This window comes from Nuphar pumila, chromosome 7 (assembly GCF_984573655.1).
Source record: "Nuphar pumila chromosome 7, dmNupPumi1.hap1.1, whole genome shotgun sequence".
In the NCBI taxonomy this organism is placed as follows: Eukaryota; Viridiplantae; Streptophyta; class Magnoliopsida; order Nymphaeales; family Nymphaeaceae; genus Nuphar; species Nuphar pumila.
Genome location: NC_143255.1, coordinates 118,572,004 through 118,716,182, shown reverse-complemented (window position 1 = coordinate 118,716,182; position 144,179 = coordinate 118,572,004). Strand labels below are relative to the sequence as shown.

Sequence of the window (144,179 nt, the reverse complement as noted above, 5' to 3'; positions counted from 1 at the left end):
CACCCCTAGTTGGAAGGTTATCAAAAGAGGAATTGAAGCAGTTGAAAGTCGGTGTGAGAACCGAGGTGATATCTGGCAACTACCACCTCGTTCAAGTGGTATCTGAAATGAGGAACTAGGTATGGCAAATGCTACTCCAGTTCCCCTCTTTTGCCACTTTTTGGTTCTCCCCAAACAGAAATAGTGTTGAGTATTCCTCAGTTCCAGTTTGGCTGCTTACTATGGCTAGTTTCCAAACAGGGCTTAGGCGAAAGCCAAAACCCTAATTTAGTTTAGATCTAAGGTATATCCTAATCCTAACTAAAATCCAAAAAGCATAAAATGGATCTTAGATCCAAGTTCATCTTGCTTCAGCCCTGAATCATTCTTCTCAGGTTGGAGAAAACTTGCCTAGAGTATAGCTCTCATTTCTTTCAGTTTCCTGTTACTGGTACAAACTATGATCTAATGCAGCTATTGCACATGTGGATCTGCTAGGCATAAATATGAAATGTTTACTAGTCATGGGATATGGTCCATAGTAGCTACCCCTAAACATGAAGAATATGACTAATTGTTTTATTGGTCTCCCACACCTGAATTATGCCGGTGGGGGACTTCCACCCATGGTTAATACTGGCAGGTGTGAGCCTCATTTTTACCCAAAACATTTTACCTCTCTCTCTCTCTCTCTCTGAGACAGACAATCACAGGCTGAACAATCTCAACTGTGACCAAAACAAAGAAACTGTGGGACTGATTATTGACATGCAATTATACCACCAAATGTTCAGAATGAGATCAAGGGGCACATGAGACAAAGGGTGATTATGTGTAGTTGGACCACAATTACCAACCACTAGGGCTGCTAAACTGAACGAGTCACACTCATAACCTGCCCCAAGTTGGGGCTCACATTAGCTTATTTGGACTCATTAAAGAGAGAGAGAGAGAGAGAGAGAGAGTTCATATTCAACTGATGATGTAATATGAGGAGCATGAATAAAGTTGTTTGTATTGGTTTTGCTCACATAATCTTGGATGGGCTTGTAATGATAAAATATTATGAAGATGTTTGGATGACACCCAAAACTTGGTTGGCATTAGCCTCAATTACCAAGCAACATCTAGTTTTGTGAACCATTTAAGTTACATAGAAGTTTTTACCAGTTTAGGCATTGTTGTTCCAAAGTGATAACGGGAAGAAGCATAGAGAACGGTTCTGCTAGTGACTCTTGTCCCTTCCTAACCCAGGATTAAGCTCCCAACAATTTCATGAGCAAGCATTGTGGAAAGGATTACGACCCAGGGTTGTCACCAAAAGCTTCCATGGTTCAACATGGAGACATATATCGACTGGAAATCTCCTCTAAAAGCCATGATGAAATGTTAGTTCCCTTCAAATGAACACTTTTGGCAGGGTTATTTGGAGGAAACCTAAGAAAACATCTTGAAATTCAGTTTGCCTTCCAAGAACTTTGTGCCCTTTGGAAGTTTACTTCCTCCTGTAAAGTGTAAAGCCCACCTAACCATGTCGGGTGGGGAAGGTAAGTAAAAAAAAAGTTTTGAACTAATGGGAAAGATGGTTCTCCAACAGTCTCCCCCACTCATCACGAGAAGGAGGTGAGGATAAACCTCGCCCCTACGATCGTCAGGTGGGAAGGTGAGGCTTATCCTCACCTACCGTGAGGGTTCTTTATTTGCCCCACCAAACGAGAGAATTGAGAGAGAGTTCAAGAGTGACAAAGAGGGCGGGAGGAGAGTCACTGAACCACAACCACTGGAAGGAGCCACCACCGACCGATACGACCTCCCCCTGTTTTTCCTTCTTTATTTCTGTTTTTTAGAAGGCTGACAGCCATGGCTGCCAGCATTGTAACAAAGAGGGAGATAAAAAAAAGAGAGATTTTAGATAGAGAGAGATTTCAGAGAAGGAGAGATTGTAATACCCACAATTTTTTGAGAAAATTTCATAAAATTTTACAATTTTCTTATTTTGTAATAAAACAAAAATGGCAATTATGTTATAGGGTATATAGGACTTAGACAAAAAAAATTTAAGTGTAAGAAACACAGCTACACATCCTAAGAGTTTCATCCACCCTATTGAATTTCTTTTCTTTAGAAATTATTTTTAAAGAATTTGAATTATCCTAAAAAAGAATATTTAAAATAAATAAATTAAAATACATGTACATTCAAATTTCAATAGATGACATGTATTTACATTTGAACTTAAAATTTAATTTCATTTAGAGTCGTTTTATTTAATTCTACATTTGAGTTTTTGAAGAATTGAATTTAAATTTCAAGTGAATTAATTTGAAATTTATTTAGTGGAGTGAAGCTTGCAAATTAATTAAATTTAATGAAAGGGTAGGAGTTCATAGGTGATCCATCCTATCTTATGTGACACTCTAATTTAAAATTTTAAAATAATAAAAACAAAAGAAAACTTTAAAATCAAGTTTAAAACAAAACTTTTCTATTTTCAAGGCAAGCCTTGAAAAGTCAAAACTTGACATTTTGCAAGTTTTGATCTTCTTAGAGAGGGGTGTCTCCTCCTAGAAGATTCTAGGAGGGGGAATGGCTGGACCAAAGAAAAAAAATAATGTGGAAAAAAAAAAGAAAAAATAATAAGAAGAAGAAATAGTCAAACTTGCTTCCCAAACAAGCAAGTTTAAAAACTCATTTTAGAAAAAGGCCAACCCCATGGGGGTCGACCAGCCCATGTGGCCCACATTATGATACATATATTAGGTACATAATATGTTATGCACGAAGCAAATTTTATAACCTAAGCTAACTAAATGAAAAAAAAATTAAGAGAAAAGGAAATATAGAGAATTTGAAAAATAGAAACAAACCCTTGATTTAGATCAATGGTTGAGGTTTACTATAGACCTTGACCTACCCTACTCATTATTTACACAAGAGAGTGGCTCAACCCCCCCCCCCCCCCCCCCCTTATTTGCACCCTTGTGAAATTTCCCCCCTTCTTCCCTCTTCTTCTCCCCTTGCCCCCTTGTTTCCCTTCTTTTTTTCCTCTTTCCCCCATACAAAAATCATAGTGCACCCTTCCTTGGCCCAACAAGGGCACACTTATGTACATGTGAGGAGCGGAAGGAGATCGTTGGTATGATCATTGCATATGTTGGATGGCCGGTTATGCTTGAAGTTCACTTTTGCAAGCATAGACACGATTTCCGCCAAAGAGGTAGGGGGTTCTATGTTGTACACGTAAATTAGAATTAGTAGGCTCGAATTTCTCTGAATTTTTGTAAGGACAGACCCTAAACTATGCCTCCCACATGTGGGTTTGGCTTAAAGTCATCAAAATATAAGATAAAAAGGGGTTCTAAAAAAACTGGTTTTTCCAAAATTGGGTATGAAGACTTTAATTAAATTTTTTATAAAAAAAGTAAAAAGTAAAATTGTGATAAAAAACTATATTGGACTTAAGGATAAATGGTTGATTTTGAGTTCTCTTAGAAGAAATCGATTCATCCCCAAAAGTAGTCAAATTTTTAAAGTAAAAATTCAAAAAAGAAAACATATATGCATGCAATCAATTTTTTCAAAAATAAAATCTATAAATCTTATAAAATACATGTATTACTTAGTTATTTTTCTGCAAATTTTGGTTAGAAATAGTAGATCATATTCATATGAATGTATTATAAAAATTAGAATGATTTCCATAGATTTCATCGTAGAAAAATACCTGTTTCATGTAATCATTTTTCTCATAAATAAATTCTATAATTTTTTATAAAACCTATGAAATACCTATTATTTTCTTGCAAATTTTAATTAGAGATTATAGTGAATATTCATGTAAATACTCTGTGATTATAACATGATTTTTGGATTTTATGTCATAGAAAAATTATGTGTTTTATATGTTTTATTGTAAAATTTACCGAAACTATTTATGAGAAAATAGACTTTGAGGAGAGGGGTTTGTTTTTCAGCCTAACAACTGCAAAAACATGACTTGTTCATGGTAGATTAGTTAAAAATAATGTAGCGGTGATTTTATGACTTTTTGGAGATTTGTTCATGTGAAAAAAATTCAAAAGTATGAATTTGGGTGGCTTGTTTTGGCCCACCCGAATGCATATTTTCTAAAAGTGCATATTTTCAGCTTAACACCCGATCGAAAAATCACTCGTATCTCACTCATCCAGAGAAGTTTTTATGAGTGGTTTATTGCGTTAAAAAGCTAACAAAATTTTACACCTTTTAAAATTTTGAGCTATGTTCATGGATTGAGCACTGTTTTGTGGCAGTCAGAACAAAAAAGTATAGGTTTATACCAAAACATTCGTAACTCCCTCTCACAGATGAATTTGTATGAATAGTTTGCGGCATTGGATAGCTGACAAAATTCTCTATAAACTGTAAAAAATTTAGCTTTGACCAATAATTAAATTTTTTTATGCAACCTCTGTAACAGTCAGACATAGTTGGATTTTCGCAAGTTTGGAACCGGTTTAGGAATCGACTACCGAATACTTGCATAATTTATGTATTGGAATGTATGCTTTTATGAATAAATGCCAGACTGTATATGCCCTATAAAAAGCTAATTTTTTGCAGGGAATTATACGCTCACCTATGGGATATGAATTGAATGCTAAGCGAAGGAATAAGCTTGCCTATATGGTCTTTCGTTAATCAAGGGACCATAGTGTTCATTTTGTGAACTTAATGGCAAATGTTAAAAGAACTGTACCTACTATAATTTATGTTCATATGGCTACCATGATGATGATGATGTATGGATGCATGCAAAGTTTAAGAAAATTCATCGCATTGTTTATGCATATGCGCGTATGTTTGCAAAGAAAAAAGTTGATCATGTGTTCTTGAAGATATCGCCCTTTGAGGGAGTAATGTATTTTGGTCGAAAGAAAAAATTGAGTCCAAGATATATTGGACCCTTTGAGATACTCGTAAGAGTTGGTCAGATAGCGTACCTATTGGCTTTGCCACCTTCCTTGTCTAGAATCCATAACATATTTCATGACTCTATGTTACGAAAGTATGTGTTTGATCCCTCCTACATATTGGATGTAGTTGAGTCAGTGTCAGAAATGCAGAATGACCTAAATATGTGTAAAACCCCATAAAATACTAGATACAAAAGAGCAGAAGCTGTAAAATAAAGATATATTGATAGTATTGGTCAGATGGAGTCGTCATAACAAGAATGAGGCCACATGAGAGCGTGAATTAGACATCCGTGCATGATTTCTATAATTGTTTCTAGCTAAGATTCGTGATGAATCTTCTTTTTAAGGGCTATATAATTGTAAAACTCGTTCGACGATGTCAAGTGAGAAAGGTAAGTAAAAAAAAGTCTTGAACGAATGGGGAAGTTGGTTCCCCAGCCATCTCCCCCACTTGTCACAAGAAGGAGGGGGTGAGGATAAACCTCACCCCCACGAACGTCTGTGGGAGGGTGATGCTTATCCTCACCCGCCGTGAGGGATCTATAAAGAGCCCTCACGATGAACTTCTTTGCCCCACCAAACAAGAGAATCAAGAGAGAGTTCAAGAGTGACAAAGAGGGTGATAGGAGAGTAACCACCACCGTTGGGAGGAGCCACCACTGGCAAGTACACCCTCCCCTTATTTTTCCTTTATTTCTATTTTTTTAGAAGGCTGACAACCATGGCTACTGATATGTTGCAGAGAGAAAACTAGCAGCCATGGCTGCCATCATTATAACACACACACACACACACATAGAGAGAGAGAGAGAGAAGGGGAGGAAGCCGACCACAAAGGTTGTTGGCAACCTGGACCCTCGGCAAGTAGAGTTGATAGAGCCGACTCAGTATGGGGGTGAACCATACCGAGTCAGGTATGTCAAGACCCAGAAAAAAGGGAGGAGGTGGTGTCTCAGCCTACCGAACCGGTATGAACTGACTCGGTCAGACCGAACCGGTCTGGCTGTGAACCTAGACCGGATCAGGTCTCACTAAGACCGACTTGGTCAGTCAAGATTGAGTTTGGTCAACGAGTCTCAAACCTGACTCGATCGACCGAACCAAACCGAGTCGAGTCTTACTCGATCTCAGTTCCCTATTTGGGTCTCGATTGGACTGGACCAAACCTGGTTTGGGTTCAGTTCAATTCAATTGACCTAGACCGATCCAAGTTGAACCAGATCTAGATAGAACTGGGTTTGGATCTAGTATGAAGTTGAATGGATCAGTCTTGGATCCAGATCAAAACTGAATCTGGATTCCAATTCGAGACAATTTGGATGAGTTCTTTATCTAGCTTATAACTGAATCTAGTCCATAGCTTGATGGATCAGTGTTGGATTCAAATTAAAACTGAGTCTGGATCTAGTCTGACAGTGATGGATCGAGATCAGAATTGGATCTGGACCCATTTTATAATTTATTATGGAACTAGTTTGGAACTAAACTGAACTGGATCCAGTTCAGCATATTCCTGTCTGAGATAGAACAAAACTAGTCCAGTCCATCCCTAACTCAGACAGAAGTGAACCCAGTTGAGTCTAGTCCAATTACACTAAACTAGATATGGATCCACATTTGTTAGTAAGTGGATCCATTATGGATTTTGAGAATTCAATTGAGTTTGAATCCAAACCATGTTGGGTCTAGGCTAGTTTTAGTAAACCTAGTATTTTAAACTTAGACCGAACCTGTTTTGACCTAGGATGAGTTAAGTCAAATCACAAAGTTGAAATTACCAAATTACCCTTGTGTGTACCCAATATCCAATTAAGTAAAATGGGCATAACTTTGCACTCCGAATTCAGAATGGAGTGAGGTTTAGTGCATTGGATTTATATTGTAGAGAAAAATATTTTTGTTCTATCACTATGAACAAATTAGAAGCATAAAAATCAAGGTCTGACCGATCTCCTTACGAGGGCTATTTTGATAATTTTATCAAAATATAAATAATGTATATGTATATGTATATGTATTAATATGAACATGTTTGTGTGATGATAAGATTCTATTGTTAGAGTTACTTAAGACTTGATTGTAAGTAGAGTGCATCATTTGCATTCGAGGTAAGGGATGTTATAAGTAACCTTAGTTGTGAATAAATCATGTTGTGTTGCATGTTAGCATTGTTTATTGTATATTAGCATGCTTAAAAATGTATCTCTTGAGTGTGAACATGATATACATAGAATGACCATGCATGAGATAATTTCAATGAGATAAATGTATACTTATGTCGGTCGTGATATGTCATGCATACTGGAAACAAAAATTACCTTTTGATGGCATATCTATGTTATACACTATGAATGACATGTATTGTAATGAGAATTGTGATTAGCTTTGAGTCACTTGAGCTTAGCCATGTTGTTTGAATTTAAATTGAGATTAACGTGCTTAACCTCTTAAAATTTGAAAGTGGCAACCTATGAAAAGGGCTACCTGGTTCGCAGTCAAAGTCCAGCCACTATGGAGAGTAGGCCGCCAGTGATTTAACGATGTAGAGACTCTACCTTGTTACATGCTTAGTATTATACAAAGTGTGAATCTTAGTATGATTTTAAGATTGAGAATGTGAACTATTGTGATTATTTCTTGATGGCACTCATGGGAAAATCAGTGAAATACGAGCTTGAGAGTATGGTTCAAGTTAATGAACTTAAGATATGACTTAAGGTTTTATATTCACACAGTATATGGGACTTTAGACAACCATAGATGGTTGAAAGTCATTTATGGTTAGGATATAGCATGAACCATGCCGAGTTTGAGCCTGATCTCTCGGCTAGCTACCAGTGGGGTCGCTTTTGTTGTTTCACTATTGTGCCTCATGATTCAGAGATCAGTGAGAATGTATGGTTTATAGTCTGGCCACCACTGTAGAATTGGGGTATTTTACATGGCTTGTAGCATTCATAGATGACTATGATTGGTATAGCTGACCTAGTGTTATAGTCTGTTGTGAGTGAGTGTTAGATTAAGAGAGTTGATGAAAAATTTTAAAATATACAAACTTTGTGTGGTGTGTAAAAACCTAAACTTATATTAGGAGCTTAGAGCTCACTTCAGTTGTAAATTAAAGTTATTTATTGCTTATAAATGTTCTTTACTGAGTTGTAGACACACCTCCTAAGTAATTACAATTGTAGGTTTTAAGGTACACTAGTGTAGGCTAGACGTGATCAGTTACTTCGACTGTGCATCAGAGTTATTTGTTAGTTTTATTTTCTTGTTATTAAACATTCATGTAATTATTATTTCTGTATGTTATAAATGATGAACCTTGTTAAAGAATTTGAGTCTATTAAAAAAAAGTAGTCATATTTTCTTTGTACAAACTCTGTATACTTTCTCTCTGAGAAGTAATACCAACCGTAGAGGTTTCGGACCGGAGTGTTACTTCAAGTTTCCCTACCTTCACCAAGGCCTCTTCATTATCAGATTAACTAATGCAGAGGACATGTCTCATGTCCTATATGGAGGTCTTTAGAAGATCGCGAGATGCACTTTGGTCACATATTGATGGGTTCCAGGTATAAAACTAAAACTTCAGGCCACCAAGCATATTCCCCTCAACCAATCTTGTTCCCCTTTGGCTCTGGTTTCCTAGATTGTGCATGGAATATTAGACAAAAGACGTATTTGAAGGCATTGCTTCATTCCTATAGGGGGCAACTTCTTGGAATTGATGGCTACACCCAAGCTATAGAGAGATACACTTTTGCTCACTTCATAGTTGTTTCATTGAATTTCGTTCCACAATCACAGATCAAGATAACGATCTTGAATTGCCAGGCCTTTTAACAAGCGATCATATATTGATCATTAAATCACTCTTTAATGACTTCTTCGATGAGAAAGAATGCACAAAAGTGCACTTGAAGATGACTAGAAGCAGGTCAAGGTTCACCAATGACCTAAATCGACAACTAATTGAAGCACAATAGAACCGCATCCAAATTGGTTTTAAAAAGGAGAGGAAGCTTCTTTGGCTGCCAAGCAGTAGGGTCCACTTCACACTGAAACTCCCAATCTCGAGAAGACATCAAATTATCCTCAAGTTGAAGAAACCAAACTGAAGTGTTCCTCACATAGAGACATGCTTCCACCAAATGCTAAGAATTTGGCTCAGTCTACACCCATCAACATCGATTCACATGGAGGAATATCCACAACCATTAGCAACTTGGAGATGTTGGATTATCCTCGAGCTTTGGTGGCCTATCCCCCAACATTGACAAAGACGTTGGCTAACTGTCCATGTTTTCACAACCCTCCACATTTGTCCCAGGTGGCAATATCCAACTTGAATCTAGTCATATTAGACAGGTACCGGCTGAGGTGATGTGGTGCTAAAATCATATTATTATAGTGATGGTGGAGGAGGGGTCTGATATCCTCCTCATTTTAGGAGTATATGGACAAAAATCCTACCTTGACTATCATTCAATGTATAAAAAACCTAGTCGACTATTCATGGTTGACTATAGGTGATTGGAATGTCACCCGCAACATGTCTGAATGTCGGAGCTCGATGTCATTTCATATCAAAGTTGAGGAGTTCAATCAATTTCTTGATTCAGTATGTCTCACGAAAATAATGATGTTGATCCCTCCACTTCACTTGGCACAAACAAACTGGTCCAAACTTTCGGGCAAGCAAGTTAGATCAGTGGTGCTTTGTAAATGATCACTGGATGTTTTGTTTCCCCACCTCTTCTCTATCTATGCTTCCAAAATTTGTGTCTGATCATAATGATTTTGCTTGCCGCTATGAACCATCATCTTAGGATTCTTCAACTACTAATAAAGTTATTTTTGTTGTTGGCATAGACTAGGGTTACTACAGGCGCCATAGGACATGGACAAGCGTGTTTCTCTGAAGTGTGGCACTTCTGAAATGTGCTAGGAAGTACCAAAAAAATTGAAAAACATGCTTCCCAATTTATGTGAAGTGTGCTTCCACTTCTTTTTACATTTTATTTTTACTTTTTTTCTCTTTTTTGCTTCCCCCTCATTTTATCCTCGCTTCTTAGGTCGTTTTTGGTTCACTTTTTTTCTCGCTTCTAAGACGATTCATGGTTCACTTCTAAGTCATCTTGTGCTTCCTGCTTCCTCAAATTTTAGAAGTGCCTTATTTTTTGCTTTCGCTTCCTGAATCACTTTTCACTCTCACTTCCCTAGCTGACAACTCTGGTCAGGAGGGCATGATCCACTAAATTTGTGGCTTCCAAACTGGTGATTGTTCATCATCATCTTCAAAAATAGAAGAAGCATGTAGCGAGAGACCTATTGGTGGTAAAAGAACAGATTGATGCAACTATTGATAACGTGCAACCTCAAATCAAACAAGGTTGTCTAATAGCAATTGAAAAAAACTTCACCTTCAAGATGAACTCTCAGATATTTTAAAATTGGAGGAGGCAGATTGGAGGCAAATTTCCAGATGTAGATAGATCAAAGAGGGAGACCAGAACACTCATTATTTCTATTTAATGGCCACTAGAAATATAAAGAGGAAACAAATTCATTGGCTTTAGAGAGAAGACAGTTTCAGTGTGGTAAGGTGGGAGTGTTGGTGTTCATCAAAACAAAAGAACCTGAATGTAAAAGTAGGAATGCATACTAATAGACGTCATGGATGCAATTTGCGTGCATGGGTGCTTGGCATTCTCCTTAGTCTATTGATGCCCACGATGAGCCCAAGTCGTTAAGTCGATTGTGAGCAGGACCCTGAACCCAAAATGAGGAAGAAAGGACACCCCTTGGTTGTATTCATTATGGAACCACGCCCCTTCTTATAGGCTTCTGAGAGAAGTCTGTAGTGGGAGGCTGAAGTGGGTGGTTATCACTATCAGTGGTTACCCTGTATGGGCAGTTGTAACAACTGCCCTGTAACTCTCATAAGTTATGCCATCCCATGATGTGCCCATGTCAAATCGGGTGACATCAGGTTGGATCCAATCCATATTTCAACATTCTCCCACTTGACACATTGACATAGAAAAAAAAAGCTTCATCAAGGTTTTGTTGTTATCTTGATTCAATTTTCATGTGAGTTCACATGCTATCCTTTATCATAAGAATGAATCATACGAGTCATGGAGATGAACACCTCTTTATGAAATGTCATATTTTTATGCACTACAATATAATTTATTTTTAATGTTTTAGCATGTTAAAATTACCTTTATAAACATGTTGGTCTCTTACTCATTGTATTGATCCTTTAACATTGTTATTATACTATTTTCTTTACCCAAATGAGAGATCCTTTATGCAAAATCAACAATAAACAAAGTCATAGATAATCAATTTAGTTTCATAAATGTGATCACATATAACCATAATGTATTTCATACATCAAAAGAATCAAATAGACCCATCCTCTTTACATATTGAGAATATAATATCAGTGCTAGCCTTTTAGTAAGAGGATCCGCAGTCATTTTCTTTATATTGATTATATCAATACATACTAAATGATTCTCAGTCTTTTCTTTAACAACAAAGTATTTTAACTTCATGTGTCGACACGAGGTTGATCTCTTGTTGTTATTTGAGAATGATACAACTTCATTATCACAAAAGATCTTTAGTAGTCTCTCAATAGAGTCCACAATCTTAAGACGCATAATGAAATTTTTTATCCAACTAGCTTGAGATGAAGTCTCGTATAGAGCAATAAATTATGCCTCTATGGTATAAGCAACATTTGTAGACTATTTTTTGCTTCTTCATGAGATGACACCACCTGATAGTAGGAAGATGTATTCAATAGTGAACTTTCTACTGTTGAGACATTCTCTCAAGTTCGCATCAGAGTATCCAATGACCTCTAGATGGTCAACCTTTCTTTAGGTTAGCATATAGTCCTTCATTTCTTGCAAATAGCACATGACCTTCTTTGTTGCTTTTCAGTGTGTAATGCCTGGATTAGACTGATATCTACCAAGCATTTTCACAGTAAATGAAATATTTGGTCGGAAGCAGGTATGTGTGTACCAATCGCCGAAGCATATAGGACAATTGTCATCTAAGTCTTTTCATAATCATCATGAGGGCAATCCTTTAGACTCAATTCATTCCCTTTTACTATGGGTGCTGAAGCAGGGGAACAGTTCTTCATCCTATATCTTTTAAGAACCTTAAGGATATAGGATTTCTGAGAGAGACCAAGAATACCCTTAGTTTTATCATGATAGATCTCAATTCCAAGGATACATGAAGCCTCACATGTCTTTCATGTCAAAATGAGAGGAAAAAAATCTTTTGTTGTAGTATGCTCAAATTATTAGTTACAAGAAGAATATCATCAACATATAAAACCATAATTATGAACTTACTCCCACTAACCTTAAGGTATATGTATTGATCAACAATACTTTTAGTGAATCAAAAGTTCAAAATTACCTGATTGAACTTTTTATACTACTGGTGGGAGGCTTATTTAAGTTCATAGATCAACTTCTTCATATTACAAACTAAATGATTCAAGTCATCTACACCGAAACCAGAAGGCTATTGTATATATACCTCATCTTTCGAATCTCTATTTAGGAAAATAGTTTTCGCATCCATTTGATGTAGCTCTAAATCAAAATGAGCTACGAGGGCCATAATTATTCTCAATGATTCCTTAGTTGAGACAGAAAAAAAAAAGTTTTATTATAATCAATGCCTTCCATTTGTGTGAAACCCTTTGCAACGAGCCTAATATTATACTTCTTTATTTGCCCTTTGGAGTCTGTCTTGGTCTTGAAGACCTACTTACAACCAATTGGTCTTACTCCATCAGGTTGAGGTATAAGATCTCACACTTGGTTCTTTGGCATAGAGACCGACTCTTCTTTTATAACATTGATCTAATATGTTGATTTATCACTTTTAATGACTTCTGCAAAGGTGAAGGGATCATCATCAATGTCTATAAAATCATTAGGCTTTTGCAAATATACCACATAGTCTGAATGGATAGCAGCTTTTTTGGTCCTCGTAGACCTACATACATGTGTTATAGTGGTTTAAAATGAACCTTTGTATCCTGTTGTTGTTGTATATCCTCATCAACAACTTGTCTATTTGGGATTGATGTTCAATGATTAGATTTTTTCTAGCATTATCTAAAAGGACAATAATAGGAAAAACTGTGCCCTTATCCTTCGTAGGTATGGAACCTAAATATTGTATTTTTTCAAATTTAAAACTTTGAGATGCATCTATCCCAACAAAATTATTTTCAAGAAATCTTGTTTTATCAGTTTCCACTATATGTGGTGTATGAGATAGACAATAAAACCTAAATCCCTTTGATCTTTTTGGACAACAAATGAAAAATCCACTAGTCGTCCTAGGATCAAAGGTTTTTATATGTAAATTATATAATTTGGCTTTAGTTGGACATCCCTATATATGTATATATGACAAAGAAGTTTTTCTATCTGTCCATAACTCGTAAGGAGTCTTGTGGATAATCTTTGTAGGAACCTTATTCAAAATATGCATTTTGTCCTAAGAACTTCACCCCACAGGGTCAAGGGAAGGTTTTAGTGATTCAATATTGCTCAAACCATTTTCTTAAATATACAATTTTTTCTTTCAGCTAAACCATTCTGGTAAGCACTATCAAGCATAGAATATTGAGATACAATACCTTCCTCTTTTAAAAATTGTGTTCTTCCTTTTGTCTCATCTCAGTGAAATGTCTATAATATTTAATACTTTTATGAGACCTAACCATTGTAATAACTTCACTAGTCTGTTAATCTACTTCTTTCTTGAAGTTCTTTAAAACCTGAAAGACTTTTAATTTTTTAAATAATAAGTAGAGATACATATACCGTGAGTAATTGTCTATAAAGGTGATAAAATATTTTTCACTCATGTAACATGAAAAAAAGGCCCCAAACATCCGTATGCATGATTTCTAATTGTCCATTGTTGTATTTGACATCTTTCTTATATGTGTTAGACTGCTTAGCCTTTATGCAGTCAACACATGGTTCTAGATATGTGAAATCAAGGGATTCAAGAATTTCTTCTTTTACAAGTCTTTGAACTCTCTTTTTCGAGATGTGTCTTAACCTTCAATGCCAAAACAAATATGATTGATCATCCTTTAGTCCACACCATCAAACACATGTGCAGAACGTACAATAATAGAATTTTTAACAATAATAAGCTTGAAATTTTCAAATTTAAAGACAAAACCAAACTTATCAAGTTTTGAAATTGAAATATCGTTTTGATTATATGGTTCTGATCCATATTCCAACATGGAGGCCATTTTCAAAGAGGCACCTGACTATTTCTCCAAGTTGTTCACGTGCACCACCATGGACCCCATTTCCTTTGATGGTAGCTTGGAGCCCCTTATCTCCCCGGCACAGAATGATGATATAATGCAACCCACTTTAAATGAGAAAATATCTATAGCAGAATTTAGTCTTGATGGGATCGGGTCGCCTGGCACATACAGTCTCCTAGAGAAAATATCTATTGCTCATAAACTAGTGGTTTCTATGGCAAATAGCAAGGCCTCCTCTGTCATGTTCAAGACAGACCTTGTTAAAGCCTATGATTTCTTGGATTGACACTTTTAAGAATAATATAACCCCTCCCCCCCCCCCAACGAAATCGTCGAAGGGGATAGAATTTATAAAGGGGGGGGGGGGGGGGTAAGGTTATCCTCACCTACCATGAGGGCTATAAATAGCCCTCACGATGTGCCTGTCCCACCATCGATCGAGCGAGAGAAGCGTGAGGGAAAAAAAAAAGAGAGAAAACAAAATCGAGGGAGCTTCCCAAAATCAGGTCGGGGACAACAGGTTAGGGGTTCTCCTTTTTGTTTTTCCGATCAATAAGAGGGCCAGCAGCCATGGCAGCCGGCGTGTTGCAATGAAGAAAAAAAACTGTGATAGAGAGAGAGTGAGAGAGAGAGGGGGGGCTAGCCGATGCGAGTTGTCGATCCCTCTACCATAGAGTGAAGGAGAGGGAGGGTCGGCTCACAGGTCAGCCCCTCTGTGTCTCAAAAAATGAAAGGGGCAGAGCCCCTTCCGCTTTGTTGGTTTTAAGGGGGATACTAGATCAGTCGGTCTGGGTTGTGCCCCAACCGAACCGGGTCGATCTAGGTGTGACCCAAACTGAACCAGGTAAGAAAAAAACCAAAAAAATAGATCAAACCGGATTCGAACAAACTGGTTTAGATCAAGTCAGCTCTGAATGAACCAGTTTAGCTCAAATCGGCTTAGAACCGAACCGGTCTAGACCAAACTGGGTCAGACAGAACCAGTTTGGATTGACTCAGACAAACCAAACTGGTCTGGTTCACAGTTTAGGTCTAACTAGGTCACGATTCTCAATTTGGATATGGTCTGACTAGATCAAACCGATTTTGGATCCGGTCAGTTTGGGCTGATGTAAATAGAACAAGATCTAGAGAAATCTGGGTCTGGATCCTGTCTGATTGTTCTGGATCCAGAACAAAACTGGATCTAGTTTAGATCAATACTAGATCCAGATTAAAACGGGATCCAATTAAATGGATCAGTTCTAGATCTAGATAAAAACTATGTCTGGATCTAGTTCGACAGATCTAGATCTAGATCCAACTAATTGCTGGATGTACCAGTTCTAGATCTAGATAAAAAATGGGTCTAGATCTAGTTAGACAGTTTTGAATCCACACCAAAATGGATCTAGATCGTGTGTGTGATTTAATTTTGAATTTTGAGAATAATTTTCAAAATAACCAAAGTACCTTTGTGTGTACCCAAGATTCGTTTTGGTAAAATGGGCATAACTTTGCACTCTGAACTTAGAATTGAGTAAGGTTTGGTTTGTTGGACTCGTATCGTAGAGCAAAATCTAATTATCTTATGGTTTTGGTTAAATCAGAGGCACACAAATTAAGGTGATGAGTTAAGCTAGGAGGGGTATTTTGGTAATTTTATTAAAATATAAGTGGTTATATGTATTGATACAAATATGCTTATGTAATGATCAAATCCTACTGTCAGATCATTTTGGGACTCGATTTTGATCAGAGCCCAACATTTGTATTTGAGGTAAGGGATATTATGAGTAATCTTAGTTGCAAATAAACCATATTGCATTGCATGTTATTGCAATATTGAGAATTAGCATGATTAAAAAGATAGCTCTTGAGTATGAACATGATATGCATAAAATGACCATGCATGAAATTATGAGATAATTATATACACATGTTAATTGTGATATGTCATACATATTAGAAATAGATTATTTTGTGATAGCATATCTGTGTGATAAATTGCAAATAGCATACATCATGATAAGATTATGATTAAACTTGAGTCTTTTTATTCTATTCATGTCATGTGAATGTTTATATTGAGATTAGCATGCATAACCCCTTAAATCCCAAAAGTGATGACTTATAGTAAGGGCTACCTTATTCGCGGCCAGAGTGTAGTCACCATGGGGAGTGGGTCATCGATGATTTAACAATGTGGAGACTCTACATCGTTGCATGCTTAGTATGAGATAAATATGAACCCTAATGTCTGAGATTGAACAGTGAGATTTATCATGATCATTTCACGATGTCACTCGTGAGAGAATGAGTGAAATATGAGCTTGAGAATGTGGTTCAATGTGATAAACTTAATATATGACTTACGATTATACTTACACAGTGTTTGAGACTTTAGCCGATCATGAATGGTTAAAAATCATCATGGTTAGGATGTAGCATGAACCATACCGAGATTGAGATTGAGTCTCACTTTCTGGTTAGCTACCGGTGGGGTCCTCTTTTTGTTTCATTGCAGTGCCTGGTGGTCTGGGGATCACTAGGAGTGTGTGATTCATTGTCTAGCTAACATATAGAATTGGGGTGTTCTACGTGGGTTGCTACGCTCATAGACGGATATGACTGATATAGTCAACCTAGTTTTAGTTTGATGTGATAGAGTGTTTGAGAGAGTTAAAGAGAGATAATTAAAACATACAAACTTGTGTGGTGTGTCGAAAACTAAACTCAGACTAGGGGCTTAGAGTTCACTACAGTTCTAAATTAAAGTTTTTATTTGCTTATAATTATTTCTTACTTGGTTGTAGACTCACTACCTATATAATTATAATTGTAGGTTCCAAGCACACTAGCACAGGCAAGATGAGATCAACTACTTCTTCTCAGCAGAACACTTGGTAGTTTTTAATTTTCTCGTCATTGAACATTTATTTACACTACAACAAAGCAGTAGATTAGCGACGACCACATTCCGTCGCGAATCCATCGCGAATTCGTCGCTAACATGGTTAGCGACGGATTAGCGACAACGAGGCGACAGTATGCTTACGTCGCGAATATTTCGACGCTAACTGGCGACGGAATTATTCCGTCGCCAGGTCCGTCGCTAATTGCGACGGAATAACGAGCGCTATATTTCGTCGCCAATCCGCCGGTACTAAACGACGACCACGGCTTGGCAACAGATTTATTTCCGTCGCTATGTCGTCGCTAGATTAATATGAATAGCGACGGATGGTTCCGTCGCTAATCCGTCGCAAACACGAAAAAAAATAAAAAAAAAAATTTATTTGAAAATTAAATACAGAGAACAGTACAATTTCTATTTCCTGTACAATTTATATTTCCTGTAAATTAAAAACAAACCACACAAAAAAATTCATATAACAAGAATCTACAACAATTAATCGTTCCACCTTAAAATTAAGAAGTTTAATTGTTTACAATTCAACACTTACAATTAGGAAAAATAAAAAAAATAGAACTTCTTCAACACAGTGCTCTAATCATCGCCAAGATTTTGTGCGTCTTCTTGTTCATTGTCTTTATCTGTCCCTTCAGCTCCACTACGCTGATTATCGCTAGCAGCCTACACAAGAAAAGAACAGTCAGTATTGATAAACAAAATATAATAAAATAAATTACACACTATATGTGATTCTATCATGTGCTCATGTGTGTGCTAAGGCAATAAAAAAACTCTATATGTGATTCTATCATGCTCATATGTGCTCTAAGGCAGACAAAAAGTTATATATATATATATATATGTGATTCTATCATGCTCATATGTGTGCTAAGGCAGTCAAAAAATTGAATATGTGATTATAGCATGTTCATATGTGTTCTAAGGCATCTAGAAAAACTCTATATGTGATTCTACCATGCTCAGATGTGCTTTAAGGCAGGCAAAAAACTATATATGTGATTCGATCATGCTCGTATGTGTGCTAAGGCAGTAAAAAAATTGAATATGTGAATATAGCATGCTCATATGTGCTCTAAGGCAGGCAAAACAAAAAATTTTATATGTGATTCTATCATAAATGATATATAACATGTTCATATGTGTTCTAAGGCAGTAAAAAAACTCTATATGTTATTATAGCATGCTCATATGTGTGCTAAGGCAGTCAAAAAACTGAATATGTGATTATAATATGCTCATATGTGTTCTTAGGCAGTCAAAAAACTGAATATGTGATTATAGCATGCTCATATGTGTTCTAATGCAGTAAAAAAAACTTTATATGTGATTCTATCATGCTCATATGTGTTCTTAGGCAGACAAAAAAACTTTATATGTGATTATAGCATGCTCATATGTGCTCTAATGCAATAAAAAAACTCTATATGTTATTATAGCATGCTCATATGTGCTCTAAGGCAGTCAAAAAACTGAATATGTGATTATAACATGCTCATATGTGTTCTTAGGCAGGCAAAAAACTGAATATGTGATTCGAGCATGCTCATATGTGTTCTAATGCAGTCAAAAAAACTTTATATGTGATTCTATCATGCTCATATGTGCTCTAAGGCAGACAAAAAGTTTTATATATATATATGTGATTCTATCATGCTCATATGTGTGCTAAGGCAGTCAAAAAATTGAATATGTGATTATAGCATGTTCATATGTGTTCTAAGGCATCTAGAAAAACTCTATATGTGATTCTACCATGCTCAGATGTGCTTTAAGGCAGGCAAAAAACTATATATGTGATTCGATCATGCTCGTATGTGTGCTAAGGCAGTAAAAAAATTGAATATGTGAATATAGCATGCTCATATGTGTTCTAAGGCAGGCAAAGCAAAAAATTTTATATGTGATTCTATCATAAATGATATATAGCATGTTCATATGTGTTCTAATGCGATAAAAAAACTCTATATGTTATTATAGCATGCTCATATGTGCTCTAAGGCAGTCAAAAAACTGAATATGTGATTATAACATGCTCATATGTGTTCTTAGGCAGTCAAAAAACTGAATATGTGATTCGATTATGCTCATATGTGTTCTAAGGCAGACAAAAAACTGAATATGTGATTATACCTGAGAGGGACCTAGAATCGAAGATCCTCTATCCTGAACAGCGGCCTTGATCTCATTTCGGAGAAAGGGGGCGACGATGTATTATAAGTAGTTATTCAGTGATTCATTAATGATCTCGCGTACATCATCACCGGAAAGAATAGTCGGCTGCTTGGAGCTTATGTCGGCGCAAAAAGTCGGTGAGCCGTAACTGGAAGAACCAATAACTGGTGAAGTGTTCATATTACTCCCAAACCCGAACACGCGACCTTTTTTGGGTTCACCTGCTGCAGTCACCCGTGCTGTAGGATCAAATGATGGATGCTGAGTAGCGTCATCGCCATATCGCTCTACCATTTGTTGCTCATATGCCTCCTACAAAATAATGTTTAAAGTATTCATTAATAATTAATGATAACATTATGATAACTTGCATATATATTGCAATGATTATTAATAGAATTAATACATATCATTGTCGTTCTCGCCTTCTCTGATACGAAGACTCCCGTGGTCTTCCGTTTATGTGTTTCTACAAACACATCTTTATATGGTACACTGCCTCCTTTTTCTGCTTCCTGCGAAGTTAAATGACAAAAGATTTAGTACACAAGTTTGCAACAATACTTATAAAATTAATATTATATATTGATGAGTTACCATTTTCTTTAGGTGGCTCCCAAATGTCTTAGATCCACCTATGTGTAGATGGGCTTCGGGCATCTTCGATCAATTTTGTGCAGCCTTCGCAGAGCGATTTCTAAATGCATCTCCCGCCCACTTATCGCACATTTCATCCCAGTAATCTCTCCTGATAGTAATAGGACCATGGCCCTTCCACAGTAATGGATCATCTACTACGCCAGATGCTTTTTTTGCTGCAGTCTTCATAGTGTGCAGCATGTCTGCAAATCGATTGGCAGCCACCTTCTGCCACACCTTCCTTGCATCATTTTCTTCCATCGTAGTTGCGAAGCGATTCGAAGCCTACAAATATTTTCAGAAAGTTAGTAGACATTGCTTAAATAAATTAAATATGAAACACATTAACTATGAGGAACAATTGTATACCATGAATGAGGACCACAATCTGTCTAACACCTCCTTTGGGTACTCTTTCCATTGAGCAACTGGTCCTGGTAGATGTTGAAGAAGTGAATTCTTAATCTCCCGTACTACTTCTTGTGGCTCAAACCTCGTGCTGCACATGAATTGTTACACAGTAAATATCAATATAAAATATTTAAAAGTTATGCAATAATTGAAAACAAAATACTTACGGTCGATTATCGATATACACTATTCGAATGAGTCTTCTTGTGCCAGCCTGAGAAGACCCTGTTTCCTGTGTTGGCTGTTGACTTGTGCGATCAACTGGTGTAGGTGGGTCGTGTACAGGCGCAACATCATCTGTAAAAAAATACATTAGAAATTCTCAGAATGCGCATTTGAACTAATCAAGCATCCAATTAGTTATATGATATACCTATCAGAGGAGCCCGTGAAGATGAAGGCTGAGCCTGGCTACTACTGGATGAGCGACCACTATAACCTCCACGAACCATATTCTAACAAATAACATATGTCATACAATACATTCAAATAATTCACATCAAGTATTACAATGCATTCAAGTCATTCACATCAAGCATTGCAATGCATTCAAATAATTCAAATCATTCACATCAAGTATTGCACTAATTCAAATCATTCGTTAATTGCATAAATTATAATACATTCAGATAATTGAAATCATTCACATCAAGTATTACAATGCATTCGAATCATTCGTATCAAGTATTAATATACATTCAAATAAAATTTTTAATCATTCACACCAAGTATTGCAATACTACTCACATCAAGTATTACAATGCATTTAAATAGAGGTTTGTAGTATAAGATTTTGCTCACTAGCTTGAGAATTCTTCCTCGTCACTAGTTTGACTTTCTTCTTCTTCTTCTTCTTCTTCTTCTTCTTCTTCTTCTTCGTCTTCTTCTTCATTGTTTGCCCATCCACTTGGTACATCATTTGGATCACATTCCTCTATGAATGTTTTATCGGCCAATTGAGATATGACATGCATATCATGCGCAACATCATGACCATAAGCGAAGTCATAGACATCATCTGATTGATAGTAATCACTGTCTTCAGCTAACTCATCTTCCTGTAACTGATCATACTCGGGGTATAGTTTGGATTTCACCTTGCAAACTGCCCACCATTCATTTCTATCCGACTTTTTTATACTCGGATATGAAGTATAATAAACTTGTTGAGCTTGCGAGGCTAATATGAATGGTTCATATGTTCCAAACTTGGATTTATGATTCACCTCCACAATGCCTGAAGCTTTGTCGAGTCTTGTTGCAGTTGGATCAAACCAATGACACTTGAATATCGTAACCCTGTTATTCATGCCTAAGTAAGTCAACTCCATTATTTCCTCTATAACACCGTAGTAATCATGTTCATTTTCACCGTAGCTAATACCCTTGACACACACGCCACTATTTATCGTTGATTTGTTTATACCGTAGTCTTTTGTATGAAATCGATAACCATTTACGATATATCCGTTGTAGCATTGCACAACTTTGGTCGGACCATTTTCTAAATCACATATTTCTTGATCTTTAACATCACCATTGCGAACCTACGCACAAACATAAACAATGATTGTGATCACGATCAATTAAGTAACTTAGTGTTGTTTATAAGTACAAAATTTATGTTAGCTTCTTTACCAACTGTTTCAACCACTTCACAAACTTAGTTTCACGTTCTTTTTGTACTTCTGCATCAGTGAGATGTGAAACTTCGTTTTGCAACTCCAGATCAAATCGTCTGCAAACCACAAATAATTATATTACCGAGCCATGTATCCACATATAGAACATAAAAGGATTTATAATTGAGTTGCATATACATATACTTACTCGATGTATGGGTCGATCGCTGAGCAATTAAAAAGAATATAGATGTGTGCTGCATCTTGCTCTTGATCTGTCAATAGCCTTGATCGGCAACTACCAAATGCATGCCCAAGTGGTTGAAATATCGACAGCTTGTCAGCTACAGTTACTTATTCTCCATCATTGTTACGGGGCGGGCATGTGTAACGTGTTGGAATATGAGGTTCGAAGTAAATAGATGAGAAATTTGAAATCTCTTCTAAAGTGTACGCCTCACAAATAGAGCCTTCTACTCTTGCTTTATTATGAACCTTTTTTTTAGGTCGAACATGCATCTGACAAGAATATACATTTCAAATTTTAAATATCTGTCATTAAAGAGACAAATATAAAAAAACATATACCTTTCAAATGGGTACATCCATCGATATTGCACAGGGCCACCAACCCTTAGTTCATATGGCAGATGTATGATCAAATGTTCCATAACATCGAAAAATGCTGGCGGAAATATCTTTTCTAACAGACAAACAGTGGTGATGACAGAGTCCTCGATATTCTTTACATCTGATACAACGACCTCCGATGCGCACAATGTTCTGAAAAATCCGCTCAACTCAGACAATACCCCCCATATAGGTTTGTCTAACATATCATGGAATGCTAGGGGTATCAATCGTTGCATAAAGATATGACAATCATGGCTCTTCAACCCATATAACTGTCCATCGTCAATCTTCACAGCCCGAGCAATGTTAGAGACATATCCATCTGGAAATCTCAGTTGTCTCAACCATTGACATACATGTTTTATTTGATCAGGTCCGAGCACGTACTTCGCCTTTGGTTTCAGTATTTTGCCATTATACTCTTTGAGTTCCAATTCTGGTCTTTTACATATTAATTTTAAATCCATACGGGCCTTCGGATTATCCTTCGTTTTTCCTTTAATATTCATTATTGTATTGAACACATTATCAAACACATTTTTCTCTACATGCATCACATCCAAATTATGTCGTATCAATGGGGTCGGCCAATACGGTAGTTCCCAAAAAATAGATTTTTTCGTCCAATTGTGATCCTTCCCAAATCCACGGAAGGGTGTAGGACTACGGGCATCTGTTAATACATCTAGAAAGTATCGCAATCTTCTTAGAATCTCTATGCCGGACAATCTTGAGGATGGACCTTCCTTTTCAGTTGTGCTTGCTTTAAATGCATTCCTTTGACGTCGGAACGGATGATCGCTGGGTAGAAATCGACGATGGCACTCAAACCAGCAAGGCTTCTTTCCATGCCTCAATCTAAAAGCTTTGGAATCCTCCATGCAGTACAGACAAGTCAACCTCCCATGTGTGCTCCAACCAGATAACATACTATATGCAGGGAAGTCACTGATTGTCCATAGAACAACGGCCTTCATGTTGAAATTTTGTTTTTGTGGGCATCATACGTGGTAACACTGTCATCCCACAGTACTTTTAATTCATCAATCAATGGCCTTAGATATACATCAAGATTTTGGCCAGGTGAGGTCGGACCAGGGATCAACAGAGACAAGAAAAGATTTGGACGTTTCATACACAAGCTTGGTGGAAGGTTGTATGGAGTTACAAATACTGGCCATCATGAGTATGGAGTTGATCTACCCCCAAATGGATTAAATCCATCTGTACATAGACCGAGTCTAACATTTCGCACTTCCATTGCGAAGTTCTGATGAGTACGATCAAAGTGCTTTCAAGCTTCAGCGTCAACATGATGCGTGATCTTGTTTTTATTGTGTCGAACTTTATTTGCATGTCATCTCATGTGTTTAGTTGTCCTTGAACACATATACAATCGCTGCAATCTAGGAGTGATAGGAAAGTAGCGGAGCGACTTGTATGAAACTTCCTTTAATCTCGTGCTACCATTGCCTCTTGTCTTTGGCTTGAACCGAGGATGCCCACATGACGGGCATGATATGTCATTTTCCTGCTCCTTGAAATACAACATGCAGTGATTTGGACAAACATCAAACTTTTTGTAACCCATACCTAGAGCGTTGACCATAACTTTCGCACGATAGAAATTTTGTGGCAATTTCTCATCTTTGGGCAACATACTCTTCACAATCATGCACAAACGGTCAAAACATGATTGACTCAAATTATACTCGGACTTCAAATTCATTAGTTGAAGAACTGCAGACAAGATAGTGTGACTCTCACAACCGTTCCAAAGTGGCTCATCAGCATCTCTAAGTAAATCATAAAATCTACTAGCTGCATCGTTTGATGATTCTTCATCTATGGCAGTTCTTATATCACTAGAACTCATAGCAGAACCCAGTTCTGTTCCTGCGGCATCAAATATCAAATTCGTATATGGATTATCGTGCACCACATTCACCCGTGCATCAAAATCATTTCTAAATTCTTCTCCATGAAACGTTCAGTTCTGATAATCACTCACAAAACCCTTCCTGTATAGGTGATGTCTAACGCCATGAGGTTCTACAAATCGATTATTCTTACAAATCTTGCAGGGACACCTAATCCGACCTGTGGGATCTACCGTACTGACACTTGCCGTTGCAAATTCAATAAAACTGTCAACATCATCCATATATTCATGCGATAACTCATTGTCCACTATCCTACGGTACATCCATTCACGGTTTGCAGTCATTTTGTCGTATGATGTTGCGAATAGTATCCTAACCAGTTAAAAGAGAACCATCAGAATGCTATGATGAAGAAAATATCAAATTTATCATGCAATATATGATGTCATACAATCACAAGAATTATGATGCATGCATTGATAACTTAATATTTTCATGTGCAAACTATTCATGACACGATACATTCATTTGAAGCATGCTTTCAGTATACAATTTTACATGGTAGACATAATCAAATTGAAAGTAACTACATGTAAGCATGGATACAATCACATCAAACATTGCAATACATCGAAATAATTCATATCAAACAAATCTCAAACATGTACCTGCAGCAAACACACTTCAATATCCCACTAACTACTACCATGCCTAGCATGGACTCCGTACTTCAAAAATAAGAACACTTCCATATTCATACATTAAAATCATGCTCAGCATGATCTCCGAACTCCAACAAAGCAGTCCTAGATATCAACAACTAAGTGAGTGTGTGAACAATAAAGTGTTATATTCAATAAATTAAATAACATGTGATGCGCTTGCATCACTTACTCACCACGGGTATTTACCCGATTTGCATTGTTTTTGTCACTTACTTACCACGGGTGGCGGGGCACAAGTGAGTTCCGTTGAGAAATCTGCAAAAAACACTGTGTTAAAATGAATATTAAAGCTAATTAGGGAAACACAAACACTTATGCAATGCAAAAAACAACTAAACTGATGATGATATATCTAATGATGAAATGCGATAAAATAAAGTGTGCAAGTAATGTACTGCAATGAATATTGAAGCTAATTAGGGAAACACAAACACTTATGCAAAGGAAGCAAAAAGACTAAACAGAACTTTTACAAGAATGAAAAACTAAAAGATTAACAAAAATTAGCAGAACAAGAAATGCAGACAAGGAATTATCTAAACATGAAATGCAATGATGAAAAGCAAACACAGAAAAATGAAACAAGAAAATAACGAGAAAAACACAATTGAAAATTGAAATACAGGAAAACAGAAAAATGAACTTGTAAAAAAATTCAGGAAAATAAAATTTGAATGAAATAGACATAAAAAAATCAGATAAAAGCATGAAACATAAAACTGGACAAACAGAATTTTGAATGAAAGAAAAGAATAGAAGGGTGTTTTGAAAATACGTTCAGAATAGAAGGGTGTTTACAAATCAGATTGGGCCTGACAATTATATGTATATATATACATATCAATAGAAATGACCTGCAGCAAACACACTCCGACAATTTCCCCAACTTCCACCAAACACCACAATCACCAAGAAGATATACTTCAAATATTCAGATTCCAGTTCGCACAAACAATCAACAAGACGCGGTTCAATATACAATCAGAAGATGAGAAACACACAGTTGGATAATGGTGAAGATTCAGCTGGGTTATGCGCTGAGTAACTGACCCAGGAAATGTTCACAGCAAGGCAAACAGAGATGAAGTGCTGCTAGCTGATGCAGCTCAGCTGGGCATCCACACAAGCCCACCAGGTTGGTTTAAGCTGCGATGAGCGGCAGCATGCCAAAGACAGGATGGGTTGTGCTGCTAACAAACTCAGCAGATCGGAGGCAAACACAACCGACGTTGGAATGCGAACACAAGCGAACGGCCAACAGGGGAAAACACTAACAGTGTTTTCTCTGCTGTCCCATGGATTTTCAAAAGACACTCACAGCACTATCACAACTCAGAACATTCTGTATCCAACGACTCAAACAGATTTTATCCAAACGACTCACAGCGGTGGACGGCTTGCGAGCGGTGGACGGCTGGCGAGCGGTGGATGGGGAGCGGCGGCTGGCGAGAGGCGGCGGTTGGGGCGGTGGCGAGAGCCGACGGGCGGCGGCGGCGACCAAACAGATTTTATCCAAACGACTCACAACGGTGGACGGCTGGCGAGCGGTGGATGGGGAGCGGCGACTGGCGAGAGCCGACGGGCGGCGGGAGGGAGAGGGCGGCGGGCGGGAGCAAGACAGCGAAACAGGAAAAAGAGAAAGAGGGATGGGATTAGGGATTTACGCGACATTTAGCGACGGCTTAGCGACGGAATAATTCTGTCGCTAAGCCGTCGTAAATCAAAATACCAAAAAGCGACGGAATATAGTCTGTCGCTACGCCGTCGCTAATGAGCGACGGATTAGCGACGACAGAGTTCCCTCTCTAAATCCATCGCTAAAATGGTGTTCTTGTAATAAGAATTAGCGACCAAAAATTTCAGTCGCTAATCCGTCGCTACTTAGCGATGGATTAGCGATAAACGTTGTTTCCTCGCTAATCCGTCGCGAATTAGCGATAGATTGTTTCTCTAGCTAATCTGTCGCTAATTCGCGACGGAAAAAATCCGTCGCAAATTTCCGTCGCTAATTAACAATTTTCTTGTAGTGTTACTTATTGTTTCTTATGTTTTGAATGATAAATTGTGTAAAAGAAAGTGAGTTATTGGAAAAGAATGAAAAAAAATTAACCATGTTTTCTCTGTGTGAACTGTGTATGTTTTTCCTCTAAAAAGTAATATCAACCGAACTCGAACTCTCGAGGTCCCAGATTAGGGTGTTACAAAGACACCCTTCGTTGATTTGGTTTCGTGAAAGGTTTGATATATTGTATTATGCGATGTGTGTCCAATCCTAAATTTGTTGTGGTAATGAATGAAGAGCCACAACCAGAGTTTCTCAGCAGTAGAGGTGTATGATAGGGGGACCTTTTATACCCCTTTCTCGCTGAGTCATTGATTAAACCAGACGAAGGAAGTGGGCCTTTTATGTTTTGTGTTCAGGAAAATTTTTGGAGCCACTCCTTTTCTGTAGATGAGGCCTTGGATTTTATTTGAGATAAGAGGCAATCCATTCTGAACTTTCTAGTCATTATCCATGAATTCGAAGCAAAATCTGACCTCATTGTTAGTCCAGAAAAATCAGTGCACATTCCTTTCAATATTTCTCATTGTCGAATGCATTATATCAGCCTTCATAGTGGGTGGCAAAGAGCTCACCTACCCATCAGGTACTTGGGTCGGCCTCTTTTCAAGGGTCGTCTGTAGTTTCTCTCTATGTGAACCTTTATTAAAAAAGTTTCACAAGGTTCTTGCCTCTTTTTCGATTTATTGGATGTCATGCTTTCTTCTTTCAAGCTCAGTGATTTTGAGAATGAAAAGAATCATGAACCAATTTCTTTGGTATAAATCAGTGCACTTTCACTTGATTGCTTGGGACAAGGTATGCAGTTCAAAACATGAATGGAGTTTGGGGATCAAACCTTTAAAGGAGCACAACTCAGCTTGTTTGGCCAAGTTGAGATGGGTGGTAAGAGGCTCCAACTCCTTGGTTTCGTCTCATTCGAAGTAAGTACTTCGATACTTCATCAGTTTGGTACCCAAAGTTCATACATAATAAATCTTATGGATGGAAAAGCCTTTGTCACGGGCTTCTCAACATATGTGGCATATGGCAACGGGCAATGGGCATCATTTTGGCTGGCCATTTATTTTATAGTAAATTAGTAAGACTTTTGATACACAAGCTAAATATAAAAACAGATATAGAAGAAGAAATTCACCCTCCCCTTATATATTTAATCCCTTCTCCTAGAAAAAAAAAAACTTGCAATACCAACCTTATTTGCAACTCCATCAATTACTCATCGATCAAAAGAATGAGTTAGTTGAGCTAATCCTTGTATACCTTAATAAATACTTTTTTCCTAATAAACGTTTATGTATCCGTGATTGTATGACCAGTTGTATATGACATTTATTATTTGTTCTAAGCGAATTCTCATTTTAGAACCCATTTTAGCAAATAAATTGATTAAGTACAAATTTTGTCCGTCTGAATAAACAGACCCGTATAGAACGGATGCCATAAATATTCCAAAATAGGCTATACTGACTGAATAAAACGCATTTGTCACAAATTTATACCAATCTTCAGTTGAATTCTGATGTAAAAGTTTCATCCATGGGGTTAACCATTTCGATAATATGTCAACCTCCATTACTTCTGGTCTGAAACTAATTCCTATGCATCCAACTATGGTCTCTCAACAAAGAGATGGGGTCTGACGTGGGTTTAGTTCCAAACTCTTAAGCTGCGCGTGGTTGGTGGCTTTCCGAAGAGTCCCGATCAGGTGCAATATGATTGCAGAAAAAATTGTGCATTAAGCACCCCCATCACCTTCCATCAGGTCTTGGGTCCCACACGCCCTGTCCCCAAGATGAAGGGTGATCAGGTGCTTAATGCACAAATATTAGCGCAATCATATTGCATCTGATTTTTTCACCTTTCCAAATCATTATTTGGAAGCTTTGGGTTCTCCGTATCTTGATTACCTTTGAGAACAAGTTATAATTAGTTACTTTTTTTAATTCTCAATTATATAATTAGTTTTTCAGTTATATAATCAGATTTTTTTTTACTTTTTTTATAGTTTTTTTCACAGCTATATGATTTGTTTCCAAGTTATATAATTACTTTCTCAATTATATAATCAGTTTGTCAGTTACTTTTATATGTTACTTTCATATTTTTTAGTATTTATTTAAGATTTTTTATTTTTTATTGGTTGTTGCTTTATCAATAAAATATTTATTTATTTATATTTTTAGATTTTTTATAGTTTTTTAAGTTTTAAAAAAAATTAAGGCTTTACGCCTAGCCTCACTTTTTGGTAGAGCACCTTGCTCTAAGCTTCAACACTTTTCACAACATTGGCTGAGACATTGCGAGTTCAAAACTCAATGGTATAGTTGTGTAACTTATAGGGGTAACCCCAACTTGCCTTTAAAAAAAAGAGTTGTTTCCAGTTAATAAACAGGTAGGGGTCTGCCTAACCCCAGCTTTCTTAGTCAAAAAAAAAAAAGTGTAGGCATTGTTGAAAACTCAAATTTGTAAAAACCAGGCCGCCCTCCCTGTGCAATATTTTCACCAGTTAAAACTTGGTTGATCGAGTACACTTTTTCACCTGGTAAAAACTTAGTTGATCAAGTGTGTGTCTTTGTCAACCGGCTTCTTCTTTTGTAATGCTTAATGAGGTCTGAGCTATTATTAGGGTGTCAACCGGTTCGGTTTACCGAAACCCAACCCGGACCAAACCCTATAGGGTTTGGGTATGGTGACAAATAATAAGGCTTGATTAAGAGCCGGGTCTGGACTCAAAGGTCCAATTAATACATGGACCCAGGTATAGTATAAAATTTTATACCAGACTCGGGCCTGACCCGAGTTTCGATTAAGACCCACAAATTTTTAATGTAAAATAATAAAAAATATGATTTTATCGTGTCGGGTTCATGTAGTTCTTATTGTGTCCAGGTATGGTTTTTCTTATAGCAGACCCAAAAGACTCAGGTCCGGACCCAATCTCATACCCAAATTTTTGATCCAAGTCCGGTTTCACCTAGATCAAAATCAAACCTGACCCGTTGACAACCCCTAATTATTATTACTCTCTACTAGGGGTGTCATCGGGTTAGTTTTACCTGAACCAAACCCTATAGAGTCCAGGTATGGTGACAAATAAAAGGGCTCAATTAGGACTCGGGTCTGGACCTGAAGGTCTAAATAATACATGGATCTGAATATAGTTTATGAAATTTTATACCAAACTCAGACCTGACCCGAGTTCCGATTAAGATCTGCAATTTTTCAATGTAAAAATAATAATAAAAATATTATTTTACTTGGTCTTGTTTACGTAGTTTTTATTGGGTCCGGGTATGATTTCTCTTATAGTATACCCAATTATACCTAGGTCCGGATCCGATACCATACTCAAAAATCTGATCCAAGTCTGATTTCACCTGGATCCAAACCCAATACCATACCCAAAAATCTGATCAAAGTCTTGTCCAACCTGGGTCAGAACCAAACCCGACACATTGACACCCCTTCTCTACCACAAAATTTACCCTTCAAGGTCAATGTAGCTGTTTCTTGGAGAAAAGTGAGAAAAGAAAGCTCACGAACTTGTTAAGAGATGTCGTATCCTCATTCAAAAGAAATTTGGGGGATTTGGCAATCTTTTCAATGCAGACTTTAGAGCAGTAGTAATATTCTTGAACCCATTCCTGCCCAACCCGTAGTCAATGGGCTTTGCTTCGAAAAATCCAACCTTACCGGAATGATCGATTCAGTAGAAAGCAATTCTTGGATCATGCATGGTTTTTAGAGCCTCTAAAGTTTGAAAAATTTATAGATCATTGATTTCGAAACATTATAAAAACCTATCCACCCATTGGAATCAAATGATCCAAGACCCGATTTCTATGAAAACAAACACGTATAACACATCTAACAGGTAAGAATTTCTAAAAAACATCAATTTTTTTGGAAAAAAAAAAACATCTGGTTTGGGTCGGGCATGGGTGGGTCGGGTAGATTCCCATTTTTCCAGACTTTTATCCTTTTTTTTTTAGTTATAACTAGTCCCTTAAAAATGGCCAAATAATAGCCAAATAATGAATGGCCAGTGCCTAGGGATGGCAGTGGAACGGGGAAAGCGGGCCCCGCCTTGCCCCGTTTGGACCGGGGATGAAGGTTAAAATTCATCCCGGTGCGGGGATGGACTGACACTTGCCCCCACCCTGCCCCATTCTTGCCCCCGCCCTACCCCATCTTTGCCCTCGCCCTGCCCCCGCCCCCGTTAATAATATTACTAAAATACCCTAAATAAAAAATAAAATTACAAAATAACCACATTCATAAATACTCTTTATCTTACTAACCCTAACCCTATATTTTATCAGTCGGAGCCATCGCCATCCAGAGCAGAGAGAGAAGGTAAATGATTTTTTTTTCTTCTCTTATACCATCTTTGAGAAGTTGCAGCCAAAAGCCCTTTGATCTGACTGCAATGTGTTTGGTTATTACATCCATTAGAGCATAAAACTCTCTTTTGCTCTTTTGAATGTAAAAAAGATTCTTAACGAGTAAGTTGATAATCACTTTTGCTCTTTTAAATGAAGATCAGGTTGATTCATTTGTAGAGAACGTCACGATCAAAATCAAGAAGCAGTATGTAGTCTTATGTCGTCTTTGATGCCAAAGTGCTAAGTAAGATCGAAATCAATCCTCTCTCTCTAACCTCTAAAACCCCCAATTTGGTTTTAAGTTCTTTTGGGTTTTGTGAGGCTTTGTTTTTGTAATATTTTGGGGTAGAACCCCAACTTGTAATCCATTGATCAAATTGGCAAAAAAAAAAACAAAACCCCAAATTGGGTTTTGGATTTTTGGGGATGATTCAATAGAACAGGAATATACGCTGTGTCTCAAAAAGAAAAACGGGGACAGGGCGGGGATGTGGTGGGGGCGGTGGCGAGGAGGGGCGGGGACGGAGATGGAGATTAATATTTTGAGATGGGATAGGGGTGGAGGTCCAAAGTCTCCCCGGCCACGGGGATGAAGGTTAAATTTTTAAGACGGGGCGGGGGTGGAGACCTTGTCCTCTGCCCCGCCCCGGTCCACTGCCATCCCTACCAGTGCCATCTTTCATAGACGTCCCTATCCCAACTACCGTAGCTTGCATTTGGATGACGAGGAAAAGCTAGGTTTCTCGTAAACCTGGCTTTCAATAAACTTAGTTTACCCAAAACCAAGTTTTATTGGTGTTTTTTATGTCACAAATTTTTAAAAACTAGGTTTAAAATTTTCAAAACACAAAAGATAATGAAAAAATAGTCGGCCATTATCACTTATTGGAAAATGTTGGGGTAGGTGCCGCCTGGCAAGAGTGCACTAGCCTGACCATTTTTTGGCTGGTCGATGGTTGAAAAAAAAAATTAAGAATGTAACACAATTGAAAAATAAGAAAATAAATAAATAAATAAACCATTTTTTTGGCTAGCCACTGGCCTAGAAATCGTCGGACTGCTGCCTCCCGGCATGGTAGGTGCCAGCCTGGTCATTTTCTGGGGAAGGATGACCAGAAAAGTATAATTTTAAAAATTTTAAAAATTGTGATAAAAAAGAAACCAGCCATTTTCGGCTATCCACAGGTCGGTGGATAATCGGATTATGTTGGGAAAAGTACGAAAAAAAATGTAAAAAAAGAAACCAGCCATTTTCTGGCAAGCCACTGGCCGAAAAAATGGTCAGGTTGTTGCCTCCCAACATGAAAGGCATCAGCCTGGCCAATTTTTGGCTGGTGGATGGCCAAAAATGTCAAAAAAGGGAAAAAACTAAAACAAACATTAAAAGAAAAAACAGGCATTTTCTAACTGGCCACTGGCTGGAAATTGTTGACTTGTAGACTCCTGACATGAGAGGCACTAGCTCGGCCATTTTCCAACCAGTGGACAGCCAAAAAAATTGACTGAAAATATAAAAAATGGAAAAAAATGTGAAAAAAAGAGATCAGCCATTTTTCAACCAACAACTGGCCGGATTGTTGCCTTCTAAAACGAGAGACAGCAGCTCGGCCATTTTTTGGTAAGTGGATGGCCGAAAAAGAACAAATTGAAAAAAAATAAAAGACATGAAAAAAATAAAAAAGAAACCAGTTATTGGTCGAGAAGTCGAGGCCCTAGGCATATTTCATTGGAGGCCCATATTTCTCCATATTTTTTTTTTCATTGAAGGCCCTCAGCATGTAAAATATAAAATGTTATATTTTTTTTTCATTTGAGGTCCCAGGTGGCGGCCTCAAATATCAAAGATGTCAGCCGGCCCAGCACCAGCCCGGCTTTTTCCCGATCGGTGGTTGGCTGCAGTACTTTTCAAAAAAAAAAATATCCAGCCAATCACTGGCCCAAAAATGGTTGGGCTAGTGTCGACTTTGTCTGATGACAGTAGACTAGGGCGGGGCGGGGGACAAAGTCTCCACCCCTGCCCCGTCTCAAAATTCTGCCCTCCATCCCTGTACGGGTTTTGATTTTAACCTCCATCCTCGCCTCTATCTCTGTTTCATGCCGTTCATACTCTGTCCAAACAGGGCGAGGCGAGGCCAGACCCCATTTTCCCTCGTTCTACTGTCATCTCTAAAGAGTATTTTATCATTTTACTAATGAGAATTAGAGACGGGTCAGGGCGGGGCGGCAGAAAGTGTAAGTCCATCCCTGCACGGGTTTTTATTTTAACCTCCATCCCCGTTTCATGTCCTCCATCCTCAGTCTAAACGGGGCGGGTTCCATTTTTCCCGGTCCACTGCCATCCTAGATGGCACCAGCTTGGCCATTTTATGGCAGACAATTTGTCAAAAACCTTACACAAAAAAAAGTTGAGATTTTTGACAATTTTTTGGATGATGATCGACCAAAAAATGACCCGCTAGTACCGCCTTTACCGGGTAGCACCAAGCCAGGCCATTTTCCAGCTGGTCTCCAGTCGGAAATGGCTGGCCGAATCAATGTGTCGTGGGGTTAGGGGAGAAAGGAAATGCGATAAACTGGGTTTTGGTCTTTGAGAAAACAAGGGTGACCCCATTTTTTCCTAAACCAGGTTTTTGTCAAACCTGGTTTTTCATGAAACCACGTTTGGTGTCTTACAAACCAAACCTAGCTTTCATGAGAAAAAACAGGTTTTCACCTAAAACCTGGTTTTGGGTGTCATCCAAACGCACGCTAGTTTTTTTTTTTTCTATTTTCTGCCGCCTAAGACAGAAAATGGCAGGGAGATCTCCTAGTCATTTTTGGGTCATTAGGTGGCCAACTGAAAACAATCGAAAGGTCAATAAACTTTTTGTGACATTCAAAGACATCATAAAACCGAAAACTGAGTTTACGAGAACCTGATAATTAACCAAAATCTGGGTTTACCAAACCAGGTTTTGGATTGTGTCATTGAAACACTATATCTATACTGCTTGTAAAGGAGCAATGAAGGGCATTATGGTGTCAAATATTAGTTGAACTGTAAGATTTGTAATTTTAAAATTTTATTTTTTTTATTTTTATAGGAATACCTATGCCATGCAACAATTTGTAAAATGACAAGGCGAGTGTTGTAATTTTTAATGTCATTTAATAAATTGGTTGCAGTATAAATATATTTTAATAGATAGAAAAATTAGGAAAGCTAATTACATGAGATTCCAAGGCTGAGAGAGAGAGGGAGAGAGAGAGTTTTACTCAGTTACTTACACCTGACCCATTCCCAAGGACAAGCCATTTTCTAGTAATTTATAAGAGTAAGGATATGGTGAGAGCACCTACTCCCACAAATTAGAAATTTGGTATCTTCTCAATCATACCTTATAGATGTACTCAACATAGTTTATTTGATAGGAATAATGATTTGGATTATGTTTTTTGAACATAAAAGTAGGATTTTTCAAGTCATAAAATTTTGATACATTGTGAGCAATTGATTTTTAAAGGTCTTAAAAAACCTATATGTATGCTATAATCACATGACGCAAAACTTGTTTCCCACTAAATAATGCTTATAGTCTTACCAATAAATAAAGTTCATGAAATTTGAAATTCTAAAGCTTCTATTAGGTGGGAATAGGTTCTCGGGCAGCACCCTATCATTACTGTTTATAAAATTGTCTCATACAATGATACTTGGATAAATTTGTTGATAAGCATGACTTGGATACAGAAAGTTCGAAGTTCATTTCTTTGCTTTATCATTCATTGGACAAAAGAAAAAAAAATTGAGTGCAATTTTTTCCTTCTTTCTTTAAAAAAATTACTTTTTCAAATGAACTATCTTAAGCTCAGCTTATGCTCATAATCACGTTTGATGCACAGGACAAAACCTGTTTGGGAACCACTTTGTCCCCACAGCAAGTTGTCACACATTTGAAACATGCCCAGCTCAGGGACAAAATAGTCCCAGTGAGGTTGTTTTCTTCCTGTTATTCGGATACCTTGAGCAAGGGACTGAGTTTTACACTGCAGACAAAAGCTGCTCAGCACACCTGGGCTTTTTTGTCCAGGGCATCAAAAACATCCATTAAATCAGCTTGAACTCATGACAAGGTAAGATTGGACTTTGGCTGAAGCTTGTGTTGAGCAAAACAAGCTAAATTTAGCTCGTTTGTCACATTTACCAGTCCTACCTAGGTTTTTTTTTATATAACCCGATGGAAGCTCACCTGGCACAGAGACCTGGTTGCACTGGCTAAGCACGTCATACATAAAGTCATCGTGCCAGTGTAGGGATGGCAGTGGACCAGGGTGAGAGCGGAGGATAAGGTCTCTACCCCCGCCCCGTTTCAAAATTCTGCCTTCCATCCCAGCATGGGTCTTGATTTTAACCTCCATCCTTGCCTCCATCCGCGTTACAAACAGGGTGAGGCAGGGGCAAGGCCGCATTCCCCCTCGGTCCACTGTCATCCCTAAAGAAGAACGGAGGACAGGAAGGGGCGGGGCAAGGCAGGGATTAGAGACAGACGGGATGGGAAAAAGCGTAAGTCCATCCCCACACGGGTTTTGGTTTAAACCTCCACCCCTGCCTTCATCCCCGTTTCATGTCTTCTATCCCCCCTCCAAACGGGGAGAGGCGGGGCAGGGCCCTGTTTTACCCCAGTCCACTGCCATCCCTGTGCTGGTGGCATAAAACACTGAGGCTACAACCCCCACCCCTGTACCAGCCATGCATGAAAAGTCCTACCAAAATAATCCACGGAAAGAGCTTTTCAAGCCACCTTGGCTCATATATTACAGGCCTATGATAACGACTATAACAGTAGAGATGTAACTGAGTTGGGTATACGCAATCTAAGCCTATGTACTGAACCGTTTAGACCCGACCTGACTCTATCATAATTAGTGGGTTTGGATCAGGTCTGAAATCTAGACAGAATTGTATTGTCAGCATCAGCAAAGTTTAGTTTCATTTTAGGGAGAAGTGAGACTTTTGTACAAATTGCATAGAACCAGCAAAGTTTGATTTCATGTTAGGATTCAAAAATGTCCATCTTATGTAACGTTCTACGTTATGAAAGCAGTATGGTCAACAAGCAACTTATTTGGAGATCTGAGTGGTAATGGTAACCAAGCAGTCTAAAACATCCAGAAGCAACTTATTTGGAGATTTGAGTGGTTATGGTAACCAAGCAGTCTAAAACATCCAGCAATTCCCTATAACATGAAGGTAAAGAAGGCAAGTGTTTAATCATGCTTGTTCCAGTTGCCCAGAATTTTCAAAGGTACTGATATCTTGTCCAAATTTTCATTTACTCTCAACCTTTTACATTGCTGAGCAATTCTTCAACAAAGCCCATTTTAATTCAAAAGTCTGGAACCGTAAGTATGGCAGAGCCAACACGGCTAGGTCTCTGATCCTGAGAGTGGTTTCTCCGTGTAAATATCAAAAAAATTCATCTGATAGTCTCCCCAAGGGGTGTTGACTGCATGATAAAGTGATCTCTAGGAGAAAAAGTCACTAGTTACCCCCAGCTACTTTTTCTCCACAAAAAATGAGTAAAAAAACTTCCCCCAATGCAAAAAACGAGGAGGTTCTTCTTCTCTGTTTGGTAGGGTGTAAGGCCCTATTAAGGAAAAAAGCAACACCATTGATCATATTTCTTGAAATTTCTCAGCCAGTCCACACATAATTGTCTCCCACAAGTAATGCTTATGCATCAACTTGCATCTAAGGATGCTAAAACTAGTAAGCAAACAATCATCCAATAGATATCAGGGAGATACCCATCTAGGTTTGATCAATGGCAGCTTGTTTAGCACATATAAGAGCGCAAACAAGTTCAGTAACTGCCCCAACTACACGCACCCTTTGCCTCAATATGCATGTAAATGTAGATGGGTAACTTTTCTTGCTTCTACACAAAGATCGATGCCAAGAATAGAATATTTCACCTCCCCAATTGTTGCTAAACCAAATGATCTGTGACTAAAAGAAGTGTACCCTTTGAACACAAATATGCAAATAGAATTATTTACCTATCAAATCACTGACAAACAGAATGCTTTGTCACTAATAGATTATGTAATAAATGATTTTAAAACTTTGGGAATAAAGAAAGACTCTCAAGGAAAAGTTCAATTAACAATACAGAGAGAATTTGCAACAGAGATGGTAATCAAAGTATCCGAGGACAAATGCCCCAGACAAGGGAAAACTTCTTTTGATTTCCAATTCGACAGGTAAAATATGAAGGAATGCAACTTCATAATATTATAACACAGGCCGTCAAATGAACGGGGAGCAATGTGGATCCTTCACTTTGTTACTTAAAAATAGAAGCATGAGAATGCCACAAGCACATTCCACAGAAAAAGCAAAGCAGGATGAAAGAGCTAGAATCGAATCTCAATCATAAATGCTTCCAACTTTTACGGTTCTCTCTCTCTCTCTCTCTCTCTCTCTCTCTCTCTCAAAGAACCAACCATAAGAAGTACGTAAATCGAAGAATGGGCCATTTAGTTCCACCGTTAATCCAACTTCACAAGATCGGTGGTGCAATATCCATGCTCCATGAGGCAGTGGAAGGCTGCAGATAGGGAGCATGCCTAGGGTTATACACTTATTAGTTGGAATTCTGAAGCGCAAGTTGAGATTCTAAACATCAAAAAAGTTGTCTACCTTTGACTATCAATCAACAGTACGAAACAAACCACGCTCACCAAAATCTGTTGCTTCATTGGTTAATTCACCCTTTCTTACATTGTCAAACATGATCAAGCCTTCCAACCTTTTGAGACCGAATGCATGTCATAAAGCACAATCCATGGAGAGTAGATTTAATATGCACTAAGAGCAGCACTAATCCAATTAATGCAACTAATCAGTTGCACACATGCTCCCCAACTTGGGACCTAAAAACTCAGCTCCAATTTTGCAACACTTCCTTTGTTGGTAAATTATTAAGACGGAAATTGTGCCAAAATAACAACATAGTTCTACCCTTCCATCCCCAAAAAAGAAAAAAACAAAGATGAAAAGGAAAGAAAAAGATTGGCATAGTGAACAAACAAGTTGATCTTGAACAATATCTGGCCATGCTTAGGGGGAAAAGACCCTTCGGAATAACAAAAAAACTAAGGTATGGAAGCTACAGAGTAGCAGCAGCAAGCGCCAAATACGGTATGAGGTATGGCAGGATAAAGAAACAACTAGAGATGCACATAAAACAAAAGTTCTTAGACAACTGTGGTATAGATAAAGTAGCAATTTATGGCTTTGCCAAAAAATTGATGCATTTAGACCTTGATCAGCCAGCGTGTACTTGAGTACCTAGAGCCTTACTACTGGAAGTAACTTAGGGATGTGAAATTAAATAAAAGAACAGAACTACAAGACTTTAATCAACACTAGAGGACACAAGTTAATATTTTAGACGTAATTACTTCCAGTTAACGAGAAAAGAAACCTTGACTCGACATGTCTATTGAAAGCATAAATAGAATTTCCAATCATGATACCTAGAAGGTAATGAGCACTGCCGTTCCATCACCTTGGTACACGAAGAGACAAAAGTAAAGGAGGGAAAGGGAAAGATGGTAACTACCTTCTTTCTCGACATTAAGCATCCTAGAAAAAGTAGTCGGTACCATACTGGCCAACAAAAAGACTATAAGAGCCTGCTCTTAATCCAAGAGACCGAAGTTTCACAACCCTAATGATGATTGTAATACAAAAAAGGCATTTCAAAAAATCAGTCACTTTTAAACATGGACACAACTCGGTGATAAAAATGCATTTTGCTCAAGTTTGCAGCCTGTTTGCGTGCATATACTCCTCCATAAGGAAAACAAGCAAAGACAACAAACAAACTATGAACTATCTGAATGTCAGAAGTGCCCTTAAAGACAATATTTGGCACAAAACTTGCACCCCCACCAAAAAGGAAATTGTGTTAGACACACACACACACACACAAATAGGGAAGGGACAGCGTCCAACCAAAAGAAGGTACAACCCGTCCAAGACACTTTCTAAAATTGATTGTAGAAGTGTTTTTTGGCAAATATTACTGTTAGGATGTGATCTCTATGGTCAAAATTCAAAAACCTAAGAACCAGCTCTTGTAGCAAAAATTTTCAATGTATTTCAATGTATACGCAGAATTTAATAATGTTCAAAAAACCAAACGTTTGAATTTTTTTTAGGTTTTCTAGATCATAAAAATCCAATCTATGCATCAAAAAGTTCGCAATAAGGGTGGCCTCCCTTCACTAATGGTACTAAGTGGAAATCACCATTTTCTCACCTTTAATTTTTTTTGTAGATCAGACACTATAAATTTGACATAAATGATTGTTTAGCAGAAAACTAGTTTTGGGTCATATCTTTGTGATGTGTAAGCAGGTTTTTCAAGGGGTTCAAAAATCAACTGCTTGATGTACTAAAATTTCACAACTCTAAATCATACTTTTATGTCAGAAAAACACAATCTATGGACCCTAACAAACAAACAATGCATAACACATTTATGTGGTAAGATTATGTAGCTACAGCTTGCAGCTATGACCTTCTAGCTCAATAGTTTTATGTGTGAATATGTGTGGAGAGAGAGAGAGAGATGTTTGATTGGATTTTCAATGGAATCAAAACAGATACTTCACTCTCAGAAAATAGGATGCAGAACTATGTCACAGGGACTCTCCAACTAGGTGCCGCACCCGTGTCGCACCCGAACCCGATGTGGTCAACCTGGCCCTGGGTGCAGTCAACGCACCCAGGGTCATTTATGTCCAACTTTTGGACTTATTATTATTATTATTATTATATATATATATATATAATTTTCTATATTTTTGCCGCACCCCCGCACCCAAGTTTTTTGAAAGTGCCGCGCCCCCGCACCCGCACCCATGTGACATAGATGCAGAAGATAAAGGAATACATTTTTTTAAGAGCCCAAGTTCCAGAAACCAAGCTTGATAACAGTGGACAATTTGAATTTACTGTTTTCAGAACAATGATAACTTCATTTACTTGACCCTAAGAACAATTTTCTATTTGCAAAGCACTAGAATCATCCATCTATTTAACTGGTTTTGTTTTGTTCTTGCTTATACACAAAGACCTATGTTCATTATAAAATACCTAATATCCATTTATTTTCCTAATAAATGATAATAATATCAATAGGAAACTCAGTAGCAACACTCATTCACTATGTTTCTTTTCATGTTAATGGTGTCCCACCAAAGGCTTCTCTTGTCCAGCATAGTGTGAACACGATTATCTTTCACACACTGCCTAGTGGGCAGTTTAAATTGATATTATGAAATATAGTTTCAACAAATGTTAAACTAAGAAAGGAAGTCTTATTTTGTGCATGGAATGGCATTTTGAGCAACCAGACAAACTATCAATGTCTTGGATGAGGACTATGACTTCAATATACTGAAGAATGATAGACAAGTCTCAAACAGTCAACCAACATGAGCAGGCCCAAGGGATCGAGTGAAGAAGAAAACAAAAAAAAAAGATGGGCTGATTCAGCCAAATTAAACCTGTGGACTGTCATTGAATGAAACCTAAAGTGATGTTGGATTGCAGTACCTTGAATATGAAGACAAAAGATTTTTTTACGAGTACCAGACATAACAATTATAACACAAAGAGATAACCATATGGCGTGATGATATTGACATTTGAACTCATCAGTTTTCCCTCATATGGATTCTAGAAGATGAGGAAAATCACAGGAATTCAAAGAAAAATAGGTTCAGAGGAATACCTACAATCCTTGACGCTCAATTCGCTTTTGGTATCTGGCAGTTAAGGAGTCCATCTACATGATAAGATAGGTTCAATAGAAGATTGGCCACGAAATCTCAATTCATCCAGAAACAAAATTTAAGAGATAGCATAAGCTGGTGCTTTAAAGGACCACCCTAAAAAGAATCGGATGAAAGAATAAATGAAAACAATAAGACAATTCAACTAATGCACACACAAATATGAGGTGTTCTGTTTAACATCTATGCACGTTAAACATCATATGCATTACATATTTCCATAATTTCCGAATATCACTACCAACTTATCCAAATCATTATGATCATATCATATATGGAAGCACATAAAAATCTCATGCCCTGCATCCAATGCCACAAAAGATCTAAAAACGAGTAGAAGCGAGAAATAAGTACACCATTCTCAACAACCAAAAAAACAATCAAACAGAAAAAGGAAAAGAGGAAATTCAGTAAGCAAGCCTAAAACCAGAAAATGAAGGGGGAGAGATCAAGAGAAAAGGACAACTTGGCATTCACAAATAGATCAAAGAAGAGGGAAACACAGACCAAATACATAGCACTTCTTTCTTTATCTGCATCAGAATTGTATAATGGTTTTACATCATCATAGATCCAACAGGACGAATACGATCGACAGAAGGCAAAGTCACAAAGGATCGAAGACGGACAAAACATAACCCCTGATAACCAAATCGAACCTCATCACGAGGGCTATTTCTTGTTGCTGCTCTTATTACCTCCTGCGTCCCCAGACGCCGCTCCAGCAGCTTTCTTAGCGGCCTTCTCCTGAAGCGCCTTGGCATCCCTGCAAGATAGAACACCAACAATAACCATGAAACCATCAATCAAACGAAGCAAATCAATCCAAACCAATCACCAACAAACCGCGAATCAATCAAGCCCCATAAGAAAACAAAAGACCCAAATTTACAAGCATATCAGAAGAACGGTACCACGAGCAAAAACCAATTGACCCAATTCACCAAATCGTCTCCCGCGCCCATTTACAATTCCCGGAATCCCTTAGAGGCAAAAAAAAGGGGGGGCGACGAGAATGAAAAGATTACCTCTCCCTTCGCTGTTCGGGGGTGAGCCCGTCATCCTTGCCCTTCACCTGGGCCTTCCTAGCTTGAGCCCTCTCCCGATCTCGATCTCTCTGGTTTCCCCGTGAACCATACCGTTAAGGATATACACAAAAGGCAAAGAAAAACAGATGGGTATGACCAAAATCACGATTTTAAAAACAAAAACACCATCAAATTCATAGAAAAGTTTTAAAAAATCATGGATTCATGGAGTTTGAGGATATGGGTCATTGTGATCTCGCAGCGATAGGGGAGAAACGGCTCCTCTGTCCGTCAGGAACAAAACAAACGCTGGTTAGAAAGAAGATAAAGGATTACAAAGATGACCTTTAACAGAAGATCGAGAGAGAGAGAGAGAGAGAGAGAGAGACCTGAATAGGGAAATAGATCTGCCCGCTTACGACGGAACGCGCGACGACTCTCGCTCTGTAAAAGGAAGGAATGGGTGGAGATAAGTATGCGGGGGAAGGTATGATTAAATTACGTAATCACCCTTCTGTTCTGCCAAAATTTGCCAGAATGCTCGTTCTAGAATTTACGATGATTTTATCTTTTCTTTTTTTTAAATTTTACCAAAATACATCTAACTTTTTGTCCTGCTTATAAGCACGAGCTCAACTTTTGAAATATCATAAATACACGCTTATTCAACGGAGCAATTCTAAAAAAGTAGGCGTGTTTTTGTAAATTTTAAAAACTAGTATCGTGTTACTAAATAAATGAAAATCTAGGTTTCTTTTGCAAATTTTTCTCTTTTTTTTAGCAAAATGCCATGGCTCCGTGTTTTTGTTTTTGTTTCTGTTTGGCACGCGGAAGTATGGCTGCAAATGGATCGGATATAATCCTATATCCGAACCGAATTTAACACATTATTTCCGAATTTGGATCTTTACAATGAGTTCCGATTGAGGATTTGGAGGGGATTCTGACTTGTTAAATTGGATTTGTTTTGGATGCGGACTGAATTTGTATTAGTATTTTAGGTCAGATCCACATTAGATCTGGATGAAAATATGATCCAAATTGATTTTTTGCATGTAAAGAGCTGCTTCTATTGTTTTTCATCAGTTCCAGTATTACCAAATATATTTTGGAACTGGATTCGATGTTACCTTATCAGATTTTATTCGGATCTACATTTTACATTTCAGATTCAGATCTAACAAGATATGGCACGCATCCAATCCGTTTGCCTTGTCTAAGCAAAAGGGTGAAATGGATCAAATATGATCCGGGATATGCTAGATCCGGTCCCAATTCAAAATGCATGTAATAGATTGAGAATTTTGAGTGAAAACGGATTAAAAAAATTTGCAAAATGCAAATAAATTGGATTTGATTCGAACTTGAATATAGATACAAGTTAAAATGTTGGTGCAGATTTGATTCAGATGCAAAAACAATCTAATTAAGTAAATCTGAATTTCCAAAATAAAGCTGTGCTAAAAAATGGATCAAATCTATGTATGTGTTGCCATAATTCACTACATGTGGATCACATGGATCATATAAATTCTAATCAAGCATGACTGGATATGACTAGTATCCAGCTCATGTCCATTGAAAGAGTACTTGAAATAAGAGTGCTAGGTTCATTTCAACATTCATATAGTGCAAATTTTCTATATTTTGCAAATTACACCCGCAAGTGTTCAGCATGGTCTATTTATTAGAAACCAGCTTTTGCATTGTGTTTTTTTTATGATAAAATATTTTGTTTTTTAGCCTTGAAAATATTAAAGTGTTGTTGATTTTTTAAGCCCTTCAAAAGTATGTTTATTTCTCATAATTGAGCAATTTAAAAGCTGATTCCTACTAAACAAACATATAAATCACATGTGATTAAATTTGCTAGCCATTTGTACATACATTCTAGTAAAAAACACTGTTATTTTCATGTTTTTAATAAAAAAAATGAAGTCTATCTTAAATTTATACATGTGATCTATAAAGTTTACCTAGAACTTGTGATGATGAGCTTAGTTCCTCTATGCCGGGATCGACGAGATATGGTGGTGGTTGTACTTCCGATTGAATGGACTTATAACTGTCTGTAGTAGTTGATTCTTCATAAATTTCCATTGCATGTTTAAACTATCACCATTTTTAGGTTTTTTGATAATTATTTCATGTTGTGTTTTTCGTAATACATTCAATCCATATTTTTGTATCTGCCATAGACATCCTCAGTTTAATGTCTCATCCAAAGTTCGATGTATTTAAGAGTTTATTTGTTACTGTCAAGTTGGGCCTGACACGCTTCAACTTGTTCTTTGTTTTTTTAAGATAAATTTAGCCTCAAACTTATTCTCCAACTCTCCACCACTCTCATGGACTTCTCTTACAATCCCCCTAAACATTTGATTGTAGGTATTGCAGACCGCTTTAAAAATATTCCTACCAAACAAAATTGAAAATTTTAACTTCCAATAAAAATTCAAAAAAGGAACCTTTTTGACATGGCAAAACCATTATTCACAAGTTTTGAATTCAATAGTATCCCCTATAGACTAAGCAAGTCACATGGACTTTGGCTTTAAGTTGCTACTTGAAAGTAAAGGAGATACAATAATCTCAGAGTTTCACCGAAAAAAAAATGAAGCTTTCTTGTAAAATCTAATGAAATGAACGAATAAATGAATGTAAAATGAAAGAGAAGCAAACCCTAACCAATCACCAATGATTAAAATATAAAACCCTAAAAAAATGTCTTACCAACAAACCCTGACCTTGAACAAACTCTAGAATGCATTTACTCAATAGACCCTAACCTTGAAGAAACTCTAGAATGCATTTACTCAATAGATTGAAAAAATGGGGTTTAAAATGCAAAACCAACCTAGAGAGATAGATGTGAGAGGTTCACCGAAAAGCGTTTCAATAGAGAGGTTCGGGGCTGGGGATAAGTAAGAGAGCGAGAGAATGAGAGTTCTTCGGGGGTCAGGGTGAGAGAGCAAGCGAGTGTCAGCGATAAGAATCATTCTTTTTACTTGTTTGTTTTTCCCGTCCTTGTTCTTTTCGTAACAGGGGAGTCAAACAATGTTTACACCGTATTCTGGACCCGGTGAATGCGTTCCGTGCATCCTCCGCATCCTGCATTTGTTAAAACACACGTATGAAATTTAGGCCTTTCATCACACGCGATGCGTCATCAAACATGCACTAATTGGACCAATAAGTTTCTCCTCATTTCATCCAAATCAGTTCCATTTTTCTAATTAAAAATGGATCTGATCATGATCCGAACCTCAAGAGACCGAAAGAGGCGCTTGAGTTTTGACAACTGTGACAATAAGGCCCTTCAAAAAGATCTGAAATGACATGAAGAAGACCGACAATCCACAACTTAATCAGGAGGTTATTTTGGTCAACAGATTTTCTCATTCCTATCTTTAGGGTGTCAACGGGTTAGGTTTGCTTAGGATCTATGTAAAACCAGACCCAAACTTGATTTGAGATGCTGGTACCGGGTCTGAATCTGGGTTCAATCGGACTCACCATAACTGAAACATACCTGAATCCTATAAGGATTACATGCATCAAACCCAAACCATACCCCTTAAAATTGTTTTTTTCCAATCCTTTTTACATTAAAAATTAGCGGATCTTTGTTGAAACTCAGGTCGGTTTCGGGTCTGTTATAAAATTTCACAAACCATACTCGGTTCAGTATAATAATCGGACCTTTCGGGTTTGTCCCGAATTCTAATCGGACCCTCTTACTTACCACCTGACCCTATAGGGTTAGTACGGGTCCGGTTCGAGTCAAACCCGACCCGTTAATACCCCTACTTATAGGAAACCCTAATTCTCAAAGACACTCCTCCTACTCTGCGGCAGGACGACCTTCATCCAGATCGGCGTCTGTTCAGGTCTCTCTCCCTCTCTCTCTCGATAGAGCCCTTTCATGTAGGAATCGGTTATATTAGAGGGGTTTTGTGTTTGTTTCTTTGCGTCTGATTTGGTACGCTCGAGTGTATAGCCGGCTCCTATACACTCTAGCCGTTTCCGGCGTCGTTCATGTCGGAAACTAGTATGGTAAGCAGTGACTTAAGGCGCATCGCGGATATCCGGCGTTGCTTCGTCCGGAAAACGACGATAGTGTTCCCATCTCAGTGTATGGCCGTCGTAGCAACAGATGGACCGATGAAAATCATATATTTTGATGGGGACATTCTCTGGTATCGGATTGGCCTGAAAACATTCTGCTCACCAACCCTTTGGATTGGCCTGAAACTGATAGCACCTACCAGTTTCAGGCCAATCCAAAGGGTTGGTGCCTAGAATGTTACAGTGTATCGTAGCCATGATACACTCGAGTTCATAGGAACAATTTATTTTTGCTATGTTCACGATGTAAAAACTAATGGAGGCATTTTTAAGCGACGCATTTTCCTTTTTGTTTCTATTTTTCTTCACCTATTTTTTGTGTTAATTTCTCTGGTTGACTTATATTGTTCACGTGAGATTTGAGATCTGCTGCAAATACGTTGTGCGCATCTTTTCGGGACACTATCTATTATTTTGACTTCTTTTCCTGTTACTACTTGTTGTTTGCATGCCTAGTGTAGCGCTGCTTGTTGCTTCTTTCGGTGTCTCAACAAGAAAAAAATACTGAAGATAAAAGCATGGAAATCAAAATCAGTGTTGTGTTGATTTGATTGGAATCTTGCATTTTCCTGGCATGTAGATCATATTATTTTTTATGAACATTTTTTTTGTTGTTGGTGTGAAACGTTTTAAGAATTTTGGGACAGATTAAAATTTGAACATAATTGTAAAATGTACCCATCTATGTGCAATCCCGTTCATAATCTGAGTCATAACATACTGAACGAATTTTCGGTATCATGCAAATAGTACTGCACCTTTGGAAAACATTCCGAGATTAGTAATTATTTGAAGAAATAATCAATAATATAGGGAGCCTGCGTGTGTTTTTGGATATCTATTACAGGGAATTTATGTTTTTCGGGGTATAATATTCTAGAAATAGGTGAGTCATTGATGTTTCCAATCAATTTCAAAGAGACAAGATCTTGTTATTAGTGGGAATATGGTGACACTCATGCTTCTCAGAATGTCCTGTTCTTTTTTATGTGAAATTTGGTAACTTGTTGAACTCTTGCTGTCTCATATCATTACACTTGAGTCAGTTTATAGGGAGACCATCCTTTAAAAAAGGTCATCATACAATGGAAAATACTTGTGCAACCATTAAAAGTTTGTTATCAGTCGATGTTTCTGATCTGGCAATTAGTGCATCATTTACTTTGAATGTGTTGCTTCTTATTTTAGTGAAGTGAAAATCTTTAAGGCCATGTTTGGGAGCCTTGAATTGGGATGGAAACACTGTTTCAGCGTGTTGTCAAAATATTGTCTTGCCAATGTATGATGTTGAGAGATGAATGCAAGAAACATCCTCTTGTGAATGTTGTTGAGATGTGATGATGGATCTGCTAACACCATTCCAAATGCATTGTTTTAGCAATGTCGCTGCTCCCATTAGAGCCAGTTTCCTCTTTCATGCACCTCGTAAAAGAATGGTTCTTTAGTTTGATACCATGGACTGTTTTTCTTTGCATCATACTTTGCACATACTGGTATTGGCTTCCATTTTCACCTATCTAATGAAAGTGACATCTTGAGCTCATCTGAACATTTTAATCAGTGTTGGTCTCTATGCTATAGGTTTAACAAACATTGGCAATGTTTTAAGTCGCAGGATCAAGGGCAGTCAAAATGTATACTGCAAGGAGGAAAATTCAGAAAGACAAGGGCACCGAGCCTTCTGAATTTGAAGAGACAGTTGCACAGGTTAATAACCTGAACGTTGACCATTTTAAGGCATCATTGTAGTTTTGAGGGTTCTTTTCTTCAATCTCAAGCCTTTCTTACCTTGCAGGCCTTTTTTGACCTTGAGAATACCAACCAGGAACTGAAAAGTGACTTGAAGGATCTTTTCATCAACTCAGCTGTGTAAGGACTTTATGTTGCTCTGGTTTGGGTCCTTGATCACAATCTTTATACTAATATATGTTTTTTTCTTTTCTCTTTCGGGGCCCGTGAAGCCACCTTGACATCTCTGGAAACCGCAAAGCTGTTGTGATTCATGTTCCTTACAGACTGCGTAAGGCTTTCCGCAAGATTCATGTGAGGCTTGTGCGTGAACTTGAAAAGAAGTTCAGTGGAAAGGTGAGGTTTCTGTCCATATTCTTGTTTCTCTTTTCCTCTCTTATCTTTTTGCGTTGTATATGTTTAGCAATGTATACAACTTTTTCAGTGTGATTTGCTCTTTCTTTCTTTCCCTTTTTAATGCATCTTGTAAATACTAGTTGCTATCATGAGATGGAAGGACTCTTGAACTGAATCTGGCTGATATTTAGAACAAGTAGCTCCATCCCTGACCGGTGATGGTGGTAAATTTCAGTGGTTGCACAGGCATATGAAACCCCAGATAAGAAGAATTAAATCAATGAAGTGGACACTTACAATTTTGTCTTCTTTGTCAAACATGTTCCCTGTACCTTTAAATTTGTAAATTCTATTTGAGGACATGAATCATGCCCCTATAAAAAAAGTTGCATAATTACTAATGCTAGTCACCTTTTTTATCTGCACTATTTAGGACTTGCTTGTCACTTCTTGTCACTGTTCGTCACAGTTATTTTCTATGTATCTTGCAGCATTTTCGCATTGTTCACATGATTTTCTTTGAAATTCTTGGCAGAGACAGATCTTTTTAACTTTCATCTCCTTAAATGATTTGCACTAATATATTGTCAGGGGAAAATTTTAGACTTTTCATGTTGTACAGAGTAGATATGCATTTTTCTTTTGGGTCTGATGTTACTCTTAGGAACTTCTAAATCTTTTGTCATCCAAATGCTCTTCATACTAGAGCTTCTCATAGCCATGGTTATTTTTAGTTACCAAAGTTGTGAGTGGGGCAGCTCTGCTCAACAACTTTGGGTTGTCAATGCATGAGCCAACCGTCCATGCTTTCCTGGTCATGTATAATTTGTGTAACATGGATAGTTGGGTACAGTAAAATGCTCAACTTTTACTTGTATTTATACTTTTACAGTATCTTTGGGTGCTCCTACACAAACATATTATTTAATATAATGATGCATTACATATTTTATATTTTTTACATTTTTCTTCATATTTTTAGTGGGTTCTCTATGTATGGCAAAATACAAAATGTATGTGCATGTCTATGCAACATACACAATCCGGCCACACACATACACCCTTGCTTTTGGAAAACTGCAGTGTTAGGCCAGCTACACCTGTGTCGTGCTACATATCCGACATAAGGCACGACTTGTTTGGCTAATTCATTTTATGCCAATAATGTCTGGTTGTTGAAATTGATTTAATGTAATGCCATTGGTGTTCTGACAGTCCCTTTTCAAAGTCCTGGAGAGATGCAGATTAGGTTGACATATATACCATGCAACTTTTTGGATATATTTGTTTCATAAGATTTCCTTGGTCTCTCCCTCAATCAAGATTTAGTGATTTAGGGTGTGTTTGGATAAATTTCTGAGACTTCTTGTAGGATTGAGAATCTGAGAATTCTTTTGGTTTTGCTTGGGTTCCCTTGGAAGTGTATTGGGAATTCCCGGTCTCTTGTTTGGATTAATTGAGAAATGCTATTGAGAATTCCAAGTCTCTAATAATAAAATAGGGCCAGGGCCAGCGTTAGGGTTGCTGCGGGGATGAAGCAATTGGGAGCATAGCGATGAATACCTAATCTCTGTTGGAGGAGAAAAAAACGCAGAAAAGTACCCTGAGATGGAGCAATGTGGAGCAGAGTGAGGGATATATAATTTCTGTTGGAGGAGAAGAAAGTGGACCCTATGTAGGGTGCTTGTGCGTGGAGAGAGAGAGAGAGAGAGAGAGAGAGAGAGAGAGAGAGAGAGAGAGAGAGAGAGAGAGAGAGAGAGAGAGAGAGAGAGAGAGAGAGAGACGTGATTTGTGGATGAGACACAAGTTCAATTTTTTTAAAAAAAATTAGGACACTAGGACACATGTGTGTGTGTGTGTGTGTGTGTATATATATATATATATATATGGTGGTACACCCTCTTGTTTGCATGTAGCTCTCCACCAAATGATTGATCTAACCATACATGTGTTTAGCATGGTTTGTTTACTATGTTAAAAAGGTTTACCATATTTAATATACCACATGATTCTATTTTCAGATGTTTAAAAATCAATGGCTCACAATTCATGAAAATAAGAGTGGCTTGAAAATAATATAAAACATCATATTTGAGTCAACTTTAACACATGAAAATAGTAAACTGAACATGCTAAACACTATCCAATGGTTAGATTTTATATTTGATGCTTAGATCAATGTAAATAAAGCATGTACCATTATAAGTTATGGTGGTTCAGTACTACCATAGAAGCACCCATATATTCCCAAAATTTGGATTCAAGCCATACACAAGTTATAGAATTTTATGGCAATATACATGTTTGTTTCTAAGTGGCTTCACTATATTCATAATATGATTTGGATAGTGTACATATAGATTTATAACTTGGATCATTTAAATTACTTTAGAGTTTAGATTACTTAGGTTTGGATTTAGACCTTTCAGGCTTTCACACATTTATGGATGAAACTGTAAATGGGTCCCATTTTAATTTTAAAACCATTTTTCAAAGCTATGGTGTGAAAAAGAATAAAGCATTGTGGGATGTTAATGCACTACACATTCACCCTTTAGTTTTTCAACAACGGTAAGATAGTTCTATATTGAAGGATTGAAAGAGGTAAGGGCGTCTCTCCTTCTATAAAAGTGGGTCTACCATCCTTATTTATCATGTGTTACTGTGTACTACTTTTGGGGTACACGTGAGTGCCTTTTTGGGCATTTCAGAAAAAAAGGAAACTGGTCCAAAGACCATAATGCCCTCTTCTTATGGGCATACAATTTTCTTTTGCTCCTTTTAAAATTGCACGGGATTGTCCTCAGATTCGTCTTAATGGGGTGTCATAATCTTAACTGAGTCATGTCGCGTGTCGATAAAGACACGCAGGCAAAGTAGTGTGTCCCTGTGATATATATATATATATATATATATATATATATATATATATAGAGAGAGAGAGAGAGAGAGAGAGAGAGAGAGTAGCGTCTTCCTATCCAAATGCACCCTTAAGTCATGTACCTTAGGATTTCTATATGGAAAAAAACAGATCAAATAATTCAAAGTCTCAATTGGGTTCTAGGATTTGAAATGCTAATCTCGGAGATTAGGATGCAAACCTTTTGTTTTGTCAACAATGCTTCCAGAGAGATACAGCTTTGGTGGGGTTTAGAATTGTAGTCACAGTATTTGTCTGTTTTGATGAGCCAAAATCAAGCTTCAAATTGCCCTGTTTTGATTTTGAACTAGATCCCAGCTCCACATATGATTTTAGGTCTATCTGATGAAAGCGTAATTCCTATTACCTTTTTATATTATCATAAATTAAATCCCATATACTTTTAGTCCTTTATGTGTGCACTCAATTGTAGGTTTTATATATTGCAGTTGGCTTAGTCCCATCAAGTGGTAATGCCGCTAAAAATAATTCAATAACTTAATTAAGCTATGTAATTTATTTGATGTCCGAATGATATGACTTCAATGTTATTCTGTTTTTCTGGGTTATTTCAGAGAAAATCTGGGTCGATATGGTATTTGAGCAAGCAGATCTCTTGGATAAACCAAAATTTCAAAATTTTCTTGTTATATCTTATAGTCTCAAAATTCAGTTCAAGATGGACTGATGAATGATGGATCATGGCTTGCTTGTCAAATAAGTATATTATCTCTATATTTCTGTTGCTCATGATTATGCAGTTTCTTTTTATCATATTCTGCTACTTCATGAACAAACTATTTGAAATCAACCATGTGCATTTTGAAAGCCCCTGCTGAAGCCAGAAAAGTAATAATGGCAGTTTCATTTGCAGTTCATACTTTTGCTTAATAGCTCCTGCCGATCGCTTTTTGGAGAAGCACTTGATTTATCTTATCTCAACTTCAATATTCATATTAAAGTTTAAATATTTTTCGTACATGTAGCTTTGGACAAGGAAATAATCCCTTGATATGCAATATAAAAATATAATTCCATCATGGTGAGATTTCTGTCATCCATGCATGGTTTTATACACATATATCTGTAGCTGTGTTGATTTCATGCTTCCTAATTTTCTCTTTGTCGGTTTGCTTGCTTAATCATTTCCATGTTATTGAGGTGACCTCTCATCTTCCAAATATTTTCTTTTATTTCCCTTATGCAATTGTGGGATATAATCACATTTTTTAGCTAATTTTTATGGATAACATGAGTCAACTATCCTATGAATCTATGATGTGGCATAGTTTCAAGCATCTACTAACCCAGAATATTATTGGCTGATGGACTTGCATTATTTTTAACATTTGCCCTCCTTGCCCATGATGGGGATGTTATTTTGATTGCTATAAGTATTCTGAGGCCTCACAAGACAAAAGTTTCATGTCATCTATGTGTCGTTTACCTGAGCTTCAGGTGATGCAAAATATCGCCAGTTGCCACCCATAGATGCTTTTTAATCTGGACTGCAGATATGCATTGATGTGGGTGACGAGGCTCACATGAGAGCAGATAGTGAATGCCAATCTCTGGTCTGAATCAAAAAGCATCGGCTCATTGGATTATTTTGTATCACCTGATCCACTTTCTGTCTGTAGCTGTGTTGTTTGTACCTTTGTTTTCCTCGCAGTTGTGGATTCTGCATAAGCAACCTTCCATCTGCCTTTTTTTTTCTTTATTTTCCTCATCAATTATAGAATACAGCAACACGTTTCTTCAGGGAAGTTTTAACAGATGTCATGAGTCATCTGTTTTATGACGTTGCATAGTTTCAACCATCAAATAATCCAGAATGTTAACTGATGGACTTGTACATTTGTTTTGTCATGCTCTTCCCTGGCCCATGACAGGATGTTATCTTGATTGCTACAAGACGGATTTTGCACCCCCCCAAGAAGGGTTCTGCAGTTGTGAGGCCTCGAAGTCGCACACTTACTGCTGTTCACGAGGCCATATTGGAAGATGTTGTGTATCCTTCAGAAATTGTTGGCAAGCGCATTAGATATCGGCTCGATGGATCTAAGATTATCAAGGTTTGTACCTTCGATTGTCTGGAACAGAACTTAGTCAATACTGTATTTTGTTAACTGTTTTGAGCTATTGAATTTTATAAAAATAAGGTTCCAGGCTTCCAGCAGATTAAGATCTTGATTTTCTCCAAAATTTTTCAGTATGCCTGATCTTTTTTTTACTGATATCATGACAGATTTACCTAGATCCCAAGGAGCGTAACAACACAGAATACAAACTGGAAACTTTCTCTGGTGTCTACAGAAAGCTCTCTGGGAAGGATGTTGTGTTCGAGTATCCCATAACAGAAGCAGCTTGAAGAATTTGGTAGATTAAGCCCAACGTTTTTGCATCTGTTTTGCCTTTTTTGAGATAGTCTAGTATTCATTGTCAAATTATTTTCAAAATTTTGGCCCTGCAATCGATGGGTAGCAAGTTTCCTGGTTGGATGTGCTAATATGCTTCACGTTGAGTAGATTTTTTTGTTACTGTAGTATTGTTTTCCTTGAACTTACAGCTGTATTAAGGTCAAAGAGCTTGTTTTGTTTCGACATGATGTTGCTAGTGCTCCTGCATTGTTACTTCCATCCGCCAGTGAAAGAAACACATCCTCAAGAATCCAGGAGTTTAAAACGTTCTGTTTTATGTGAAAAAACCATTGGACATAGATACCTTTGATATCCACAAACACAGGTCATCTTAGATTGTCAAGGTTGATCCCTTCTGTTTGTTCTAGCAGCTATCAAATCCTACCTCATAATGGCAGAGTAATTCAGCTTGTTGTTCATGGCGGATGGTCCATTTGAATCATTTTAGATGTTTGTCTCTCTCCTTTACCGCCATTATCCAGGTTTGCCAGTTTTTATCAGTGTAAATTGCTAAAGAGCAACAAAATTGACCTTGATGGCCCTTAACAGTTAACGGTATTTGAGCCGGTAATCGCATGGCTTGGACCAGAGGGGACGCTCAACCTACTCAATGATCTTTTATTTTTCGTTTGTTTCATTCCCACCAATAAGAAAAGACCACGGGAAAAGGAAAGGCCATCCCATGTGTTAAAAAGTTTCATATGTAAATCCATTTTTAGGGGTGTCGGGGGGCGGGGGTGAATGGATTTGTGTAAAATGCATGGTCAACGTGAAAAGAAACCCTTGTTGGCCATGGGCTCTGAAGGAAAATGTGGTTAGCATGTTTGTTTCACCTGCATACGAAAATGGGGGGTTTCGTTAAGTAAACCCTTATTTTCATGTGTAAAACGGGTGAAATAGAGAAAGCCTTGATGCCTCAGGGAGGTTGATCCCAGGCTAAAGTCTACTTTGTGGATTGTATGGATTTGCTTTTGTTCATTCTAATTCATGGCACGCTATGTATCTCTGTGAGTCGTAAGAATGTGCTCCATAATTCGTAAAAGGAGTCCCATGTATTCATAAGCCCAAACACGCCAAAATCTGTGTTTTTTGTGAATCCGTTTACACTAGGTGTGAAACTTTAACATCTTCAACCAGTTAAAAGGTAAAGGTGACGTTGATAGTGTCTACAAGGGCTCTGCTCATCTGGTAGGGCCGACTTATGATTGTCACCAAGTTCAAGGGGCGTCACAAGTACAAAACTCACGGGCGGTGTCCATTGCCCTGATGTCGAAGCTGGGTCTTCTCCCTCCGGTGGGCTGGGGGGACCTTAAAGGTTTTGCCTCACCGAGGACATGACATTGGATAGAAATGATTGGAGGAGAAGGATTCATGTAGAGGACCCAAAATGATTTTCTTTTTGGTTCATATCGCTGACCCCAATTGTTTGGGATGAAGGCGTTGTTGTTGGGCCAGTCAAGGTCTGGTCGGTGGTGATGGGTTTTTTTCCGTTGTAATATCCAGTTTTTTCCCCTTTATTATCCAAAAAAAAGGGTCACGTTGATTGTTACACGAGTTTGTATGATTGATGATAGGCCTGTTTCAATGGAGAGGAAGCCTAGATGATGTATTCCTGCCATGCCTGACGAGGGTCTCATTTATCTGCAGGTTCTCCATATCTTTTACCTGGACGTTGAACACATGTCTGCGTGAAGTTGAGGGCTTGTTTTTCAGACACCTGTTATTATGCTATCTATAAGGTCAAATGTATCTTGGGAAGAATAGTGAGGGGAAGTGCTGCAGTTAGCAAAATAAAAAGGATGTTTTAGGAATAAACTAAAGGTAGATTTGAGCTTGCCAAAAACAGTTACTGGTATAGGTACAGCTACTAATTTTGGTACCTGAAAAGTTAAAAAAGTTTCAGGTGTGTTTTTTCCCATGTATATTGATACAATCCAATATATTATGAATAAGAGTTTCTTATGAACATCGATATGGTTTCTAGAAGAACTGATGCAAATTTTTGAAAAGTTGATACAAGGTATCTATCTTTATAAAAACACCTACAAATTAAAGTAGTTAAATATGCATATATAATCAATCTATTGTATAATATATATTTTTTTAGAAATTATGATATTGAAATGTCTTAATGAAATAGATGGTAATAGAAACGAGCTTGATACTCGTTTACAACGGTGAGAAACGAGTTTTTATGTTAGATGATTCACATTTAAAACATTTCATGCCTGTAGTTATGGTTTTCAAGATGAGTTTCGTACCGTTATCTGATACATGATATGCTAGCGTGTAACCTAGTCTACCAAGGCATGAAGACCAAGCTTAGATGAGGTCGAAGATATGGAAATCAGAGACTTGGTTGTGTAAATGCCGGACAAGTCATCATTGTCTAAGGCTCAATTCCAACTTACATGGGGCGATCATAGTTCAAAATCCACGGGAGGTGTCTCTTGCCACAAAGTCGAAGCTGGGTGTACTTCCCAATGCAGGTAAAGAGGACCTCAAAAGTTTTACTGCTCCGAAGCTTGCCAATACACTATTGGTGATGAGAAGGTTTTCCCTTGGCCTAGCCAAAACAAAAACTATGACGAATAAAAAGTTAAGCCAATCAATTTTTTCTTTTTTGAAAGGCAAATTGAGGTTAGGCACGTAAAACCTGTAAATTTTTTAATATTATAAATAAATAAGAAATCATCTTCATCTTTGAGTTAAAATGTGTTTTTAACTTTTAATTTTTTTTCTGAATATTTTTTTTGTGCATTTACTCATTTCTGGCCAAAAAGGGTAAAATTGGTATTTTTAGAATTATTTAAAGCAAATTACTATTTCAAATATTTAATTTATCATTAAAACTATTTATTGTAGTGAGTGATAACTCATCTAGGCATTTTCAAAGTATTTTGAGCCTAACTAGATATATTTTTATGATTTTCGAAAGAAATTCTATAAAAGGGTATTTCAATCATAAATAACTGAGAATATTTTCATCGAATAAAATATTTTTTAAAAAAGTACCAAAACCATGAGCTATATAGCATTAGCATAGCTATTTTGAGTTCATATAATAAAAGAATTAATTTTGGAAAAGATTAGGTATTTTAGATTGGATCCAGAGTCCATATGGGTTGGACCCAATTGGATCTACCCAAACTTAAAGTTTTATGGGTTTTAAATAGTTAAATAAAATTATATTTAATTACAGATTGAACTTTAGACAATATTAGGATAAATATAACACTAGTTATTTTTAGTATTTATTTAAGTTTTGGGTTTTTATCTTATTAAAATGTAAGTTAGGATTTTGTTTCTTTTTTGGATCCAAACCGGATCCAAATAATCACCCAATTTGAATTGGCGCCTAAGGAGAGCTGGGTGGGGGCCACTATAGCACCCAACCCCAGCCTTATCTCTTTTCTTTCCCATAGGGGTTGACATCCCCTCTTATTCCCCTTCTTTCACTTTGGGTATTGTAAAAAAAAACAATTCCTTCTTCCCTTCTTCTATTTCCTTATTCCATCCTCCTTGGAAACTGCTCCCAGCAGAGGTTCATAGGGATTTATGCCGGGTGCATCTCCCCTTTCCAGTCGTAAGTAAATCTCCCTCCCCTATCTAGGTTTTCTTCTTTCTCGTTCATTTTTAAGAGAGATTAATCTCTTTCTTTTATACCTTTTGCCTTGGGTTCTTGCACAAACCCTAGCCGACCCCTTTTTCTGGAGATTTGCATCAGTTTTTCTTTGGGATTGATGCCAATCAAGGCTGCCGCAATGTGAAGGTAAGTTCATCTCCTTCATTTCCCTCTTTGTTCCCATTCTTTTTGGAGTTTCTCTTAGCCGATTTTTCCTAAATGGGAAATGTGTTGGGATTTTTGCCATTTCAGCTTTGGGAAATGTGTTGGGATTTTTGCCATTTCAGCTTTGGGAATTGTGTCCAAGCAGATCTTAGCCATTTCTCAAACCCTTGGCATATAAAGATATGTGTCTCTCACTTTTCCCATAGATTTTTCCCTTTTGTGAGGTTTTATTCTTGCTGTTTTCCCTAACTAGGGATCTCTTCATTTTGCATGCTATGTCCAGCCTTGGGGAGTGTGTTGCTAAAATTGGGGATGCTTGGAACTGCGTGCTCATAGTTGTAGATGTCCAGCTACAACCATTCATTATGCACTTGTTGATTTTGGTGTTGATTGGCTCGATTTTGTAGAAATCGGTATACTCGATTCTGGTTTTTGGTTGATTAAGTTGTGGAGCCACTTTTCGACACTTTTGCATTAATTGTGTTGTGTTGTATCACTCTTCGATAATGAGAGAATGCCTTAGTTGAACCAGTTGTCGTGTTTCTACTTGTGTTACATGTGCACGCCAAGTGTTCAGTGAATTGTCAAAGCTACAATTCGTTGCGGTTTTCGCAAAACCCTTTAAAATATTGGGTTTTTCATATTAAATCTTCAATCTTCAAAGATAGGATACCTAAACTAAATTTGTAGAATCTATAATTAAGTTGTGTGGTATTAATTTAATGTGTTTAGCATTATGTTTGCCTAAGCATATGGCGTAGAAGCTTATATAGCGAATTAAGTTTTTGAAATGCTCAATTAGTTTATTATGTTTAAAATTAGTTATTTAATGTAAAGTGTATGTAATTAGCATGCTTAGAATAACTTATTTAAATTCCGTTAAGCATGTTTTAAATCTAGAATTTTAGTTATGCCTTGAGATTTTTGCCACGTTAAGTGTTCGGTAAAATGTCTAAGCGAGACAGAATTTCAGATTTAAATGCGGTTTTGAATAAGACTTCAAAAAAATTTCCAAAAGTCGAATATGCATGTTTAAAACTCCGTTTTGAAGTGATTTATATACACTTTGCAATCATGCTCTTTATCATGTTGATTGCATCATAAAAATGCATTTGAGTGTGCACGAATGTGTATAGTTAACCATGTTAACATGCACATCGTTAGTATGGTTTTTATATATGTACATGCGTAGTTTGTGTTCACAAATGAAAAGTGTTTAGAATCACTTATCCATTCAATTATAATAGTATGAATACTTAGACATATATATTGTAATGTTCGAATTATCATGCAAGTACAAAATAAATGATACCTAAATGCTAAGTATCACTTGTGGCTAGAAAGGTCATGTGCATAAAATGCAAAATATTAGGCAAATCGAGTAAATACTCGTGGTAGGCGATTGTAATGCAAATGTATCACGAAAAAGTATATATGGTTGCATGAAACATGATATATGCATACATACCACTTAGTTATGGATATTAGGATTGTTATTATTGTAATTCGGAGATCATGCTGAGAATGATTTGAATGTACGAGAATGAAAGTGTTCTTTTGCTATGATTCAGAAGATCATGCTTAACATAATTTTAGATAGCAGGATATGAAGTGTTTTTTGCAGGTACATGTATGCATATGTATCAGTTGAACTGAATATTGCATAATTTATATGACTACATGGCTAAAATTGAATGTTTGTGTGAATGTTGCATGTGATGTATGTCATGTATACAATGAATGTATCATGCATATAAATTTTGAATTGAATGATTCATGCATACAGGCATGAATAAATCATGACATGTATCATGCATTAAATCATATTTGTTTGAGTCATGCATTGGCATGAACTGTTGAATCATGCATGAAGGCATAAGAGAGTTATCTCGTGAGATAATGATACTGGAATATGACCTATGACTTAATAATGAAGATAACCCTGAGATAATGAGTTCAATTGAAGCACTGATGAAGCCAAACTCTTAAAGATGGTTGGGTATGTCTCGATCTCAACGAGATGGCTGGGTCCATCCCAATCTCTTGTCATCTTTAGAGAGGGATAGGCGGTACAGATCTCATGCAATAATTTGAGAGTTGGAAGCCTACGTGTGCCTCATACCCCACCCTATAGAGGTATAGGGGACAAGCCTACTAAGAGGATCCACAGGGTAGGAACAAAAACTCTGTAGAGTAAGGAAATACATTTCTTTTTTATTTTAGCTTGGGCGACGTACGCAGGTGTAGGCCTGTACGAGGACTCTGTGTCCATCTCCCAATCATTATATTGTAGAATTGACCACCTGAGATAGACCAGATAAGTCATAGGGGAGAGAATAAAATGCATAGAATAATGAATACTCGTATGGTTATTTTTGGGTGACTATACTCTTTTTTGTACCAAATGGATCCGAATAATCAAGAGAAATAATGCATTAGATTCATAAAATCACTGCTATCATGTGCATATAAATTTTACATGTGAATGAAAAAGACATGTTTAGCGTCATGCAATTGACTTGTTAATGCAAGTCACGAATTTGATTGTTGCATGTGTGGTGCTTGTACGTGAGAGACACACGAGAACTATAACAACAATGTTTTTTTGAAATTATTAAATAATAAAAATAAAACATTTTAATACATAATGTCAACGTAGAATTTAAATTACATGTTAAATTACCATTTGAGTAGAGTTTGAGATTTTGTTGGATATAAGGTTAAAATAGACTTGAATTTCGCTTAAAATTTAAAGATAGTTTAATTAATAGATTTGGGATGAATCTCAAGCTGAGAAAGTATTTTGAATTGGATTTTTAATCAGGATTTAATTTTAGAGTTTTATTTGAATTTAATTAAATATAAAATTTTAATTATTTTAATAACTAATTAAAATATAAAAGTTATGATTAAATAGGATGAAATTAGAATTTTATTTAATGCCAACTTGAGAGTTAAATTTACATGTAAAAGGAATCAAAATTTAGTTAAGGTTGGGAATCAAATTTAAATTCAATGATTAATTGGATTTAAACTATAATTAGAATTTATTCTAGATTTTGACCGGCACTGATCCACATGTGGATCAATGCTGCAAAACAGTTTCGCACAAGAAATATGCTTGTGCATATGATTCCTAGTCTACATGTATCGGTTATAACCCTCTACCTCGAATCGTCGAAATCGTTGGATTAAAATACCAAAGCGAGAGAGTTGTTGGTTTAAACCCAATATCACCTCCAAACTCTGGTTGTACCACCTTGTCTAACCATTTCTTCAATTAAATCCCAAACCTCTATGGTCATGTAGAGGAAGGAGAGACAAGAGAAAGGATTGAGAGTAGAGACAACTTAAGAGGGAGAGAGCGAAAAAAGGAAAAAAGGGAAGAGTAAGAAAGTTTTTTTAAAAAATAAACTTTTAAAACTTGATTTTTCCTAAATATTTTCCAGCCAAACTTCCCAAAAAAAATCATTTTAATTGTGTTCCTAAATCTCTTTCTTGACTTTTACTACTTCTCAATTATATATATATATATATATATATATATATATATTATTTTTATAGCTTAACCTTCTATATTACCTAGGATATGTCATATCTATACACATATATAATGGTTGGCCTCACAAGAAGTTTCCAACCACGGACAATGTCGCCTCACTAGGGTGGGACGTCTCACCCTAGGGTGGTCTTGTTTCTAAAAAAAATCTGAACTTAAAAATAGTAACAAGATAGGCTTCTTAGTTTCCTATTTTTTATATTATTTATTAATTTAAATAGAGGCTTCCTAGGTGGGGACATCTCACCTAGAAATTTCTATTTCAATTTATTCACCCTCTTACCTTGTTTATTAAGGTGAGTTTTAAAGGTCAACCTCTCTTTCATATCTTCCTATTTATTTGGTAAGCTTCCCACCTTGGCCACTTTTGTTTGTTTAGAAAATTACCTAAACAAATCAAATAGGAAAGAGAGAGAGGGCGGAAAGAGTCGTCTCACCTCATTCTAGACCTTCATAATTAGGTATTATCCAACTTAATTAGATTTTTAACCACTTGTTTTATTCCAATTAAGCAAATTAGATAAACTAGGACTTAATTTAATTGGATTCTGAAAAGTGCAAGGGGTGTAGGGATGTCTAGCAAGGATAGGGGCTAGCTCTATGCCCCGTATGGACACCACTACCATGTGGATGCCACCTCATAGAGAGTGTTCCTCACTGGGCCCTACAAACCTTGTTGGATCCTTTTCAGATCCATGCACTATTTAGGTACTCCACAATCCAAATCCAAACGAACCCCAATTCTAATTTTGATGAAATTACATTACATATATATCAAATTAAACTTAAATTCATCTGAAATCACATTCAATTTTATTTCGATAAAAATTTCTAATTATTCTATTAAAATTTTAATTTTTTATAACTTCAATTTTGAATGTGAATTTTACTAAAATCAAACCCAAATCAACTTTAATTATTTATAAGATATTTTTTATCATTCATCTTAGGCTAATTTGTTTTTTTACATTTTTTTCTTATGAAATTCATCATTAATAATATTTTATTTATTAAAAATATCCTAAAGAATTGCAGGTATTACATACAAATTCAATTTAAATTCCAAGTTCAATTTCGACAAAGATTCAAATTAATTATTTTATAATTCAAATTCTAAATTGACATTCAATTTAATTATAATTCAGATGAAAATTCGAATCAAATTCAAATCCAATTAGAATATCTGAGATCTATTTATTAAATTTGAATTAAATCCAAATCTGAATTTAAATTCTAGCAATTGAAATCAAAATTCAATGAGACTCCAAATTCAAATGCACGCTCAATTCAAATCCCGATTAAATTGAAACACGAATTAAATTCAAATTAAGTCTAACTTAAATTCAAATTAAATTTAATTAAAAATAAAAACTCAACTCAAAAAATAAATTTCCAGTTCGAGATTCATCCCAAATTCATTAATTAAACTATTTTTAAATTCTAAGTAAAATTCAAGTCTATTTTAACTTTATATCCAACAAATTTTCAAACTCTACTTAAATGGTAATTTAACATGTAATTTAAATTCTATGTCGACATTATGTATTAAAAATCTATATTTTATTATTTAATAATTTTAGAAAATTATAATTATTGTATTCTTTTCATCTTAAAGAAATTTCATCCTTAAAATTTAACTAGAGTTATTTACAGACAAAATTTTGAGTATTTTGTTTTTATCTTTTATTTGCTTAATAACGGTAGAAAAAATTACGTATATTACAAGAATGAACGAGAAATGATATATTCTTTATTTTTTAAATGCAACGGTGCATTAAATGTCCTAAGAATGGACTTGATGATTTGATAAATATAAGAATGCATATCATAGTCATGAGATGAACATGTGTATACTTTTTTTGAGAAAAAAATGTGAATGCTTATATTTTTATAGACTAGTATGTCTTATTCACATTTGAAAAGCATGTGCGTGTGTTTCACGCTTGACATAGTCAAAAGAGGATATTGACCTAATTATATTATAAAATTATATGAGAACTGCTTATGTATTATTCATTTATGTGAATGAATGAATGAATGAATACTATGTGAATGGTTATTGTTGTGGATTCCTTTAAACTTCATTTTATAAATGATGAAAATTACTTTTTTATTATATCATTATAAACTTGATTTGTATTCTTTAAGTTTAGTTTTGGGTTTTCTACGGGCATGTGGTTAATGCCCTGTAACATTACCGATATTATCTTAGAGGATTGAGCGGAAGATGGGTTGTTGCGCACTTGGAGACATCATTCTTACCTACTACGATCTCTATGAGATCCAAACATTTTGCTTTTGATAAGCTTGTAAACAATTAAATTTTGTGATTCTTGATCTTTACTTTTTGAGAACTTATAAATATTTTGGAATGAGAATTCTTATGAATGTTGTCTTTACTTTTAAGCAATAATTACGTTGAAGATTTCAATTATTAAACTTTTACGTAACTCCTCAATTATCTTAAACCTTAAATAAATTTTGTTTTCTGCAAATTTTTATGGTTCCTAGAGCACTCAATCAAGTTGTGTCAAGGTTGATTACATACTGTATCTGATAGTTTGAGATTAATATACGCCCGCGCTTGCACTCAAACAGGTCGTCCAATGTTTAAAACAATTGAAATATGACTATAAATGAACTCGGTGATGCATTACCCTCGGAAGTCATGTAAAACTTTGTAACAATTGAAATTTTTTATTTTTTTCAAAATTTTGATTTTTAAGAAAGTTTTAAAAAAGTTTTAAAAAAGTTTTAAAAAAGTTTTAAAAAAGTTGAATTTTTTAATAATGTTATAGGCATACCCACACTAGTTATACAACCTTACCATTGGGTTTTGAACTTGCAACATCCCAACACAAGGTGACGTGCACTAACTACTCCTACCAGACAAGGAACCTTGCTGGTAAACCAGTCAATAGTCTTATTGTGCCACCAAGTTGATGAATCATGGATTCCAAAAGCATCATGCTTGGTTGTCCATTAGCAAGCAATCACTTTTTCACTCAATTAACATATATGATTTATTTTTTTAATAAACCGGGGCATTCATGGCACTCCTTCCCTTTATTCATAATTGCATCAAATTACGAGTCAGTTCCCGAAGGAAAGGAGAACCAGTTTGGGAGATCTTAAAGCCTTTCTTAAGAAGGAAGGCTTTCTTGTTTCATAATTTAGATGCAATTTTATCTTTACTTTATTATTACCAAGAACTATAAAACTCTTTATTTTTAACTTCCAACTGTGTGGCCACTTGTTGGAGGGACCAGTTCTGGGTCCATGGGCCTGCTTAATGGGTAAAGGTCAGTCTTGCGTCTGTCTTCATCTGATCCAGCTTTTATTCGATTGAGTGCGGAGTACAGTTTTGTCCATCCCGTTACGGGCCGGCTAAGAGGTGTCACATTGACCATGGACCAAAGTTAGTGTCTGTTAATTGCAATACTCCAAGAGTATTCCCCTCATGTACACTGGGAATGGAAAAAACATTTGGCTTCAGCCTTGTAGCAAAGGAGACACACTCGGGTAATCGAACTCCTGACCTCTTTCAATTTGAAAGTCTTAAGGACCCACCCAGCCAGGTGTGCAGAGTCCTCGAGGACTCATCTGTTCCAGCTCACACAATAAGATTTGTCCACTTTAGGCTGGATTCATAATAATTTTAAAGCCAAAAGTCCAAGCATGATGCAATTGTCCCACTTGAGAAAAACAAGCTTTTTTAGATTCAATGCCATCCAAACATGACCGGGCATGTTTGGTTGAGTCTCATGAGATTTGGATTCTCATGCAAATGAGAAAATGACTCTCATTGGCATTGTCTAAACAAACATAAAAAAATGAGTGGTGAGAAAAGAACTCTCATTTGCCTTACAAAATGAGAGTTGCTTTCTCATTTAAATAAGAATCAGAATCACAAGGAGACTCGTGTGATTCCAATTCATATGACTCTAAATCAAATTTGATTTGGAATCACTTGCGGCCCAGCAAACTGATTCTGCCTCTTCTTCTCCTCTTGAACCAAGCAATCTGGTTCTGGAGAATTCTAGGTCAGTACATACCAGGGTAGAGCAAATACAGCTTTCAAGTAAATAAATTTCTGGAGGCAACAGTTTGGCTCGGGCTATATCGTATGCATTTGATCTAGGGATGGGGATGCAAACGGTTTGGATCCGGAACAACTAAATATATAAAGATTCAGATTGGAATCAGATCCAAAACAACAAAAAATTGCAAAACCTCTATTCTGGATTCGACCCATTTGCATGTAGGCTCGTGATATATATGTTATGTAACTGTACGAATATTCTCAAAGCTAGGGGGAGGGGATACTATAGTCAAGTTGTGACTCTCTCTCTCTCTCTCTCTATATATATATATATATATATATTCTCTCTCTCTCTATATATATATATATTCTCTCTCTCTCTCTCTCTCTATATATATATATATATATATATATATATATATATATAGAGAGAGAGAGAGAGAGAGAGAGAGAGGGTTGCTTTAATTCGATAGTATGTACTACAGACATTCCCATGGACAAAAATTCGAGTTTGCCTTGAACTTGCAATTCTCCTTGTTTATATCAACCACATTCAATTATTTAAGTGGCTTTGCGTGTCATCCTTTGTTCTCTTCCTATAAGGCATTGGCAGTGATCCCCTCCCCCTAGCTTTGAGAATATTGGTACAATTACATAAAATATATATCACGAGCCTACATGCTTCTTCTTCTTTTTGACAGAGAAAGCTGGGGTTATGCAGACCCCTACCAGTTATACAACCATACCATTTGGGGTTCGAACTTGCAACGTCTCAATACAAGGTGACGTGCACTAACTGCTCCTGCCAGACAAGCGGAGCCCCGTACAATCAGATATGGTTTTGGCTTACCAAATGCCACTAAACATAATTGAATTTGGTTGGATATATATCCAATAAAATCCTATTCATTGACATCTCTATTTAAACTCATAAAACAGGCTCAGCAAGCTAAGCATGAAGAATAAATGCTTGGCTAGACAGCTCATATAAACTTGTGAAGTAATAATAACTATTTTTTAGATCATATAATATCACATAAAACATGTGACTAAAGTATTAGGTTTTCAAGTAATAGGTTTTGTATTTAGTTGGCTTGTGATCGATTTTTCTCACAAGGGTATATTCAGCATTTACAGAATTATTGTGGGTATTTAACCATTTAATATATTTAATTTATAATAAGATATAGGTTTTTGATGGTGTTGTGAGTTATCGAAATGTTTCTGCAGTGTTTTGAGGCTAACTAGATGTAATTAGCTAACCACACTCAAATTTTGGTCAATAAAAAACAATTTAAGTAAATATTTTAATCAAATATAATTATTAATTAAGTAAGTGTTAAAACAATAGATTATAATTAGAGTTAGAACAGTTTATTTTATTTTACCAAAATTTAAGGAAAGAGATTTAAGGAAAGAGATTGAAGATAGGTCGATGTTCAATAGATCAGAAATTCAAAACCATTGGAACTTCTTTCATGGTATCAGGTATAGGGAAGATCTTTTATTAGTATTTTTTACAGCAGATATTTACAGCACAGCTAATACTAGTCTTGTGAAAGCACCGCGTTACTTGTAAATGCAAGGCTGTACTACCAAAAGCATTGTAGGTGTCCTTGTCGAGGCATTTGAGTGAATTTCTTTGGGAATTGGGACCCTGCATTTTTGAGAAGATTGACCGCTTGAAATTTGCATTTACCCTTACTTTTCATTCTGTCTGAAATAAATAATATTAAAATCAGAAGCAGCAAATAATTTACATTAGCAAGAGCGGTGGTAACACGCGTAATGGTGTCAGAGAATCATAGTTACAAATATTCTTCACGGGAAAATGTTGGTGAGGAAAAATCTCAGAGTTTGAAAAGGCGAGCTTTTCTTGGAAAAATCTCTATGAAATATTGGGTTATATATATATATATATGGGTCCCTGCTAAATCACATTGGTGCTAAATTGATGCTAAAACGCCCTGACCATCCATTTCACATGTCGATGGACGGTTAGCACACAAAAAATGTCAAAATTGCATAAAAAACACGGTTTTTGATCAAAAAGATGTTTAGTGGTGCACAGTGGCGTAGCTAGGATTCATGTGGTGGGGTGTGTGTGTGTGTGTGGGGGGGGGGGGGGGCAAACAGGGTTGTAGAAAAAAAAATGGTGTGATAAAAAAAAATTGAGATAAAATAAAAAATAGCTACAATTATTAATAAAAATCTATTTAATATGGATAAATCAAATTATTGGCTGCAGTCAGGGCTGGGCTAGGACTGGGCTAAAAAAATGGATAAAAATCTATTTCATATAGAATCAGGGCTGGGTTAGGACTGGGCTTTTAAAAAAAAAAAATTAACTGTTTCGGGAGGCAGGACTGGCGGTGCACTAAAAGTCGAGCACATTTTTTTTAAATGGTGGTGCACTAAAAGCACCAGGAAAGGTTCCAGACCTTTAATGAGACCTTAGAGTTTTCAATGCGATTTTTTTTGTGCGCTGACCATCCATCAACACACGTGATGGACGGTCTGCATGCTTCAGCTCCCGTTTAGCACCAAATGGGTTTATCCCAAACCCATTTCACTCTTGCATCATTTGATTCCTACATACAGGTAGGTTTTTATAAGGTTTGAAAAATGCTAGTGTAAATTTTTTATAAATATCATAAATATTCAAGGCTTATATTTTTTTATCAAAAAATCACAATTCAAGTGTCGTTTCCTAGCAAATCCACCGTTTTGAACGTATCTACATGGTCAGGTTTGAGAAAATCAACTTGGAAAGCCCCCCTGTGGTAGGCTGCCGTAGGCAGCTACTCCCGTCTCCATCTCTCTCTCTATATATATATATATATATATGTGTATATATATGTATATATATATATATGTATATATATATATATATATGTATATATATATATATATATATATATATAAATAGTAAAAAAGTGTCTTTGTCATGTTAATATCAGGTTAAAGATATTTTATTTTGAAAACAGGGAATATTTTAAAATATCGTGATTTCGTATGATGTTTTCAAAAAGTTGGCGATATTTGTGACTGTAAAAAACCTATTAAGAGTTTTCATTTCGAAATTGCATGTAAAAAAAATTGTGCTACCCCAAAAGCAATGAACCAAGGAGATTTAGATGTAACCAGAGTATTGTACACTTAGGGCACAGATAAACCATAAAAATCACCTCATATTCATAATCTGACTTTAAAGTGGCACTATCAAAGCCAGTTAGTGGGACATTTTCCTTAATAAAGGAAAAAAAAAGATGCCACTTATTAGAATACATTGTGGCTCTAGGGATTTACTTTCATGAAATCTTTCTATTTTTTTTATAACTGCCTATATGCTGAGAAAAACAAGAAGCTATATTTTAACCGTTCCAATTTTTAGCATATGTTACTCATAATTTATCTATGTTCTTAGCTAGAATGTTGCCTTCTTTAGATATAGGAATCCACCTAAACAGTTGGAATTGATACGTGACACTCAAACTGCCCGGCCTAATTAGATTGGGAGGGGAGGGCCCCTTTCCTTATGATGAACCTACTTCATCACATCTATCCTTGAAGGCTGCTTCACTTAGTGGCATGTTGATTTGAATCATTGATTGCCACCAATTAGGGGTGTCAATGGCTCGGGTTTGGTTGGGACCCAGGTGGAACCATACTTAAACCTGATATGATGGTATCGGGTTTGGACCCGGGTTTAATTGGACCCACCAGAAAAAAAACATACCCAGATCCTATATAAATATTACATAAACCAGACCCGGACCATACATGGTAAAATAACATTTTTTATTATTTTTATATTAAAAAAATATGAATCTTAATTGAAACTCAGGTCAGGCCCGGGTCTGGTATAAAATTTCACAAACTATACCTAGATCCATATATTAATTGGACCTTTCAGGTCTGACCCGGATTCTAATCGAGCCTTCTTATTTATCACCAAATCCTGACCCTATAGGGTTTGGTACGGGTCGGGTCTAGGTCAAACCCAGCCCAATGACACCCCTACCACCAATCAGATTCACAGCTTCTCATCACATGTGTTTGCACCAACATCCAGTTTGTACAAGCAAGCCCTTATGACAAGTTGTGACCCCCCCCCCCCCCCCATAGGAGGGCCCCACTTGATCTGCTCTCATCATGCCCACCGAAGAGTACATCCACGGCAAAAGACGCTCCTCATGGACTTCTAACCATGGTCGTCCCATGCGAGGTGATAGACTACAGTTGCCCCTAGCTACGAAGCCCTTGCGGGCGAAGTCTATCTAGCTCCTGGGTGTTAAAGGGAATGAAGATCAATTTTTTCTTACTAATCAACAGCTCATGTTGGTTTTGAAATTCAGGCATCATTGTCTAGAAGGAGTTCACTAATTTCTTCTTATCTCGAATAAACAATATGGTGCCATTTCTTAAGGTTGTAATATTGAAGGTATTTAAGATCATATTTTCGTTCTTTCACTTTTCAAAGAGAATCTCATTTTCTTTTAACGAGTTGAAATTCTTATTAATGTTTAAAGATTTTATCAAAAGAATTTGCAAAGAAAACCTTCATGGTTTTGTTAGAAACAAGCAAATTGTCAAGAAGAGCTCGTGCGCGCACACACACACGAGAGAGAGAGAGAGAGAGAGAGAGAGAGAGAGAGAGAGAGAGAGAGAGGTGCACAAAAAAGATCTCATCCTATGGTTTCCATCCTAACCATCTAAGTGAAACATTTGGACAAATAGGATCAGTAGGTGAAAATGTGGACCAATCCTAGCCATTATGGTTAGTATTGAATGTGGATGAAACTCATATCCTATGTCAAATGATGGGATCCGTGTGTTAGGAAACGACTCTTTGTAGCCGAATTGTCTCCTTTAAATAGGAGTCTATGAGTTTTACAAGGAGTCTACTAGTATTGTTGAATATAACAAAGAGTTTAGGATAAAAATTATAGAAGTACCCTCCAAAAAATTCACCCTGAGAGTTAACGCCTATGAAACCCTACCTTACGGGCAAGGGGCGTGACTCTCCTGCAACCCCCATGCTAACTTACTATCCTTGCTAACTTACCACAAAGTTGGATCAATGAAAATTAGAGATTTATATCTAGGTAGGAAACAAGTTCTACACTCCTCTAACAATCTCTCACTTGGAGAATGATTTTCTTTCAGCAACCTCATATTGTAACTTTCTCATAATGCAATCCAGAATCTCAGTACGACACCTCCAACCAAGGTTGTGCACAACCTCAGCTTCTCTGCAGTAACTATCTTGGTCATTATATCTGTCGAGTTTTCTGATGTACGTATCTTTTCAAGCGACAGTGCCTCATTAGTCAATAAATAACAAATAAAGTGATACTTCATCTGAATGTGCTTCGTTCTGACATAAAATGCTGAATTCTTTGTCAGATGAATCACACTTTGAATGTTACAAAAAATGACATTACTGCTCTACTTTCTGCCAAACTCTTCCAGAAAGTTCTTTAATTAGATCATTTACTTGCTTGCTTCAATAATAACAATATATTCAGCTTTAGTGGTGAAGAGAGACACAATCTTCTACAATTGAAAGACCCAACTTATAGCAATGCCACCCAAAGTGTAAATATAACATTTAATGCTTTTACGATTATCAACATCACTACCTAAATCTACATCAACACAATATTGCAAAATCATGTTGCCTTTGTCAAACAAAGTGTCATGTCCATGGTATCTCTCAAGTAATGAAAAATCAATTTCACAGCTTTCCAATGTTGCTTTCTTAGATATGTTACTTACTCACAGCTCTCATTGCTTGAGCTATGTCTACCTAATACAAATCATAGAACACATTAAGCTATCAATAACTGAAGCATATGAAACTTTGAACATATACTCATAGTCGTCACCTGACTTGGGTAACTGCTCTTTTGATAATTTAAAATGACTTGCCAAAGGAGTACTTAGGGGTTTTGCATTTTGCATACAAAACCTACTTAACACCTTTTCAATATAATATGTCTGAGACAACTTCAAAGATCCAAATTCTCGACCTCAAAAAAATCTTGTTCCAAGTATTTTCTTTGCAACTCTTAGATCCTTCATTGCAAACTCCTTTAATAATTGTCGCTTTAACTTGTTGATATCTTTAATATTAGATTTGACAATGAGCATATCATTTACATACAAGAGAAAACTAATATAGCAATCATCAAACCTCTTAAGTGACAACAACGGTCCATCTGACATTTCATGAATCAATGGTTACACATGAATTCATTAAACTTCTTATACCAATGTTTGAGAGCTTGCTTCTAACCATACATGATTTTATTTAGCTTGCATGAAAGCTCTTATTTACTCTGCACTGCAAACCCTTTCACATTTCACTACTCTAAGTGTAAGTTTTCAGCTGCAACAATACTCAATACAAACCTGATTGTAGTTAATTTAACCACAGGAGAGAAAATTTCAGTGTAGTCAATACTTTTTTTTGTTTGAATCATTTCACAACCAGCTTTATTTTAAATTTATGTTCTTCCTTGATTCGATAAACCAATTTGTTATGAAGTACCCCTTTACCCCTTGACAGTTAGGTCAGAACCCATGTGTCATTTGCATGCAATGAGTTTATCTCTTCTTTCATGGCTAGCTCCCACTGGAGATAATCATTAACCTGCATTGCTTCACTAAAATATTTTAGCTCACCACCATCAGTCAACAATAAGTAATGCAAAAAAAAAGAATATCGTTGAGTAGTTTTATATGCTCTAGATGATATTCTCAGTTCTATCACAGATGTGCTAGTTTTGGTTGTGCCATAATGTTTTCAGGATTCTCTTGAACTGTCTTTGCCATATCATGCTCAGAGATGTCCTCCAATTCAACTCTTCTACTCTTTTTTGCATTGTCATATTCTTCAACAAATCTATCTTTATACAAGACATTTTCACTGAATATAACATCTCTCATTCTTATGATCTTTTGGTTTTGATAATCTAGAACCGATATTCAAATTTGTCATTACCATATCTAATGAAAAACACTTCCTAGACTTTGGATCCAACTTATACCCATCGCCAAAACCTACATGCACATATGAAACACAACAAAAAACTTTCAAGTGTGACTAATTTACCTCTTTACATGTCCACACCTCCTTTGGTAGTTCAAAGTTCAAAAAAACAGAAGACCCTCAGTTAATCAAGTAATCTATTGTGCTGACTGTTTCAACTCAAAATGTTTTGGGTAGTTCATTATGTATCATCATGCTTTTGGCTCATTAATTCAAGGTTTTATTTATGCGTTCAGCAACTCCACTCTATTGTGGTATTTTTGGAACTGTCTTTTTATTTGAATTTCACTTACTCTACAAAATACTTTGAATTCTTTACTATTATACTCTTTTTCATTATCAGACCTCAAATACTTTATCTTTATCTCTGACTCATTTTCAACTTGACGTTTCTACTTTTTAAAAATAGAGAGTACATCAAATTTATTTTTGAGAAAATAAATTCATGTCTTTCGAGTAGAGTCATCAATGAAGGTAACGTAATAGTGTGAGCCTCCAATAGATGGTACATGAGCAGGACTCTATACGTCTGTATGCTCAAGCTCCAGCTTTCATGTCTTTGGTGTCCTTCTAGACTTTGAGAAACTGATCCTTTTATGCTTTTCAAAAATATAGTCCTCATAAAGACCAACATCCATAGAGTTCAAGCAAAATAATTTCTCCTTTGATCAAAGTATCTTCATTTTTTTCTCAATCATATGCCTGATTTTATAATGTCAGATTTTAGAGTCAAAGGTTAAATCAGTGATATCATAATGTTTTTTTTTATTTGTGGTCATTTAAAGGGTATTCATCTTGTCGCTTTCTACAATCATAGCACTTTTGGTAATTTTTTAAGATCCATCTACAAAGGTCATAACATACCATTCATTAGCAAGGTATTCAACATATATTAGATTTCTCTTTAAGCATAAAGCATGTTTGACATTATGCAACTTTCACATGGTGTCATTAGCAGTCTTAATTTGCATATCACCTTTTCCTATAATATCTAAAGGTTAATTATCAACAAGATAAACATTTTTAAAAAATTTATCAACATAATTATCCATACATTCTCTGCGTGAGGGTGAAATAAAAGGATGCTCAAGAATTCAAGTTCTAGGATTCAATGTGGTTGTCAACACTCAAGATTAGGGCATCAAGAACTTCTTTTATTATTATTGTTGCATTAGCAAATTCTTCATTTTGCTTCTGATTTTGTTTCCTACGCACCCTACAATCTTACTTTAAGTGTCCTTTATTCTCAAAATTCCAGCAACTAGGACTATCTTGTTGATTTTGGGGTCTAATTGACTCATTATCGCGGACTTAGATCTGCCATCATATTGAGCTTGTTGATTTGTTCTTTCGCTACCTTCGGTATTCAAGACAAAACCCTAGGATTCACTTGATTTTCTTCTACAAATATCTTCACTTAGAATTAGGTCTCAAACTTTATTCAACTTTAACTTGTTTAAATCGAAAGAACTGCTCACAACAGTCACAATCACACCCCAACTATCCAGTAGAGAGGACAACAAAATCAATTCCCAAACCTCATCTTCAAAGTTGATGTCCACCAAACTCAACTGCCTTTCAATGACGTTAAATCCATTGATATGATCTCCAACAGAAGCACCTTCGACCATCTTTAAATTAAACAAATAGTGTATTAAAAATACCTTATTCAATGCTTATGGTTTCTCATACATATTTGAGAGTGTCTTCATGAGACCAATCATTGTTTTCTCATTCTTGATGTTGAATGTGATGTTTCGGGTGATCAACATCAACCGAAAACAACTCTCAACACCTATCTATCTAACAGATCAATCTTTCTAACTCACCTTTTCTGGCTTGCTTCCGGCAAGAGGTTGGTGCATCTTCTTCTAATACAAATAGTCTTTGATATGCATCTTTTAGAATCTGAAATTCTTTTTTTTGAACCTGTTGATCTTCAGATTTTCCTCTTTTTCTGCTCTATCTCTCTCACTCCTCTCTAAACGAGGCTATGATACTTGTTGTTAGTGTATAACTCTTCGAACTATCGATGGACCCAAAAAACAAACATGAGAAAAATCAAAAGAAGAAAACAATCATACACGAAGAACAATGATTTTACGTGGTTCGACAAGAATTACCTACATCCATGATTGCACTAAGTCTTCTTCTTTATTGATTGAGATACAATACAATTGAGCCGGATTGCCTCATTTAAATAGAATGTGTCTAAGAGTTTTAGAAGGAGTCTACTAGTATTGCTGAATATAACAAATAGTTTAGGATAAAATTATAGAACTATCCTCTAAAAAATTCACCTCCAGGCTAACTTTTTCAAACCCCCACCTTATAGGCAAGGGGCGTGGCTCCTCAGCAACCTTCTGTCAACTTATTGCTAAGTTTGATTCATAGAAATTAAAGATTTATATCCAAGTAGAAAATATGCTCCACACTTATCCATCATTGTGCTCCATGTGCACACCCACACACACACATACAGTAAGTAAGCAACTTTCAAGTGAAAATAAAAATAGCATTTTTTTAATTTTTTGTTTATTAAATGGTGAAACCTGCATCAAGACAAGAGACCTGCTGTGCTGGAAAGTCCTTCAGATCTATGGTTGCCATGCTTGACGGCATAAAATCCGGAGGGGGCCCCTCATCCACCAGGTTGGCATTTAACAGACATGAGATTATTAACAGTTTCAGAAGATGATTACCACATTAATTATAGATCAAAATTAAAGTTCCACATCACTGAAGCAAATTAAATACATAAATTCATGCAATACTCATATATAGGAATCAACTCATTTGTATCTCTTCTTTTGTATCTCTTGTTAGTAGTGACTATTGACAATTGAACTGTCCATGGGTTTCTACATCTTGTTAAAAATAAAAGACAGTCCAAAGTAGACAATATGAAACAAGAAGCCATGTGCAAGAGAAAATCTAGATGGAGGAAAAAACAATATCAAATAGTACATGCGTTTTGAGCATTCCAAAGCAGCATATTTATCCAGATTTCCCCGTAACCAATGTGAGCCAGACATGCTAGCTAGACTGCTGCAGACAATAATCAAATGTTGCATGTGAATTTCAAATTCGACTTGGAATGTAGCTGAATAAAGCGTACTACGATTCCAGGCAATTTCAAATATGCAACAAATAAGACGATTTTGAAAACTAAACTTTAGAGCAAAATCTAGAACCAAGAATGCCACATGTATAGCACATTGATCTTTGTTAAAGGAATCTGAACAAAAGAAGCGGATTATGAAACAGATTTTGTGTACTATGATGAAGCAATATAATCTCTCAATCTGCTTGATGCAAGAAAGGACACATATCCAACGGTCTACAGACTGCAGATGGATATTCATGTGACTAAAGCAAGAGGAAAGGGTGGAGAAGGTAAAGTTTAAATATTTGGTACTGATGAAGGCACTGAACTGTTGAGTAAAAATCACCTTCTTTTCATACTTTTTTTATTTTATTTTTGTAAATCGGACCTCACAGATATGGTATACATAGTTTGCTTAGTAGAGAATGGGTTTTGAATCATATGATTTTGCATATAAGCAAGTTTTTCAAGAGCTTAAAATTTTAACAGCTCACAATGTACCAAAATTTTTACCACTCAAAAAATCAGGTTTTTAGCTAAGAAAAACATGATCCAAGTACTTAGCAAACAAACCATGCTGAATACATCTATGTGGTCAGATTTGTTGATACAGCTTCAACCTGGGATTTCTAGCTCAATAATTCCTCAGCTTCATTAGTACCAAGTATTTATCCTAAGGTGAAAAAAGACTATAGGTACTCAAATTGGCTAAAACATACACATCTTTAGTTTATGTGTGAAATAATTAACACAATTAAACTGTTTTACGAGTTTAGTGCACTCTCCTCTCTCTTTATAAATGTGCAATCAACAGACTTACAGTCTACCAACTGCCATTAACATGAAAAAAAGTGCAGCTGCAGCCTACATTTGTGTAGGTATTGTCAGTCTCTCCATATATCTGAGCTCTCAATTTCCCGAGGTGAACAGTCTCTGTGTTGCACCGTCCAAGGTGCGTCTATCAGAGGGCTCTTTTATTCACTGTAGTGGAAGTTAGTAAGCCCACGACTGTTCTATTTTTCATCCACATCAAATGCATGGTGACAAAATCCTAATTATTCTTGGTTCACTCTCATCGTAGCTTGTAATTATTATTAGCTCATCCTTTGGATTTTATTAGCTACCAAGAATCTCTCTCTCTCTCTCACAAGCTGTCTTTTCTTTTTCAGTATATAATGAGGGGGAAGTCCTCGAAGTGCTGAAAGTTCATGTGACCCATTTTATCAAATCTAGCTATGTCACTAAAGTGACAAGACATGAATCTTTCCCCCCAGGATAGACACAAACTTTCAAAGAAAATTAAAGCTAGCAGGCTGGCCCATCATGGGTCCTGTGAGCAAAAGAGAAATGAACAGAAGGTGCCCACTTGCTTTCAGTGAAAAGAATGGCCCACTCTTCACTAGAAGCATGAATAGTAATAAAGATGCAAATAGATTACAGAGAGATAGAGATAGGATTTTGCTTTTTAGAGAGAGAAGGGGGACCCTCTTTCATGGGACAATGCTGAGCTACAGTTGGTAGCTCTCGTGAAGGCAATTTGGATCATGTGAGCAACTTGGATCATGTGAGTGCTAAACAACCCGTGACACCTTGGCCATGTTACTTTTCCTTACCTCACTAACCTCCAAACCTACATCCATTATTGGGGTCCTCACGCAAATGAAAAGCAGCAGTAAAAAAAAAAGAAGGTGGGGGACATTATTTTTCACACCTTTTTTCCACCAAACACCTCCCAAGGTATAGATTTCTTGGACCGTGTCATAGCATAGAATTTATATAGACCTTTATTTTGTTATCGCGTTCATATTTAGAAAAACTCCGTTTGAAACATCTCAAAAGCTCCGCACACCTGGTTAGGTGGATCAGCTTAAATTGGACGCTGTGAGCTCAATACCTGAGGTGGGAATCCTACGTATACTTAAATTGCAGGACATTATGAATTCGATACCTGAGAAGTGTGTCCTTTGTTCCCGAGAGTAGACTTAAATTGAAGGACATCATGAATTTGATACCTGAGGTGTGTGTCCTTTGTTTCCCTATCCAAGTTTGTAGTAGTACCTCGTGCACAATGGACATTAGGAATTTATGTGCAGGGGGCTAGAGCCAATTGGGCTCACACTTGTTATGGTTGCAGCCAATTGGGTTCACACTAGAGCCAGTGCCGCTAGGTCTCTGATTATGGGGGTGGTTTCTTGGTGTAAATATAAAAAAATAAAATTTTAGAAATTTAAAAATAAATAAAGTTATTTTTTAAAAAGCATGAAAAACTTGTTTTTTAGAGAAAAGTATAGAACATGAATTAAGAGTTATATTTACATTGAAAAAAATATTCAAATATATGGATCAAATTTTGTTATAGTTTGGATCACATTGATCTTGAATTTGAGTCCAATAGTTCTTATACCTTGACTTGTGGTGAAAGAACTCATCTATGTGTCTGCTTTTATTAGTCTGTTTTATAGAGTTATAAAACAGAATTAAACCCGTATAAAATTAATTATCGATTTTTTCATAACAAACAAATTTTCTTACGATTTTTTTTCATCAACCTTTTTCAAGATAATGCATTTATTCTTGAAAGAATTTTTGCTAGCAACGGGTCGGGTCACGAAGATAGGGACAAAAAGGGCACCGTACCCCATGAAGAAATCCCAGCCACCCTACCCAGATGTGCCACGTCAGAACATTTTATTTAATAAAAAAATAACCTCGCTATCTCTACACTACAGCTCACGAAGTGTGCGTCCGTACGCTCTATGAAACTCGCGGCGATCTTTTCCGAAAAATCGACGTAGAGATCGATTTTTGAAGCGCGAGGGAGGTTTCCGCGTCTCCGCTGAACCCTTTCCGTGTGTTCTATTACGAAAATGCCCCTGAACAAGCGGAGAAGTCGAATTTCTACTTTTTCACATACCCAAAAATGCCCTTACTATTGGTCGAAATTCTTTGAGTACCCTTTTATAATTTTTTTTAAGTTCGATTTGTTTTGAGCCGAATGATCTGAACCGTCCGTTCCAAAATGAATGGTCTAGATTCGGTGTTTGGGAGTTATCCAATGAACTTAGAACCGTGGATTTTTCTTTAGATTTGATTCTCTTTTATCACCTCACCGATCAGGGAAAGAGATACAATACGACACACCTAGGGATCTGGTAGGATTTGGGTTAGATATTTGACCGAATCTAATTAAATGTCTTTTGTATATCCAAAAGGGATTATTGGATTAACAATTGGACTTGGATCCAATATCGAGTCATATATCTGATTCGGAGTTGGAACTAAATCCAAATCTAATGGATTTGTGAAGCTGATGATAAGCTATTTTAAGCTAGTCGGATCTGAATTTGTTATTGCCTTATCCGAATTGAATCAGACTTTGAATATTATGTATAGCCAGAAAATCGATACGACACTGACCTGAATCGGCTATTTTTTAATAAATGTAAAAATAGCTTAAAATTAATTTTTAAATATTATTTTAATGCTTTTAACATGTCTCATAGTTTTTTTTCTCTTAATCATAGATTACAGTAGAAAAAAGAGAGTTTTGCTATTCTGCTGATTACTATTAGAACTTAATCATTTCCCACTTATGGTGATTTTAACTTTTTTTTATCGTTCTCTTTCTTGGGGTGCTTTTGTTTTTGTGATTAACTATTCTTTTTTTTATAATTTTCAGCTTTTTATATTATGGTTAATTTGGCTCTCATACTTTATAGGAACTTTAACTTTTCGATATTTAATGGATTTTTAGGGTTGTTCGATCACTTCTATAATTTTGTTTATCTGCTAGATTTTTTGCTTATGTTTTGTCTTACCTTTTGAATCATCAGCATCTTTTTATTATGAATGCATAGACAATAAATATATGATATTGCATTTTAGATGTTAAAATTTGTTAATTATGAATCATATTTAGCAAAAACTTGTTTTCTATCCTTTATGATTGATTTAAGACCTTAGGTTATATGATTTTTTTGGTATACAATCATTCATGGTAAACAGGTAAAACAAGATCCTTCCTTTTTCTTTTACCGTCCATTGACGACCTCATCATTTGTGTGATCAAATGGATGCGTTTTTTTTACATCCTGCTTCATGGGATCCAAACCCAGATCCATACTATAAGACTGCTTACCTGATCCGTATCATATAAATTTACATGTGTGATACAATTTGGATCCAATTTTTTTTTATGACTAAGGAACCCTCACCCAGAACCAGGTTACCAGCGGGCCCGCATCCGTGCAAGGTAAAACTTCTGGTTGGGGACACGATCACCCAGCCTTACGTACCCCAACCGTGTAAAAGCAACAACAGCCCCATGCGACAGCGGGGTTCGATCCTGCTCCTTCAGCTTGACACAGGACCCTGCTTACTACATGGGATACCACCTCGGTGGTTAATTGGATCCATCATTAATAATTAAATATCTATGATGTTCATTTGATCCAGGTAGGACAGCCCTTACCAGATCCAAACATATGACTGATCCGATTTGGTAGTGGCTTACCAATTAAACAGGTTTAAGCTGACTGGGCATCTGATATACTTGCAAGTTTGAGCTCGGGTACAAAAACTTCTGAATCGCCATGACACAGGTTGTCTTGATCCAATGGGGCCTCATGGATGGATTCTGCATGTTCAAAATAGTTGGGATCGGTTTCTGAATCATATTTTTTTTATGAAAAACATGATTTTATGACTCGAAAAAATATCGCAGCCCAATGATTTTGAAGCCTTATGAAATCTAACTCCATGTTGTAACCTAAAAATCTAAGAACTGAAAGCTACTAAGAAAAATCTGTAAGGTTAGTTTCATGAAAAATAGTCAAAAATAAATGGTATTTGTAACTCAGAAGCACACACACACACACACACACACACATATATATATATATTTATTTATTTTAAAATAATTTTTTAAGTTATACATTTTTTTCCTAACATCCTTTTCACTAAGCATGGTAGACCTCCTTACTTTCCTTCAATTATTTTAATGGGAAAAGTTTGGCGTTCGACCAATATTATTATTTATACTTTCTAAATAAGGCTGGTAAATGAGCCGAATGAACCAAACGGGGCATGTTTGGGCTCAGCTCGTCTACTAGTGGATTGAGCTCATGGCTCCGAGCTCGACTTGTCCCTGAATGAGATGAGAAGAAAAAATGAGCTGACTAGTGTAAAAACATGCCATGTTATTTATACATAGTATATATATTTTTATATATTATACTTAAAAATATAAATAATTTTTTATAAATTATACTTAATAGTTCATAATTTATGTATATATTTTTCATTCATCCTTTTTTATATATATTTTATGCATTCTTTCCTTTTATATATTACATAAAATATATATTATCTATAACAATATATATATATATATATATATATTATCCATAGGAGTACTATCAAGACCAGCCAAGCTGAACACCTTGTGTTCGGGCCTGACTCGTTTAAGCTAAACGAGTTGCTCGGGGCTCGGCTGGCCAACTATACGAGCCGATCACTAACGAGTTCATGACGATCAGACATTTTTTTCCTCCAAAGAAAAAAAGAAACGATGTAAAACTCGTGAACAAAATAAAAAATTATCAAATCAATCTCAAGCTTGGATGAAGCTATTTTTTTTTTTTAAGAAAAAATTAACTGCCAACCAAGGCAAGGGTAGTATCGACAATAAGCAAGAAGTTCACGTGCGGTCTCTCTCTTACCGTTTCGCGGGAACAAAAAAAAAAACACTCGAAATAGTCCAAAAATAAAGATGTTAAAAACTAAAGGGGAAAAGAACATTTGAATGCTGCAACGGTCAATTGGCAACCAGTGAGACATCTCACAGCCGCGTCTCTCTCTCTCTCTCTCTCTCTCTCTCTCTCTCTCTCTCTCTCTCTCTCTCTCTCTCTCTCTCTCTCTGCTCGCTAATGGAAGACACAGAGAGGAGGTCCTAAAGAGTAAGAGAAGACAATGAAGAGCATCTCAAGAAGCATCCTTTCATGGCTTCTGCTGCTGGTCCTCCTTCCTCTCTCTGTTTGCACAGCAGCAGACGTCTCTCTGCAACTCAACGACGACGTCCTCGGCCTCATCGTCCTCAAATCGGGACTCCATGATCCCAACTCCTCGCTGAGTTCCTGGAACGAGGACGACGACACGCCATGCTCTTGGAGGTTCGTAAAATGCGACCCCAAGAACGGTCTCGTCTCCGAAATCGCACTCGACGGGCTCGGCCTGTCGGGAAAGATCGGAAGAGGGCTGGAGAAATTGCAGAACCTTCAGGTCCTATCCCTTTCCCGAAACGATTTCGAGGGGAATCTCGGCCCCGAATTGTCTCGGATAGATAGTCTCAAGAGCCTCAATTTGAGCTATAATCGCTTCACGGGCTCGATCCCGGCCGGTTACGGGGCGATGAGGACGATCAGGATGCTGGATCTCTCAGAGAATCTGTTTTCGGGACCGTTCCCTGGTCACCTCTTTGAGAATTGCACGACGATTCGGTTCGTGTCGGTGGGGGGCAACCTTTTCGCCGGAAGGTTGCCGGAGACGCTGAAGAGGTGTGTGGTTTTGGGTGGTCTAAATGTCTCTGGGAATCGTCTCTCTGGTTCCCCTGAGTTTGTTGGTGGGCTGTGGATGATGAAGAGACTGAGGATGCTTGATCTTTCTAGCAATGGTTTCAGCGGCCCCATTCCGGTTGGGTTATCGGGTTTGCATAATCTTAAGGAGCTCTATTTGCAGAAGAATCAGTTCTCAGGGCCGTTGCCATTTGATGTTGGGTTATGCATTCATTTGATTCGTATGGATTTGAGCAGTAATCTGTTTACTGGGGGGATACCCAATTCATTCCAAAGGCTTAGTTCTCTGTCGTATATCAATTTATCTAAGAACAAGCTAAATGGTGGGATACCAACATGGGTAGGCAGCCTTAGCAGCCTTGAGCACTTGGATTTTTCAGGCAATTATATGAATGGCAGCCTGCCTTCTTCATTGGGTGACCTGAAACTATTGCGGCATCTTTATCTTTCCCAAAACAGGTTCTCCGGTGAGATTCCAGACAGGATTATCGACTGTACCAGGCTCTCGGAATTGAACTTGAGGGATAATGATTTCAATGGGCGCATTCCTCCTGGTCTGTTTGAGCTTGGGCTGGAGATGGTCGATCTATCATCCAATGACATCTCTGGTTCAATTCCATCCGGCTCCACTCGGTTGTTTGAGTGTCTTTGCGTATTAGACCTGTCAAACAACAATTTGACAGGCGAGATTCCTCTTGAGATGAGTTTCTGCTTCAACATGAAGTACCTGAATCTGTCATGGAACAATTTGCAATCGAGGTTGCCTCTGGAATTTGGAGATTTGAAGTCTCTTTCTCAACTGGATCTTCGTTACAGTGGAATATATGGCTCGATTCCGAGCGAGTTATGCAATGCCACTGCTTTAACAGTCCTTCAACTGGATGGAAATTCCTTGACCGATCATATTCCAAAAGAGATCGGAAATTGTTCGTCCTTAACTTATCTGTAAGTTTACCTATGTTGTTTCATCTTTGTTTTCTATTTGGTAGGAATGTGAGAATGAGGTCACTTGAATTCTTGTGCTTTCAGGAGCCTATCTCACAACAACTTAGATGGGGTCGTTCCAGTGGAGTTATCAAAGCTGAGAAGGCTTATGATACTGAACTTAGCCTTCAACAATCTGAGTGGTGGAATTCCAGACCAACTTGGAAGTTTGGACAATCTGTTGGTAGTGAATCTTTCTTATAACAAGCTCATAGGGAAGCTCCCAAAGGGGAGGGTATTTCAAAACTTAGATCAGAGTGCATTGGAAGGAAATCTTGGCCTTTGTTCACCAAAATTGTCACAGAGATGTCAAATGAATGTCCCTAAACCGTTAGCTCTAAACCCAGGAGAATACAACAAAGGCAATGGCAACACAGTTTCACAACCTAGTTCTCAGAGATTCAAACATAGAAAGTTCCTCACTGTTTCAGCCGTTATTGCAATATGTGCTGCTGTGATTATAGCTGTGGGGGTTGTGATGGTGACCTTGCTGAACCTCACAGCTCGGAAAAAGATTGAATTAATGCAGTCTGCATCAGAAAGTCTCTGTTCAAGTACCCCAAAGTCTCGCCCGGCCATGGGTAAGCTAGTTTTGTTCAGCTCTGCTACTGATTCAAGGTCAGAAGATTGGGTGAACAATGCTCAGTCTTTGTTGAACAAAGCCTCTGAGATAGGAAAGGGTGTCTTTGGAACAGTTTACAGGGCTTCTGTCACAGAGGGGAGGATTGTTGCCATTAAAAAGCTTATAACATCAAACATTGTACAGTCTCAAGATGATTTTGATAGAGAGGTTCAGATCCTAGGCAAGGTAAGGCACCCAAATTTGATAAGTCTCAAAGGGTACTACTGGACTCCTCAACTGCAGCTCTTGATCTCTGAGTATGCTGCCAATGGAAGTTTGCATGACAGACTCCATGAGAATTCTGCATCCGGATTTCCTCCGCTTTCATGGGCGCAGCGCTTTAAGATTGCTCTGGGAACAGCTAAAGGCCTAGCTCACCTTCACCAATCATATCGACCACTGATTATACATTACAACATCAAACCAAGCAACATATTGCTTGATGAGAATCTCAATCCAAAAATTTCTGACTTTGGTTTGGCAAGGCTTCTTCCGAAGCTTGACCAGCACATTCTGGGCAGTAGGTTTCAGAGTGCACTAGGATACGTTGCACCTGAATTAGCATGTCAGAGCTTAAGAATTAATGAGAAATGCGATATTTATGGATATGGGATACTTGTACTTGAGCTTGTAACGGGACGAAGGCCGGTAGAATACGGGGAAGATGATGTCGTGATCTTGTGTGATTATGTGAAGACTTTAATTGAGCAAGGTAATGCACTACAGTGTGTGGATCCCAGCATGAAGGAGTGCCCAGAGGAGGAGGTTTTGCCGGTACTGAAGTTGGGTTTGGTATGCACGTCTCAAATACCTTCAAGCAGGCCTTCCATGGCAGAAGTGGTGCAGATATTGCAAGTTATCAAGACTCCAGTTCTGGAGAGGATGGAGGCATTCTGAGATACTCAAGAGTGACCATATTCTACACCACTGAAATCTCTGTGCTATTATCTGTCTTATCTGATATTCACCCTTATGTTAACGCAATGTGTTTAATATCCATATCATTTGTTTCTTCTTGTTTTTCTTCTCTGTCCTTTTGGTTTGTGATCTATGATGCCTCTTCTTTGATTGTTTCCATTTCTCCTAGAGTCAGAATGATGCTAACATGGTGTACCATAGAAGATGAGTTCTACTCTGACAAACACTTTTCCACCAAGCTCCTTCTGCTTGATTGTCTGCTAAAGCTTAGAAGACAAGCCCCAACATGTTAAAAGTTAAGCCTTGAGTTTTAAATTTGCCGTGACTATATCCCAATAACCCTTTTTAGTCATTTCAAGCTTTAATTCTGTACTCATCTTTTCTGTGGTTCCTGTGAATATATTACATTGTGGGTTTCTCCATTATGGTGGATGGGAGAAGGCCAAGAACAATACTGTTAGTGGATAGACTTTGTGGCATCAGAGTGGGATACCAAATTGTGGATGAGAAATACAGGTTTCTATTCCCAAGACCACAATTAATCTATTGAGCATATCAAAGCTTGGAATTTCAGCCTGGAGAGGAGTGCCCCGGGTGGAAAGAGCCAAATTGTCTGGTCAGTTAGAAGAGCATCATTAGCAGTGAATGACACCTGTGGTTCTCCAATTCCATGCTCTCATTTCTTGGTTTTCTACTTTTATTTTATTACTCGAGTAGCCATTTGTAGATAAAGCGCCCTCACATGTTTTTTCATGCTTTTCTTTTCAATTAAATAATGATTTATAAATTCATGCAAGATAAAGCATGCTTGATGTTTGATAAATAAACCTGTTTTTGACATCCAAATGCTAGCTAAAAAAATTATCCTTTGATCATGCTACCAAGAGAGAGAGAGAGAGAGAGAGAGAGAGAGAGAGAGAGAGAGAGAGAGAGAGAGAGGTTCCTAAACCATCATAAACAACTTTAAAGGACAAAGTATTTAAGATAATTGATTTCCTAGCAGGGGTCCCATCAAGATTCAAACCCAATTGGATAATTTTTACATGTCAAAGTTGAACTCACTAAGATCAGGGAGTTATTCCGATTTAGGTTCTGATTCGCTTGGAGAGTCCTCCAGTACAAAATTCGTTCAAGACAATCTAAATTCATTTGGGTAAGGCTTCTCTGTCGCCTGATCCGGACTGAATTCGATGCTTTTTGCATCTGTAAGCCTATTTGAGACCATAACAAGTTTAAAAGCTTCAAAATAATGTCAGCTAAAAATTCTCGTGAGAAATTGAAACTCTTTTGTTTGTGTCGTTGCAAGAAATTGACAAAAATAAATAAAAGTTTAAATTTTACAACCATCATGCATATGGTATGCAGACTGTTACCTTGGCTTTGATGAATTCTGTTCTCAAAGTTAGAGATGACGGTTATGATGCTTTTTTATCCATGAGAGTGCACATGAATTGAATTTTGTTTTTTGCAGCATGGACAACTTTGTATAAGTTGGGCCTTGAAGAAGAGATGAGGTTTCAATAGGGTATTGGAAGAAGAGATGAGGTTTCATTAGGGTATTGGAAGACCACACTATTATGATCTTTGGATGCCAAATTGCTTAGTTATACAATGATACATTATTTGTAGGGTGTTATGTATATGATACATTATTTGGACGGTCTCGATAATGAAGAAAGCCACCTTCAAGAGGTAACATAAAAATACAATGACAAGAACCATGAAGACATCACAAAGTATACCAAAACAACCATGAAAAAAAAAACTTTATAGCTGGTTGCTGCCACGTCTAAAACAATGAAAATTTTCAGGAGAAAATATCTTCACCTTTTGTTTGTAAAACGGAGTATGAAATAGTTGGAAAGTAAACGAGGGCAGTTCGTGCAAGTCGCCATGTGATGATGACGTTGCAAGTTCGAACCCGGTATGGGTGGTTGAATAACTGCCTGATTTTATAGCCACCAGCAGGACCTGTATACGGGAAAAAAGGGGACCTTAATTTCCCAGCTTGATCATTAAAAAAAAAGGCTGGAATGTGAAGTTTGAATTCTGTGATCATGGCTGAAAGAAACGAAATTTAAGAGAATGAGAGGAAATTAGTGGGTTACCAAAAAAAAACTGTAATTCTTCCCTGCAATGAAAATTTTCTCTGACGTCATATTTTCCGGTGAGATCACAGTGTTTTTCAATTTATCCTGATTCTAGCAGAGGCTCTCAGAGCTTTTGCTGCTGATCAAAACATCTTCTATCATGATAAACATCATTAATATTTGAGATGGTATTTGCTACAAATATTTGTAGGTACAAATATTTGTAGAGCACAGGTTGTTTTAATCTAATAGGGCTTCATAGATGGATTCAGCATGTTGAAAACAGTAGGGATCAGATTTTGAATCTTTGGCTTTTTATCCCAAAAAAAGCTTTATGACCCAAGAAAGTTTTGCACATTGGAAGCTGTTGATTTTTGCAGTCTTATAAAAACCTGCCTGCATATTGTAATTAGATGATTTAAGCCCAATTCCTACTAAAAAAGACATGTAGATCAGGTATGTGAAGTTGGTTTCTTGAAAAGAACCAAAATATGAAAAAATAATAAAAAGAGTTGCAATTATACTTGCAACCGCTTGAAGCAAATATTATATCTATCTTTTTTTAGAAGAAAGGAAGTCTATCCCTCCATATTTCTCACTAGTAAGCAATATAAAAATAGAAAATCGAACTGCACAACAAAAATGACATGTTTCTCAAAATGGCCTATAATTTCTAAAATTTGTCCCATGTCCAAATTCGTAATTGTCTGAGACCTTTTTACCCTTCGCAAGAGCGAACCTTTCAAAGTTTGCGCGATATATCAATACACTCTTCGGGTATTGCAAACTCTCATTAAAAGGTAGATTCACATTTTTTTTTTAGACCTCATGATATGCACATGACCAAATTTGTGAACTTCATATAATTGAAACATTTTGTAACATCAAAAACATTTTATTAAAATCACATATATATAGTACAATATTCACATAACTAAATTCACAAATGTCCTGTAACTGAAACTTGCCATAACATCCCAAATATTTCACTAAATTTTTTTATATAAACTAAGTTCGCATAACCAAATTTGTGAACTTTCTGCAACTTAAATATGTCGTAACTTCCCAAATATTCAAATAAATTCACGTATATAGTGCTAAGTTCACATAACACCATACAGATCTCCTTTGATAATTGATCCTCAAGGAAATCCACAAATATGGGGCAATATGCGCAAATATTTGGCATGCAAATTTTTAGTTATTCGCATGCTTGTTGAATCATATATAAAGTCATGTTTTTGCATTTTGTTTTTGTTTTTTTTTTTCTGTATAGAACCCTAACATTTTTTCTCTATAACCTCAACATTTTTTTCTCTCCTTTCGGCGATTCTCGTAAAAATTTTTGTTGTATTATAATGAGGTTGTGGTATCTTTCTCATTAACTTCCCCAGTTAGGTCGAAAGGTGAGTTCTATAAAAATAAAACTATATGTGCATAACGTTTTATTTCATTCTGAACTTTTTTCTTTTTTTTAGATATAAGCATTTAATAGTTCCATGCATATTTGTGTTTAGTTGTTGATTACAATGTTTTTGTATATTTTTTTGTTTTATTTAATATTTGCTATTAGATTTATCATTTAGGGTTTACTATATTTAGATTTTTTTCATAGATATATATTTGTTTAGGTTGTAGATGATTTATGTTTTTTGTTTATCCTTTATTTAATATTTGATGTTTTTGTTTTTGTGTAATGAGGCTAGGGTTTACTATGCACAAGCATTGATTAGAAGTTAAGGGATTATTATGGGTAATTATTTTTTAGAATGGTTGTTGTATGTAGTTATGTTAATTGAATGTATAACGTGTATATAGATAACCTCTTCTCACATGCTATTTTCATTAGATGAATACTATATTGTATAGTTGGTATAAGTAGTTAATGATAACCTCTAAAAGAGTTAAAATATACTATCGTAACACTGATCACCTTACTTGAAGATCTATAGTGGTCTTAAAAAACAGTAGCTATAAGGAATTTATAGCTTTGATGTCTCGTAAAATCGGATATATGAAAGAGTCAATGATCATCCGGTATAGTTGTTCTCCAAACATACATAGCCAACATATATGGTTAAATTTCATTGGATGATGATCATGTAGAATCAATGTTAGTATAGTGACATTTACTTAATTGCTCGCAAAGCTAAAGAAGAAGTTGTTGCTTGCGAGGTTAAATAAGAAGCAATAGGAAGTAAAGTAAAGAAACAATTGATGAATGAAATGATGAGAATCATGTGGAGAATGTGCATCTATATCAAGCATCACCTATTGAGCTTAGTACCTTGGCAAACATCTAACTGTCTCAAATAGTGAACGATATTGATGTCCCAAACCTATTAGGAATATAAATATTTGACATGCAAACAATGAAGTTCCATGAACAATTGATATTATACATTATCAGATATTCACTGTAGAAGATGTAGAACCACGTGGGCAAACTAGTGTCAGTGATCTTCATCGCAATAATATGGATGACATCCAGCCTTCCAGGGCAGATGACAAGGCTAAGTACAAATTGATGGACTTTGTAATTTATGCTTGCAAAGTAGGTGTGATGATGAATGTGATACTTCTATGATTAATCTTGAAACTTGAAAATGCGGAAATATTGCATACATTGAAGCAAATGAAGTGATAGATATATGATAAATTTTGGTTTAGTTTGTACTATAAAATAATCAATTAGTAGTAGCAGCAATAACGTAAATAGTAGAGAATCATATGATATCGATGATGATGAATATACCACATTTGCTAAGCCAAACTTGAAACAATAGGAGAGAACTAAGACACTGATGACATTAGATAAATAATGATGGGTAAAAATGATGCACAAATGGCAATTGGGAAGGCAAACTCTTGGTATGTTGTGTAAGCTATATGAACATTTATTGGATAATAAAACTGTTTTATGTTTTTATACTAATAAGATGTAGTTGAATATGTTATCGTTCATTAGGTTCTCATAAAATGAAGAGAATCTGAAAATCATTGAAGCAGAGGCATCTCAGTTGTATGAGAAGTTGTGTAACAAAAAACTAAATGATTGTGAACATTTTCAATGGCTAACAACATGTTCAAATGATCAAGAGATTTTTTCGATAAAAGGTTTGATGATATTAAGCATTATCGCAAGTTTTTGAAAGATAATGTCATCATGAATAACTATAAAGCAAAATTCATGAAGAATTGTAATCACAGAGTCACTGTCGTATGCACAAGAAAGAACTTACAGAGTATGGTTGATTGCCCCTTGAAGATCAATTGCACAAAGATGGGTGAAGCATCGTTCTTTCAAGTGAAGAATTATGAAAGTGACCATACATGTGATAGATCATTGGGCAACCTTGTAGTGAAAAAATTGTCTTACAAGTGAATTTGAGGTGTTATTCATAAATGAATGTACAATAACACGAATATGACTTTAAGAGAAATCATGAATGACATCAATCACAAGGAAGGTGTGGAGGTTATAAACAAGTATAGGATGGACGGGAATGAACGAGGGAGGCACTTTATAATTCATTCGAAGTATCCTTCAAGATGTTTTTTGCCTATTTGGATCATTTGATAAAGACTAACCGAGGATCGCTAGGGTACATTGAGATCAGTAGGAGAGATCTATTTAAGTATTTGTTATTATCATTTCGTCCATATATCGATGGTTTTTTAAAGAATGTCCTCAAGTTCTTACGGTAGATGGCATATTCTTAAAGAGAAGATATATATGTATATTGTTGTTGACCCATAGTATTGATCTTTATGGTAAAATATTTTTCTTCCCTCTTTAGATGCTTCAGGTATGAGAGATGAGAATTTGTCTATCTTGCAAACCTTTTTTGAAGCTTTAGCCTTAAATTTAGGGAATGTTGAAAGTCTCGCTGAAAGTGATAGATGATGCGAGTTTAAGCGTTGATTTTTGGGTCTCAACTTTGTAATGCTGCATTTTCTGTGAAAAATGTATGTCACTCAGACTAGTGTCTATGGAGTAGGATCCCTCTTTACCCACTTGTCGAGTCTGGTTGATACTTCAAGGTAGAAAGCATCACTCAGTTTGTAATATTTTCTCTTTGGCTTTTATTGTGTTCCAACAATAGCTGATGGTGTGGGTGTGGCCCCTCTGAGACATTTTTTTCAATCATCATTTGTAATAAACAAATTCAAAATTTTCTATAATAACAAATTAGATAATATATGTGGTGGGCAATAGACGAAGAATAGGCTATTAAAAACATTACAAAAACCAATAGAATAAGCTATTAATAATAAAAAAAACTAAAAAATGATGCAAGTGTTTCTTACTCATGTTTATAATGCATGATACACAATAAATAATTAAATTCGAGGATAGAGGCATATATAGGTAATCAGGCGGGTAATAGAAACAGGGAATAGGTTATTAAAAAAGCATTACAAAAAACAAAACAAAAAAATATGCTATTGACAATGCAAAAAAAACTTAAAAATGATGCAAGTGTTCCCTACTCATGTTTATAATATAAGATACATAATAGATAAACAATCAAATTCAAGAATAGAGATATACCAATCGTTAAGAAAACAAAGCGACAAAGAGACACTCACATGCAAATTTTTTAAACAAAAAAAAAGATTATGCTAATGAATATGCACAGATAACTTGAAAATCATGCAAAGTAATTGACTCATGCCAATGTTTCAAAAAAATAATTAATTCACGATGGTGTTTCAAAAAATAATTGATTTAGGCGTTAAAGATGTGCTTGACAAAAAACTCACTATTGATGATTCTTAAAAACTCGGTATCGTCGATGAAGTGTCGTCAATAAAGCAACGTCGATGATTCGCTGAAAATAGTCACCAAAATTTTTTGTGGGGAAAAGAACGTTGGGGACCACAACAAAACCCTAGTTTATGCGAAAATGGCCTTGGGCTGCATAGAAGGGGTTTTAAAAAGGAAATGTCCCATTTAATGCTTGCACAAAATTTCACATGAGGAAATTCCACAAAGTCCTTCCTTCTCACATTTGCGAAATTCTGCAAAGTCCACAAATTAGTAAGGAATTTTGCATATACATAGCACAATCGCAATCCAAACATGAAACTCGTGCAATATATGCGAATTTAGTGAAATATTTATGATATTATGATTTTAGTTATAGGAAGTTCGTGAATTTGGTTATGCGAACTTCATACTATATATACGAATTTAGTAAAATATTTGTAATGTTATGATTTCAGTTACAAGAAGTTCACAAATTTAGTTATGTGAATTTAGTAAAATATTTGCGATGTTACAACAGGTTTCAATTATAGGAAATTTATGAATTTAGTTATGCGAACTTTATACTATATGTACAAATTTAGTTAAATATTTGTAATGTTACAACATGTTTCAGTTATAGAAAGTTCATAAATTTAGTTATGTGAGCTTTGTACTATATATACAAATTTAGTAAAATATTTGTAATGTTACGATAGGTTTCAGTTACAAGAAGTTCACGAATTTAGTCATGCAAACTTTGTACTATATATATGAATTTAGTAAAATATTTGTGATGTTACAATAAGTTTCAATTACAGAAAGTTTATGAATATAGTTATTCGAACTTCGTACTATGTATGCAAATTTAGTGAAATATTTATGATGTTACGACAAGTTTCAGTTATAAGAAGTTCATAAATTTAGTTATAAAATCTTTGCACTATATATGTGAATTTAGTAAAATATTTGTGATGTTAGGACACGTTTCAATTACAAGTTCACAATTTGGTCATGCAAACTTAGTACTATTGGTATGCAAATTTAGTAAAATATTTTTTATGTTACGAAAGGTTTTAGTTACACGAAGTTCACAAATTTGGTCATGCGAACATCGTGTGGTCCACAAAAAGTATGTGAATATACCTTTTAGTAAGAGTTTGTGATACCCAAAAAGTGTACCCATATATCATGTCAACTTCAATATGTTTGCTCATGTGAAAGGTAAAAAGATCCTAAAAAAATTGAACATTTGTGTATTTAGACATAGGACAAATTTTAAAAATTGTAAGGCATTTTAGAAAATGTCATATAAAAATCAAGTGCCAATATGCTTAAAATAACCTTACCATACATATCATACACCACCACACACAAATAGCTTGGGCGATAATGGACATAATAATGTCTCGAAAAAAAGAAAAAAAAGGTGTGCAACTGAAATCCACTGCTATCTAGGGAGCAGATCAGGTGATCTGTTAAATCACTTTAAAAAGGTGATTTGGCATCTTCACCGTCCATTGCTTCATCATGGTCCTTGTGTACATTGTGGATGCGAGGATGCCAAATCACTTTTATCACTCGATAGGCTCTCCAAAAATGAGAACTATATTTTTATAATTTGTAAGAGAACTCTCATTTGCCCCATTTCTCACGTGCAAGGAAACGTGATAAAGAATTCCTTGTGATTCTAAATCACAATAGGGGTCATTTTACTCACTTTTCATATGATTGGAAATCACAGTCTGCCCCGTGGGTTCCAAATCACATGAGATACAAGCAAACATGCCTCACAAGTGCACCAAAGAGGCCTGCATCAGGAAGCAAAGAGGCACAAATCTTGCAAGCCCAGCAAGACCAAGCCGAATAAAACCAAATAGCCGGATAAAACCAAATACAATGATATGGATCGCATCAAGGTTAGGCCCAACTTTGATCCTCATCTCCCATAGCAGACCCAGACCCATCAGTTTCAGTTATCATTTTCACACAAATATCAGATTGCTTTCCTGGAACAGCAATATAAAATCCCGCTGGAGGAGCCCACATGGTTATGGGATCGGTACCAGACGCAGAGACATCCCCGCATCTCGTGCGGGCATCTCCTGTGAGCAAGCCAAAGCAGCAAGCTCCTTGGAGGCAGGGGTGCTGGCCACAAGGTTGGCACCAAGTGCCACGACCGATACCATACCTTGGCAGGACATTCCAATGCAGTAGGCCTCCAAGTGCCGGCTTCGACCTGTTACAAATAGAAAAGGAACCAACCCTGCATTTGATTCAGCATGGTTGATAAACATCAGATGAAAGGGAGTGATATCACACAAATCAGAGCACCACATTGTCAAAGTCCTGGAAGTTTATTTGCAAAAGCCAGATCCTTCCGGACAGTAAACATCTAAATAGCTGAAATCTTTCACTCTAAACAATTTCTGTACATCTTACACTGGTGACCATCCAAACCCTTTTTCATTAGTTTGGGGACGACCAAGCCCAGTTTCAGTTTGTTTGCTCCAATCATCACCATTACCACCATTGCCTTCAATGTCTGGCTTGCCTATCATATCAGATGCACGAATCAAGATAACTGTATGAGTGCCTTCTACTGTACTGGAGCAGGCTGGCGTAGATGCGATCCCACACTCCAATGAAAAGTGATTCAGTATCCGGACTGAAAGAGATGCCTGAGATCTCACCAAAGAAATCAATCTCCTGCCGCTTCTTGCAGTCCAACTTAGTGTCATATATGTGCACAAAATCAGCTGGCTCGGCCATCGCCATGAACCGTCCGTCTGAGGAATAACGGATTGATCGCACTGCACCCATGTTGCCCCTCAGCACTGCAACAGATGAAGACAGATTCCTAATATCCCACAGCCGGCATGTCTTGTCCTGGTTCCCCGTAGCGAAAGTGCAGCCATTAGGGTGCCATGCAGATGCAAATGAGAAATCTAAATGACCCTCCAACGTTGACAGAGTCTGAAATATCAAAGATACACTGATTAGCAATATCACAGTAAGATCTTCCCTGCAACCAAGCGTCCCACCAAGCTTAAGATGCTGATCCACAGTTTCAAGAGGATGACGTGAGCGCAAAGAATGATGCATAAAACATGACACAAGAAGCAGGTGTTAAGAAAATGCCTTGAAGTGTCAAGCATGAAGCATTTAAGAAGGATAAGAAGTGAGAAGCAAAATAATGGAATTGAGTAGGAAGTGAAAAGGAAAAAAATGATAAAAACCTTTTTCCATAAACACCAATAGTTTGTAGGTTATATAATAATAATAAAAATTTAAATTAAAACATGAAAAGTGCATTTCTAACATCAGCGAAAGTTCAATTTCATATTGAGGGAAGCGAGCTTCCCATAAAACTTCAGAAGTATGAACTAAGTGCATGGTTTTGTGCTTCCAAGTGAGCTTCTGAAGTTTTTAGAAGCTTCCAGTAACTATGTGTCTATGCTAATTGCGTGGAGATGCATATAGCATTGCTCATTCTTTAGTTACACTTGCATGAAGCAATATATTTTATAGAAAATAAGCTGGCCTCTCTCTCTCTCTCTCTCTCTCTCTCTCTCTCTCTCTCTCTCTCTCTCTCTCTCTCTCTCATTCCTTTATCTAAGCTGAAGAGCTGAATCTAACCACGTATAACTCATCCGACCAAATCAAGTAACACCTCTTTTCATTAAAAACATAAATATGTATTTAAAACCAGGTTGAATCTTGGTTAAATATGGAGTGTCAGGTGACTAGGTGAATGGAGTGCAGACCTGACCTAGTTGGACTGGACTCTGGTTTGAAGGCAACCAATTAAAATAGGAAGACAAAACATTACAAAGTACGTAGTTTTCATGCAAAAAAAGCTAAAATAATAAGCAGATATAAAGAATTGTTTCATTTATTTTAAGGCGCATACCTTTCCACTCTGCGCATCCACGAGCAAACCCTTCGGGTTGTCTCCAACAACTACAAGAAGTTTGCGGTCTGGACTGATGGATGTATGCTGCCAAATAACAACATACAAATAACAAAAATCAACTGCCCAGTTAGCAAGGGAACTAGTAAATGAGGGAAACCAAAAAACAAAAATAAGAGAGAGAATTCCATACAACTTACATTTACTGCCCAAGGGAAGGAAAAGTGTTTCAAAAGCTGAAACCTCTCCGATTCAAATTCTCGTACTCCAGAATCATTATTTGAGGCCATGAAATGTATGTTCCCACTGAATGAAAAAATGAAAAGGCCATGAAGAAAAGATGAAGAAATGTCATATCATGCCCATAATATAATTTGTGCAACCAGATAAATCCAGCAAAGAACTACCTCAAGTTATCATATATCTCAATAGCATTTGTAATGGCATTATCATCAAATGTTATCCGCCTACAAAAGCTAACTCCATCGTGATCTAAATGCTGTACCGCAAGATCAAAGAATAATAAGTTAGAAATATCAAACGAGGGATAAAAGATGCATTTATAACACCATGAGAAGCTTTTAAAACACAATGAACGTGATCTCTCTCGTATATATATATATATATATATATATATATATATATATATATATATATATATATATATATATATATATATATATATATATATATAGGGTTTAGTGTTTATATTTGGTACTAATAAAGGTACAGAACTATTGAGCTACGAATCATAGGTTCAAGTTGAATCAACTCAATGAATCACATATATGTGTTCAGTATGGTTTCTCTTTTGAGGACTTCCTAGGCATATTTCAATAGAGATTCATTTTCAAGTAGCTTAATAGTATCAAACATCCTTGAGGTGGTGATGGTTTGAAAATTAGTTTTGTTACATCTAAGGGTTAACTAAGTACTATTTGAAATAAAACATAAAGATCAAACACAATTTTCAAAAACAAATGGTAGTTTGGTAGTTTTTATAAAAGCAAATGAACTTTTTTAACTCAAAAGGTAACAAGAAATTCTCAAAAAAGGGCACCATCTTAAGGGTGTTTTGATAATTTCAGCTACTTAAAAATGCCAACTTTAAACTCTTAGGATTAAATTAACCATTTGCTCAAGCAATGCCAACATCATAAAATGACTGATTCTTGTCATCATTAAGATCACTCTATTCCACACAGGTCTCCACCAAATGTTCTGGAAGTTCCAGATAGGTTCAGGGTATCAGAACCCAACCTCAATGAGGGACAGTTCTGCAGATTCGGCTTCAGTATAGTCTGACACAGGAAAAAGCCAAAAAAGAGAAAATTGTTCTCAATCTGACTAGGTTTTGCGTCAGATATGACCAATAGGAGTAGGTTGTTGCCAAAGAAGATGTGGAAGAAAAGGGGAAGAAAAGGTGTTTCCTCTAGGACTAGGGTTTCAACATCAGGGTAAACTAAGAAAAGAATCAATCTATTAACTTCATTCATAGTTAATTCAAGAACAAAACACCTATTTATGATACTATCATAGAGTTAAAAAGAAACAAGAGTTCGAAAAAAAGAGTCCAAAAAAAATACGAGTCCAAGAAGGGAGGTCCTTCAGTCCTCCCTAGATTGGGTCTCTTGGGAGGATTTGGTTCATTGTGAATGGATCTGAGGCGGTCCTAACAATCCACCTCTCTCAAACTCACCTTGTCCTCAAAGCGAGAACTCCGAAAATTGTTGAGCAACTAATCATTGTCTCCTCCGGGGTCAAACCCTAGGTGCAGGGTTTTTCCACATGCTTTGATTTTGCAGGTCCTTTCCGTTGGCCAAGTCGAAGTTGTGTTTTTGGTTGCTTAGGACAACAACGGCTTTACAATGGATCTTAAGGGTTTACCAGTCCGATGTTGCAATTATAGTCAGCGAGTTGGACCTTACGCAATGGTCCTTGAGTATGACTGACGTTTCACTTTATATTACTTTATATCACCGGCGTTTCAAACCTTACACCATTGCACGCGGGCATGGGTCCAGAGGCGGGTTGTCCTGCATCTGCATGACTAGTTGGCTTGATTGGATGGTCAACCTCATGAGACATGAATCTCTGGTTGGTCGTCCCACTGGTACAAGACCAATACGAGCCCATCCTAGATAGTTTCTCCTCAGCCACACGTGTCAATTTGAAACACTAGATTAGGGCGATGGGTCTTGCGGCTTGAACCTCGATCTACAGGTCCGACTTGAGCCCTATTATGAATGCCCCAATCAACGATTCCAGGGACCACCCTGTCAGCTTAGTACTTCATGATGTTGTCATGTAGGCGGATCTTGGACAACATAACATGATGGTTGGCATAGGCAAAAAGACCAAATCGTATTACCAAGGCCCGGGAGAAGGCCTCCCAAGAGGACGTAACCAACTGAGTCTCTAACCAGTGGTACCAACGGATTGCCTCTTCCTCCATGTGAATCGAAGCACAGGCAACCTGATCTTACTCTAGCATTTTGGTAATTTTAAAATATTGCTCAGCAAGGAATAATCAATTGGCGGGGTCCTCATCAACGAACTTTGGGAAGTGCAACCGGGGTTGACGGACAGAATAGGGCCCATTGGTGGATCCTGACTCTGAACCGTTCATGCTCGATCCCCCGAGACTGTGAAAATCTCTCTAAAAAGAGATTTTGTGCATAAACACAAAGATAAAAACACTAAGTGTGCACAAAGGCACAAAAGAGAACTCTCACAAGTGCACAAAGACATGGATACAAATGCACAAGAGCATAAAAAAATAACAACTTCAATATATTGGGTCCCAAGAGGGGCTTTACAAAAGCATTGAGAAACCTAAAGGGGTTCACCCCTATTTATAAGACTTTGGAGTCATGGGGGGGCTCCAATACATAGATTGGAGCCCCTCCAACGGTTAGAAATCTAACCGTTGGAGGGGGGGCTCCATCCTATGTATTGGGGGTTCCCCCATGTCACATCATATTTAAAAAAGAAAAAGAGAAAAAATACAAGGAAATAAAAGAATAGAAAAACAAAATACAACATATTCTCAAATGAGAATATGCGTAAAATATGTGAATTTACATAAATACCCTTATTGGGTTTTGAGATATATATATATATATATATATATATATATATATATATATATATATATATATATATATGTGTGTGTGTGTACATGTGTCTTTCTATATATATAAATATATATATATATATATATATATATATATATAAAAGAGACTACATTTTAACACCCCCCCTCAAACTTAGGGTGACACAACCGACAGTTTGCCAAGAAGGAAGTTAAATCTTGGAGAGCACAGCGCCTTGGTGAAGAAGTCTGCCAGTTGATATTCTAATGTAATGTAAGGAAGGTCAATGGTTCTTCATAAATATTCTTCACGAACATGGTGGCAGTCCATCTCGATGTGCTTCGTGCGCTCGTGAAATGTGTGATTTTTGGCAATGTAGATTGCACTTTTATTATCACAACATAATTTTGTGGGCCCTTGAACTTGAATATCCATATCTTCCAACAAGCTGGGAATCCAAACAATCTCCATGGTGGTAGACGCCATGGCTCTATACTCAGCTTCGGTGGATGAAAGCGATATTTTCTATTGCTTCTTGCATCTCCAAGAAATTAATGATTCACCTAAAAAATACAAAAACCAATGGTGGAGTGACGGTTATTTGGGTCACCTCCCCAATCAAAGTCAGTATAAGCAATTAAACTTAATTCAGAAGAAGAAGATAGAAATACTCCCTTGTTTATTGTACCCTTTATGTATCTATCTGATGATGCGAAAAATGATGCTCATATGGACTGAAGTAGGTGCATGTTGAAATTGACTGACAACATGTACTGCATGAGAAATATCAGGCCTAGTAATGCTGAGATACGTTAGGGGTGTGGGATCTTTTAGAAGAATGTCGTCATCAATTTTCATCTTTGAACCCACTATTTCAGGAGTTTCACAGACCTTGTCATATGTGATTCCTGATCTGTCAAGAATCTCACAAACAAGTTTAGTTTGAGACAGAAAGTAACCTCTGTGAGAATAAGCAACCTCAATTCCCAAAAAATATGTCAAAAAACCTAAGTCTGACATCTCAAATTTTGAAGTCAAGATAGATTTAATACTTTTGATTCCTTTAGTATCATCTCCTGTTATCAACATGTCATCAACATATAGTAATATAACAATTCATGCATCAGATTTCTTAACAAACAATGCAATGTCAGTATAACATGAAAAAAATTCATTTTCAGTCATTACATTGTTAAACCTATCGTGTCAAGCTTTGGGAGCTTGTTTCGGGTCATAAAAAGCCTTGCGAAGACAAAAAAACTTTATTTTTAGGAATTTTCATACCAGGTGGAGCATCCATGTATACTTCTTCATTAAGGTCACCATTTAAAAAAGCATTTTTGACATCCATTTGATAAATATTTCATTTTCTAATGGAAGCAATAGTGATGAGACATCTAACAGTAACCATACGAGCTACTGGAGCAAATGTCTTTTCATAGTCAATCATGTATTCTTGACTATACCTTCTAGCTACTAGGCGAGCTTTATACCTCTCAAGAGATCCATCGCTCTTGGTTTTAACTTTGAACACTCATCGGCATCCTATAGTTTTCTTACAACTAGGAAGCGTTTGAAATTCCCAAATGTTGGCTTTCTTAAGTGCTTTGAGTTCACTCTCCATGACTTCTCTCCATTCAATACATCGTTTGACATCTTCAAAATTATTTGGTTCAAAATATGAGTAAATGGCACTAGAGCAAGCCCGATATTTAGGAGAGAATGAATCAAAGGATACAAATCTAGAGGGAGTTCTTCTAGTTCTTTCGGTTCTTCTAGGATTTGAATCATGTGTGGAGATAGATTCGGCAGGTTCACTATATTGCTCAACATCACTTCTAAAGGTGCTTCTATCTCTACGTGAATAGGTGATAGGATCTCTAGTTATATTTTCTTCTTGAGAGGTAGTAGGGTTATAACTATTGTTGATTTCAACCACTTCATTATCACTGTTATATGTTGATTCATCATCACTAGAGATATCATCATCCTTAGATAATAGATCAAAAAGAAAGGAATAGTCGATATTTTTTAAATGAGATTCATTCTTTTCAAAACCACTATCATTTTCCAAAAACGTTACATTTCTTGAGACATATAACTTAGCATTCTTAGCATCATAACATTGAAATCCTTTTGGGGTTTCAGAATAGCCAAGAAAAGCACAAGGGATGGCTTTTGGTGAAAGCTTATCATTTTTATCTATAAGGACAAAACACTTACAACCAAAAATTCTTAGCCTATTATAATCAGGTTCTTTTTTATATAGAGTCTCAAAAGGAGATATTTTATCTAAATTTTTGGATGAAAGACGGTTAATAAGATAAATGGAAGCAAAAGTCGCCTCGGCCCAAAAAAAATTTAGAATACTTTGAGAAATAAGAAGGGTTCTAGTGGTTTCAATGATATGTCTATGCTTCCTTTCGGCCAAACCATTTTGTTGTGGTGTTTTAGGACAAGATCTTTGATGAATTATACCATAGTCTTCAAGATATTTTTTAAACTCATTAGAGAGGTACTGACCTCCGGAATCGGTCCTAAATATTTTTAAATTACTATTAAATTGATTTTTAATCATTATATGATATGATTTAAAACATGAAAAGACTTCAAGAGTATGTTTGAGAAAATATACCCAACAATATCGTGAAAATCATCAACAAAAATCACATAATAGGCAAAACATCCCTTTGATATAACGGGTGCCGGTCCCCAAACATCCGAATGAATAATTTCAAAAGGTTTAGTGGTAAACATAGATCTTTGTTCAAAAGGCATACTTCTCATTTTTCCAAGAATGCAATCATTACACGAGAAAGTACTTTTACAAAGATTTTTAACAAAATGCAAATAGGACAACTTGGTAATGTTGGGATGACCAAGTCTCTTGTGCCAAACATTTATGTCTTTATGTTGAGCCACATTACAAAAGGTGGTTTTAGGAATTTGAAGAGAGTCCACATAGTACAAGTCTCCTTTCCTAGAGTCTTCCCCAATCAACCTCCCAGACCGATGATCCTGTATTAAACATTTATCAGATGAGAATTGAATGTCACACCCGAGGTCCGAGAGTTGAGAGACGGAAAGTAAATTTAAATTCAATTTTGGTATAAATCTAATTTTAAGAATAAAGAAGTTTTGGGTTTCAAAATTTTCAATTCCCTTAATTTCAAGAGAAGTACCATCTGCGGTTGAAACAAAAGATGTTGACGAACTTTTAGAATATTCGGAAAGAGAAGAGATGTTTAGGGTCATATGAAATGATGCACCTGAATCTAAAAGCCAAGAGATTTAACTGGAGAGGAAGAAGTGGACACGGCGGCACCAGAAATAGCTCCCTTAAGAAGAGGTTGAAGAGCTTCCATAATTTGATTTAAAGAGAGAGCTCCATTTGAATATTCATCTTTTTGTGGTTGAGACGTTGTTGTCATTGCTAGTAATTTCTTCCATTTGGGACAAACTGGTTTGATATGACTTGGTTCCTTACAAAAGTGACACACAATTTTACTATAGTCCCTTCTTCCGCCTTGACCACCATTGGATCCTTGATTTTGGCTTTTGAAGTGAGGAGGTTTATATGTTCTCAAGTTGTTACCGGGCCTAGAAACGGCATTAGCACCATCACACTCCTCTTGATTTGTGGGCATTGCAAGAACACTTGTATTTTGCTTGCTAATGCCCATACGAGTTTTGTAATGCCCCAAAATCATGGACTTGAAACCTTTTATAAAAAAGGTTGAAAGCTTTGAAATCGATTACTTATCAAAGTTTGAAACAGGAGTTCAGCAGAAAATCATGTTTGAAATAGCAAGTCCCTGGACCTTATGCGCATTACAACACAAACTTCCCTTTACAAAACGTTTTGCAACTCGAATATATATTTTATTGAAATAAAAAGAAGAACAAAGTTTTTGTAATACAATTTTAGTAATCCAAAGTTTTATCAGAAGGGTTGCGGTAGGCCTGTGACAGCCAGCATAAAAACTTTGTCATATCCTATGAAAATGAACCAATATGAGAATTTCGTTGGGGCGTTCCCTACTGAGCGACGCGCTGTACTCTCTAGGCCCGGAGGCAGTGATAAATGTGCAAAGGTTGCTAGGTCGTCGCCCAGAAGCGACGCGTCACACCGGCGCCCGGGTGTGGTGTCAAATAGGCAAGGGTTCCCTCACTTTGTTGGACGGGTGGGGGTAAAGAAGTTAGTCCAAGACCATAAAATTAGGTTAGCCACTTGGAACATAGGGTCTTTAACTGGTAAGTTGGTAGAGTTAGTAGATGTTATGTGTAGGAGAAAGATTGATATTTTATGTCTTCAAGAGACCAAATGGGTAGGTGAGAAAGCTAAAGTGATAGAACCTTGGGGATATAAGATTTGGTATACAGGAATAAATAGGAATAGGAATGGAGTAGGGATTGTTATGAGTCGTCAGTTTATAGATAATGTAGTTGAGGTCCGTAGGAAGGGTGATAGAATTTTACTTATTAAATTAGTATTAGGTACGGATATTATTAATATTATTAGTGTTTATGCACCTCAAGTAGGTTTAGATGATTCCATTAAGCATCAATTTTGGGAAGATTTAGATGGAGTAGTACAAGAGACATCTTATGGAGAAAAGCTTTTCATCGGCGGTGACCTTAATGGACATGTAGGCATTAGTAGGGATGGATTTGAGAATATCCATGGAGGCTATGGTATAGGAGAAAGAAATGAAAGTGGAGAAAGGATTTTAGATTTTTGTTTGTCCTATGATATGATCTTAGCAAACACTTGGTTTAGGAAGAGGGAGTCTCACCTAGTAACATTTAAAAGTGGGGTTAATACGAGTCAGATAGATTTTTTCCTACTTAGAAAAAGAGATAGGGGTTGTTGCATCGATTGTAAGGTTATACCAGGAGAAAGTGTAGCTACACAACATAGAGTCTTAATTTTAGATCTTAGAATTAGACAATGCCGCAAAAGGGATAGACATATGATAGATCCTAGAATTAAGTGGTGGGCACTGAAAGGAGCTAAACAAGGAATGTTTGTAGAGCAGGTAGTTAAGGAAGTTGATTGGTGTCTCGAGGAGGATTCAGAATCAATGTGGAATAAGATAGCGGGTGGTATGAGAAAAGTAGCTAAGGAGGTATTGGGTGAGTCTAAAGGCGGTGCACCACTAGGTAAGGATACATCATGGTGGAACGAGGATGTCAAATTAGCTATTAAGGTTAAAAGAGAGTGTTATAGAAATCTAAGAGTCGTGATAATGAGAATTTGGAGAAGTATATGATAGCAAAGAAGGAAGCTAAAAAAGTTGTTCGAAACGCGAGGGCTAAGGTATATAAGGAGGTTTATGACAAGTTGGATACCAAAGAAGACGAGAAGGATATTTATAGGCTTGCAAAGATGAGAGATAGGAAATCGAAGGATTTGGGTATGGTTAGATGTATCAAAGATGAAACGCAAAGGGTTTTAGTCAAAGATGAGGAGATTAAGGAGAGATGGAAAGATTATTTTGATAAGCTATTTAATGATAGTCATACTCAAGATCTTGGAGACTTCTCCATTCCTTTTCATGAGATAAATCGTGACTTCATGCGCAAGATTCAAAAGAAAGAAATTGCAGAGGCTTTGAAGAAAATGAAATCAAGAAGGGCAGTTGGCCCAGATGGTATACCTATCGAGGCTTGGAAATGCTTGGGAGAGAAAGGTTTAGAATGGTTGACAAATCTTTTTAACTTGATTTGGCGAACAAATAAGATGCCTAATGAGTGGAGGAAGAGTACTTTGGTGCCTTTATATAAGAATAAGGGTGATATACAAGATTGCACAAACTATCGTGGTATAAAACTCATGAGTCATACTATGAAACTTTGGGAGAGGGTGATTGAGTCTAGGTTGAGGAAGGTTGTCATGATATCGGAGAATCAATTTGGTTTTATGCCTGGAAGATCAACTATGGAAGCTATACATCTTCTTAGACAACTTATTGAAAGATATAGAGAGAGGAACAAAGATTTGCATATGGTTTTTATTGATTTAGAGAAGGCATACGATAGAGTACCTAGGGACGTTCTTTGGTGGACAATGATGAAGAAAGGTGTTTCTCTCAAGTACATTAGTATAATTAAAGATATGTATGAAGGAGTAGTAACCAATGTCCGCACTTGTGGAGGGGTGACAACCAATTTTCCGATAACGGTTGGGTTACATCAAGGATCTGCTTTAAGCCCTTTCCTATTTGCGATAGTGATGGATGAGCTTACGAGATCAATTCAAGAAAATATACCGTGGTGTATGTTGTTTGCTGATGATATTGTTTTGATTGATGAGTCTAGAGCTGGGGTTAATGCTAAGTTAGAATTATGGAGACAGACATTGGAAGCTAGAGGTTTTCAGTTGAGTAAGAGTAAGACTGAATATATGGAATGTCGGTTTAGTAAGCAACGAAGTAGTGATGGGAGTGTAGTGAAGCTTGGTGAGCAAGATATACCGGTGAATGATTATTTCAAATATTTGGGATCCATCATTCAAAAGTATGGAGAAATTGATGGAGATGTAAATCATAGGATAAAGGTTGGGTGGATGAAATGGAAAAGTGCTACTGGAGTGCTGTGCGATCGTAGAATGCCATTGCGGTTGAAGGGAAAGTTTTATAGGACGACTATTAGACCCGCTTTACTATATGGTACGGAATGTTGGGCTGCCAAGAGACATCATATTCAAAAAATGAGTGTAGCTGAGATGCGGATGCTTAGATGGATGTGTGGAAATACAATAAAAGATAAGATTCGGAACGAAGAGATACGTAAGAAGGTAGGTGTTGCACCCATTGAAAATAAGATGCGAGAGAATCGTTTACGGTGGTTTGGACATATTCGGCGAAGGCCTAATGATGCTCCAGTTAGAAGGTTGGAGAAATGGGAAAATATATTAGTTAAAAGAGGTCGGGGTAGGCCTAGGAAGACTTGGATGGAGATGATAGGAAAGGATATGAATGCTTTGAACCTCACCGAGGACATGGCGTTGGATAGAAATGATTGGAGGAAAAGGATTCATGTGGAAGACCCAAAATGAATTTCTTTTTTGGTTCATATCGCTGACCCCAATTGTTTTGGGATGAAGGCGTAGTTGTTGTTGTTGTTGTTTGTTGAAAGTTTTATCAGAAGAAATGCTTTCAAAGAAACTTTATACCACATTTACCAAAAGTGTCCTCAGGAGTGCAACGTCAGGGAAAGGGTCTCGCCTTGAACGCATCACGTCATCGCAAGTTGTCTTAACCTGCTCACCACCTGCCCATGAAATGGGTCAGTCTCACACAAACTAGTAGGGGTGCAAAAGACAAGAAGAAACAAAGGTTGAAATAAGCAAGATATTCGCTAGATCAAGTAGGAAAAAGCAAGACTAGCAGATCTCACCAAACGTGCCATGGTGTAAGCAAAATCCAAGTAAGACAAATAGCTAAATACAAGGACAGTAAGGATCATAGTGCTAAACAAGCAACTATAGCAATCCAACTGATTCTAAAGGTGAAGAGTAACTAACTCTATCCAACAGTCAAACAAAGCAACTGAATAAGACAAGCATTCATAACAATGCTCACAATACATACAATGATCATTAAATGGTTCAGTTCATCGGCAAGTGACTATATTAATCGTAAAGTACAAGTTGTTGCATCACAAGCAATTTATAAGTTACACATGTTAAGCAATCATACGGCAGCAGTTATATCACAATGTGTAACAACTAGCATAATGCTAGTATTATAAGCAATTGACTAGTACGAGAAGCTAGTTATTACTTACCAAAGAACTGCGTAAGCAGTTTAACCAACTAGAGTAACACCTCGACAGGCGTGCATAGATCAATGAGTAGCATACTGAACTATCGAGTAAGCAAGCAATCAATTCACGTCAGAGCACGCATATCTCATAATCATGTACGTAGGTTATATCTTGTTCTCATTATGAACAAGCCATTGTAGGTACGCACAAGGCACGAAACGTAGAAACAGCTGAGATCGATTCGGGGGTCCATTATGCTATGTGTTTTATTATACCCTGAATGACTGACTGAGTCCGCATCCTAAGAGGACGGCCAGTGACCAAGAGAGTAAGTCCCAAAGGCGAACATGGCCTATGGATGCATCCAACTTCTGCAGAAGTGTCAGGCGACTACCACCTAGGATACTTATGGTAGCCCACATTTTTCCCTACCTCTAATGACTGGGGAAGTCGGACCTTTGCCCATAATAACTATTAATGGTTTGTCCATCAGAGTTTTGTACCATTCATCCTCTTTCTTGATGAACCATCCCGAACGGGCACAACGGAGGGTTTCTTAACCGTTGTCCCATTCTACATGCTCTGGTCTTTCGACTCAATTGAACATCTTGCCTGTAAAGACGCATAATTATCATTATGTGAATTACACGCGCAATTACGCGTTCGAGACAACCACACACCTCTCATCCTACTCACCGTAATACGCAACGTACCTGTTCAAAAGTACAACCATGATGAGAGGGATAAGGATTTTTCATAGGAAATCCCTCACACATCTGCTTTACAGAAGTCCACAGTGAACTCATTCGAGTTCCAACTTATCACGCTCAGGTCCTTTAGACAGTTGCAAGCATTTTGCCTATTAGGCGAATATCAACATTGCATGATTACCTTAAAGTGTCAATACACGTTTCGAGGTTACTACAGACCTCTCATCCTGCTTTTCGTAGTCCAAACATATTGTACATGACAGAGAGTACAACTACATGGAGAGGAGCATGGATTTCTTAAAAGAAATCCATCAACAATAATCTTGCGATAATCTCGCAAAAGAAAGAAGTGTGCCAACTATCTTAGTTTGACCAGAAAGCCTAGAAACCAAGTCTCGCATCAAAGGTGATATAATGTCGATCTTAGTGATGGCGCAAGTACCTCGATAGGACTCTCGCACTACTCGTGCATAGGCTCCTAAACAAGGTTATCTGAGTCGTATCAAATACGCGAACCGAAGTTGCAACACACTTCTCCCAAATACATCGATTTGGGAGATCCAGTTGCTATCTCGCAAAAGGCTTTCGAAATTTGCTTTACTAAGCTATACATTTTTTAAAATAGGTTTGCACATAAAAACCATTATTGTTGGAGAACCGAAGTGCATAAGTGTGTGTCGTGGCTTTTAAGACAAATAAGTGAAACGGTATACACTCAGGGAGTGCAAGCTGACAAGGGGCAAACCCATGCACATTATAGTGTCGTGGCAAATCGAGGTGCAAGACTCGATGTGCAAAGCTGCACCTCAAGCGTAAAACGCACAAGCCACACACGAGGTATGGAATCATACATCAACCATCGAAACACACAAGCAGACAACTACGTAAGCAACTCACGAGGTATGAGATCCTATCCTGACTAAGCAAGTGCAAAAGATGACTCGCGAGGCATGGAGTTGTACCTCGATTAAACAATAAGCGTAAGCAAGTAAAGGAGCATATGACAGAGATAAGAATACATGCACGAGCAAAGCATATGCACGAAGTGCGACAACAAAGTAAGGACGAACACATACAAAAAAGTAAGTGCAAAAGCAAGCACGACTACAACAGGAAAGTAAAGTAGTAAGTAGTAAGGTCATGGCGCATAAAGCGCGGGACAACAAAAGTAAATGTAGAAAGTAAAGTGCGAGAATGTAAAGGAGGACCAGGATAGCATCCTGGAGTAAAAAGGCATACATATACAAGTAAATGCCATGGCGCAAAGCACGGGCAGCAGGAAAGTAAAGTATGAAAAAGTAAAGAGGACAAGGATCGCGAAACCGCGTCCTTGAGTTAAAATGACATGAACTGTAAAGACATGAACTAAAAGCCTGGGCACATATAGCGCGGCAGCAACAGAAAAGAAAAGTGCAAGAAAAGTAAAGAGGACAAGGATCGCGAAACCGCGTCCTTGAATTAAAAGACATACGTATATATTTTATACGTACATCATCCTCTTTTAATTATCTTTCCTTATTTAACATTTATCTGTTCATTGTCCTTTAACGCAAGAATCCCCTATCTTGAGGGGTTGCGGGTCCTCGTACGCCCGCGGTGTAGGTAAGCGCAAGCTCGAGCCACAAAGAGCAAGCAGGATCCATTGTTCAACCTGTGATGCTTAGAATGTTAGTATATGCCGTAATATAAACGAGAAGCGGGTCCGGTAAGACCTGCAGTGGTACCGGACTCCAAACACGAGGGTAGGCAGGGAGCTCAGCTCCTTGCAGAAAAACAACAAAGGCAGCAAGGCAGGGAGTCCTGGGTTCCCTACCTGCTGAAGCAACAATGGCCCCTTGACAGAGCCTTGCTGACCACCGACAGTAAACAGTGGAAGAGGCAGGGAGCCTTGCTCCCTGCATGCCCGAACAGCAGAGAGGGCTAAGGGCTTAGCCCCCAGCCACACGAGCGGGACAGAGAGGCCTGCTCCTAGACTGCCAGAAATGCAGAGGCAGGGGCAGAGACACTGCACCCTGCCCGCGAGGATGCAGGAGGCAAGGGCCTCACCCCTACCTGGCAAAAAGCCACAGAGGCAGGGGCAGAAAAGGCAGAGGAGGGAGCAGAGGCTCCTTGTCGAACCTGCCTCAACAGGAAACAGAATAGGGGGAGCAGCCCTCTGCTGGAAACGAGACAGACAGGGGCTCTGCCCCTGTCGGCAACAGGAGCAAGGCAAGGGGGTAAAGCCCCTTGCCAGAGAACAAACGAGGTGCAGGGGGCTTTGCCCCCTGCTCGAAAACAGGAAGAAGGCAGGGGGGCTTCGCCCCATACTGGGAAACCAAAGGAGGCAGGGGAAGCTTCGCCCCCTACCGGCAAAACGCAAGAGGCAGGGGGGCAGAACCCCCTGCCGAGAAGCAACAGGAGAGCAGGGGGCTTCGGCCCCTGCTGAGGAACAACAGAAGGTAGGGGGAGCTTCTCCCCGGCCCCTTGTCGGCAAAACGCAGGAGGCAGGGGGGGCAGAACCCCCGGCCGAGAAGCAACAGGAGAGCAGGGGGCTTCGGCCCCTGCTGAGGAACAACAGAGGGCAGGGGGAGCTTCTCCCCCTACCGGGAAACAACAAGAAAGCAGGGGGGAAGTCCCCCTGCCGGCAAAACAAAAGGGACTAGGATCAGAGCCCCTTGTCGACAAAGCAAATGGCAGGGGGACTGAGCCCCCCCTACCGACGCAGCAAGGGGGACAGGGGGAGCGGAGCCCCCTGTCGACAAAGCAAATGGCAAGGGGGGCGGAGCCCCCTGCCGACATAGCAAGAAGGGCAGGGGGAGCAGAGCCCCCCTGCTGACACAGCAAGGACAGGGAGAGTGGAGCCCCCTGTCGCCTCAACGAATGGCAAGGGGACGGAGACAAAACAAGAAGGGGAGGAAGGGAGGCAGGAGGTCGGCGACCTCCTGCCGATGTCTCCAAAAAACAACGATAGAGGGAGTTACCTCGGAAGTCGACAGCAATGGGAGAGGGTAACGGGGTCGTCGAGACTCGTCGGGAGTTGTCCGGTTGAGGTGGTTGCCGACGATGGCAATTGTTGTCGGGGTCTGCCGAAACACCAGGTGGAAGGCCAGGGGGAGGATGTCGGCAGCACCGTCGTCAGAGGCCGCAGAAGAAGGGGAGCCGAGAACAGGGTTCCAGCAAGGCGTAGCCGGCGTCAATGTTGCTCCAATGTTGGGTGGTGTCGGCCCAACACGAGAGAAAAGGGGGAAGACCGACGAGGCTGTCGCCGACGGCAGCCGTAGATGGTCATGGTGGTCGAGAAGGGAAGAAGGGGGAAACGAGGGATCGCCGATCGGAAGGGTTGACAACAACACCGAGGAGGATGGCGGCTTCAATCGCCAGCGATCGCTCGTGGACCGAGAGGCTACGGGAAACAATGACAGAGGAGAGACCGGAGACTCCAGCATCGGGGGCTCTGGTGCAGCCGATGATCGGACGGGAGGTCGTCGACGATGTCGCAGGTGGCCGCCGGAGAAACGAGGTCATCGTCGACGACGGTCGTCGGGTTGTCTGCTGAAGCCACCGTCGTGAGAGAAGAGAGGAAGAGGCGGTGATAGGGGAGGTCGCTGACAAGAGGTTACCGACGATCGATAGTCACCGGTGTGGGTTGCCGGAACTCAGAGGCTGCCGGCGGCTTCAGTTGTCGGCTTCCTGCAACACTCGGGACAGAGCTAGGAGAGGAGGCAGAGGAGAGAGAGAGAGAAGGGGCGAGGGTTTTTCCCCTTCGCCCGAGGTGCCTGCGTCCTTTAAAAGACGCAAGTTCTCAAAGCTTCGAGAACCCGGGTTCGGGTCAGGCTCGGGTCTGGCTTAGACTCAGACTCAGACCCGGGCCCGACAAGGCAGACCAAACCTTGACACGTGTCTAACACGTGCCCTGCACATGTCTGACACGTGTACAACACGATTTTTTTTTAACGGGCTTTACAAGTTTTCTCTCCACTTAATTTAGTAATAACATCTTCAAGAGAGGGAGAAGTGAAGGAGGATAGGAGAGAAGATCTTATTTGCTCAAACTCGGGTCTTAACCCATTCAAAAAGTTAAAAAATCAGTCTTCTTCTAGTTGTTTATGTCGAAGCTCTATGGCTTCTCCACTCCACTTGGGTTCGAGTATAGCAAGCTCATCCCAAATGGAGGAGAGTTCAGCAAAGTACTCTCTTATAGTTATCTCCCCTTAAAGAAGGGTTAGCGCCCTCTTTTGGAGATAATACTTGTGGGACAAGTCCCTAGAAGTATACATCTTCTCAAGGTACTCTCACGCTTGAGAAGCCTTTTTAAACTTTATGATATTAGCGTTGATTCTAGTCTCAACGGATGAGAAAATCCATGACAAAATCTTGAAGTTATTCATATCTCACTCTTCATGTTTTTTGCTATGTTCTCAAGAGCCTTCGTTCTTTCATCTCCCTCAAGAATTTTGATTTCTCCTCTTTCAACCAAAGTAATTTTTGGCTCTGTTTCCGGAATCGAGCCTTAAACATAACCTCAAAGCCCTTTTCCTTTAATGTGGGCTTCCATATTACCGGCCCATACGTGATAATTGGAACCATTGAGCTTAAAGCTAAGAGAGAAATAGGAGTCTTTTTCACCCATTAGAGAGATAAGATACAACAAAACAACAACAACAACTACGCCTTCATCCCAAAACAATTGGGGTCAGCGATATGAACCAAAAAAGAAATTCATTTTGGGTCTTCCACATGAATCCTTTTCCTCCAATCATTTCTATCCAACGCCATGTCCTCGGTGAGGTTCAAAGCATTCATATCCTTTCCTATCATCTCCATCCAAGTCTTCCTAGGCCTACCCCGACCTCTTTTAACTAATATATTTTCCCATTTCTCCAACCTTCTAACTGGAGCATCATTAGGCCTTCGCCGAATATGTCCAAACCACCGTAAACGATTCTCTCGCATCTTATTTTCAATGGGTGCAACACCTACCTTCTTACGTATCTCTTCGTTCCGAATCTTATCTTTTATTGTATTTCCACACATCCATCTAAGCATCCGCATCTCAGCTACACTCATTTTTTGAATATGATGTCTCTTGGCAGCCCAACATTCCGTACCATATAGTAAAGCGGGTCTAATAGTCGTCCTATAAAACTTTCCCTTCAACCGCAATGGCATTCTACGATCGCACAGCACTCCAGTAGCACTTTTCCATTTCATCCACCCAACCTTTATCCTATGATTTACATCTCCATCAATTTCTCCATACTTTTGAATGATGGATCCCAAATATTTGAAATAATCATTCACCGGTATATCTTGCTCACCAAGCTTCACTACACTCCCATCACTACTTCGTTGCTTACTAAACCGACATTCCATATATTCAGTCCATATATTAGAGAGATAAGATGAAGGAGAAAAATACGTACCACAAAGAGATTTTAACTCTTACTTGTTGTAGTAATCTTCTAAAATATTTGATGAAGAGAAGTCTTCACGCCAATCTCGAAAAAATTGAAGGCATGCTTTTCGAGGCACTCGATATTATGAAGAATCACACGATTTTCCTTCCCAAGCAACTTGGCTCTGATACCATGTGAAAATCTCTCTAAAAAGAGATTTTGTGCATAAACACAAAGCTAAAAACACGAAGTATGCACAAAGGCACAAAGGAGAACTCTCACAAGTGCACAAAGGCACGGATACAAATGCACAAGAGCATAAGAAATAACAACTTCAATATATTGAGTCCCAAGAGGGGCTTTACAAAAGCATTGAGAAACCTAAAGGGGTTCACCCCTATTTATAAGACTTTGGAGTCATGGGGGGGCTCCAATACATAGATTGGAACCCCTCCAACGGTTAGAAATCTAACCGTTGGAGGGGGGGCTCCATCCTATGTATTGGGGGTCCCCCCATGTCACATCATATTTAAAAAAGAAAAAGAGAAAATACAAGGAAATAAAAGAATAGAAAAACAAAATACAATATATTCTTAAATGAGAATATGTGTAAAATATGTGAATTTACATAAATACCCTTATCAGGTTTTGATATATATATATATATATATATATATATAAAAGATACTACATTTTAACAAAGACGTCCTGATGAGTTACTCTGGGCTCCCTGGTTCTGGAGGGAATCAAGAATCGTAAGGACTGGTTAAAACCGCTCATCTAGCTTCTCATTCAGCTCATCCATATGTTTGTTCATGTCCCTAAAGCCCTACATCACCCTATTGATCGTCTCTTCAACTTGATTATTGTGAGCCAAGATCTCAATGCGGAGCTCGCCAAACAAATCTTGGGCTCGTGTCATCTTTAGAGTGTCCAGGATGGCTACAAATTCAAGAAGTGTGCACCAGGGACTCACGACCAAACAAAGAACCCTTAAACGCATACAACCCAATAGGCGTAAGGCTTTTGTACAAAAGATCAGATCGTTAGTGTCGTGAACTGATTTCAGGCACATGCCTGGGTTGATCAAACTCTCCCAAAAATGCTAACTAATCCAACCTGCGAAACCCAAGAATCTGATCTTGGTGCGGGCTGCAAAAAATCAACCTCACGCCTAGTACATTGCCGAAAAAGGGTGTCCGATACAAAAATAAAATCACAAGGTGACACTTATTAACTAAATCCAGCAAGAACCGCAAGAATAGGGTCAGATTGCACCTGGTCAAAATCAAAAAAGGTGGGAGCCCTTGCTGACGTGAAAAAAAAATCTGATTTATCTCCAAGAATGCAAATTCACCGTTCTTGATTTTGCAGGAAGTCTCACTCTAATACCAATTGTTAGAACACAACCTCAAGGAGGGATGGTTCTGCATATCTGGCTTTGGTATGGCTTAACACAGGAAAAAGTCGAGAAAGAGATAAATTTATTCTCGATCTGGCTAGGCTCTATGCCAGGGTGAGTTGATGCTGAGGAAGACGTGAAAGAGAAAGAGAAAAGATGTTACCTCTAGGACTAGGGTTTCAAGAACAGGGTAACGAAGAAAAGAATCAATCTACTAACTTCATTCATAATTAATTCAAGAACAAAAACACCTATTTATGCAGGCTATTATAAAGTTCAAAAAACAAGAGTTCTAAGAAAAGAGTTCACAAGGGAGGTCCTCCAGCCCTCCCTAGACTAGGTCTCTTAGGATGATTTGGATCATTATGAACGGATCTGGAGCAGTCCGCAACAAGGGGTGTGCCAAAGGCATTGCAATATCAAACTTTTATAAGACAGGATTATTTTATGTTGTCAACCAAATATCGCCTCATAAACTCATCAAAGAAAAGTCATATGGGAGAAACGAAGGGAGTTGTAAGATATATGAAAGCTAGAATAACAAAGGGTTAGTCTATAAAAAAACATCAAAAAGAGGCCCATCAAAATGTATATCAAGTTGTGGCAGCTTATTTGGATATCGACCGAATAGGAAATCCATCTACTAGAGGATCAACCATAGGTAATGCTGCAATTTTGGGTTCTTGTTAGCATCTTCGTCCTGCAAGAGATAAAAATTGTACCTTTCACATAATGAGTGTTTCTATTCCAAGTGATTATTCTATTTTCGTCAATGAAGAATTTATCACTCTTAATTCCTAGGTTCAGGAATTACCCTATAACTTAAGCAAAAAAATAAAAACTTTTACAGTTCACTTTGTTCTAGTATCAAGCAATGGTGCCAATAACTACAGAGATTTTCAATCTGCCATCTTCTCATTGTTTCACATCAAACTATTACAAGATTATTGTTATATTGTGACAACAGGAATGCCATATTAATTTCAAGTGTTGTCAGTATTGTATGATACGACACAATATATCATAGTATTGGCAAGGGAACCAATACGATTTAAAGACCACATCGTATTTGGTACGATTATCGTATCGGTATGACATGTATGGTATGGTACATGGTGTATCGTACAAGTCAACCTCTTTTTTAACTATTTCAGTGTCGGAAAAGTGGCGACCAGCCACTTATGAGGGCATTTTATAAAGGGTCATTTTAACCACACTTTTTTATGTTCTCTCCTCAGACCCCTTTTCTAAGCCTACCCACCCTATTTTAAGATCAAATCCACCCTAAAACTTTTGGCTTTTGCTATATCCGAGACCTAGAACTGTGGTTTGCCTCAAATCTCACGCATTTTCATCCTACCCAACATTTTTTTTGCTTCTAACCCTCAAAACTGAACCCAAAAGCCCCTCTTTTACCTTAAAATCCCCCATTTTCATCCTACACACTCATTTTTTGGCTTCTAACTCAGTCATGGTGGTGTGATTTACCCTAAATTCACTCATTTTCATCCTACACACATTTTTTTTAACTTCTAACCCTCAAAATTGAGCCTTAGGGGTTTGATTTGTGTGACATTGAAGTTGGAAGAAGGTTTCAAGCATCAAAACTAACGGTAAGCTCATTACTTTTGATGTTTTAATTTATTTCTTTTTTTTGCATTTAGCCATTTTTTAATTTTTAGTCTTAATGTGTTATTGATCTTAGTATTTTTCCTTTTTCTATCTTAAATCACCTTTTTTTTTGTATTCTTAAATATCAAAGTCATGCCCTAAAGGTTGAGGGACGGTGGAGGTTGTGGCTCAAATGATCCAACATGAAAATACTATAAACCAGTGGATGTAGGGACTCCTTTAAAAGGGACAATAAAGTGTAATTTATGTGATTTTATAATACATAGTGGATTGTATAGATTTAAATGTCACATCGTAGGGTATTGCAACTCCACTGTACAGTTATGTACTCATCGTATTTCTTCTAATGTTCATGTCGAGCTTCTTACGAGTCTCATAGAAGATGATAAACAAAGGGCACGAGTACATGCAACATTCATTAAAGAAAAAGTGCCAAAAGTTTTTTATTCAGAAGATGAAGATGAACCATCAACATCTCAAGATAGGGAATGATTATGTTGCAGCAAACAAAGAAACTCATTGAGTTGATATATATATATATATATATATCATTGAATCTTTAATTTTGTAACCTTGTATGACCTTTCTTGGTCTTATTTGTTATATAAACTTGTAAACCCTTTGACTTTGGTATGCAGTGTTATCGTATTTTAAGTTTTAATTATTTGCATTTGTGATAAATTGATAATTAGATTTAGCAATGGTTGGGAGTGATGACCTGGTGTGGCAGTTTTGTAAGATTGCCAACAATTTCGGGTGGCATAATGTATTGAGATGCAGATTTTGCCGTGCATTGATTAATGGAGGTGCACATCGCATGAAATAACACATTGTTAGAGAACCTGGTGCTCCAGTGCGACCAATGAATGTGATCTCCAGCGGATGCACGTGCTATAATATATGTCAATCTTGGTGAGATATATAGAAGACAAGAAGCAAGATTACAAGAATTGGCATGTATGCAGGGCCTTCATGCACTGGCACAATGCAATGCAAATTCCGATTCAAATGAAGAGCAATAAGAGGCACAAGTCCCACAAGACCCAGCTGCCCCACAACAAGATGTCATTTATTATTATGAATGAGGAATGATTGACAATGAAGATAACTAATGAATCCTGTTGTAGTGCATTATGCTTATAAACTTTTGAGTCTTCTCACTTTTTTAGTCATGTAGTCAACTATGTAGTTGTATTAAACTTATATATTATCAACTTTATGAGTTTATGTAGTGAACTTTTGAACTTTTTGCCTTTTGTAATCATGTAGCAAACTATGCTTCTATGTTCAATCAAGTATAACTATCATCAATGTTATTGACTTTATCTAATGAATTATTGAACTCTATTTCATGTGAATGACATGTCAATAGTCTACTATGTTTTTTTTTATATAATTATTTGTTTTTAATTCTTGTTTATTTGTTTTTTCTTGTGTTCTACGCTTTAGAATTTTTTTTTAGAAATTTCCCTGATTTTGTGTGTTTGTTTTTTATAAATTTTTTGGCATAATTTAGCCATTTTTCTTGTATCTTACAATACGGTACGATACATCCGTATCTCAGGCTCATGTGATATGGGTTCCGATACGCTAATTACAACATTGTTAATTTCCACAAATCCCATACATGGGAAAGTGAAACATGTAGAAATAGATCAACATTTTGTTCAGATACGCGTAGGAGAAAAAAAAGTATCAATATTTGTGAAGAGTGAAGATCAAGTAGACGATTTGTTCACTAAACCACTAGCATAAATTCAACACTGATATTTAAATTGCAAACTGTTCATGGCTCTTGAACACACATGAGGGAGCATGTAAAGAATGGTCACGTAGGTGTATCTTTGTAAGTACTTGCAATATGCAGGGTACTAGTCTCGCTAATCTCGCATTATAGACAATATGACAAATGAGTAGGGCCAATTTTTTACTTCAAGATAAGAGATCAGCATCATAAGGACAACCTAAGAGAGCAGGGTGCATTCCCCCATTGCCTTTCTCCCCTCCCCATCTTCTTCCCTTCTCTTCTCTTTCTTCTTTAGTTTTGTTTCTAATTTCTCATACAACACACAATTTTCAAGAATAGATTTAACACCAACAATTTTCCTTCCTAACATACTTTATAGATGTTATCTTGTTTGAGACAGCATGAAATTAACAAAGCCAATGTTGAATGAGAACAAAAACCACAACCAGCATCCACCAATGAGTATTTTAAATATATATTCATCGTAGAATTTTGTATTAGCAATAAGTTTGCTGTAGAACATATACATGGATGTATATAAAGATGCATACCTTGCAAATAAGTTCTCCTTGAAATCCCCCAACGACCAGCAAATTGTCCTTGACTGCAAGTGTGCTAATCTGTGGCTGAGTAAACCCTTCTAATAGACTATCAGGATATTTCTGGAAAAACAAATAAAAACAAACAGCTTTAGCCTGAGAAGCAATCAAATGAGCATAAACCACACACAACACGCACACATGAACTCCAAGGTGAGAATAAAAAAATGAGCATAAAGGATAGAAGGATAACCTCAGTAGGTGCAACACGACCTGAAACATTGAGTACTTCTGATGGCGTAAAAGATAATGATGACCAGTGGAGAACAGAGTAGTTTGACATAAGGTAGACATCGTGTTTAGATGTTGCCCAAACCAAGTTCCTCAGCTGGATAGCATTAAAATTGAAGAGCATAAATCAGTAAATTGATGTCAATCTATCCTATCCAAACTCAAAACAATCACATAATTGTAATCCACCAAGATAAAATGCATCAACTTGTTGAAGAATAAAGTTGTGAAAAGATTATCAAAACAATCAACAGGTCTTCACTGATAATGCCATTAGACTAAAAATGACGAGACCCATCAAAGGAATTGACGAGCTCCATGGGAACTCCATGCAAACAATCAACACACATATTTTGAAACTTCCGAAGATGGAAATAACCAATTCTGTTCACCAGGAGATTGAGTGTAATATGGAAGACGAAAACTGCAACTAAAACTGTATTATGGAATAAGAAACTACAACAGAAAACCTCCAACAAACCAAAACCATCTTCAATATAAATTCAAAACCCTGAAAAAATCCAATAAATCAATGTCATTTATAACCTTCAAGCCAGACCTGAAAATGAAGAATAGTAGATTTCACCGATCTCGCATTATGCTGAAATTCATAATAGTTCCCACCTTTCTCGATCTGCTTGCATTCCTATACCATTCACAAACCAATCCACCGTCTAATTACATCAATTTCATCAAACCAACAACTTCAATCAAACGATAAGCACGTGAAAAGTATGGGACGATAAAGGGAAAGAAGAACACGAAAAAAACAACTAACCTTCTCCGTGACATCGCCAGATGCCGGAACGTTCTCATAATTCCTGTATTGTTCAATCCTAGTCCGCCTATAGCCCTCCCTCGTTATGTTAAGCCTGTCCCATGGAATCCCCTGTATATCCTTCCCCTTCCTCGCTTGCGCCGCAGACGTATCCGTTACTCTAATAAGCTACCCAAGATTGAAGATTCAAAATTGCCCCGCAAATCACAACAAATCCCAATCAATTATACCCCAAACTATCAAAGGCAGAAAAAGGAAGGATTACCACATCGTACTCGTCGTCGTTCTCCATCTCCCTCGCGTGGAATTCGTCGTCGATATCGTTCATGAACTCGTCTGCCACCTCGTTGTCATCGGACATGTAATCAAACTCCTCTTCCTCATAGAACGACATCCACACCCTGAAAAAAGAAACCCTAGGTCATTCCCCAAAATCTCAATTCCCTCGAAAAATTCGAACCAAACACCACCACTTTCCTTTCCCCGTCCCTACAAGCCCTAATCGATACCAACACCCTAGAGACACCTGATAGCAACCCTACAAGTCATGTATATAATTTCCCCATCCAAAACCAAACGCTAGAATCCGTCCCAAATAGCACCAAATTCCTGGAACTTAAACCGCAAATCCGAAACAAACGAAAGCTGTTCGAGGAATCACGCTTCGAATCAAACACATAAATCGGGGAAATTTTGAAGAAATGGCGAGGAAACGCACCGAGAGAAGGACCCAACTAGGAATTAATATTTAAAAAAATAAAGAAAAAAATCAGCTTTTAATCCCTCCTTCCTCTTGTTCGTCAGCTCCTACTTTTGTGAGGAAATGATCGAGAGACGGAGAGACGTGATCGGAATTTTTATACCAATTATTAAAAAAAATCAGAACCACTGAATCAACGAAAAACGAGATTGAGAAGGGGACCAAGGAATTTGGGTCAACGACGAGAACCGCCATTTTCCCCGTGTTTGGATTCGGCTTTGAGCTCTACGTCACAGAGATATTTTGGTACCAACAGACACGCTACACGAGTTTGACACGCAAGTTCTTTGAAATTTTTCTAGAAAAACATGTCACGAAGATACAGATTTTTTAAATTTTTTATTGAATAAAAATCATTTTCATATTTTATGTAAAAATAAATGTTACTGAAGTATTATTAAAATTATCGAATCTATCAAAATGTTGAAATAATATTCTAACGTGTCCATGTAGTGTCAGTAGCGTGTCATATTGTGTTTGGTTTATGTTTATATTGTCTCGGATTTATGTTACTGGATACGTGTCTTCCTGACATAGCTTGGACATGATTATACACCCTTTCGATCGCCCGACTGGCAGTGTCCTTGGGGAGAAGGTGCTGACACCTTCGTCCCAGATTCGATTCCCGCGGGTGTGCAGGTGTCTTTAACATTATGGGTGTTGGTGACTTCACTTGGGGCTTGCTTATCTTGCAAGAGAGTGGTCCTGTTATGATGGTTAATTTCACATGCTCAACTCAGGTGCACGAGACACTTTTGTTGAACACAATCTTGGGTGGATGTTTTCTTATAGTCCACTTGGTTGGGTTTTAATCGTTATATTTGTGATTTTTTAAAAGCACCATTTATTTTCAAGATGTTGGTTTTTTTTATCACAACGCAAACAAATTTATATATTTTTAGTTGTTTTTATATAATTGTCTCTTATTTATTTGTATTTTATATGTAATAAATAAACTCAAAGCTATTTTTATAATTGTTATCCGTAGGTGGATCTCAGAAATCTTATTTGGATCTTCAATGATGGGTCCCTAATATCTTGTTTAATAACCTCGATATTTCATCCGGATATTGGATATTGGATCACGAACATTAAATTGGATAATTGGTAAAAGGTTTTTGTCAAATGGATCGGATCTCTGATATTGGATTCTCAATATTCGGGTTAGAATTGATATTGAATCCAGGATTAATAGAATAGACCCGCAAGTTTAAATTGGATCTTTAAAAAAAAAACAATAACAAACCTTATGGAGAGTCTATAGTAGTTTATTTGGGTCCGTAGTATTTTAAAAGATCTTCGGATGTCAAAACTTTATGTCAGAGAGATCTGGATCCAAATTATTTTATTTGGATCTTGGACCTCAAAAACTTCAATATTGCTATTGATCCTTGCATCGAAAGCGTAAGGATCAAAGTACCTTTAATTGGATTCGTCATGATTTATTTGGATCCATGGTTTCAATCATGTAATAATGAGAAAAAATCGGATCATTGGATCCAGATTTGCTCACATGAAGTCGAAAATAAATAAATTTAAAGTAAACTATGCGAGGATCCGTAAGTTGGATCCATTTGGATCCGAATTGCGGATCCACCTTGTGAAGACCAGCGGATCCATTTCGCAAGCACATCGTGGATCCGAAATCCAGACCGCGTCTCGATTCCGAATCTCAATCTCAGAACTGGCCCCGGACCGCACCCTGTAAAGTGGGAAAAAAAAAGAAAATATATAAGGGTGCTACAGGGTTGCCCGATGAGAAGAGAACCCTAACACAAGTAATAGCGATGGGGGGTTGGGTGTGTAGCCGTCGGAGTTGAAGGGGGGGATAACCACCTCCTCCTTCCTTTTCAGGGGTCGCCCCTCTTCAAAAGGGGTCCCGAACCTCTCTTCCTCCCACTACTTCTCTCATCTCCCTTTGCCTCTGTTTCTCCCTTCCCTCTGTCGCTCATCTCTCGCTCGTTCTCCTTCTCTCAGTTTCCCTGTTTCTCCTTCTTCCTCGCGACGTTCTTACTCGACAGTAGGGCCATCGAAATCGGCGACCATCGCCTCATGACAACCACCTTCAGAGCATCGGGCAAGGTAGGAACAATGTACCTTTCCTTTCGGGTATAGCATGGGGCTCGTGTGGGGTGTGGGTTGACTGAAACCCCAAATCGGTTGATTTGGGGGTTTAGACTACTGGGGAAGCCCAAACCGTGTGTCTGTGCCTCGGATTTTATCTTGGGGCCGATGCTACTGAAAAATCCCAAATCGCCGATTTGGGGTTTTTTTGCTTTTCGATTACAGGGGGGAGTACCTTTCGATTTTGGCTACTGTGAAAATCCAAATACGCTATGGGGTGTTCATGTAATAAAAGGGGGGTTTCGAGTTTTGATAAAATTTTCTGATTTCTGTTATAGGGTTCTCGGGTCCCTAATAGCCTGTGATGTTTTTTTGTTGTTAAGGGGTTTCCGGATTCCTGAATGCCCTGTTAATGGTTCTGGTTTTTGTTAGTTGGGATTTAGGGAAAATCTGGAACTCATGCTAAGCCTGGCTCTATGCGTGTGGAAGTATAACCTTGAAAAAAAATAGGTTATGCATAAATGATTTAGCAGGTAGGGAATTCTAATTGTTTGCATTTGTATATGTTCTATGGTATTCAACCTATCTGATTAGTTTCTGTTAGATGAATGGTGTTAATAGATTGCATGTTTTATGTCTCTGGAAACCTAGTTGGATTAACTTGGGAAATTAATATCAATGTTGTCTGTCTAGGGTGATCTGGGTATCATATGTTATTATTATTAGACCAAATGATTATTTAGTTAAATCATTAGCTTGTCTGTTAATGGACCGAAGATGCACTAAGGCAGATTACACTCAGTCTAATTTCGGTTGTGTGCTTAGTTAATATATTTTATTTGGATCTTACGCATATAGACAGGGCCTGATGGTTAATTTCTTTCATTCCCCTATTATATTTGAATCATGTTGAGTGTGTCGAGTGTCCTGTAGGGTGTGAATATGAGGGTGTATGTTAGAGAACACCCCTGTCATATTGTGTTCCTTTCTTTTTGTTTGAAGTCTATTACAGTCAATTCATTAACTACCCTCCACCAGAAACACATGCTAAAACCTCTTAGGTGAAATATTTTGTGTAAACGTCATTATGACTCAAATTTTGCTGACTTTTCTGTGTAGCTATGGCAAACCTGTTGTAGGTATATGTTATATAATTTTATTTTTTGTTACAACAATGTGATAGAGTGATGAAATGTTCAGTTGGTAGGTTCTTTAAGGACAGGTCATATGGATGATCAATTAAATATGCACCAAATTAGATTCATTGTGTGAGTTTTGATGAAAAATTAGTAGTAGTTGTCATGCCTACGGGATTTAAGGCTGGATACATTTCCTAATAACCGTCTTTTTGCTATTTTTGTATTAAGTGGAATTGCTTCTTCAAACGATTATGTAGTTAGAAAAGAAAACTTATGGTTGTGAAATCTAAGAAAACTAAATTGCTTGCACACATGAGTAATGTTAGAGCCCAACTGATTTAATAATACTTCGACACCCTAAATGGGTACTTTATTAAGTTAGTCATTGTTTGAGACATCTTGCCTAATGGGAAATACGAGTTGGGTACTTAGGTTGTTAACTTTTGTGCTATGGCAATACAACTGATGAAAAACTTAAAGTTAAATGTTGGCCCGACTAGTTTAAAGGTACCGGGGCATCAGTGTTTGACGAGTTTAAAGGTACCAAAGCACCCTGAGTGGGTTGTGCAATTAGTACAAAACAATTGGGATAAGATAAGATAAACATTAATTAGAACATTTTAGGTATCACACTGAGTAGAATTACTAGATTTGTAGTTTCACAGCTAAACAATTCTTTCAGAATGTGTCTCTTTACTTTTAGCATGTTGTAGACTTTGTAACATGTGAGATATTTGATTTCTGTTGATGTGCAGTCATTAGCTAAATGATGTACATGTTATTGTTGTTCCTTTACTTGTTTCTATATATGCTGAAAATTACACACGACACCCACATCACATACTTACACATGATATACCTGTAAGAAAATTTACAGAAATTCCTACTTAGACAGTTGTAATCTAATTCCTATAATTTTATCATTTTTCAGGTGAGGAGTAGAGTTTATGAGCAGCTGCGCGATGAGGCTTTGGTCGAGATTTTGGATTTACTGTTCTCAGAATAGCTTGAGTTCATTTTTAGAACATGTTATTAAAACTTTGATGTTATTATTCATTGATAATGAAATGAAATAAATGTGTTGGCTTGCTATCCACTGTAATGTTCTGAAATGTTTAACCTTATAGTATTACTTGTTTCCGCTGTTATAAAAAAAAAGTCAAAATTTGGTTAAAATTTCGGGGCGTTACATTATATATACTGATTTTTCTTAAAAAAACTATTTTAAAATATTGACAACTTTTTTTCAACAATGAGATTTGTGACAATGATTGATTGAGGCTTTGTTGAGTGTCACGCCGCGATCTTCCTTCAGTGGAATCAAAATTAGACGGCCACCACACTACTAAAAATCAGCCTTTCCTTTTCTTTCATATGATGTATGGGGAAACCACCTTAGAGACTGGAGACAACATCGCCACATCAGAAGCATAAAGGGTGTGTTTGCTTGGCATGGAAGAAGGTGACATGGTAGAAACTATTGCAGTACCTTTTGTGCGAAAAATAAATTGGACCACCCCTCGTGGGCGTGGAAGGTGTGCGAACATAAAATGCAATGAAAGAACAAGAAATCAATCAAGCACATAAGATATTGAATTTATGTTGTTTGACAAAATCGCCTATATCTAGAGAGAGTATGAGAGAAATTTTTATTAGCACCGACAAGTATATGATGTTACAGAACTCTTAAGAAAAAGAAAAAATACACTAATATGCAGCTAATGCAAATTAATTCAACTTGACAAGTCGAAACTAAGATCTGCATCACATTTTTTCTCCTCTTTTGTTGCAACCTAAACAATATGATCTTCACCCTTGTGAACAAAAACCCTCAAAGATTTCTCTTGAAATTATACCTTGGAACCACCCCTTATACCTCTTATATAGATTTCTAATACTTAATTTTCAAAAAAAAAAAATACGAGGATGTTTCCTTGGTAGTGGGTCTTATGTCTCATGTGGCACCTCAAAGTCACATTACCTTAACAATATCCACCTTGGGTTTGACTTGCCATCAACCATGTCAAAAAACTATCTCCTTCAATGCCCCATTTTCTTGGGGCTCATGCTTCTAACGTGAAACAATAACAAAGTTCAGGCAATGGCTTAATCAACTTATAAGTTTCATTATCTTTTGTGTGAACATTTACCAAGTGCAACTCCCCATTTTCTATCATATTTTAAATATCATGATTCTTGTACGTTAATATGCTTTAACTTAGGGCAATTTATTGGATTCTCTGCCAAGTGAATCACATTGATTATCATAATATAATTGTACATTCATTTGCTCAATGCCAAGTTCATTAACCACACTCTTAAGTCATATGCCTTCTTTTGTTGCTTGTGAAGTTACCACATATTTTGCCTCAGTCATGAACATTGCAATCACTGATTAAAGCATAAACTTTCAACTCATTCACCCACCCTCTGTAAATACTATACCAACATATATAGTGCCTCATAAATATAAAAAGATCTATTTAATTGCATTTTAATGCTCATTTTCTAGATTTTCTATACACTTGCTAACTACACCTATAATATGTGCAATGTCAGTTCTACTACACACTATGACATACATAGGACAACTCATTGCATTCGCATATGGCACCTTAAACATATATGTTTTTTCTTCCTTTGTGCTAGGATACAAATGTTTAGATAAGTTGTAATGTGTAGCAAAATGAGTACTTGCAAGTTTCACTTTTTTCATATTGAATCTTTCAAGTACCTTGCATACTTCTTCCTCATAAAATATAGATGTTCTTCTGCATCCTCACCTATATTTTATGCAGACTTTGTGAGGTATTCTTCGTAAAATATATTCTAACTTTCTTATCTTTGCCTATATTTTATACGGATTTCATTTTTCTCATAAAATATATGCAGACTTTCTCATCTTCGCCTATATTTTATAGACTTCCACTTTCTCATAAAATATATGTGAACTTCCTCGTCCTCATAAAATATATGTGAATTTTCTTATCTTCACCTATATTTTATGCGAACTTCATGAGGTCTTCCTCATAAAATATATGAAGACTTTCTTATCCTTATAAAATATATGTGGATTTTCTCATTCTCGCCTATATTTTATACAGACTTAATCTTTCTCATAAAATATATGCGAACTTTCTTATCCTCACCTATGTTTTATGCAAACTTCTACTTTCTCGTAAAATATATATGGATTTTCTCATCCTTACCCATATTTTATGCAAACTTTTTCTTCCTTATAAATTATATATAAACTTTCTCATCATCACCTATATTTTATATGGACTTCCTCTTTCTCATAAAATATATGCAAACTTTCTGATCCTCATAAAATATATGTAGCCTTTCTCATCTTAGCCTATATTTTATGTAGATTTCTTCTTTCTCATAAAATATATGCAGACATCTTCTTCCTCACCCATATTTTATGTAGACTTTGTAAGGCCTTTCTCATAAATCATATATGGACTTTTTTCATCCTTATAAAATATTTATGGACTTCCTTATCCTTTAATTGTTGGGTTAAAAATAGTAGTAAAGTATGTCATAGAGAAAGTTTACATCAGTAGGTTGTAGGTCCGCATAAGCAAAGGTTAAAATGTTTATTTTAATGCCTAATCATTGTTATTTTAAACATCGACCAAAGTATAAATTATAGTTTTTTTTAGAAAATATGGCATTTTTGTCATACAATACACTCAATTTCTGTTTATTTATTCTTTTATATCGGTGATTGGTTATATTAATAAATTCTTTTGGTACTCTCCCTGTAGATATATGTGATTTTGTTATTTAATAAAATGTTTACAAAACAACAAAAACAAAAGAAACTTTGTTGGAGGTGGAGCAAAAAGTTGAGAAGAAAGAAAGGGGTAACAATTATTTGTTAAGATCATCTCAAGTTCAATCATGGGATAGTTCATTACATAAGGTATTTAAAGAAAGTTAAAGAGCATTAAGTTAAGATGAAGAATATTGATTGTGGCTTGAATGAGTTTCTATTGGACTGAGATTCACATTGCCACATAAAGAAGTCTGAGGTGGGATATGGGAGCAACCTAAGGTTTCTTTAATGAAAAAGGTTACTACCTTTGAGAATTATAAAGAGAGGGTGTGTTCTCTTTTTGGATAGGGATGTAAGATAGAAAGAAGGTCGTCTTGTTCTTTTGGGTGGTTTTCAGATGTTTGGAGTTTCTCTTGGATTTATAGAGAAGTGAGAGATAATGTGATAACTTTTTCTCTATGAGTGAGAAAATTTTGGGTTGTATACATCCATCTTTTTGGTGGGTCAAACAACATGAGCAAAAGAAGGTCGTCTTGTTCTTTTGGGTGGTTTTCAGATGTTTGGAGTTTCTCTTGGATTTATAGAGAAGTGAGATAATGTGATAACTTTTTCTCTATGAGTGAGAAATTTTTGGGTTGTATACATCCATCTTTTTGGTGGGACAAACAACATGAGCAATTGTTCCTGTTTGTTGCTTTATTTATTCTCTCATGTATTGGTAATTGATTATATTAATAAAGGTTTTCGATACTCTCGTTGTGGATGTAAGCGGTTTTATCAAACCATATAAATTCTCTTGTCTTGTAGTTATTTTCTTATTTGTTTTTTATTGTAATTGTCTGTGTTTCTAATCGCATCAATATCAAATCTGACCTAATGTGATGCTGGGCGCGAGCCCTAAAATCACAATAGATCAAATCTCATGAAGGGGTTTAGTAACTTTGCCACTAAATCAACTTTGGATTTTATTCTAACTCATCATCCTAAATAGGTACAGTCAAATTTTATATGGTGTAAGGGTCACTACCCAAGGGCAGCACTCACATTTTTGTTTTCATGGCAAGGGCATCTTCTCTCCCCAAGACAGACTTAAAAAACTCTAGTTTTCCTCATCCCGTTGGTGTAGCTCTCTAAGAGTTTGGAAACATATCAACCATGAGTTTGGGCATAGATGCTAAAAATAAGAATCCATGGATAGTTCAATGGTTAGATGGGAAAGTCTAAAATTTTAGCATAAAGCGATTAAGAGAGCTTGGACTGTGGCATTTCATCTTGTAGTATGGAAACTGTGAAATGTACGTAACTCTATTATATTCGAGAATAGGGTTTACAACAGTCAACAAATCCTGCAAAGTTGTTTCATTGATCAAGGTAAATATTTTTAACCTCTGGATAGAGGTCGTTGGCATCTAGTCAATTTGGGATTTTCAAGTTCATTTTTATCAAAACCGGATGAGTTGAGAAATCATAAATCTTGTTCCACGGAACCCAAGTCTTATTATAGAATCTTCGACGAAGGATCAGATTCTCAACTGGTTGGAATGTAGGGGAATCACATTTCCAAATCGTTTTCTATTTGAGTCTAGATTTTAGACCCGACCTTAAAAATGGGTCGGGTTGGGTCAAATCTGTTCGGGATGTTGGTTTGGTTCTGGTATGACCAACCCAGTTACGCCCCTATTCACACGCTCGGATCCAGTTCAGGCTTCACACATGTAAATTCGGATCCATTTTCGGGTCATGGTTCGACCCGTTTGCAACCTACTTGTTATGCTAAATGACTGAAATACCCTCAATCGATCGTTGCCGCCTTTCATTCCCGCGCACGATATAATTGTTTCTCCAGTGAACGTTAGCTCCTCGTCTCTCTCTCCCTCTCTCTCTCTCTCTCTCTCTCTCTCTCTCTCTCTCTCTCGCTCGCTCCTGCAACAAGAATCAAAGAAACGCATCGCTCATCCTCTTCGATGTTCATCGCTTCTGGTATTCTTTCCTTCTTGTCCATCTTCTCTTCTTGCTCTCTCGGATTGTTCTTTACTGTTTACACGTTTTCGTTTCAACAATTTCAAGAATAATTGTTCGAACAACAATCGATATTCGAAATCATGGATCTCATAAGGTTTCAGCTTCTCTGTTTCCTTCTTCTGTCCATGCTTGGCCCTCCTCGTCGATCCCCACCGGGTACTCTGCTTTCGTATTCTTTACATTCTTTGGTGCTTTTCTTGGTGGATGTCCATTTTCATCCATTTGATATCTTTATTTCGTTTTTCTTGAACTATAGGCTCCGTGAGTCCATTAAGTGGTGAAACCGCGCCTATTCTTGATTCTGGCAGCACCTTGGATACTGGTTGCGCCGAAAGAGATGCATCTCCGATCAGAATCACTCTGCCCATCTTCCCCTGTTCTCTAGATTGCAACCATACGGCGATTTTTTGTTCATTGGACGGCCACCATGTTCTATTTGGGGATCGGTTCTGCCGAAAGAACTTCGACGGGTTGAACGGATGGCTGTTGTACTGCGATTCTTTGGGGATGGCTGAGTTTACGTTGGTGAATCCGAGTTGTTCAGGTGCATGGGTGGAGGAGACTACATGTTTTAGTGTTAATGGTCTCCTTCTGTTCTGCTTGATCCCGGTTTCAGGATGTGGGTTACCTGTAATCTTTGCACCATATTCATATATTGAAAGCAGTTTGCATATATCTGTTGGAAAGAGGTTCAGAATCAATTATGGTTTTGATTGTGGTTCATTAAGGTATCAAAACATCGGATTAAGGATTTTCTTTGTCACTTTTTTTAGATTAATTGCCTCTTTCCGAGGTAATATGGTTTGATTGATATCTTGCCCCAGTTTGATGTTTCGCATGTTGATGAGAACACAGCTATCCTATGCAGGATCCCGGATGTTGGCCACCAATTTTGCTATCATTTTTTATTGTTCTTTAATAAAAATGGATTCAACATCTCAAAACTAAGAATATCTCTCCTCTTTTATTTTAGTAGTTCTTGAATGATTTGTCTACAGAGGGTCAGTTTACATTGGTAGGTGATGTCCCTTCTTTATTATTTCAGGTATGGTTGCGGAAAGAATTTCGTATTGAGGATGGATGAATCTACGTTGGTGAATTTTAGCTGTTCAGGTGCCAGGGTGGAGGAGTCTACATGTTTTAGTGTTAATGGGCCCCTTCTGTTCTGCTTGATCCCCATTTTGGGATGCGGGTTGCCTGTAATCTCTCCATCAGATGGCTGCCGGGTTGTGGCATATTCATATATCACAAGCAGTTTGCATATATTTATTGGAAAGAGGTTCAGAATCAATTCTGATTTTGATTGTGGTTCGTTAAGGTATTAACACATCAGATTGAGGATTTTCTTGTACTGATTAATTTTCTCTGTCTGTGAATACGGTTTAATTGATATCTTGGTCCAGTTTGATGTCTGGCATGTTGGTGGGAACATGGCGATCCTATGCAGGATCCAGGATGTTGGCTGCCAATTTTGATATCAATTTTGCCTGTTCTTTAATTAAAATGGATTCAGTATCTCAAAAACTAAGATATCTCTCCTCTTTCATTTTACGAGTTCTTGAATGATTTGTCTACATAGGGTCAGTTTGACAACCCTTCTTTATTATTTCAGGTATCATTGCAGCCATGGCTGTGAGTTGAACAGGGTTCATAACTTAAATCCTATGCATTTAACCAGCATGATTTATGTTTGGGTCACATTCAGCATCCTAGATGCTAAATGTGGTTTGCATGTTCCTGGGCACTGGTGTGGAGTTTTATTTGAGTCAATTTTTTTAAGCCATTCACTTCAATTCGATCAGCTCAAGGCTTACTACTTTATCCTCCCTTTCGATAGTATGCTGTTTAGTTCCTCAAGATTATGTGTGCTGGTGAATGGAAAGAGTGTTTACTCAAGGTATATCTTGGAAAGGTCAAAAACATCGCTACACTGCTGTTTGAGGAAGAAGACTTTAATTGTTAACATTGAAATTCAAATAACCGGCCTCAACCCTTTTGCAAATGCATTGGAGACATGTATAATCATTGATATATACACCAGCTGTTCATCAATAACAGGTGAATATTTATGTGGCTTTGAGAACTCATTTTCTTGAAAATCATCATTGAATTTCTCCTACAACTTTGTTTTGTTTTCTGTATCAGTTATCTATTTGGTTCAACAATCTTGTCTTGCAATCACTGCAACCTGTGACACATCCGATAAATGTAATTATACTTGTGGTGAGTTGCCTAGAGGAGTTCACTATTTTCTTAAACAGTTCGATCTTTTAGACTTCCAAAATAAAGTTTTCTGTGTTGAAAGTATGAATTAGCGAATATTGTTCAAAAAGTTGTTGACATACACTCACTCTAATTCATTTTCTAAATGCAAGTGGTTTCAGCTCTTCTGCATATTGGAAAATCCTTCAGTACAGAACTAGGATGGCAAGATGATCCATGTTTTCCTATCACATGGAAACATTTTGGGTGTCTAAGAAAGAATCTTTGTTCACCGTAAGCTTGAGAAGTGTCTTTCATAGTGATCTTGGCCAAACATTGTTTATATCTGCTTGGTTTATAACTTACTGTTTCTATTTTCACAGGCAACTCTCCAACATAAATTTAGAGGTGATGAGTCCAATGCTTTCTGATCTGGTGGGCTTACACACACAGTAAGTTGAATTGGTTTCATGACTAGGATATCCACCTGGTAGCATGTTTTGTGATAAACTAATGACCTTTGCCTTTATGTTTGATTCTAAGGTGTTCTCTTCTTTTTCAGACATTTGCATACTTCATCATTGAGTGAACATGTCCAAAATTTGGATACTCTGCAACTACCAGAAATATGGTGAGAAAGTTTAATTTCCTCCTTCATTTGATTTGCTTTATCTTTTATGCAATTCAATGATCTTATGAAATATACATAACAAAAATTTCCCTATAACCTTCTATTCTAGTGTACTCAGTTAAGATTGAGGCACAACAATTTCAATTTTTGGAATTTCATTGTTTCAAGTTTTAGCTTATGAAAAAGAATAACTTCATGTTGGTCTCGGTCTACAGTTTTTGTACTATGTTAAGTTTAGTAATCTATGAGAAGACAGTAAAGTATTTCAACCATAATCATCTCCTTGTGTTAATAGTTTGTCTGTTGTACTGTTTCTCTTGATAATCTTCAAGGGAATCTGGTTCCTGCTGAGTAAGATACTGTTTTGCTGTATGCTATCAATATGTCTCATGAGTCATGAATCAAATTTATGATTTTCATGATTTTCTTGTTTACACTATCTTGCAAATAATGAACTAAACAAGATTTTTATTATAGGAACCTGAGGTGCAATGCATCAAATTCATTTGGCTATAATAGTTCCACCTTCTCTGGCGTTAAAGCGTCGTAAGTTTTGACTTATCTGTATTTTTGTTCTTCCTATTCATCCAAATATCTCCTTATTCCTGTAAAGAATGATCCATTGCCTTTATAATATTAAACTCTTTATAGAAAAGACATGTCCATATGGTGAAATCAATGTCGCCAATCTCAGTGAGGGAAGTTTTTTCATAAATTAAAAAAAAAAATTTGTTTTTGGAGAATCTTGGGAAAATATCTGCATAAGTATAAAGAAATTATGAAAATGTAAATTTATTCAAAAAATGTTTTCGTTGCTGTGAGTGTGATACTTTGAAATCATCGTGGTATTTTTCAGGATTATAGTGTGCTTAATTGTACAGTGTCTTCAGAAATTGTGCTTGGCTTTTGAATAAAATTAACAAGTATTATTGGAACAAAGACAAAGTTAAGGATATTACTTCTTCCAAGACAGAATGATCATGTTGGAAACTCATCTCATTTTCTGTTTGTCAAGGGACTTCCAAAAGAAAAGTTTAGAAAGGGCATTTTCAAAGAAGCTGGCTTGTCTACAAAAACTTCACTCATTGTGAGTACAACTCTTAATATTCTTTAAGATGCATTACGTTTGAGATGCACATGATTTTCTCTATCACTCCCTGGAAACCATTTCTAAACCTTGATGAGTTTTTCAACTTGGAAATCTTGAAGACAATGAACTTCAGGACTTATGGCCTGAATCACTGGACAGACAAATTAGACAACCAGGGGTGGTGTTGTGGAACTTTATTGTGATTGAACTATTGTTGATGTTTTTTTTGCAGAGGGCCAGCAAACTCATTTATTCACTTGTCATCCTTGAATTATTCTTCTCTTTCAACTGTTTCAATAACTCAAACTCTGGAAGACGGAGCCCTTTCAATGCGAGCTGCCCATCATAGACATGGCAGAGAAATACTTATTATCATCTTAATTTGTGGAGTTTTAACAACACTCATAATTTCAATTTTAGGTATTATATTTGATGAGGCTGGTAGCTTTGTGAAGTTTTCAGTTTTCCCCCCTCAATTTCACTTGTTAAAAGGTCATGCTCAAGCACTACAGTGCATTCATATGCACACAAAAGTATGTCTTTGTGCATGTGGAACCAAATAATGATGTGTTTGATGAATTATGCAATGGCATGAGGATTCTTATGCAAGGCTTTTCAAATGATGCATATGTAGGATTGCCTTTTCCAAATCGCAATGCAAGTGCAGTTCGGCGTTTCTCATTTGAAGAGATTAAATCAGCTACAAATAACTTCATAGATTTTATAGGTTGGGGGAGCTCAGGATCTGCCTACAAGGGGAAGCTTCCTAGTGGAAAACCTGTAGTGGTGACAATAAGGCATGCCAAAAGTCAGCATTGGTCCAATTCCTTCTTCAATGAGGTCTATGGTTCAGCATTCAAATGTTATGCCATGTTATCACTTGTCATTGTAGATTCTAGTATTGGATTGTTCTTGTAGAATTGTTTAGATATGGCGTGACTCTGCAGTTGGTTTCTGTTGATTATAAGCACTGTATATTGATTTATAGATGTATGATATCAACAATTTATATATACTGTATGTATCCAAGTCTAGGTAGCATATTTCCTGGCTCACTGGTCACAGATTACTTGGTACTTAAAGCTTTGATAGTGAGGGTAAGATCGTTTTCACAAAAAATAATGTTGGTCAACCAGGAACGCAGGGTCTTGTGGTCTCAAAGTAGAGAACTTGGTAACTATGGTGGGGATTTTCCTGAGTTCCAAACCTTAAACGCAAGCAACATATGATGTCTACTATGGCCTTCCATTGATATTCCTTTTTTCCCTGAAAATTATTGATAAAGCATTTTGCTCTATGCATGAACTGTTTGGTCTTTTCTTTTGTCATTTAGTTCTTGTTTGTGAATTAAACTACATGCTAAAGGTTTAGTTTATTGTGCTCCATCAATAAGTCTAACATATTATTGCACTCCATATTTATGACTTCACCCTGGAACATACCTAAAATTTTATCAGGCATACACGATTTTGCAACTACTTCTCCTTGGTCTTGGATGCAACTTTTCCTTGGGATAGTTTTACTACCATCTCTATGCTAATGTCTCTTGGATGATCTGGATTCCTCCTGTAAAATTGATTTTGCTACACAAATCATGTAGATCGTATCTATAAGCTTGATCCACAAAATCTTCAAAAAAATGATGAAAACTAGTGCTGCCTACTAGATGGCACAAAACTAGCGTCAGTAGCCCTTATCGATTTTGGGTTTTTGATCAGATTTTTAACTCGACTAGGGATAACTTTAAATTGCAAGTTATATTCTGAGTCATTAGATTATGAGAGAGAGCTTCTGTATTTTTTATGAGATTCACAGGCTTTGAACCAATTAAAGACAGCCATTTCACAAATATTGACCTTGGTATTATCTTGATTCTCTACGAGGCTATTTCTCAAGTTATCGTTTGTCTTTTATAGGTCTTGGAAAAATATTGGTAAAAACAGAAAAATAAGCAATATTGATTTTACTTATTTCTAAAATAGAAGATAATTGAATTAAATACTTTATTTAAATCCATTTTCTGAAATAAAATATCCAAAATTTTCCTGAGATTTTATTGATATTATTTTGAAATTTGAAGATATCATACAATTTTTTATGTACCTTTAAATACACAACATTTTCAATATTAGTCACTCCGATTCCAAGTCAATAGACTACCTAAGGGGTGTAGGAATCAAGTGTATGTTTGTAGGCTGATCAACCCTACGTCTTACAGTTATTAATCTTTATATTAGGTTTTCAATATGATTTGTGAGGATGAAGGTGAGAGAGGCAATCAAATGTCATGTGATTTTCAAAAGGAGGATTAGAAACCAAGTATCAAGCAGATTTTGGAAGAGTACCTCATATCTTCTCAAAGGCTTCAACATTTTCCAATTGATGATACATAGCAAACCAGTTGAGTAGAATTTATCGTGACAAACTAGTTCACTCCTGAGATTCAGGGATGTTTAAAATGTTCATAGGATAAGTTAATGTGGCACTGCATCTGACAGTCTGGTTTTGTATAACCAAGAATTTGACAAAATCATCAAAACATTGGCTTTCCTAAATACAGATACTTTTATGGGCAACCAATTATGATGCATCATTAGCATCAGAAGAGACTTGAGAGTTAAGAAAAAACTCTCTTGGGAGTTAGAGATATGAAGGTTCAAACAGAACTCATCATAAGTGCTTATAAATATCTTTCCTCCAATAAAAGCCTAGTTGAAGTCTAAAATTAATGAGATGACCTTGGTTACAAAGCTTCTGTTAATTATGACCTTGGTTACAAAGCTTCTGTTAATAATGTTTAAGGAAATTACTGATATATCTAATTTCCCATTGTTATATTGCAGATCATGTGTGTGCTATTTAAAAGAGAACTTCCCTTTAATTATGTAATCGGCCATCTATTTAACCGACAAAGCTCATGATCTGTTTTGAGCATTGGATTTTCATTTCTTTGAATGAATGCATTTGCAAGATGTCCTTCATTATAATATACATGCATACATACATACATATATATGTATGTATGTAATATATATCTTAAATCTGTCTGTTGGCATGTTCACACACACATCCATCCACCAACACTTAATCAGGTTAGGTTCTGGTTGAAGAAAGTAGACAATATGTAAAAAAACCATACCATGTTCATATTGGAGACAAAAGCACAAAATTATGCTATATAAGATGAAGATTTTTCTTATTTTTTTGCTTCTATTTCTTGTGGTCTCTTCTACCTATTTTGTTCTCACTTTTTGTGTCATGACAAATCTGCAGGTGAAAAGATTATCCCAAGTAAAACATCAAAATCTCGTTCATTTGGAAGGATTTTGTCATGAATCAGGATGTCAGATTCTGTTGTATGAATATGTACCAGGCAGATCCTTGGCAAAATATCTCTATGGTATGTTGTTTTAACTGTGTTGTAGATAAAAAAGGAAAGCTGGACTAGTTGTACTCATGCTACCCTAGCTGAGGAGTTGGTTTCAAATCCCTTCTGGGACTATCCTCTAGCTTCACTATGGGTGGCAGAAGCCTATAAAGTGAAGGATGGGTCATGTATTCCTTCATTACGGTGCAGTCTACATTGATTTTGAAATGTCTTTTTGCTTGTTTTGTGTCTGAAGTTTGACTAACCATGTGAAATGTTGTTGTAGTTTCCAACAGTGAAAGTACATTGAATTGGACAAGCAGGCTGAAGATTGCACTTGGTGCTGCAAAAGGTGATTGGATTTTATCTTTTTCATTTTCATATTTATTTTCTCTTTTTTTATGGGTGATTGCTCCTTTGTGTGATTCAAATCCAACAACATTAATCTCGGTTAGTGCAACCATATTGATTCCATCTTTAGAGCGTTGCATTCTTTTAGATGTTGAGAAAACTATTGGATTGAAATTATAATAGTCTAATAATGAATGGATGTAACTAGTGTGTTTTATAAGAATATGTAGATCACAACTATGGTGGTTGCCAAGTTTCTGAGTTTGGATCTTCAAAATGGAAACTAGATGCTACCAGCTTCCGCTTTTCTTAAATTATGTTATCAAAATGTACACTCTTTAAGTATCTGAGTAGTGAAATGACACTTACTGGCACAAAAACTTAATTTCAAATCTGTCGCTTTTCAGTAATGATGCAACATGAGACCATACTATTTTAAGGACAGGAGTAAGATACTCAAAGTCGTATTCACATCTGCATTAATTCCATGATTGATAGGTGAGGGAACCTGACCTGTGGAATGTACAGTCAAGAATTCCTTTGTAAAGTCTTGTGGGTCCAGTGGAATTTGAACAGTAGATATAAGAAGCAGGTCTCTATGCATTATTATCGGGTTAAGAATTCTATGATTATGGTTGAAATGGTTTTCAGCCCCTTCTCTATGCATTATTATCAGGTCTGCATATCCTTCATCATTCTCTGGCCATCTCATTAAGTTGCACTGCGCTTGCATCCCATTGAGTCAAGCAATTTTTGTACAAGTCTAACTCTCTCTGTTTACCAGGAATAAGTTACCTTCACAATTATGTGAGGCCTAGGATCATACATGGGTATGTGAATAGTGGCAATATCCTTTTGGATGAGGAGATGAATGCAAAGGTTAGTGACTTCTGCCACCTCCGTGTGCAAGCATCGCAACTGGATCCAACTCTAACATATCATGTTGTGATGGAAACTACCAGATACCTTGACCCTGTGTAAGTTTCTGAATTTCATTCTTTCAAACCCTTTGATACCCACAGGTTTCTGCTTTGACATTGTTGTTGCAAAGGTTGTTGGAGCATGTCATGAATGAAGTTTCAATAGAACTGGAAGAGTGCCTTCTTGCATAGACCTCAGAGTGAAAACTGTCCAATGCACCTTGAATGTCGTTCATCATCAAGATGAATGGCACCCAACATCCATAATAAAAAAAAAAGAATGATCCCCACCAAGAATTTCTGATGTCATTTAATTTCTAGATGAATGTTCAGTGGTTGAGAGGTCGACGGCTGAGATTCATTCAGAACATGAAGCTTTTGGTTGTGTTCATCTTGATGATGAATGGCTTCTAAGGTGCCTTGGACCTGATGTGCTCTTGTAGGTGGCATTGTTATAGAGGCCATCAGTTCAGTTCACATTTTGCCACTGCTTTCTGTAACTGGAATAATTGTTTGATATTAGATGATAAGGTCTTCCATCTCTGCAATATCCTTGAGACTTATCTCAGACTGGGGCCACACAGTCTTCTCACTCATGGCAATGTGTGGATGTACATTCTGATACACTCGTTTCACCTTTCACTTCTGCAGGTATTATTCCAGACATCAATTAACGAAGGAGAGTGATGTTTACAGTTTTGGGATAGTTCTGTTAGAGTTAATATGTGGCAAGGAACCTTTGAGTCAAAGCATTTTCAATGGTCTTTATTCCTCCAGTTTGGTCCAATGGGTAAATTTGCTTCTGCCACTGGAAACAATAATGTTCATTTTATTTCCTGCTTAATATGTAAAGTCAGTTCTTTATATGTCTTCCTCAGGAAGGCACCAATGTGACCATGGTTTTGATTATTAATTTGAATACACATTTTTCCATTTCATAGTAAAATACTTCTAGTTCTTTTGATAAACTTTGGTATAGTTTCCAATTACGCATGTGTATGCTTTCATTCTCATTCTATGTTTGATTTCTGCATGTAGGCAAAACCGCGGTTGCAAGCTGGTGCATTCAAAATTGTTGATGAGAACTTGAAGGAACAGTATGATATTGACAGCATGAGAAAATTTGCTTCTGTTGCTGTCCAGTGTGTAGATAGAGTTCCATCAAACAGGCCAACCATGGAAGAGGTTGTTGAAGGCCTAGAAAATGCCTACAGCATTCAGCTTATTCATGATTTGGATGTATTATTGGATATACCTTTTATTTAAATAATTACCCGTAAAAATGTATATGTATGAAAGTATTCCTATGAGCATGAAAAGGCATGTTATTGTTTATACCCACATCAACATGATGTCTGTGATTACATGCTGAGGAAAATGCTAAATTAAATATTATCTTCTTGAATATTTATCAGTGATGTTATTGACTTCTGTGATTGGATTAATGCTGAATTAAATGTCTGATTTGTTGTTGCTTGTCAAAGGAAATGAGATTTGGAACATTGTCATCTATGTTGCACAGATATTCATCAACTAGTCTTTTGTTGTCTCGTCTCCTTCTGACTAGCCCTATCCTTGGATCTACGAGCTCAGCCTGACATGCTATAATTGAATGCTAGGGAATACCAAGATTAGATCCAGTGATCGCACTGAATACCTTGCAATATATTCTATCCAATTAATGGATGCCTTACATCCCATTTCAGAGAGGGGCCTATTGGAAATTTTATATGGCTTTGCATAACTTTTGATGAAAACCATGAATGTGCCAATTTGGACATGGGAGAAAACCTCAGCCTTAGAACTTTGCGTAGGTTGTCTTTGATGTCTCACAAATCAGGTTAAGGATATAAGTGAGTTGGGGTGATGCAATGTATATTATTCTTTTTCTGCAATAGGGTCTCTTGAAGATGAGGCCTTTTAAGAGATAGACCTAATCATTGCTCTAGTATGTGAAAATCACCTTAAGACCCAACAAAGACCTTGAAACATGCGACTTTCATGCTTGCAGTAGACTCGACATTGTCTTTCTGTCAATTAGACAATTTGATATGTGCGAGGGCACGTAGCCCTATTGAGAGTCAATGGTTAATAACCACGGTGGTCAGTAGCCTTCAAGATAGGATTGGCTGCACAAACTTTAGTTTTAGACAATCAACATGTTATATATTGGTATTGTATGTCTATGTACTAGGTGAGTAAAGCTTTTATGATGCTCGTAATGGTAACTAGTTTGAGCATATTATATTATGGTCAAACCTTTAGTACGTCTTTCAATGTGGTCTCAGATAGTATACTAATAAATATGAATATGTTGAGTCAAAGTCATGATTTTCCAAATAATTTTTCTATAAATCTTGTTTTTTAGACATGTTTGTAATTATTATGTTAAATTTTATTTTTTGTATCTCTAAAATCTCTACAACTTTTATAATCATGTTTTAATTAAAAATATTATTTAATGAGAGATAAACTTGTCAATTAGGAGAGTGTGGTGGAGATTGACATCAATTGAGACTCTTTTCTTGATGAGAGATTGAAGTCCTCATAATCTATAAATAGAGGGTCTCATCCTAGGGAAGAGCAATGGAAAAATCTTTCTTAGTAGCCTTGTATCATGTACCCAAGAGGCAAGCTCGGGTCCGCCCCATTTGACATGCTCATAAACCTAGGGTTGACGCAAAAACTTGAGCCCGATTCTCTTTTGATGATGATTTAAGTTAAAGTAAGTTGATATAGCCTTGTGCCTTATTTTTCTTTTGTTTTCAATTAATATAAATTTGGGAATATGACTGGTGAAAAATATATTTTTTCTTTCTCTCTTTTTTCTTGATGTTATTATTAATTTATGTATATTATTTATTCAAATTTGTGCTTGGATCCTATACATATATTTGGATCAGATCATACCCAAAATCTTATAGCACTTAACATAGTTTGAGAAAGCCATAACTTCACAATTGTATATCCGATTTTCATTATTTTTTATGCATTGGAAAGCTTATTCAATTCTCTAGAATTTGACTTTTTAAGCCAAAAGCAAATTTCTCATTTATCATGTCTGAAATTTCATTACAAACAATTTTTGTTTAAAAAAAATGATTATACTATACCGGTAATTTGATGTGTTTTCCTAAAAACTCTATAATTTTCGATATTCTCCCTATGTCCAAAATCACAAATATCTTGATTTAAACATATCTTTTTACCCTTCGCATATGTGATTCCTTTCAAATATGTGATTGTTTTTTGCAAAATAATTTTTGTTCTCATATTTGTATATCCCTGATCAAATGTCGAAAACTTGTGTTTTTACAGTCATTGAAAAGGTGACACATGCCTATAACTTTCATATTTTCAGTTAGAACCGAAAACCCCTCTACAATTCCCATTTCTAAGTTTCAAAACTATAATAGAAACATACTCTACACCCTCTAGGGTTATGAATTTTTTGTATATTCTATGTTATTTTTAGACCACCTGCACCGAAAAACTGAAAAATTAAAAGAGATAGATCGAGACATTAGCTTTACACTGCCACCACAATCACCTTAATCTTATGAGTGATTGGGGAGAAACGTCATCAGGAAGATAGATTGTTTCTCCTAAACATGCAAACAACAAACATTGGCGAGGATGAATAAGTCCACATAAAATAGAAAGTCTACATAAAATATATGTGGACTTGAGGAAGTCTGAATAAAATTTTTGAGGACTTGAGAAAGTTCACATAAAATATGTGAATTTCCTCATCTTGTTTGAGTTTGATAGGATGTTTGCAAATATTATCACGTGAACTTCGTGAAGTTTGCAAACAAAAAAAATGTGCATACCTCATTTTAATTGGGAGTATGCGGCACTCGGCGAACGGACTTTAATTGGGAGTATGTGGCACTCGACGAACAGACTGACATTTCATTCAACTTCGTGAGTTTCGCGCACGCAAAGGGTAAAAAGGATATTTCAAAGATGACTATTTATGATTTTGAACATGGGGATAATATAAAAAATTATAGAGCACTTCGATAAATGTGTCAAATTACCCGTACAGTACAATTATTTTTTGTTTTGTTTTTACATGTTTGATTGTTTATTTAAATAAGCTTGACCTTATTTATGACTATTCATTATGATTACATATTTATTTCTAATTGTAAGTGTATATTATTTGGAATTTGATCAATGTAGATAAACTTAGATATTTTAAATGATTATTTATGATCATATATACTACTTTCGAATATTGATCTGGTTAAGAAAATTTCATGTACATATTTAAATTGACATGCTATATGGATCATGTACATAAGTTTATAGCTAATCTCATTACTATGTTTATTTCAAATAAAAAAAGAGATGTATTTGTTTCTTATAAAACAAAGTAATGGGATTTTATACTTGATTACAAACATGTAGATATGTCATGCTTGATTAATGATATTCCTTGTAGTAGTTGAACTTCATAAAGTTTAGAGGTTATTTTTTAGATATTATCCTATCAGGTTTTCCAACACGATCATTTCATTTATACCCTTGCTCATAAGGATGTAAATGGATCGGATTCAAATATGATGTGTCCAATACTTGATGGTGAAAAACTCATGCTAGATCCGTCGGCTTACATGTAAACGGATTTGGATATCTATCAAATTTGGATATGTCACAAAAAAATCTAAACGATATCGGATATATGGTTTTGGCTTATCAAATGCAACTAATTGGAATTGACTTAGGTCAGATATAGGATACGATTTTGACATTTGCTCACAAAGAGTTCCATGTTTGCCTCTTTTGACTTTTTAAAATTGGCAAGCTAACTCCTGTGAGATTCTAACACGAGACCCCTCGATTATGATAACATAACCATCCATTTAATCTACCTTGATAATCATTGCTATATTTGCTTAGCTATTTGTTTAAAATTGGTAACAAGATGTCAAACAATAGTTAAGTTAGAATTTAAGACACTATATGAACAAGAATTTGTTAACCAAGTTTTGTTACCAGTCGTTGGGGTATGGTATATACTCATTAAACTTAACAACTTATTTCCATGTATGGCTTCTCTTGCACTAGAGATGTGCATGGGTTGGAGTTCCAATCGGGTCCGAGCCAATTTAACCACTATTATTAGACTGGGACAAATTATGTTCATATCTAGGTTGGATCCAGAACAAATGTACTCAGGTCTACTTGGATCTAGGTCGAAACCAGACACATACAACCTATCTTGAAGATTCAGATTGAAATTGGGTCCAGTGCAACCAGTTTATGTTTTTCACTTGATAATCAACAAATATTACTTGTTTTCAGCAGACCCAGTACCACATGATTTCATAGTTTAACCAACTCTAGTTCTATTGTGAGATTCAAGTTTGATTCATAACCAAAGGGGGATACCCATTTAAAAAATAGATCAAGTATTTGATCAAACATAACTTTATCCATACTATGCATAGGTAGGGCAATCTCACTAGTTTCCCCAAAAGTTGTAGTAGTGTGTTTGTTACACAACGAGGAATGAGAAGTGTTTGCTTAGGAAGGATGTTTTTTTTTCTAAAGAATCCAAAGGCATTCTTAAAGAAAAGTTTTTCAACTAAAAAGAAACAATACTGGTCTTGTGGGAGAGTTCTTTCCCATTGAGGGATGTGAAGCCTTTTTCATAAGAAACAAGGCATTTCTCTAAGTCTTGTTAGTTTCATGTAGTTTTGATAGAAAATTGCCAAGACATCAGCCAAACACTCCTTTCCTTCTCTTTCCCTCGTGGCAGGAAGGAATGTTGGTTCAAGTGGGCTCCAGCTTCTTTCTCAGCACCTACATTTTTTTTTGTTGATAGGCAATTTGGCGTTAGGCAGACCCCCACCAGTTATACATCATACCATTGGGATTCGAACTTGCAATGTCCCAATACAAGGTGAAGTGCACTAACACCTCCTACCAAACAAGCGGAGCACCCGTTAGTTTATACTTTTCTTTTTTTTCATGATGAGGAACCCTTGCGGAAGTGAGGAAAAAATCCTGAGTGGAGCCCCACAACCACCTTGCCTTACACGGCCCACCTTTAAAAGCTACCGTCAAACATCTTCAACTCAATGCCTTCACATCCACTCTGCTTCCTCTTTTCATGTATAAACCCTTTCATACCACCTCCCCTATCAAAGACTCTTATGGGAAAGCTAAGTTGGCAAGGGTGTTTAGAATTCCATGCCCTTTCCATCTTTTAAAAAAAAAAGCTTATTAAAAAGGAAACTAAAAAAAAGAAAAATAGAAATCCAAGCCCCATTTTCATAAAAAAAGACCCTTCCATTTTTTGTTTTTTTTGGTAACAAAGCTGGAGGAATACCAAGAGCAGATGCAATTATCACACTAAGCTGTAGGAAATTTTATATGGCTTTGCATAACTTTTGATGAAAACTAAGGATATTCAAATATGATTGTGGTTATGTTCACGAACTGTTTTGGTACTGTATGCAATTATGACTTATGCAAATATCTTATTATACTTTTTTCATTTTGGGTTAAAGGATGAGCTCATATGAAAACTTATATAAGTTGTGTCAATTTTTGCGTAGGAAGAACCTCGGCATTAGAACTTTGGATACACTAGATACACTACCTTTAATATCTCACAGATCAGATTTGAGGTATAAGCCTGAGTGAGTTAGGGTGATGCAGTGTATCTTATTCTTTTTCTGAATAGGGTTTCTTGAAGATGAGGTCTGCAAGAGCTAGACCTATACTCATTGCACCAGTATAAAAAATCACTCAAAAACCCGACAGAGACTGTAGAACTTGCAACAGGCATGCATGCAATAAACCTAACATTGTCTCTATGTGAGATTCTTACACGAGACCCTTCGATTATAATATTACAACATAACCATCTAGTTAATCTCGTTCGACCTTGATAATTGTAGCAATATTTGCTTAGCGGTTTGT

At 36.9% G+C, this 144,179-nt stretch overlaps 5 protein-coding genes across 13 annotated transcripts; 3 read left to right on the top strand and 2 right to left on the bottom strand.

The window, feature by feature from the left end:
- Positions 1 to 42,035: 42,035 nt before the first annotated feature.
- Positions 42,036 to 43,065, bottom strand: LOC149833155 (uncharacterized). Its single transcript, XM_090014953.1, has 4 exons — positions 43,005 to 43,065; positions 42,859 to 42,899; positions 42,616 to 42,716; positions 42,036 to 42,353 (listed from the first exon to the last, which is right to left on the bottom strand). The coding sequence occupies exons 2-4, from the start codon at positions 42,862 to 42,864 to the stop codon at positions 42,260 to 42,262; spliced, it is 201 nt and encodes a 66-aa protein (XP_089871079.1). The 5' UTR covers positions 42,865 to 42,899; positions 43,005 to 43,065; the 3' UTR covers positions 42,036 to 42,259.
- Positions 43,066 to 46,462: 3,397 nt separating this feature from the next.
- LOC149833154 (small ribosomal subunit protein eS7-like) lies at positions 46,463 to 54,351 on the top strand. 2 transcript variants are annotated; one of them, XM_090014952.1, is made up of 6 exons: positions 46,463 to 46,505; positions 48,359 to 48,450; positions 48,539 to 48,612; positions 48,705 to 48,828; positions 53,641 to 53,823; positions 53,997 to 54,351. In XM_090014952.1, the coding sequence occupies exons 2-6, from the start codon at positions 48,376 to 48,378 to the stop codon at positions 54,117 to 54,119; spliced, it is 579 nt and encodes a 192-aa protein (XP_089871078.1). In that variant the 5' UTR covers positions 46,463 to 46,505; positions 48,359 to 48,375; the 3' UTR covers positions 54,120 to 54,351. The 2 variants fall into 2 exon arrangements, with proteins under 2 accessions (XP_089871078.1, XP_089871077.1); XM_090014951.1 differs by having other exon boundaries at positions 48,353 to 48,450.
- A 27,181-nt stretch (positions 54,352 to 81,532) lies between these two features.
- LOC149833153 (probably inactive leucine-rich repeat receptor-like protein kinase At3g28040) lies at positions 81,533 to 84,923 on the top strand. The gene is made up of 2 exons (XM_090014947.1): positions 81,533 to 83,239; positions 83,324 to 84,923. Exons 1-2 carry the CDS (start codon positions 81,693 to 81,695, stop codon positions 84,795 to 84,797), a joined length of 3,021 nt encoding a protein of 1,006 aa, XP_089871073.1. The 5' UTR covers positions 81,533 to 81,692; the 3' UTR covers positions 84,798 to 84,923.
- Positions 84,924 to 93,909: 8,986 nt separating this feature from the next.
- LOC149833152 (putative WD repeat-containing protein C2A9.03) lies at positions 93,910 to 119,775 on the bottom strand. Of its 2 annotated transcripts, XM_090014948.1 has the most exons (10): positions 119,629 to 119,775; positions 119,176 to 119,311; positions 118,911 to 119,078; positions 118,692 to 118,778; positions 118,095 to 118,229; positions 117,854 to 117,964; positions 95,979 to 96,070; positions 95,772 to 95,877; positions 95,572 to 95,658; positions 93,910 to 94,634 (listed from the first exon to the last, which is right to left on the bottom strand). In XM_090014948.1, exons 2-10 carry the CDS (start codon positions 119,302 to 119,304, stop codon positions 94,221 to 94,223), a joined length of 1,329 nt encoding a protein of 442 aa, XP_089871074.1. In that variant the 5' UTR covers positions 119,305 to 119,311; positions 119,629 to 119,775; the 3' UTR covers positions 93,910 to 94,220. The 2 variants fall into 2 exon arrangements, with proteins under 2 accessions (XP_089871074.1, XP_089871075.1); XM_090014949.1 differs by lacking the exon at positions 119,629 to 119,775 and having other exon boundaries at positions 119,176 to 119,622.
- A 1,663-nt stretch (positions 119,776 to 121,438) lies between these two features.
- LOC149833151 (putative LRR receptor-like serine/threonine-protein kinase At5g48740) lies at positions 121,439 to 138,649 on the top strand. 7 transcript variants are annotated; one of them, XM_090014946.1, is made up of 16 exons: positions 121,439 to 121,752; positions 129,725 to 129,997; positions 130,517 to 130,737; positions 130,825 to 130,902; positions 131,055 to 131,175; positions 131,265 to 131,333; positions 131,444 to 131,512; positions 131,990 to 132,058; positions 132,528 to 132,599; positions 132,835 to 133,022; positions 133,237 to 133,442; positions 135,876 to 136,002; positions 136,256 to 136,321; positions 137,105 to 137,297; positions 137,892 to 138,030; positions 138,279 to 138,649. In XM_090014946.1, exons 2-16 carry the CDS (start codon positions 129,756 to 129,758, stop codon positions 138,504 to 138,506), a joined length of 2,088 nt encoding a protein of 695 aa, XP_089871072.1. In that variant the 5' UTR covers positions 121,439 to 121,752; positions 129,725 to 129,755; the 3' UTR covers positions 138,507 to 138,649. The 7 variants fall into 7 exon arrangements, 6 of the variants coding, with proteins under 6 accessions (XP_089871072.1, XP_089871068.1, XP_089871071.1 ...); XM_090014942.1 differs by having other exon boundaries at positions 130,292 to 130,737; positions 131,064 to 131,175; XM_090014945.1 differs by having other exon boundaries at positions 130,292 to 130,737; positions 133,330 to 133,442.
- Positions 138,650 to 144,179: the final 5,530 nt, after the last annotated feature.

Coding starts and splice junctions, on each gene's coding strand:
- LOC149833154 (XM_090014952.1), top strand. CDS start 48,376: ATGTATACTGCAAGGAGGAAAATTCAGAAAGACAAGGGCACCGAGCCT. Junction 48,451..48,538: donor TTGAAGAGACAGTTGCACAG/GTTAATAACCTG, acceptor CTTACCTTGCAG/GCCTTTTTTGACCTTGAGAA. Junction 48,613..48,704: donor CTTTTCATCAACTCAGCTGT/GTAAGGACTTTA, acceptor GGGCCCGTGAAG/CCACCTTGACATCTCTGGAA.
- LOC149833151 (XM_090014941.1), top strand. CDS start 129,756: ATGGATGAATCTACGTTGGTGAATTTTAGCTGTTCAGGTGCCAGGGTG. Junction 133,443..135,875: donor CCAATTCCTTCTTCAATGAG/GTCTATGGTTCA, acceptor ACAAATCTGCAG/GTGAAAAGATTATCCCAAGT. Junction 136,322..137,104: donor TGCACTTGGTGCTGCAAAAG/GTGATTGGATTT, acceptor TCTGTTTACCAG/GAATAAGTTACCTTCACAAT.
- LOC149833153 (XM_090014947.1), top strand. CDS start 81,693: ATGAAGAGCATCTCAAGAAGCATCCTTTCATGGCTTCTGCTGCTGGTC. Junction 83,240..83,323: donor TGTTCGTCCTTAACTTATCT/GTAAGTTTACCT, acceptor TTGTGCTTTCAG/GAGCCTATCTCACAACAACT.
- LOC149833152 (XM_090014948.1), bottom strand. CDS start 119,304: ATGTCGTTCTATGAGGAAGAGGAGTTTGATTACATGTCCGATGACAAC. Junction 118,779..118,910: donor CTGGCGATGTCACGGAGAAG/GTTAGTTGTTTT, acceptor TGAATGGTATAG/GAATGCAAGCAGATCGAGAA. Junction 95,659..95,771: donor CCTTCCCTTGGGCAGTAAAT/GTAAGTTGTATG, acceptor GTTATTTGGCAG/CATACATCCATCAGTCCAGA.
- LOC149833155 (XM_090014953.1), bottom strand. Junction 42,354..42,615: donor CCCGAACAGCGAAGGGAGAG/GTAATCTTTTCA, acceptor TCTATCTTGCAG/GGATGCCAAGGCGCTTCAGG.